This window comes from Pleurodeles waltl, chromosome 8 (assembly GCF_031143425.1).
Source record: "Pleurodeles waltl isolate 20211129_DDA chromosome 8, aPleWal1.hap1.20221129, whole genome shotgun sequence".
In the NCBI taxonomy this organism is placed as follows: domain Eukaryota; kingdom Metazoa; phylum Chordata; class Amphibia; order Caudata; family Salamandridae; genus Pleurodeles; species Pleurodeles waltl.
The window spans coordinates 30333749-30477927 of NC_090447.1; the positions used below are offsets into that span (position 1 = coordinate 30333749).

General features: G+C 50.3%; 1 protein-coding gene across 1 annotated transcript; it reads right to left on the reverse strand.

Moving 5' to 3' along the window:
* Positions 1-24635: 24635 nt before the first annotated feature.
* Positions 24636-84666, reverse strand: LOC138249842 (neurofilament medium polypeptide-like). The gene is made up of 4 exons (XM_069203997.1): positions 84582-84666; positions 84205-84279; positions 39326-39414; positions 24636-26016 (listed from the first exon to the last, which is right to left on the reverse strand). The coding sequence occupies exons 1-4, from the start codon at positions 84664-84666 to the stop codon at positions 24964-24966; spliced, it is 1302 nt and encodes a 433-aa protein (XP_069060098.1). The 3' UTR covers positions 24636-24963.
* Positions 84667-144179: the final 59513 nt, after the last annotated feature.

Genomic DNA, 144179 nt, shown 5'->3' on the forward strand with positions numbered 1-144179 from the left:
CCTCTTCCCATCCCAAGCCCTGGAGTCACCCTCACTTCTCATTACCTCTTCCCATCCCAAGCCCTAGAGTCACCCTCACTTCTCTTTACCGCTTTCCATCCCAAGCCCTAGAGTCACCCTCACTTCTCTTTACCTCTTCCCATCCCAAGCCCTGGAGTCACCCTCACTTCTCATTACCACTTCCCATCCCAAACCCTAGAGTATTCCTCACTTCTCTTTACCGCTTTCCATCCCAAGCCCTAGAGTCACCCTCACTTCTCTTTACCTCTTCCCATCCCAAGCCCTGGAGTCACCTTCACTTCTCATTACCACTTCCCATCCCAAACCCTAGAGTATTCCTCACTTCTCTTTACTGCTTTCCATCCCAAGCCCTAGAGTCACCCTCACTTCTCTTTACCTCTTCCCATCCCAAGCCCTAGAGTCACCCTCACTTCTCTTTACCTCTTCCCATCCGTAGCCCTAGAGTCACCCTCACTTCTTTTTACCGCTTCCCATCCCAAGCCCTAGAGTCACCCTCACCTCTCTTTACCTCTTCCTATCCCAAGCCCTAGAGTCACCCTCACTTCTCTTTACCGCTTCCCATCCCAAGCCCTGGAGTCACACTCACTTCTCTTTATCTCTTCCCATCCCAAGCCCTGGAGTCACCCTCACTTCTCTTTACTGCTTCCTATCCCAAGCCCTAGAGTCACCCTCACTTCTCTTTACCTCTTCCCATCCGTAGCCCTAGAGTCACCCTCACTTCTCTTTACCGCTTCCCATCCCAAGCCCTAGAGTCACCCTCACTTCTCTTTACCGCTTCCCATCCCAAGCCCTAGAGTCACCCTCACTTCTCTTTACCTCTTCCCATCCCGAGCCCTAGAGTCACCCTCACTTCTCTTTACTGCTTCCTATCCCAAACCACAGGGTCACCCTCACTTCTCTTTACCTCTTCCCATCCTAAGTCCTGGAGTCACCCTCACTTCTCTTTACTTCTTTCCATCTCAGCCCTAGAGTCATCCTCACCTCTCTTTACCTCTTCCTAACCCAAACCCTAGAGTCACCCTCACTTCTCTTTACCGCTTCCCATCCCAAGCCCTAGAGTCACCCTCACTTCTCTTTAACCCTTCCCATCCCAAGCCCTAGAGTCACCCTCACTTCTCTTTACCTCTTCCCATCCCAAGCCCTAGAGTCACCCTCACTTCTCTTTACCTCTTCCCATCCCAAGCCCTGGAGTCACCCTCACTTCTCTTTACCGCTTCCCATCCCAAGCCCTGGAGTCACCCTCACTTCTCTTTACCAGTTCCATCCCAAGCCCCAGAGTCACCCTCACTTCTCTTTACCTCTTCCCATCCGTAGCCCTAGAGTCACCCTCACTTCTCTTACCGCTTCCCATCCCGAGCCCTGGAGTCAACATCACTTCTCTTTACCGCTTCCCATCCCGAGCCCTAGAGTCACCCTCACTTCTCTTTACCGCTTCCCATCCCGAGCCCTAGAGTCACCCTCACTTCTCTTTACCGCTTCCCATCCCAGGCCCTAGAGTCACCCTCACTTCTCTTTACCGCTTCCCATCCCAGGCCCTAGAGTCACCCTCACTTCTCTTTACCGCTTCCCATCCCAAGCCCTAGAGACACCCTCACTTCTCTTTACCTCTTCCCATCCCAGCCCTAGAGTCACCCTCACGTCTCTTTACTGCTTCCCATCCCAAGCCCTAGAGTCACCCTCACTTCTCTTTACCGCTTCCCATACCAAGCCCTGGATTCACCCTCACCTCTCTTTACCTCTACACACCTGGGAACCCTCAAGTCACCCTCACTTCTCTTTACCGCTTCCTATCCCAAACCACAGGGTCACCCTCACTTCTCTTTACCGCTTCCCATCCCGAGCCCTAGAGTCACCCTCACTTCTCTTTACCTCTTCACATCCCAAGCCCTAGAGTCACCCTCACTTCTCTTTACCGCTTCCCATCCCAAGCCCTAGAGTCACCCTCACCTCTCTTTACCGCTTCCCATCCCAAGCCCTAGAGTCACCCTCACTTCTCTTTACCTCTTCCCATCCCAAGCCCTGGAGTCACCCTCACTTCTCTTTACCGCTTCCCATCCAAAGCGCTAGATTCACCTTCACTTCTCTTTACCTCTTCCCATCCCGAGCCCTAGAGTCACCCTCACTTCTCTTTACCGTTCCCATCCCAAGCCCTAGAGTCACCCTCACTTCTCTTTACCGCTTCCCATCCCAAGCCCTGGAGTCACCCTCACTTCTCTTTACCTCTTCCCATCCCAAGCCCTGGAGTCACTCTCACTTCTCTTTACTGGTTCCCATCCCAAGCCCTGGAGTCACCCTCACTTCTCTTTACCGCTTCCCATCCCAAGCCCTGGAGTCACCCTCACTTCTCTTTACCTCTTCCCATCCCAAGCCCTGGAGTCACGCTCACTTCTCTTTACCTCTTCCTATCCCAAGCCCTAGAGTCACCCTCACTTCTCTTTACCGCTTCCCATCCCAAGCCCTAGAGTCACCCTCACTTCTCTTTACCGCTTCCCATCCCAAGCCCTAGAGTCACCCTCACTTCTCTTTACCGCTTCCCATCCCAAGCCCTAGAGTCACCCTCACTTCTCTTTACCTCTTCCCATCCCAAGCCCTAGAGTCACCCTTACTTCTCTTTACCTCTTCCCATCCCAAGCCATGGAGTCACCCTCACTTCTCTTTACCGTTTCCCATCCCAAGCCCTGGAGTCACCCTCACTTCTCTTTACCGTTTCCATCCCAAGCCCTAGAGTCACCTTCACTTCTCTTTACCTCTTCCCATCCGTAGCCCTAGAGTCACCCTCACTTCTCTTTACCTCTTCCCATCCCGAGCCCTAGAGTCACCCTCACTTCTCTTTACCGCTTCCCATCCCAAGCGCTAGATTCACCCTCACTTCTCTTTACTGCTTCCCATCCCAAGCCCTAGAGTCACCCTCACTTCTCTTTACCGCTTCCCATCCCGAGCCCTAGAGTCACCCTCACTTCTCTTTACCGCTTCCCATCCCAAGCCCTAGAGTCACCCTCACTTCTCTTTACCGCTTCCCATCCCAAGCCCTAGAGTCACCCTCACTTCTCTTTACCTCTTCCCATCCCAGCCCTAGAGTCACCCTCACGTCTCTTTACTGCTTCCCATCCCAAGCCCTAGAGTCACCCTCAATTCTCTTTACCGCTTCCCATCCCAAGCCCTGGAGTCACCCTCACCTCTCTTTACCTCTACACACCTGGGAACCCTCAAGTCACCCTACTTCTCTTTAATGCTTCCTATTCCAAAGCACAGGGTCACCCTCACTTCTCTTTACTGCTTCCCATCCCGAGCCCTAGAGTCACCCTCCCTTCTCTTTACCTCTTCCCATCCCAAGCCCTAGAGTCACCCTCACTTCTCTTTACCTCTTCCCATCCCAAGCCCTGGAGTCACCCTCACTTCTCTTTACCGCTTCCCATCCCAAGCGCTAGATTCACCCTCACTTCTCTTTACCGCTTCCCATCCCGAGCCCTAGAGTCACCCTCACTTCTCTTTACCGCTTCCCATCCCAAGCCCTAGAGTCACCCTCACTTCTCTTTACCGCTTCCCATCCCAAGCCGTAGAGTCACCCTCACTTCTCTTTACCTCTTCCCATCCCAAACCACAGGGTCACTCTCACTTCTCTTTACCTCTTCCCATCCCAAGCCCTGGAGTCACCCTCACTTCTCTTTACCTCTTCCCATCCCGAGCCCTAGAGTCACCCTCACTTCTCTTTATCGCTTCCCATCCAGAGCCCTAGAGTCACCCTCACTTCTCTTTACCGCTTCCCATCCCAAGCCCAAGAGTCACCCTCACTTCTTTTTACCGCTTCCCATCCCAAGCCCTAGAGTCACCCTCACTTCTCTTTACCTCTTTCCATCCCGAGCCCTAGAGTCACCCTCACTTCTCTTTACCGCTTCCCATCCCAAGCCCTAGAGTCACCCTCACTTCTTTTTACAGCTTCCCATCCCAAGACCAAAAGTCACCCTCACTTCTCTTTACCGCTTCCCATCCCAAGCCTTGAAGTCACCCTCACCTCTCTTTACCTCTTCCCATCCCGAGCCCTAGAGTCACCCTCACTTCTCTTTACCGCTTCCCATCCCAAGCCCTAGAGTCACCCTCACTTCTCTTTACCGCTTCCCATCCCAAGCCCTGGAGTCACCCTCACTTCTCTTTACCGCTTCCCATCCCAAGACCTGGAGTCACCCTCACTTCTCTTTACCTCTTCCCATCCTGAGCCCTAGAGTCACCCTCACTTCTCTTTACCGCTTCCCATCCCACGCCCTAGAGTCACCCTCACTTCTCTTTACTGCTTCCCATCCCAAGCCCTGGAGTCACCCTCACTTCTCTTTACCGCTTCCCATCCCAAGCCCTGGAGTCACCCTCACCTCTCTTTACCTCTTCCCATCCCGAGCCCTAGAGTCACCCTCACTTCTCTTTACCGCTTCCCATCCCGAGCCCTAGAGTCACCCTCACTTCACTTTACCTCTTCCCATCCCGAGCCCTAGAGTCACCCTCGCTTCTCTTTACCGCTTCCCATCCCAAGCCCTGGAGTCACCCTCACTTCTCTTTACTGCTTCCCTTCCCACGCCCTAGAGTCACCCTCACTTCTCTTTACCGCTTCCCATCCCAAGCCCTGGAGTCACCCTTACCGCTTCCCATCCCACGCCCTAGAGTCACCCTCACTTCTCTTTACCGCTTCCCATCCCAAGCCCTGGAGTCACCCTCACCTCTCTTTTCCTCTTCCCATCCCGAGCCCTAGAGTCACCCTCACTTCTCTTTACCGCTTCCCATCCCGAGCCCTAGTGTCACCCTCACTTCACTTTACCTCTACACACCTGGGAACCCTCAAGTCACCCTCACCTCTCTTTACCTCTCTTCATCCCTAAGCCCTAAAATTACTCTTTTTAAATAACATAAAAAGAATGTAATTGAAAAAAAAATATTACCTGCGTGGTAAACTTGCTTGCCCTGCCCCCGACCCTCCTCTTATGACATTGCTTGTCTGGCTCGCCCCCACCCCTTTCTCGTTGTTGCTTGGCCCGTCCACCCCCACACCCTTCCCCTTTGTCGCTTGCCCTCTCCGGTCTCGCCAGACAAAAAAACACCCAAGGTTCACTCCAATGGGTTTCGAGGTGCTACAGAGATGCAGACGGCGCTGCGCTTCCTGCTCTGCACGGCCTTTTTGGCGCCGCCATCATGTGCGGCCAAGCTGGCCAACTTCAGCTTGGACACAGGGCAACTCAACTTGTTTTGGTGAAAGTAGAGAACAATCCCACACTAAGAAAACCGAGGCTGCTCCTCGCAGTGATCACTGGCTGCCATGCCATTTTATTCTAACTTTCAGCGGCAGTAGCAGACATGAATGCATGTGACCTAATACAACTTATTCACTCATTCACCTATCAGTTTGGACAGAGTTATCAACTTACTGAGTTCAACGAAATCAGGCTCCCCTTTAGATCCTGCCCCCCCCCCCAGATCTTATCCTTGGGAATATCAGTATTAGGGCCGATAATCATGCAACTTATTAATACCTCACTAAGGGACGGCACTGTTCCTGATCACTGGAAACAGGCCATTGTCAAGCCGCTCTTAAAAAAAACTAATCTAAATCCTAAAATACTGAACAGCTATAGGCCAATCTCATTACTGCCTCTAATTGCCAAACTTGCTGAGAAGCACGTACATTCTCAGTTATCTACGCTTCTGGAAGAAAATAAACTTATACATCCTACCCAGATGGGTTTTAGACCTAAACATGGCACAGAAACCGCAATGATTGCCATCACCGAAGAAGCAAGAAAGAAGATGGATAAAGGTATGGAAACCGCTATTATCCTCCTTGACCTAAGTGCGGCATTCGACACAGTTGACCTAAAAATCCTTATAGACAGATTGCGAAGATGTGGAATTGCCGGAACCGCGCTAGAATGGATTTGCTCATTTATACATGGGAGGTCCTTTCAGGTACTCGAGAGAGAGTATATCTCCAGGAGCACCTTCAGTAGCTGTGGTGTTCCTCAAGGTTCGGCTCTAAGTCCATTACTTTTTAATGTTTATATGCGGCCACTAGCAGGAATAGTTGAGCCATTCGGATTGAAGCTGGTATCATATGCAGATGACACGCAACTGATAGTCTCCTTTTCCAATGCCCGCCCAGATATGGGCACAGCACTAGGTCCCTGTATGAAAGCAGTTGCAGCCTGGATGTCTGAAAAATTAAAGCTCAACGATGACAAAACGGAAGTCATGTTTTTTGGAAATAAAATGCCCTCAATCAATCCCAGCCTACTGAGAGGGGTGCCTACCCTCCCACCCCCTAAATGTCTTATTAAAAGCTTAGGGGTATGATTGGACCCTTTTCTCTCAATGGCCCAACATGCGAACAGAATGGCAGGAACTGCATTTGCTCTACTAAGGACCCTGAGGAAGGTTTTAACTATTTTACCGTTCTCAGCCAGAAGAATGGTTATCCAGGCACTGATAGGCTCTCGGATTGACTATGGCAATGCCTTGTTTATAGGCTCACCGAAATATGTAATTCAAAGATTACAAAGGGTACAAAATGCAGCAGCTCGTCTGCTGCTAAATATTCCTAGACAGCACTCGATACGGTCAGGAATCGTCTCCCTACACTGGCTCCCTGTAGCGGAAAGGATTCAGTTCAAAACCCTTTGTCACATTCAAAGATCCATATTTGATAATGGACCGGAAATGCTGAAAACACTGGCACAGGTTTATATTCCATACCAAGGTGCTTTGCTCTGGAATAATCTCCCTCTCAAGATGAGAGCAAACCCTCAAGAGATGTCGTTTAGGAAGGAACTGAAGACTTGGCTATTCAAAATTTAAATCTCCTGTATAAACATAAACAGTATGTCACCGCCATGGCAGTATAAGCGCTACGAGGCCGTTGGGCAGTTAGGCGCTATATAAACCATTATAACATAACATACAACACGGATAAAAGAGACTGGCAAAGCCAAATAGCTCTCTCACAGGCAATACCTGTTGGCTTTGCCAATGCTTGTTACTACAGGCTTAGGAGGGCAGATTTCTATCAGCTCTGACTTTGCAGGGCTGACATTACAGGATGGGGTAGCTCAGTTCTGGATGCTAGAATAGCTCAGTTTAATGCCATATTTCCGGAGTTATAGGAGTCTGCGTTGTCCACCAAGTTTTTAACCTGACTGCCTTTCAGGTATATGACTGTAAGGCCTAAAAGTGTTGCGTGCATTCTGTCCTAACAATGAAATACCACAAAGAAACACTTACACAAATGGGCACAAACCTAGTTACAATGAGCATCACTGCCATGTGTTTCACTAGCTGGTTTTACGCTGTACTTCTGTACAAACTCCTTCAAAGTAGGTGTTTGCTGAGCCGCCCTCCTTCAACAAGGCCCTAAGAGACCCAGTTGGGGTCACACAGTGCACTCGCCCACCTACGGGCTACCATGCACCAGCACACAGCAAGGGGTTGCCATCTCTTCCCTAGGGCCATCAGCATGGAGCAAGCTCCCATCTGAGTTATGTGCCATTGCTGCAACCTCTTTGTTCAGGAAGAAACTGAAAACATGGCTCTTTAATCAGGATTAATTGACTGGCCGGTGATGTTAGGTGTGCAGAGCGCCAGGACACTCTAGGAGTAAGAGTGACTTCATTCATTCATTTATGTCAACAATGCCAGGCAGGTGTCTTGACCAGGCACAAAACTATGGAACGTGGATGCTCCTGTGAGGATGGGGATGTCCTTCCTATGTGCCCAGGTGCGGTGCCCGCACCAAGCACAGTTTCCTGGTTCCAAAGGTGGAGACCGGTCACCTGGGCTGAACCGAGGTCTATGAGGAACATTAGACATAGATCTGCAGGTCTGAGAATGAACGTCACCTAAGATTCTCACCAACAAACCATTATGTTTGGTGGTTTCATATTTTTCCCAAGATCTTTTTTTCCTCATTATTTGTATTATCAACATGACAGCTCTGATGAATAGCTTAGAGCAGGGCGTCAACGTTTGAGAACCACAACCCTATTTTTAGAATGACAAACTTTCACGACCCACCTACCTTTAATGCACATGCGGCCTTGACCGCGCCCTTCAATATTAGACTGTGGCCAAGATGTTGATCTGCCCATAAAAGTGGCAGATGTTGACCTACACTGGAGTCTGGAACTGGAACACTTTTCAGAATGTGGTGCTGGCCTGTGGCATCCATTCACTAAAGTCAGAAGGCTTCTGAAAAAACTTAGTGGTACCAGTGACTTCAGCAAATTTGTGCAACCCCTTCTGCATCAGAGTATAGGGTAAGGCCTCATATCGATCTTTATGTTAAAAAGAGACTCAGTGGTGCGTTTTGGACTCCAAATATATATTTCCAGTTTTTAAATAGAGCCAGGGGCATTGGGGCACTTTAAGTGAGCACCAGATTACCTTGCACAAGGTCAGATTAATTCTATTATAGACGCTGCAGATTGAGTGATTTGACAAGAATGAAAGGATGCTGAGCAATGGCTGAGACTCAAATCAGGTTCCTCAGTTAGAAAGTCAGCAGCTCTTGCCTTTAGGCATCATCCATATTTCTTAATTTGTGTGTGAACGTCCTACACATGTAATATGGCTGTTTATGATCACATGTTGGGTGCACATTCTCTACTGAAATGGCTTTATGAAGTAAAAAGCAGCTGCAACAAATGATAGAAAGTTCACAGAGAGACTTGTTTGGGAATACTTGCAAGCATTTGTTTTAAAACTGGATTTAGGGACATTGTCCAGCACCTTTGCACTGGTGCACAAACAGGGCTCATCATTTTAAATATTACTTACATATAGACCAGGACTTTTGTGATTCACCACAAATCGGCTCGCGCCCCACCTGTGAGCCGGGTATGATCTATTGGCATATACTGATCTGGGAGGAAACTGGAGACGTAAACTTCTCCTACTCCTGTAAAGGTCTCAGGCAGGCCTGTTGCCCCCATACACATCTCTCCCATACGTGGTTACGGGGGGCAGTGAGGAGTGCCACTGCATTTGCTCTTTCGCTGTAGATATGGAAAACGCGGTGCACTGGGAGGTCTACCCAAGAATTTCCCTGAAAATGGGTGGTAGGCAACAGGAGGTGTTTGCGGCCCTGCCAGCTGGCATGGTGCCACCGTGTGACACACCATACCAGCTCCCTTCTGACAGTCACCCAGTGAGGAGCCGACATCACATGCTTTCAGAGAAACGAGCTGGAAATCACTGTTAAAAGTAGATGTAGAAAAGTACCATCTTGCCTGGCATGTTACCCCCATATTTCACTGTACATATGTTGTTTTAGTCTATGTGTCACTGGGACCCTGCCAGGCAGGGCCCCAGTGCTCATAAGTATGTGCCCTGTATGTGTTCCCTGTGTGATGCCTAACTGTCTCACTGAGGCTCTGCTAACCAGAACCTCAGTGGTTATGCTCTCTCTGCTTTCCAGATTTGTCACTAACAGGCTAGTGACTACATTTACCAATCCACATTGGCATACTGGTGCACCCATATAATTCCCTTGTATATGGTACTGAGGTACCCAGGGTATTGGGGTTCTAGGAGATCCCTATGGGCTGCAGCATTTCTTTTGCCACCCATAGGGAGCTCTGACAATTCTTACACAGGCGTGCCACTGCAGCCTGCGTGAAATAATGTCCACTGGACTGCTCTGAGTGGCCAGTGCCAGCAGGTGACGTCAGAGGCTCCTTCTGATAGGCTCTTACCTTTCTTGGTAGTCAATCCTCCTTCCTTGGTAGCCAAACCTCTTTTTCTGGCTATTTAGGGTCTCTGCTTTGGGGAATTCTTTAGATAACGAATGCAAGAGCTCACCAGAGTTCCTCTGCATCTCCCTCTTCACCTTTTAGCAAAGGATTGACCGCTGACTGCTCCAGGACGCCTGCAAAACCGCAACAAAGTAGCAAGACGACTACCAGCAACATTGTAGCGCCTACTCCTGCAGGCTTCATCGACTGCTTCCTGGTGGTGCATGCTCTGGGGGTAGCCTGCCTTCACCCTGCACCAGAAGCTCCGAAGAAATCTCCCGTGGGTCGACGGAATCTTCCCCCTGCTAACGCAGGCACCAAAAGACTGCAACACTGGTCCTCTGGGTCCCCTCTCATCCTGATGAGCGTGGTCCCTGGAACACAGCAACTCTGTCCAAGTGACTCCCACAGTCCAGTGACTCTTCAGTCCAGGTTTGGTGGAGGTAAGTCCTTGCCTCCCCACGCTAGGCTGCAAAGCTGTGTACCTCGTGATTTGCAGCTGCTCCGGCTCCTGTGCACTCTTCCAGGATTTCCTTTGTGCACAGCCAAGCCTGGGTCCCCAGCACTCCGTCCTGCAGTGCACAACCTTCTGAGTTGTCCTCTGGTGTCATGGGACTCCCTTTTGTGACTTCGCATGGACTCCAGTTCACTGTTCTTCTAAGTGCCTGTTGGAGTACTTCTGCGGGTGCTTCTGTGAGGGCTCTCTGAGTTGCTGAGCACCCCCTCTGTCTCCTCCTCGAAGTGGCTACATTCTGGTCCCTCCTGGGCCCCTGCAGCACCTAAAAACCTCTACCACAACCCTTGCAACTAGCAAGGCTTGTTTGCGGTCTTTCTGCGTGGTAACACCTCTGCAAGCTTCATCGCGACGTGGGACATCCGTCTTTGCAAGGAGAAGTTCCTAGTCCTCTTCTTTCTTGCAGAACTCCTAGCTTCTTCCAACCGGTGGCAGCTTCCTTGCACCTTCAGCTGGCATTTCCTGGGCTCCTGCCCCCTCTCGACACTGTTGCGACTATTGGACTTGGTCCCCTTGTCTTACAGGTACTCAGGTCCGGAAATCCGTTGTCAGTGCACTGCTGGTGTGTGTTCTTCCTGCAGAATCCCCCTATCACGACTTCTGTGCTCTCTGGGGGGAGTAGGTGCATTTTACTCCTACTTTTCTGGGTCTTGGGGTGGGGTATTTTTCGAACCCTCACTGTTTTCTTACAGTCTCAGCGACCCTCTACAAGCTCACATAGGTCTGGGGTCCATTTGTGATTCGCATTCCACTTTTCGAGTATATGGTTTGTGTTGCCCCTATACCTATGTGTTCCTATTGCAACCTATTGTGATTCTACACTGTTTGCATTACTTTTCTTGCTATTACTTACCTAATTTTGGTTTGTGTACATATAACTTGTGTATATATATGACCTTCTTACTGAGGGTACTCACTGAGATACTTTTGGCATATTGTCATAAAAATAAAGTACCTTTATTTTTAGTAACTCTGTGTATTGTGTTTTCTTATGATATTGTGCATATGATATGTGGTATAGTAGGAGCTTTACATGTCTCCTAATTCAGCCTAAGCTGTTTTGCCATAGCTACCTTCTATCAGCCTAAGCTGCTAGAAACACCTCTTCTACACTAATAAGGGATAACTGGACCTGGCACAAGGTGTAAGTACCTATGGTACCCACTACAAGCCAGGCCAGCCTCCTACAGTAGATTTCCAACGACTTGGAACTGCTGATGTGAATTGAGGGGTGTGGTGTGAAAATACCCAGGACATCGGCACCAGCCTCAGCAAGCCTTTGTTTTTGGGGAGGAGGGGGGGTTGAGGCGCAGGAGGGGAGAACAGTGCCTCGTGGGTACTTCTCGGCACAAGGCCCCACCCCCTCCTCACACAAATGTTTTTTTTAGTTGTTTTTTTTTAGTTGGCAGCTCTTTTTTTTATTAGTGATTAATTCAGAGTGTACCATAGGCTAGAAAGCAGATGGCCTTGGACAGAGGTGACAGCTTTTGGCTTTGGGCTCATCTGTAGCGCTACAGAGACCTTTACCTGGAAATATTAGGCTCTTGTCACTAAGATCACCTCCTCGTTGGACGTTGTGGTGTGATTGGTACTGGGAAGAGCTACAAATTGCATTGTATGGGGCTTACTTGGTGTGAGGTGACAGCCCTAGCCCTGGGTTCTGAGTAGCAGGGAGGTGGTCAAGGTGTTGTGCATTTGTAGGAGTTTGTGTGCCCAGGAATGGACTGGAGACTGAATCCGGCCTGGGTGACCCCTCCTGGACCAAAGGATAGAGTAATTTGCATCTCAGAGGTCTAAAGCCCCATGCTGTTGCTGCGCCTGGCTCCCTTGCCTGCAGCAGATGTGAGGGGCTGGACCTTGCCCAGAGCCGACGCGCCTCTCTTGGATCTGACCACTAAAGTCCTGGTCAGAAAGGAGAATCTCTCAGCCAAATTCTGCTTTGAAAAGGAAGTGAGAAACGCTGAAGTGGCCCAGATGTGAGCTGAGCTAACCCGAGCTTGGACTCAGCAAGGTGTTAGTGACGGGGCGATGAAAGGATGGCGGCCAGGGGATGGGTGGGTGATGGAGGGTGAGGGAAGGGTGAGAGGAATGGCTCTAGAGAAATGGAAATGAATGGGCAAGAGGGGTTGTAGATGTAAAAACAGAGGCATGAAAGGAAAGGAAAGGAAAGCAGGAGGGGCAGAAAGGATAGAGTGAGGGTTGAGGAGAGGAGGAGGGTGAAGAGAACAGAGAGTGCATGGCACGGAGGACACGGAGTTTTCTAAGAGATGAAGGCCCACATTATGATACTGGCGGTATAAACCGCCTACCGCTGCTGTGACGGCCGCCAAAAGACCATCACATCGGCTACCATCAGTTCGCAAGATTATGACCACAGCCGGACTTCCGCCACAAGAAGGGCGGAAAGCCGGCCATGGCCATACTGGCGATGGTGGTAAGGTGGTGCTGCTACCACCAGCACCGCCACGCCAGTAGACCGCCGCCAGCCGTATCATGACATATGATACGGCCTGGCAGTGTTCTGCTGGCGGGCGCTGCTGGCGGTATCAGCACCCTGTCCCGTTCTCTGATGAAAGACCCCCTGGATGCAGGTAAGTTGGGCTTCCGACAGGGGAGGGGGGGTGTTGTGTGTGTGTGTGTGTGGGGATGTATGGGATTGTGTGCATGAATGTGTGAGTGTGTGCGCAAACTCAGTTTATATACCCCAACATTCCTTTGAAGTGGGAGAGACTTCAAATATTGTTCTTGAAGTGCACAAGTTTCCCTTTCAGTACAGGTCTGTCTGCCAGGGTCCCAGTAGGAGGTTTGTCAGTCTATTGGGTGAGGGCAGGCCACTAGCCTTTGAAATGTAAGTGTCAGGCTCTCCACCCTTCCAGGAAGACCCATTCAGTATGCAGATTAGTGCAGGTGTGACTGAGTGAGGGTAGCCCTACTGCTAGCCTATGAAAGGAGCAGGCCTCACAGTAGGGGAAAACAAATTTAGGGTTTTTTCACTACCAGGACATATAAAACACACATGTACATGTACATGTCCTGCCTCTTACCTACACAGCACCCTGTCCTATGGGTTACCTAGGGCCTACTTTAGGGGTGATTTATATGTAGAAAAGGGGGCGTTTAAGGCTTGGCAAGTACTTTTAAATGCCAAGTGGAAGTGGCAGTGAAACTGCACACACAGGCCTTGCAATGGCAGGCCTGAGACATGGTTAAGGGGCTACATATGTGGGTGGCACAAGTAGCATTCAAGTTACAGGCCCTGGGCACATGTAGTGCACTTTACTAGGGACTTACAAGTAAATCAAATATGCCAACTGGGAATGAACCAATGTTACCATGTTCCAGGGAGAGAACATATGCACTTTAGCACTGGTCAGCAGTGGTAAAGGGTGCAGAGTCCTAAAACCAGCAAAAACTGTGTCAGAAAAGTGGAAGGAGGCAGCAAAAAGTTGGGGGATGACCACCCTAAGGCTGTCAGGTCTAACAATTCCTAACTGGACTTTTCTTGCCACTTAAATTGAAAATGAAAAGTAAAACAGTTGCCATAAGAGAGCCGACTCAAAGCGCCACAGCTGCCATGAGCGTGAGCGCGAAGGAGAGACACAAAAGTAAAAAGAAGATTATTTGCAGTCAAACATATTGGCAAAAGTGCAATTATCCACATAACAGGGTTGATGGCCAAGGCGGTAACCAAACTGCCCCAAGGAGGGACAAACGTAAAGCATTTACCAATGATAACAAAGTAATTTTGAAAGGCAAGCCCATGAGTGAGTGATAGTGATGGGTGTGCGGTGGACGTGGTTAAAAGCACAAAGATAGATTAGAACAGGTCAGAGCGCTTGCGTGCTTGACCTAACAAAGATGAAGTCCAGGTAGCCCTGGTTGACCAGGGATGGGCCACGAGTGACCGTGGTTTATTAATGAATACGAGAGCAGGTGATCAACGCTTTCATTCAAGAAAGAGCAGTCATGTTACAAGGAAGGGTAGATGTTTGCTTTTTGGGTCTTGTAACACGCCACATTTACAATAATGTTCTAAATTAGAGGATTTGGAAGTGCCTTATGGTATTAGTGGTCAGCCTGAAGTGTCCATGCAAACCTCACTCCAGCATCTTCCAACTTGACCTAGTGATTCTAACAATACCCCTGTCTTGACCGATAGGACAACAAGCCCCTCCCTGGTGCGCTACACTACTTGGACAGACATGTCTGGCGTCCCCTAGTAGACTGCCCACCACAGTCATTTCTGATTTCCTCTCCCCACCCCACCTCCCTGCCCAAGCTTCATTCTCACCCGCCCCGGGGACAGCCACGGAGTCACTTTTGATAAGTACACATGACTTTCTTTCACCATAGTAATGGCTACCACTTCCGCACCCTACAACCCCCTCATCATCTGCAGATAGCACCTCTCATAACGTACCTTGCAGTTAGGACACTTATCGAAAGATAGAGTTTCAAACCCCTTGAAGGGTTTCAACCTTGGTACCCACACTGAGGGAACTTGCAACACCCCCACACCTCCTAGTGGCATCAGCACGCGTCACTGAACAATCGGTTGACCAGGATTTGAAAATCTTTCTAGGCCTTGGGTAGGCTTGACTTGGTCCTCCTCCTTCCAGTCCCTTCTTTACATTACAGTCCACAAGCACCACCCCCATGCCACCTCCAGATTCTCCACATACCCCCTACTGGTTTACACTGCTTTGTATCTTCCCAAATCCAGGGGAACACCCAATCTTTTCCCCTATAAGACACTCCTCATGCACAACACCTTCGCATGGCGGAACAAGTGCCCAACCAAGCCCAGCTTTAGTTGTCTAGCAGTACCACACCGTTCTACTCTCAGCTGATGCAAAGTAGCCAGGTATGTGCGAAAATACAATTTTTTCCAAAATAGTTTTTTTTGTGCATTTACACAAATGATATTAAAATATATTTCGTCATTATCTTGAATCACTTTTCTCCGCAAGGGTATAACTTGTGCAAAAAATTCATGAGAGACGCTGACAGGGGAGCCCTGTTTCAGTAGAACATGTCATGCTGGTGGAGTACGTCTCTCAATAGGACATTTTCTCCTCAAACCCGTCTCTCCCAGGTAGAAATCACAGAAAATTAGACATATGGAATGGTGAAAATTCACATATTTGTGCAATACAAAATTTGAAAATTATGCTGGATTATGCTGCCCTTCCAAACATTTTGTAGAGTCCTAGGGTCGGATTTATCAAGGTTTTGCATTGCCCTTGTCCATGCAAGGGGGCCCAAGGACGAACCAAAATGTAAGTGAGATTTATCAAGCCAGGCAAGGCACATTGCATGGACCGGAGTGGCTTGATAAATCTAGAGCAACTCAAGGCAGCGCAAATCACTGCCTTATGATACGCTGCCCCAGGGAGGTGTTCATGGGTGGCACGTGGGTGTTCCCACGCATCCACCCATGGACTTCGGAACATTCCCAGATTTACCATTAGTTGTAGACCTGGGAATGCATCAAAATGCTGAGCCTCCCCAGGTGAGGCCTAAGTGGGAGAAATATCTTTATTTTGCCTCCTTTTTCCCTCCTTCTACATGGTCTGTATTCTGCAGCACACACAGAAAGAGGAAAATGCCTCTCTGGAATGTTTTTGTGAAGGAAGATGTTCCTTCCTGAATGAAAACAATCCTACCTACAACACAGGCACCCTTGCACCATGGCACAGCTGTGCCTGCATTGGTGCTAGGCAGCCCAGAGTACCCGAACGCTGGGAAAGGACAGGACTGCACCGTATAATGTTAAATATGGCGCATTCCTGCCCTTTCTCTGACATGCAGCGCAGCAAGGTGGCTTGCTGCGTGAAAGATTGATAAATACGCCCCCTGGTGACTACGCCCCTGTACTCCTGTGCACCTTCACAGCACACCACCCACCTATGGTCCACACGGCAGCTACTGTTGCTGTGCACAGTATTACTGTTAGGGACAGGCTTAATACAAACACAAACAATGCAGATACATTGTAACAAACAGAGGTGCCAGGACACTCCTCTAGGGGCACCTGTGGCAGCCGGTAAAATGGGGTTACTGTCATCTCCGGACACCAGGTCTTGGCACTAGATATACTACTGAGCTCTCCACCAGTCCTCAGTCTTGTCCAGGCTCATGCCTTCCTGAGCTCTCCACCAGTCCTCAGTCTTGTCCATCGTCGCGCCTTCCTGAGCGTTCCACCAGTCCTCAGTCTTGTCCAGGCTCACGCCTTCCTAAGCTCTCCACCAGTCCTCAGTCTTGTCCATCGTCGCGCCTTCCTGAGCGTTCCACCAGTCCTCAGTCTTGTCCAGGCTCATGCCTTCCTGAGCTCTCCACCAGTCCTCCGTCTTTTCCAGGCTCACGCCTTCCTGAGCTCTCCACCAGTCCTCAGTATTGTCCATGGTCGCGCCTTCCTGAGTGTTCCACCAGTCTTCAGGCTTGTCCACGCTCATGCCTTCTTGAGCGCTCCACCAGTCCTCCGTCTTGTCCAGGCTCACGCCTTCCTGAGCTCTCTACCAGTCCTCAGTCTTGTCCAGGCTCATGCCTTCCTGAGCTCTCCACCAGTCCTCAGTCTTGTCCAGGTTCACGCCTTCCTGAGCTCTTCACCAGTCCTCAGTCTTGTCCAGGCTCACACCTTCCTAAGCTCTCCACCAGTCCTCAGTCTTGTCCAGGCTCATGCCTTCCTGAGCTCTCCACCAGTCCTCACTCTTGTCCAGGTTCACACCTTCCTCAGCGCTCCACTAGTCCTCAGTCTTGTCCAGGTTCACGCCTTCCTAACCTCTCCACCAGTCCTCCGTCTTGTCCAGGCTCATGCCTTCCTGAGCTCTCCACCAGTTCTCAGTCTTGTCCAGGCTCACGCCTTCCTAAGCTCTCCACCAGTCCTCCGTCTTGTCCAGGCTCACACCTTCCTGAGCTCTCCACCAGTCCTCAGTCTTGTCCAGGCTCACGCCTTCCTAAGCTCTCCACCAGTCCTCAGTCTTGTCCATGGTCGCGCCTTCCTGAGTGTTCCACCAGTCCTCAGTCTTGTCCACGCTCACGCCTTCTTGAGCGCTCCACCAGTCCTCACTCTTGTCCAGGTTCACACCTTCTTGAGCGCTCCACCAGTCCTCAGTCTTGTCCAGGCTCACGCCTTCCTGAGCTCACCACCAGTCCTCAGTCTTGTCCAGGCTCACGCCTTACTAAGCTCTCCACCAGTCCTCCGTCTTGTCCAGGATCACGCCTTCCTGAGCTCTCCACCAGTCCTCCGTCTTGTCCAGGCTCACGCCTTCCTGAGCTCTCCACCAGTCCTCAGTATTGTCCATGGTCGCGCCTTCCTGAGTGTTCCACCAGTCCTCAGTCTTGTCCACGCTCACGCCTTCTTGAGCGCTCCACCAGTCCTCCGTCTTGTCCAGGCTCACGCCTTCCTGAGCTCTCTACCAGTCCTCAGTCTTGTCCAGGCTCATGCCTTCCTGAGCTCTCCACCAGTCCTCAGTCTTGTCCAGGCTCACGCCTTCCTAAGCTCTCCACCAGTCCTCAGTCTTGTCCAGGCTCACGCCTTCCTGAGCTCTCCACCAGTCCTCAGTCTTGTCCAGGCTCACGCCTTTCTGAGCGCTCCACCAGTCCTCACTCTTGTCCAGGGTCACACCTCCCTCAGCGTTCCAGCAGTCCTCAGTCTTGTTCAGGCTCACGCCTTCCTGAGCTCTCTACCAGTCCTCAGTCTTGTCCAGGCTCATGCCTTCCTGAGCTCTCCACCAGTCCTCAGTCTTGTCCAGGTTCACGCCTTCCTGAGCTCTCCACCAGTCCTCAGTCTTGTCCAGGCTCATGCCTTCCTGAGCGCACCACCAGTTCTCACTCTTGTCCGGGTTCACGCCTTCTTGAGCGCTCCACCAGTCCTCAGTCTTGTCCAGGCTCACGCCTTCCTGAGCTCTCCACCAGTCCTCCGTCTTGTCCAGGCTCAGGCCTTCCTGAGCTCTCCACCAGTCCTCAGTCTTGTCCAGGCTCACGCCTTCCTGAGTGCTCCACCAGTCCTCACTCTTGTCCAGGCTCACGCCTTGTTGAGCGCTCCACCAGTCCTCACTCTTGTCCAGGCTCACGCCTTCCTGAGCGCTCCACCAGTCCTCAGTCTTGTCCAGGCTCATGTCTTTCTGAGCTCTCCACCAGTCCTCAGTCTTGTAAATGCTTGCACCTTCCTGAGCGCTCCACCAGACCTCAGCCTTGTCCAGGCTCACGCCTTCCTGAGCTTGGTTACCGCTGCATCATCATAAACCTGTGGCTTCTTCTTTTCAAGGTGACAGGATGGACTCTCGAGGGGACAGCCATGAGTGAGTGCACTAAACGTGCCTGCTAGTGTGGCAATGATCTGCCCCACTCCATCTGCAAAGGTCCTGATCACTAGAGGGTCACTCGTCACTTCCTGATGGTCAGCCTCTTGTTTCTACTTGCACGTGATGACGCAGACGAAGGTAGAGAGATGCGACAAGGAGATAAACCTCCTCAAACCCAGCTCCTGACCCATTAGCACTCATGTTTGGGGTAGAGACTCCTTTGTACGGCAGCTTCCACAGTGGGGGAGGTGGGCTCCGGTGGGGAACCTTCTGGTTATCTTGCTATGCTACAAGGATCTCACTCACCACCCAGATCCACCACGATCCCTCTTTCACTCGAGGAAGTATCTCAGTTCCATTTGCTTCAAAAACTCCACATGCAAACCCCACTTGATGTCACCCCCATAAAGATCCCCTCAGTCCACCACTCCTGTGCCCTCATACCCTCCTGTAGCTGTCCTCTTGACAGGGCTCTCTTGCGTTGTTGTTCGTTTTCCCGCCAATCGCAGCCTCATGCATCCATCCACATATACCGGAGAGGGAGTAATGTTAGAGGGACCGTGTGCACTGGTTGTTCAGTGTGGGGACATCGAAGGGAGCTATAGAGGTCAGCAGCAGCGCAGCACATACCAAAACATACACACGCACGCATAGGTACCCACAAACACACAAACAAAATCACACCCAGCCACTCTACCCCTGCAGGTGGTTCAAGCCAGACTCTGGCCCTGTTCAAAATGTAATTTACACTTTTGCGTAACTTCACACTTTTGACTAAGTTTAGTACTTTTCGGTATTCACAAACTTTGAAAATTATTACTAGAAACTAAAAACAGCCACAGGTCCAGCACCTCATATGGGCAGCCGCTGGAACTGCAACACCCTCCCATTGGAAATAATGGGGGTAAGGCTTAAAAATAAAACCCCATTGGATATAACGTTAAACTAAATTACATTATTTCAAATAGTTGAAAATATAAATATATAAAATAGTGCATATTTATTATTTAATTTATAAAACATTTTAATAAACTATTTTGAATTTAAAAATATAACCTATCAATACATTTTGTTAAAAAATATGTAAACACATTTTAATAAATTCTGTGGGAGGGTGTTGCATGACTATTGGCTGGCCATGTGCAGTGCTGGGCTTACGATTGTGTTTTTTTATTTGTAATAGCTTGAACTCAGAGTTTGTGAATACCAAAAAGGGGTAAACTTACCCAAACATGCAAGTTACCTTTGTCAACCAGACCCAAAGTCTCTTCTCAAACAGCCTGCTTCAGACTGGCTTCCGTACATGAAGTCCACTGGAATAGTGCTCAAGTGTCACACTTCCTTACCTTCTAGCCACACCTGGGCCACCTTACACTGCTTCCAAGTTCCTGGAATGTTATCGCCACTAAATAAATTAATGTGATTCGAGCATGCTCAGTGGATTGCTGACCACTCCCAAATTCACCCTCCTGGTGCCACGGCTGGCATACCAATGCTGGCATCAAAGGGGAGAAAATGTGGCCTAACGGCCAGAGCATCTGACTTTGGCGTTAGGGAACCAGGTTCAAGTCTCTGCATAGAATCAACAGCTTGTAATTCTGGGCAAATCACTTAGGCCCTCATTACAACCCTGGCGGTCAAAGACCGCCAGGGTTGAAGTGGCGATCGTACCACCAACAGGCTGGTGGTACAATTTGCCATATTTTGACCGCGGCGGTAGCGCCGCGGTCACACCTCCGGGACCGGTGGTTTTCCGCCATGGTTGTCCCGGCGGTTATAATCCGGCAGGGCAGCGCTGCTTGCAGCGCTGCCCAGGGTATTATGACTCCCCTTCCCGCCAGCCTTTCCATGGCGGTAGTGACCGCCATGGAAAGGCTGGCGGGAAGGGGAGTCGCAGAGACCCTGGGGGCCCCTGCACTGCCCATGCACTTAGCATGGGCAGTGCTGGGGCCCCCAGGCACAGCCCCATCGCGATTTTCACTGTCTGCCTGGCAGATAGTGAACAGCGCGACGAGTGCTGCTGCACCTGCCGAACCGCCACATTTCCGCCAGCTCCATTAGGAGCCGGCTCCAATGTTATGGCCCACTTCCCCGCCGGCCCAGCGGGGATGTCCAAATGCAGCCGGTGGGTTTCTGGCCGCCTGGGCAGCCGTCTGGTGGTGCAACCTTGGCGGTCAGACTCATCCGACCGCCAAGGTTGTAACGAGGGCCTTAATTTCCCTGTGCCTACAAAAAATGAATGTGTGATTGTGTAATGTAACTGGTGCTCATGTAAATCACTTCAATACTTTTGGGTCAAGTTCATGCTATATAAAAGTGCAAAACAAAAAAAGGAATGGCCGTAACATCTGTACACAAGCAATGGAATCCGACATTGCTCTTCAAAGGGCGGGGCCAGTAGGAAGGAGTGTAACACGTTTTGTTTCAGTGTTCAAGGAGGAACTGGGAAGCAGTCGAGAGCTGACGGCTGTGAGTAGAAGGGAAGAGTGAATGCGGGGTCGGCTCTAGCGCTTGTGGCGCTCAGGGCGACAGTCTGTTTTGGCATTTACCACCCATGACGTCCTCCACGAATTCCCTAACTACCACCCTCCAGCAGTGCACTACATCTCTCCATAGCCCCTCGCTGACATGCATTTCAGTTTTATTTATAGTGCAACTCATAGTTCACTCACACTCAGTTCTGTGATCCACATAGGACACATTCTTTGCAGCAGGCACATTAACCCTCTGCACTACAGTGATCAGTCAAAGCTGCCACTAGACAACATTCCGATCTCTCACCAGTCGGAACATTAATCACCAGAATTATCGTGACATTTTTATTGTTGTCTGAAAACTTCTAGACGCAAAAGGAAGTTTGTGGTTTGATAATGATAGAGCGGTCCGTACTAATAATTTACCTGTGTTCGGACGCTCTTTAGGCCGATGAATCTTTTGACTTTGTGGGAACACTCTGTACTCTTAATCGATCAATCGCACCAGATCAATAATCAATAACGAACATAAGCAACACCTTGAACGACATAACACTTTACAATCAATCCAGAATACATTTCGGCGAACCCTGACCTTTCAGTCAGGAATAACCACACCAGTTTATTGCAAAGTTAGTGGATTTATTTCCCTATATTAACAAAGCTAGCACAATATAAATGTGTCTCAACACCAAATGATAAACATAAATGAACATTAATAGCTGTCCATAACGTCGAAACAAGTGTAATCTATGTAGCATTTGAATCACAAGACATTCGATAATGGCAATGCAAAGCACTAATACGATAATCTGCAATGGGCTAATTGCGTACATTTAGTCAGCATAACAAGATCTCCAATTGCATCGTGCGACACGTGGAATCCTCGTCTAACCTCAAATTAGCATCAGCATGTGGGACTTCATGCAAAAACAATTTAACAACATCAATTTAGAAAACTCCTAGCTAGGGTCCTTATCAAAATCAGCAGTTGGTTACCTAAAAGAAACACAATGCAATTTTACAATTTCCTTTCATAATTACCAATTCCGATCAGCAATCAATGAAGTCTTCGTCTCACAGGTATCGTTTTCTCGATCAGCATAGGGCCGGGACGAAAAGGGCAAAGGTGAACGGGGCAATTGCCTCACGGCGGCAAGATAAGATTACTACTTCATGCAAAGGGGCAAATCAAAGTTAAAGTCTCTAGGGCAAGAATCATCAAGGTCTCTTTCTCTCGATTAGAGAAAGACTCAAAGTCTCTCAAAATGGCGTCGCAGCAAAATGGGTCATAGTAGCTACGAAGTCAAAATGGCGGGATGTCCGAAGATAGAGAGAGCTTTCCTCTCGTGCACCTGGGTTTTATAGACAACAGTTCAAGTCCAGTAGGGTCTCCATTGGTGGGTTCATAGGTTAGCTTCAAATTGGCCAATCAAAAACGACAGTTCTCAAGCTTTTACTTAAGCATACATTATCCTTGGAGATGGGTACGTAATTTGCAACATTGTCTCTCGATTAGCTTACTCTCAGAGCCTCCATTGTCCGCACCTGCAAGTCGACCTTGAATTAAAGAGAAAATATGCCAGGCTGGCACTAACTTTAAGATAAGCATGTGAACAGTTTCTGTGGAAAAATACAGCTTCAAGCAGAAATACACGTTTAATAGCACAGTGGAAAAATACGAACATCTAAACCGTGAGACCAGGCAACTAGGCCAAAGCCTCCGCTAAAGTAATGCTAAGCTAAAACATTTCAAACAAGCAAACCGTAGCACACGTTTATGATTATGTCGGATTAGCGCAATTCTAATACACCACGTTATATAAAGCACACGTATAAATGATGGCAAATTACTCTGAGGGCCCATTTTGTCCCCGTACAATCTTTATTAGTTCGGTTAATATCACACATGATTGTTTCACACTACGTTTATGCGTTAATAAATCAAAACCTTCATTTTCTGCTTCATCAATCCCTCCTCTGATGACTACTTGTCATCACACAAATTTAGCCCACAAATTTTATTCCATTAAAATTCTGTCAGCTCCCTTTTCCTTTTAGTTCCCCTAGTTTGCGCTTTGTATTCTTCTGCCATTCTTTTCATTATTTTCTCCTCCTTTCTTCTTTTAATTTTCTCCATAATCATTATTATTCCCCTTTTTATTCCCCAAATTCCAAATACACAAATTATCACTATTAATATCCCTTCTATTATTTTCAATAATATTCCATTCCAAATTCCCCCAATCCAATGTCCCACTGAAGCAAGTCCCTTTCCAACCTTCTCCCACACTCCTGGTTCTTTCAGTTCTTTCAAATCTGCACTTTCTTTTGTCAGATTAGCAAGCATAGTTTTAATCTTCACACTATTATCCGGTATATAGGTGCAGCAGTGACGTGCACCAATCATTTTGCAAACGCCTCCATCCTTTGCTAAAAGAATGTCTAAAGCAAGCCTATTTTGAAGAGTCATAGCTCTTTCCGCTGCAAGTTCAGCATCCATCAGGATTATAGCACCTGAAAATTTTGTCAACATGTTATCCACTATAGTAGACAACTTTCTTATTTTGATGGAATTCAGCACAACTCCCAATGAAGGAATCATGGCTCCAAATATATCACCTACCACAGCAGCTGCGGTCTCTCTTTTCTGGATACGATGGGATCCAGATGTCTTTTGAATCATCGATACGTCATCCAGCTGATAAACCTTTGGAAACACTATACCCAAATAACATCTTCCCCACCATCCCTTTGGAAGACGATAATAGGCATTATGCCCACAAATGTAATACACCCCTGGAATGACAGGGTCAAGTCCGTCCATCATGAATGTCCATTTGGCCTTAAAGATAAACGTATGTTTGCATTCACTCGCTCCTACAAAAATATTGTCATAGTAAGATTCACCTCGATATATACAAAATTTCCCTACATGCCAAGCATCTAAAGCAATTTTCCCTTGTGTCTTTATAGCAGCAAAGTCATAGTTATCTACTGAAGTCCTCTTATGTAGTTCTTTTTCTAATTTCGCCTTCATTTGAGCCCTTCTATCATCTGTGCGATCTAAAAAGCTTATTTCTACAGCAGAGACGGAGCAAGTAAGGTTCTCCCTATGAGCATGAGCCGTTTCAAAAGGTTGCATTGGCTCGAAAAAGTCCCTCATAATTTTGTAATCCCAATATTTTGCAGTCTCGCTTAGCTGCGCTATTATAGGAACATAATCAAAGGTAACATCATAATTCGAGTAAAAATACTGTATGTTAGATTGACCATAAAACCTAGACATTACTATACTACATGTAATCCCATATGTAAGAGGCATGTGGTGATAAGTCACCCCTTCCTTTACTGATGTTGGTATCTGTGTACACACATAACAATCTTTCGCATCCATAGTCTCAACATACTCTGTTAATAAGCGATAGAAAACGTTATACGAAAGCTCTTTCTTATCATGCAAGAGCCTCTCATCCATTGCTAGCCTTTTCAATGGTGTTAGTTCAGTGACAGTAACAGGAACAATAGTAGAAGCAATAATAGTCTCATTCTCACCCTTTCCATGCATTCCAAACACAATTGCCATTATTATTATTACACATGTTAGTACCAAACCTATACACACGTATTTACAATATTTCTTTCTATTATTCTGCATAGCGTACCCAGGCATGATCTGTATAGAATCAGAGAGCTAGAAGCACTTATAAATGAAACTACTTAGCAATTCAGTTACAAAGCTGAACGAGCACAATGTTCACACCGTCTTCTTCAAAAGGCCAGTCACTTATCGGTTAGCAGCATTTGTCTCAATTCGGTTTAGCAATCTCTCAGCTGGTTGTTTGTCTCACGTTAGATTGCAGCAAGCAATACCATTTACTACCGTTTCAATCAACAGAGTCTATGAAACTTTTCTTTTCTATTGGTATCTCTTCTTCTTCTTCGTTCTCGATGCTTAGAGATACAAACTCATCAGTCCAATCATCATTGACTGCATATGCCCATTCAGGACCAGAATACCTCCTGTTCGGTATCCTTTTCCTTTTCAATTTTGCTTCCCTTTTCGACTCTGCTTCGCTGGTACTTTCCTCTTTTGTCAAATCTTTTTCTTCACTTGACGATTGATCCACAACAGTCACTTCTTTTCTTTTCTCTTTCACTTTCGGCCTTCCTCCTTCGTTCAAACTTTCTTTCCCCTTCTCTTTTATTGGTGAGATACTTAGTCTTCTTTTTGCACCGTGTCCGTTTGATGGACCTGCGATCTTTTCTGTAGAGTTTTGAACTCTCTCGTTCTGCTCTTCTTTGTCCCCACCTTCAGGGGAATCGGTCACGTTCTCTTTTTCCTTTTCTGTATCGTCTGTTTCTGGGAAAGCCCCCTTCTGCTCAGGCTCTCCTGCTTTCTCACTCTCTTCGAGCCCTTCGTCACCGTTACTTTCTTCAGGCTCTGTATCACTTTCAGCTGCTTCAGGTTCCTTGTCACCTTCAGCTGCTTCAGGCTTTTTGCTACCCTCAGCTGCTTCAGGCTCTTTGTCACCTGCAGCTTCGTCGTCGCTGTCTGAACTTTCTCCTTGGTCTTCCCCAAGTGAGTCGGACTCTTCGTTCTCCAATAATATCTCTTTTTCTCCTGCTGTTGCTTGTTCGCTTTCAGTTCGCTTTTGTTCTGTCTCAGCACTCGGCACCGCTTTATCAGGCACTGGTAGTTTCAGCGCTTCAACTTCCTCATCTGTGGGACACAACACCTTCTTTGTATGACTGGCGTGAATCCAGTTGGGAACCCCCGCGCACTTCACAGCGGTAGTTGTTGTCAGGATCACTTGGAAAGGGCCTTTCCAACGGGGTTCCAGACACGACTTCCTCACGTGCTTCTTTATCACGACCCAGTCACCTGCTTTCAGTGCGTGTCCTGGACCTTGGATCGGTGGCAAGGTGGTCGCTTCCACCTGGTGAGAGAAAGAGCGAACCACGTCAGCCAGACCTTTGCAGTAGTCTAACACCATATCATCTGTAATATTCAAAAGCATGTTTGCGGGAACTGCAGGAAGTCTCATAGCCCTGCCCATGAGAATTTCGTGCGGAGACAATCCAGTTTTTCTATCCGGAGTGTTTCTCATTGACATTAGCACTAAGGGCAATGCGTCAGGCCATTTCAAATTTGTTGATGCACATATTTTTGCCATTCTCGACTTCAGCGTACCATTCATCTGCTCCACCAGTCCTGATGCCTCAGGGCGATAGCTACAGTGCAGCTTTTGCTCAATGTTCAGTGCTTCGCAAAGTAACTTCATCACCTCGTTATTGAAGTGACTTCCCCTATCTGATTCTAAAGAGATCGGGAATCCGAAACGTGGTATCAACTCCCTCAATAATAGCTTGGCAACTGTAAGGCTGTCATTTCTACGTGTAGGGTATGCCTCAATCCAGTGACTAAAAATGCACACAATCACCAACACATATCTTAAACCTCCATGCACAGGCATCTCAATGAAGTCCATCTGCATACAACTAAAAGGACCGCTTGCCCTACCAATGTGGCTCGCGTTCACAACTGTTCCCTTTCCTGGGTTCATCTGCTGGCAAGTGACACATCGATGGCAAACTGCTTCTGCAGCTTGACGAAATCTGGGGTTAAACCAATCAGTTTTGAACAATCTTATCATGGCATCTCTCCCTAGGTGAGCTTGCCCATGATAGAACCGCGCAAGCTGTGATAAGAGACTATTTGGTAAAACACATTTTCCCTCATGTGAAACCCATAGCTCGTCTTGTCTCTTTATACATTGTGATTTAATCCAGGAATCTCTTTCATCCTCCCTGACATTATTCTGTAGTGCTTTTAGTTCTTCTATTGTATCTACAACCTTCAAAGCAAATGCTTCAGCTGGTTCGAGTTCTGGTTCACTTATTGTATTCCAATCATCCCTTAGCAATATACAGTTCAAAGCGCAAAATCTTGCGACTTGATCTGCATATGCATTTCCCAGAGACACATAGTCCTGTCCTTTCGTGTGAGCACTGCACTTTACCACTGCAACTTCAGCTGGCACTTGAATGGCATGTAACAACTCCCTTATTCTCTCCCCATTTTTCACTGGGGATCCTGAAGAAGTCAGGAAACCTCTCTGTGACCATAGTTGTCCAAAGTCATGCACAATCCCAAACCCGTATTGGCTATCAGTGTAAATGGTGACTTTCATCAATGCAGACAATTGACATGCTCTAGTAAGGGCTACAAGTTCTACTACTTGTGCAGAATAGACTCCTTGGAGCCATCCTGCTTCCAAGACCCCTGTTACAGTACATACAGCATATCCTGCCTTCAAAATTCCCATCCCATCTCTTAGACATGAACCATCAACAAAAAGAATTTGGTCATTTTCATCAAGTTTTGTATCTTTGATGTCCGGCCGGGGTTTTGTGCAAAATTCAGTCACCTGAAGGCAGTCATGTTCGACGTCTTCAGCGTTCTCAATTTCAGCATTTTCTCCAGGGAGCAAGGTAGCTGGATTCAACGTAGTGCACCTTTTCAGCTGCACATTCGGTGAGCCCAGAATTATCGTTTCATACCTTGTGAGTCTAGCTCCAGTCATGTGTTGCGTTCGGGAGCGGGTCAAAAGTATTTCAACTGAGTGAGGGACCATGACTGTTACTGGGTGTCCCATCACTATTCCTTCACTCTGAGTGAGGCTGATACCAACTGCTGCTACGGCGCGCAAACACCCTGGGAGTGCTGCTGCGACCGGATCCAAAGTAGCTGAAAAATACGCTACTGGTCTGTTTACGCCACCATGGGCTTGAGTCAAGACAGACAAAGAACATGCATCACGTTCATGACAAAACAATGTGAAAGTCTTTGTGTAGTCAGGCATACCTAAAGCTGGAGCCCTGCACATGCATTCTTTCAGTTCAACAAAAGCATCCATCTCGTCTCCTTTCAGCTCAATTTCATCCAAGGCATCCTTTTGGGTCAATTTCAGTAGGGGCTTTGCTAGAGACGAGAAGTTGGGAATCCACTGGCGACAATATCCCACCATTCCCAAAAACTTCCTCACCTCCTTCCTTGTCTTTGGTGGACTCATTTGGAGTATACTTGTAATTCTTTCCTTCATTATTCTCCGTGACCCTTTCTCTATTTGGTGACCCAAGTATTTCACTTTCTTCTGACAGAACTGTAATTTGGAAGGGGACACTTTATGTCCATTCCTTCCCAAATGATTCAACAAAGCAATGGTATCGGCTGTGCAGCCACTTTCTGTCTTTGATGCAACCAGTAAGTCGTCAATATACTGTACTAAGGTTGACTCGAATGGTAACTCTAACTCTTCCAAGTCTTTCTTTAGAACCTGATTGAATATCGAGGGTGACTCAGAGAACCCTTGAGGAATTCGACACCAACTGTATACTCTGTCTAGGAATTTGAAACAAAAGAGGAATTGGCTGTCCTCATGAAGAGGCACAGAAAAGAATGCTTGTGACAAATCGATGACTGAGAACCACTCAGCTTCGCAAGGGATCTGAAACATTATCACAGCCGGATTCGGTACGACAGGGCAGCACTTGATTATGATGTCATTTATTTTTCTCAAATCCTGTACAAGTCGGACTTTCCCACTTGGCTTTATTAGTCCCATTATCAGTGAATTACATGGGCTGCTTAATACCTCTTTCAGTACTCCCTGCTTCACGAATTCGTCAATAAGTTGGGCAACTTTCATGAGGGTATCTTGTGGCATGTGGTATTGTGGGGTCTGGGGAAAGATCGCATTGGGCTTTACCATCACTTTTACTGGTTCCACTCCTTTCATCAATCCCACCTCTTTCCCTGTCATGTCCCACACTTCCTTTCCGACTGTCTCCCGTAATTCTGCTGGGATATCTTCTTCAGTTATCATTGGTAAAAGACAAATCAGAGGATACTCTTCGTCAACTGTTTCTATCTCATCACCCTCTACACTGTCTTCTTCTTCCCCATCACTGCTCGTCTGTATTGTTATTCCCTCGTTCGAGCACATTATCGAACAACCCAACTTGCACAATAGGTCTCTTCCTAACAGTGCAATCGGGCTTGAGTCACATACTACAAACTGATGTACCCCTTGATAGTTACCAATGTTGACTGGTATCGGATCTGTTATTGGGTTCGTCAGATGCCTGTTTGCTACTCCCACCACTTGAACTGTCCTCCCCGAGAGTGGCAAATTTGGTACTTCACTGCTCTTAACAGTTGAACGTGTGGCTCCCGTGTCAACCAAGAATGAGACACGATGACCCATTACTCTTCCTTCTACGTACGGACCCCTTTGATCAACTTCTAGAGATGCCGCAAGCACACAATCTCCTTCCTCTTCTGAGCTTTCACTCTCCCATACATTGTTTATTCCGCTCTCACTGTGTAATGGGAACTGTTGTACTGTGCCGTGTGTGCTCATTACCTGACCCGTTACCTGTGGAGGAACCATCATTTGCTGCTGACTCATTGGTGCCAAAGGTATTTGCATTTGCTGATTAGGTACCAAAGGTAACTGCTGTTGCATCGGCTGCATCTGCGTCATCTGCACACGGGGCATCTGCATCTGCTGCGGCTGCATAGGTTGTAATCCCTGCAATTGATTTATGGTCTGAAAATTTGGGTTTGGATCTCTCATTTTCGGTCCTCTCATTGTCTGAAATGCATTGAGATCATTGTTTTGCTGACCAACACCTACACCTGCACCTGCACCTTCCTGCACCACCATCGGGCACTCGCGTTTCCAATGACCTACGTTTCCGCACGCGTGACACGGCATCACCTTCTTCATTGCCTGCACACCCGTCACAACAGTGTTCAAATCCGGACCATTATTCACAAAACCTCCTCTGCCTCTGCCTCTGGCCTGTGGTTGAAACGCCATGTTTCCCTGCAACTGCGGCTGCGGTTGCTGAAACGCCATGTTTCCCTGCAACTGCGGCTGCGGTTGCGGTACCTGCTGTTGGAACCCTTGCATCCCTGGCAACCCTTGCAGTCCTTGCAGACCTTGCAAGCCTGTCTGAGTCGCCTTAAGCTGCATCATCATCACCTTCTCTTTCAGCCTTTTCTGTTTCACCTCAATTTCGTCGCTACAGTATTTCGCATAAGTCAAGACTTCATCAATCGGTTTCGACTGCCAGCAGATCAAATGCGATTTTATCATCTGACTTATCTCTGGTCTCAGCCCTTCCACAAATCTGAACACAAAATGAAGCATATCTTTCGCCTCAATTGCTTCCGTGCCACTGTAATTCTTGAACGCCTTCAACAACCTCTCATAGTAACTATGAATCGATTCTTTAGCCTCTTGGGCAGTTCGATCAATTTTCTGCCAATCCACATTTTTCGCGGCAACCTTCGTCTTCAAATGCTCAATCACCTTATAGTACAGACACATCACCATAGGTGATGGTGCACCCGTCTCTCTGTCTCACTCTGGTTCACTTGTCGGCCAACCTACAGCTCTTTTGCAATCCTCCCACAAATCTGCCGGAACCACAATCTCGAATAAAGTGTTCAGGTCTTCCCAGAGACATTTGGCAAGCTTCACAAACCTATCAGTCTGTTGATACCATTCGATCGGCTTCTCCCTCAGTTTGGGAAAATCATTCGTAAAAGACTGAATATCGCTCCTGTGCCATGGTACATGTACTAATTTTCCCCCTGCTGTCTCCCTCATTGGTAACATAGTTACTGTATCACTACTCTGCGGTCTTTTCTCATTATGCTCTGTAACACTGTCCCTCCTCTTATCCTTCCTCTTTACCCATCTGCTTTCCCACTTGTCTAAGCACCTCCACACTTGGGCACTCTGCAACAATTCTCTAAGGTGTGCCTTCATGCCTGCTGATCTCATGTGTTCAAAATCTGTGGTCCCAAAATCCAACCTATAGCTCCTGCTCAAGTGTTTCGTCTTGCCTATGTCAATCCCGTTCCTGTCTGCTACTTCCTGCAAACTTTTATGTACCTTGTTTACCTCTTTCGTGATCTTTGGACATAGATACCTCAATTCCTCTTCCGTGTAGGATTCTAACCTGTTCACACCCATATTCCCTTCCACCAATTCTTGTGCTTCCATGTTCAGCCTCATCCTGCTCAAGTAATCGTCTCCTTTCCCACTGTCTGAACTTTGCGTGGAATTTAAACTGTTGAACCATTGTGTCAGCTGTTGCGCATTTACCCCCATCAGTGTAGCATTCACATCGACTGCCATCGATGGTTGCGGCAACTTTTCAGTATTCGATGTTAAAGGTATTATCAGTGGGGGGCTCGACCTCACCAGTGTTGACTGAGCGCATACGGGACTAAACTCCATCAAGGACCCGGACCCAGTTGGCTGAGTCGCTATCTGGGTTATCCCTGGAGTGTTTTCTATGCACCTTCTTTCTGTCCCATTCTGCAGCATTTGTCCCTGACTGCTCATACCTAAGTTAGGCTGACTATACAAAGGTACCACTGGACCTACAGTAATGGGCAGTGATATTGCATCTGGATTCTGTCCATTTCCTATATTCTGAGGCATGTTCATCCCCATATTATGGGTCATCATTGCCGGCATGCCCATCTGACTCCCCGTCATTTGAGCATGAACATTTCCTCCCTGCATCTGCTTTTGAGGCATCACAAACTGAGTTGATTCAGCTTGTGCCATTGTTGGGTTGTAACCATTCTGTACGCCCCTTACGGTCGGATCTAGAATCATTCCTCCACTGTTATCACTGCTGTAGTACCCTGGCATCTGCGGCTGATAATGTTCTGCTGGTTTCAACACGGGCACATCTGGATACATTCTCCTGACCTGCGGTATCTGCGGGGTGAGCAGTAAACTCGGATCCTTAGAATCCCGATGGTGCTCCTGGATTCTGCGTTTCACTGTTCTGTACCGATGCCGGAGGGGCAGAACTGGTACTTGGACCTTGTCCATTCTCTGCATAAGGCGGTGGACGGTCGTTTAGCAATTGCATTATCAACTCCTCATCCTCTAACTCCTCTTCTCTTCTCAACTTTTCCTCATCCTCTCTGTCCTTCGAACACTTCCTGTCTGTTTTACAGGTAGCTTTCTTACCTGTCTCCTCTTCATCCTTAGTAATTGCTGGAAACAATTTTATTCCCTGCAATACATCTGACCTCCACACCTTCTGCGCATTATCCCACCTAGCATCCGCTAGTGTCTTTTCTACCTTCCTCATCCTTGTTTCAAACTTGTTCTTCTGTTGCTGTCTAGCCATTAATTCCCAGATTGCTAGAGCCTCAAACTGTGCTGGCCTTGGAGGCACCTTCATGTCGTACATCGCAAATCTCAAATTCTCTAGGATCCTTATATTGAATGTCCCATGTATCGGGAACGCTACGCTCCCATGTTTCTCTGTCAGTTTGTGCCATTGCTTTAGCCAAAGACACGGAGCTACCCCTTTTTCCTCCATTACAATGTAAGCTGGTGTACCTTCGGGTGGCGTCTCCTCTCCTACGCTCGCTTTAATGTAAGACTCCCCCTTCATCGCACTCCTAAATGCTTTAAGGAATTTCATTTTCACGTCTTTTATTTCACCAAATTTATAGTCAATAGGTCACTTTTATTCCACAAAGTTTGTAATCAATAGGTGACTTTAATTCCCGGAATACTCTTCACCTGCCTTTCCCCTTCCAATCGAGTCCCACGGACTGCGTCCAATCCGTGCGTGACCCTTCTCTCCAACCAACCTATCCCAGCGCGGCTCCTAGTGACGTCACACTCACACCCACTGCGGCTGACAAAGCCTCGCGGCTAGTCCTCCTTCACTCAGTTCCTCCCGTAACAACTTTTTGCATGTATCGCGAGCTACCAAAAACTAAAACAGATCTGTCGGTTTACTACAGGAAGGGTAACACAATCGCTTCAGGACCTTAGGGACTTTTCACTAACCTCGGCCACTATTCGATCTCTTTCACCAGCCTCGGCCGCTATTCGGTCTTTCTCAGTCCCCACATTCGCAAGCAAATCTGACCCGCAGACCTACTCCAACTTGTCAATGATCTGTTCTAGTGCACTTAGAATCTTGTCAAAGCCCGAAGTCGAAGTTCCTATCACTCCCTAACACACGTACCCACTCGTTGACCACGCCCGATCAACCTACTAAACCGCCCAGACCACAACATGGATCAACATACTCCGGAGTCTCTTGACCTCGCAGGGCCCGCCTCAATAACAACAACCACGTGGACCTCTTTATGCACAAAGCGCCAGACACATATGAAGTTCGACGACTTCCCTACTCTCACACTCGGAGCCGCACCTCCGCTATCTCTATGAAGTTCGACGACTTCTCTACTTCTACACTCGGAGTCGCACCTCCGCTATCCTTAAAAGAAAACCCTCGCAACCTTTTCACACACTCTGCGGCAATAAGCTGTGCAAGCGCAAAACCCTAACTTCACTCATACCATCACTAGTACCGCCAATGCTGTTTCCACATCTCCTTTCTCTCCATACGCAAGCTTCGAGATCCCGGGAAAGTCGCGGTGGACCTAGCCCATCATCATCTTGTCAATTATTTTCATCCAAGAAAATCTAATTCAACTTCTCGAATGAGGCCTCAAAATGCGTAACCGCTAATCCAACACCATGTACTTTAATAGTACAGGGTCCCAAAAGACGAAACCGTCCTCTGCTACCATCTACTGATAGAGCGGTCCGTACTAATAATTTACCTGTGTTCGGACGCTCTTTAGGCCGATGAATCTTTTGACTTTGTGGGAACACTCTGTACTCTTAATCGATCAATCGCACCAGATCAATAATCAATAACGAACATAAGCAACACCTTGAACGACATAACACTTTACAATCAATCCAGAATACATTTCGGCGAACCCTGACCTTTCAGTCAGGAATAACCACACCAGTTTATTGCAAAGTTAGTGGATTTATTTCCCTATATTAACAAAGCTAGCACAATATAAATGTGTCTCAACACCAAATGATAAACATAAATGAACATTAATAGCTGTCCATAACGTCGAAACAAGTGTAATCTATGTAGCATTTGAATCACAAGACATTCGATAATGGCAATGCAAAGCACTAATACGATAATCTGCAATGGGCTAATTGCATACATTTAGTCAGCATAACAAGACCTCAAATTGCATCGTGCGGCATATGGAATCCTCATCTAACCTCAAATTAGCATCAGCATGTGGGACTTCATGCAAAAACAATTTAACAACATCAATTTAGAAAACTCCTAGCTAGGGTCCTTATCAAAATCAGCAGTTGGTTACCTAAAAGAAACACAATGCAATTTTACAATTTCCTTTCATAATTACCAATTCCGATCAGCAATCAATGAAGTCTTCGTCTCACAGGTATCGTTTTCTCGATCAGCATAGGGCCGGGACGAAAAGGGCAAAGGTGAACGGGGCAATTGCCTCACGGCGGCAAGATAAGATTACTACTTCATGCAAAGGGGCAAATCAAAGTTAAAGTCTCTAGGGCAAGAATCATCAAGGTCTCTTTCTCTCGATTAGAGAAAGACTCAAAGTCTCTCAAAATGGCGTCGCAGCAAAATGGGTCATAGTAGCTACGAAGTCAAAATGGCGGGATGTCCGAAGATAGAGAGAGCTTTCCTCTCGTGCACCTGGGTTTTTATAGACAACAGTTCAAGTCCAGTAGGGTCTCCATTGGAGGGTTCATAGGTTAGCTTCAAATTGACCAATCAAAAACGACAGTTCTCAAGCTTTTACTTAAGCATACATTATCCTTGGAGATGGGTACGTAATTTGCAACATTGTCTCCCGATTAGCTTACTCTCAGAGCCTCCATTGTCCGCACCTGCAAGTCGACCTTGAATTAAAGAGAAAATATGCCAGGCTGGCACTAACTTTAAGATAAGCATGTGAACAGTTTCTGTGGAAAAATACAGCTTCAAGCAGAAATACACGTTTAATAGCACAGTGGAAAAATACGAACATCTAAACCGTGAGACCAGGCAGCTAGGCCAAAGCCTCCGCTAAAGTAATGCTAAGCTAAAACATTTCAAACAAGCAAATCGTAGCACACGTTTATGATTATGTCGGATTAGCGCAATTCTAATACACCACGTTATATAAAGCACGCGTATAAATGATGGCAAACTACTCTGAGGGCACATTTTGTCCCCGTACAATCTTTATTAGTTCGGTTAATATCACACATGATTGTTTCACACTACGTTTATGCGTTAATAAATCAAAACCTTCATTTTCTGCTTCATCAATACCTATCAGTTATCTTTAAACACAGCGCCACCCACCAAAGTCTGCGCCAGTTGCAGCTGCACCGGTCGCACCGCGCTTAAGCCGGCCCTGAGTGAATGTGTGAGAGGTGGAAGCGGAGGGGACTGGAGAGCGAGGGAGTTAGAGGGAGACTTTGGGAGACTGGAGCACGAGCTGCTGTGAGAGAGCTGGAAGGGCCAACGAGCATGGAGTTCGTCCAAAGAAAATGTCAAATATTTAATTGAGCTCATTACCGTAATTTCTATAAACGCTCATAATTCCAACATCCTCTGGCGCGTCCAAATTCGGGAGGAGGCCGAGCCAGGATTAATTCAAGTGAATGCAAGCGGTGCGTGGAGGGAGCTGTGGGGGAGCCAGGATCCCCCAGTCCTAGCCAGTACCTGCCTTTCACCTAGAGGGGACCCCACTCCTTGGCCACCCTGAGGCTTGTAGCAGGAGCCGCTGTCTGCGCGCATCACGTGGTGAGCAACCCCCCTGGGGGCGGCTGAACCCCAGATCCGTCCCAGCTGTTCCAGCCCCCCGTGGGATGCTGCTGGCCGGACCTGCGAGAAGAGTCAATCCTGGGCTGCTCTGAGCCCGGAGATCCTGCCTCCTGTCACAACAAGCCTGTTACATCTACCTTCTTCCCAGCTGTGCGGCTCCTACCCCGGCCAGTGATGCGTTTCTCTGCCCTCATTTGCGGTTTGTTACACAGGGCATCATTGGCATGGTCTCCCCTAGCTTCTTGACCCGAGACCTCCCAAGTTCTTGACCTATTTTTGCTGCCTTTGGGGATCTTGGCTCTTCGCCACTGCTGGCCAGTGCTAAGGTGCAGCTGCTCTGTCCTCTAACATGTAACATTGGCTTCTCCACAATTGGCACATTTGATTTACCACTAAGTCCCTAGTAAAGTGCACTGGAGGTGCCAGGGCCTGTACATCAAATGCTACTAGTGAGCCTGCAGCACTGGTTGTGCCACCCACACGAGTCGCCCTGTACACATGGCTCAGACCTGCCACTGCAGTGTGTGTGTGTGCAGTCTGGCACTGCCAATTCAACCTGGCACCAGGCCTAAACCTTCCGTTTTACTGCATATAAGTTACTCCTAAGGTAGACAGGGTAGATAAAACATTCCATAGGCACTTTCCAGTTTAACATGTCCAGACACTGATAAACTGCTGATTTGGTTTCTCACTATTGGAAGGCCTATCTCTCCCAGTGGTAGAAGTGTAGCGGCAGATTCAGCCAATGGCAGAAGTGTAGCGGCAGATACAGTCAATGGCAGAAGTTGTGCGGCAGATACAGCCAATGGCAGAAGTTGTGCGGCAGATACAGCCAATGGCAGAAGTGTAGCGACAGATGCAGCCAACGGCAGAAGTGTAGCTGCAGATACAGCCAACGGCAGAAGTGTAGCGGCAGATGCAGTCAATGGCAGAAGTGTAGCATCAGATGCAGCCAATGGCAGAAGTGTAGCGGCAGATACAGCCAATGACAGAAGTGTAGCGGCAGATACAGCCAATGGCAGAAGTGTAGTGGCAGATACAGCCAATGACAGAAGTGTAGCGGCAGACACAGCCAATGGCAGATGTGAAGCAGCAGATACAGCCAATGGCAGAAGTGAAGCAGCAGATACAGCCAATAGTAAAAGTGTAGAAGCCAATGGCAGAAAAGAAAGCAGCAGACAGGAAAGCTCAAGCAGGGTTCACAGATAGACCCATACCATAGCACCTGAGTAATAGCAGCAGCAAAGCACACACCAACAACACCTACGCTTCATGTTGCAACAAAAGGAACAGGGACGTTTAAAGGGTGTTTGGTATATGGTAACCTTAACAATGATTACATAGGGCCACTAAGGGCAAGAAACTAAAGTGTTTTCTCATAGACACAGGATGGGAAAAAGTCCTTTAATACGTCAGCCCCATTCAGCCCACACACCGTCACTCACGCCACACCAGAACTCAAAGTAGATTGGTGGCAAACCGTGGCAGCTCCAGCCACTCTGACTGGTTGTGTTTAAGTAGAAAGTCACTTCCTCAGCCTACCCAAGGTCTGGAAGATGTTCATTAACGAAAAGCAAAGAAGTTAGCTATCCCAACACAAACCAATGCTGCCTTGCCCTTACAATGTTATTGAGCATGTAATGTGAACACCACTCAAAGAGCCATGTGACTGAGAGCACAACTACTGATCATGGGAGCAGGTTCTACCCATTCTCATGACAAATAGTTGGAGGACCTTTTCAAGTAATGTCTATGGCAGACGTTTCTCTGCTGAGCTAAGAGGTCTCCAACTTTTCTCGCTTACGAATGCCAAGATGGAATCGAGGCATAGGTACCATTGCAGACCAGACGAGCTGCGCATCTTGGCACGACATATGAGTAGGGCTCCCGGTTTTATGGTATTTATTTTTTAACATTTCCCTCTGTATTTATACATATTTATTTTTGGCCATTTTAGTGGTATTTATCCATATTCATTTTGATTAATAAATTGTTATATTTCCACATTTATTTAACTAATAAACATGCGCTCATACTATGATGCCTGTCACATTTTAGCAAATGAAGCAGCAATTATAGCAAACCTGCAGCCATAGGTAAATGTCAGCATTGTACTACAAATATTTGTAACATATGCCTTTATTTAGGGAAATGTCACCGGTCTTTAATTCCCATGCTGTCTATCTGCTCAGATGTTGTCCTGGAATTCACTAAAGGCTGCAGGGAGGATTACTCACAAGAAGCACAATTTTCAGTATTTTTCTGCTTTAAAAAAATATATACAGGGAGGAAAGATATTGTTTCTGTCCGTATTTATCCGTAAAAATGAGAAAAAACGGAAAGCTGGGAGCCTTACATATGAGTACACACTTGTGCCCACTTCAGGATGGCAGACACATCATTGCATGAGATAATCTTATTTCACCCATGCAATCCTTTGTCTGTGTTTGCGACACAACAGCATCCGCCCATGGCAAGCCTGTGAGCTGCAGGGGGGTGATTTCCAAGCATCTTTACCCTCACAGCTGAGAAAAACCCCACAACGCCATTGACGTAATGGGAGGAAGTGAAATGAGAACAAGTGGGGTTTTTGGGGATTGTTTCTTCACTAACACGCAGTAGAAACACATTTCTGGTTATTAGGTGTGGTTTCTTCCTAAAGTTACACCCATCCTCCTCTGGCAGCTGCACTTAGCTTTATCTAAAAGTTATAGGGACATATTTTCCAAAAATTGCTTTCTTGAGAGAGTAATAACCAAGGCCAGATGGGATCCAGATGTAAAGAAAACCATGCGAGAGTGGCATAAGGGCAGCTCTATAAGGCACGGAGAGGGGACGGGCGGAGTGAGGGATGGCGCTTTCCAGAGGGAGCACTGAGGCAGCACCACTCTGAGGCCTAGAGACTCATGCACCTTCATCCATATCTTTATTGATGCTTCCTGTGAGTGCTGTACTAGGCAGATTCCAACTAGGGCTCTGCAGGGTTTCAGGTATTTACTTCTACACCTCCACAAGTTGTGGAAAGGTCTATGCAAACTTTATGGAGCTTTAAGAAATGTGCACTTTGTTCAAGAATGTGGGTGTGAATTTGTCCTGAGCAGGTGGGGTCTGCTCTGTTTATCCTTCTCAACGCTTGGTCCATCGAATCCATTCAGGGTAATTCAATGGGCTCCGACCCGAGTGGGACGAGCCCCTGGCACCTACAGAGCCGACGGAACTGAACGAGGGGTCATAGGATGGTGAATGATAAGATGCTATCGTCATAGAGATGGCCTTGAAAACCACCAGGAGGACTTCGAAGTCTTCATGTGAGAGCATCTTGCATATGGACTATTTGATTTGGGTGAATTTAATGTAGGGATGTGTGACATTGTGGTAGTTTGTTTGGTGTTGTTAATTTGTTGTTTGTTATTCATGGCTTCTATAGGAAGCCTCTAACATTTACAATAAAATCTCCATCTGGTAACTCACTGCTATGACGCAGCAACAGTTGATAACAAAACTGCTTACCCGCTGTGGCGCAGTCACAAAGGTCTTCCAGATCAGGCTGACAGGGCTCTCCGAGAGGCGGTCAGTACAGCTCTGCTTGTCTGCTTTGACTGAAAGAAGAAAACACAGCCTAGGTTCCTGCCAGTGACTCAGCCACGCACAGAGCTGGGTATCGCAGGTCTTTATTAGTTGGCATGCAAACGTGAACTCAACATTCTAAACCTGCATTCACTTCACCACACTCTAAAACTTACGTCACAGTTCTACGGAGTCCATCAGGAGCCAAGAAAGCTCTGTCATTCATAACTCACACAACATTACACATACCACTTGCAAGGGGTAGATCATTTTGGGGGCCATGGATAACATAAAATTACAGATGGGTAGGCACTGGCCAGTTTTGACTGCTGATGTGAGAGCTCTGTGTGCTATTGTCAGGGTGTTTAGTGCTCTTAAAATGCCCTGGGTTTGAGTTTTGTGATGTTTTGTCACCACTATTGCTGCTGAATGCCCAACCTGTGCATGCTCACAGCATGACTGCGCTTCAAGGGATGGGTGGGGCACCGGAAGAACAACGCCATCTCTGTGCACAAAACGTGAGTGACCAAGGCCAAATGCGATTAATGCAAGAAGACCAAGGGCCAGATTTACAATGTTTTGGCGCAGGGCAGCACCGCAAGCCTTCCCCCTGTGCTGCCCTGCGTCAAAAAACAAAAGGGCAGGAATGCACTGTATCTACGAGATACATCCTTCTGTCCATTCCTGTCCTGTACGAGGGTGCCTGCGTTGCGGTGATGATTGTTTTTGTGCAGGAAGGGGCACCCTACTGCCCAAAAACAATCCCAAGAGGTGTTTTCTTGCTCTTGCAGCACACATAGAAAGAGGAAAAACCAGGGAGAAATAAAGATATTTCTCCCGTTGTGCCACTTCTACGCCACCCATTGGGTGGCGTCGGGTTTTGACACATTCCCTGGTTTAGGAAACCTTGCAAATCTGGGAATGCGTCAAAATCCATGGGTGCTGCATGGGAGCACCAACACAACACCCATGGAACGCCTCCTTGACGTAAAGTAAAGTAACGCAGTGACTGCCACTGTTTTGCCTTACTCCATATCTACAAGGCCATGTAAAGCCATGCAAAGTTGCTTTGTGTGGCGTTGTAGCTATGGGTCAGCAGCTTGTGCGTACAATGTGTCAAAAAAAGTGAAGCATCGGCGGTGCAGGCCGCTTGTGACTCTGGGCCCAATTGTGTTTTTGTAATGTCATGCACCTCAGAGCCACAAACTCCACTCATTCCACTGTTCTCCTGCATGCTACAGACTCTCCCCCTTTGATCCTGTGTGGGCAGAACGGTGAAGCCATCCATCTGTAACCACTGGAGAGTGCCGCTGTCCCTAGCAGCACTGGGCTTGTCCACTGAAGGCCCTGGCACGGGTGTACGACTCATCTTCATCGATGGTGAATGTTCTACTGCTTCTTCGCTGCAGAGGTACAAGCGGGGGGACTTTGTTTTATCGCTGTCGGTGTCAAAGGAGCACCCATTACATCTCCATCCCTCTGCCCAGCACACGCAGAAACCCACGATACTCAAGGAGGGCACACCCGCTGGGATTTAAAATTTATAAAAAACAGTCACTGGCAAAGTCCACTGGGTTGGCTGCTGTAGTGTGCGTGGAGGAAGAGAGTATGTCGAAGTGCATGTGGTCTTACGCAATATGTTAAGATGTTACAGAAAATAGGTTACCCCTTAGGGCCATGGTCTGGTTCAAGGACATTTTTTGTGGTTTGTTTTTTTGTGGTTTGTTTCATGGTAGCTTCCCACAAACCTTTCCCTTTAACCCTAAGAGAGTTCAGCATTATTGGAATACTCCACAGCTACCTGTGGGGCTGAACGTGGCCATCTACGGTGGTCTCAAACATTTCCATCCTCTCTGAAGTTCATACCATCTGCATAGACCACTGGAAGTCAATAACTGGATCACCAGATAAAGCTTCTGCCATCTGCACATATCTACTGGAGATCAATAACTGGGTTATTCAAGGATGCAGCCACCCTCTCATGATGCTACGAACATGTACTAAAGATGCTTGACTTCTGAGAATTACTAGCATGCTGCCTCAAAGATGATTCTGCCCTCCCCACACCTCCTCTGAATATTAATAACTTATTGCCTCAAAGATGATTCTACCCTTTTCAGGTCTCCTCTGAATATTAATAACTCACCAACTCAAACATGATTCGGCCCTCCACAGATACCATCTGTAGGCCAATGAATCAATTTCATCTTTATTTGGTTTACAATAGAAAACTATAAAAGCATTACGAACTTCCTACATACGCCAGTTACATAAAAGAAAATAAAGATTAAACTATACAATGAACTTGTCCAATCTATGCACTTACCAGTCTTCATATCAGCAAATAAAAGACAGCTCGCAAAAGTTCATTATCTAAATACCCCAAAGACAATACTGCCCCCTCCAGGTGCCAACTAGAGGTCACTATGTAAATGCTTGAACGATGTCTGTGTCCTCCTAAGGGACAGCAAGAACTTGTGTGGCTAATTTGAAGCACATTGTTGAATCCCAGGATGCCTGGACATTCCCGAGTCTCTGTGTGGATACACATTTTTGAGTCCTGGGGTTGATGAACATTCCTGAGTCTCAGTATGGGTACAAGTTGTTGAGGCCCAGGATGGATGGACATTCCTGAGCTTAGTATGGAGGCACATCGTTGAGGCTCAGGATGGATTGAGATTCCTGAGCTCAGTGTGGATACATATTGTTGAGGTCCAGGATTGATGGACATTCCTGAGTCTCAGTATGGATAAACATTGTTGAAGCCATGGATACACATTGTTGAAGCTCAGGATTTATGGACATTCCTGACTCTCCATAAGAATACTATTTGTTGAGGCTGAGGATGGATGGACATTCCTGAGTCTCAGTATGGATACACATTGTTGAGGCTGAGGATTGATGGACATTCCTGAGTCTCAGTATGGATACACATTGTTGAGGCCCAGGATCGATGGACATTCCGGAGGCTCAGTACGGATACACATTGTTGAAGCTCGGAATGAATGGACAGTCCTGCGTCTCAAAATGGATACACATTGTCGAGGCTCAGGATTGATGGACATTCCCGACTCTCCATAAGAATACTATTTGTTGAGGCTGAGGATTGATGGACACTCCTAAGTCTCAGTACGGATACACATTGTTGAAGCTCAGAATGAATGGACAGTCCTGCGTCTCAAAATGGATACACATTGTTGAGGCCCAGGATCGATGGACATTCCTGAGTCTCAGTATGGATACACATTGTTGATGCTCAGGATCGATGGACATTCCCAACTCTCCATAAGAATACTATTTGTTAAGGCCAAAGATTGATGGACATTCCTGAGTCTCTGTATGGAGATACATTATTGAGATCCAGGACAAATGGACAGTCCTGAGGCTCAGTATAGATACACATTGTTGAGGCTCAGGATGAATGGACAGCCATGAGTCTCAGTATGGACACATATTGTTGAGGCCCAGGACTGATGGACATTCCCGACTCTCCGTAAGGATACTATTTGTTGAGGCCGAGGATCGATGAACACTCCTGAGTCTCAGTATGGATACACGCTGTTGAGGCCCATGATGGATGGACATTCCTGAGTCGCAGTATGGATACACATTGTTGAGGCTCAGGATGGATTGACATTCCTGAGTCTTAGTATGTATACTCATTGTTGAGGCCCAGGGTTGATGGACATGCCTGAGTCTCAGTGTAGCCACACGTTGTTGAGACCCAGGATGAATGGACATTCCTGAGTCTCACTATGGATACACATTGTTGAGGCTGAGGACTGATGGTCATTCCTGAGACTCAATCTGGATATACATTGTTCAGGCTCAGGATGAATTGACAATCCTGAGGCTCAGTATGGATACACATTGTTGAGGCAGAGGATTGATGGACATTCCTGAGTCTCAGTATGGATACACATTGTTGACGCTCAGGATTGATGGGCATTCCTGACTCTCCGTAAGGATACTAATTGTTGAGGCTGAGGATTGAGGGACATCCCTGGGTCTCAGTATTGAGACACATTATTGAGGTCCAGGATGAATGAACAGTCCTGAGTCTCAGTTTAGAAACACATTGTTGAGGTTCAGGATGAGTGGACAATCCTGAGTCTCAGTATTGATACACATTGTTGAGGCCCAGGATGGGTGGACATTCCTGAGTCTCCATGGGCATACACATTGTTGAGGCCCAGGGCCCATGGAATTTCCTGAGTCTCAGTATGGATACACATTGTTGAGACCCCAGATGGATGGACATTCCTGAGTCTCAGTATGGATGGACATTGTTGGGGGTCATGATGGATGGACATTCCTGAGTTTCAATATGGATACACACTGGTGAGGCTCAGGATCGATCGACATTCCTGACTCTCCATGAGTATACCATTTGCTGAGGTGCAATATGAGTACACATTTTTTAGGCCCGGGATTGATGGGAATTCCTGAGTCTCAGTATGGGTACTCATTGTTGAGGCCCAGGATGGATGGACATTCCTGAGTATCAGTATGGATACACCTTGTTGAGGCTCAGGATGGACGGATATTCCTGAGTCTCAGTATGTATACTCATTGTTGAGGCCCAGGATTGATGGACATTTCTGAGTCTCAGTATGGATACCAATGTTGAGGACCAGGATGGATGAACATTCCTGAGTTTCAGTATGGATACCGTTGTTGAGGCCCAGGATGGATGGACATTCCTGAGCTCAGTATGGGTACACATTGTTGAGGCTCAAGATGGATGGACATTCCTGAGTCTCAGTATGGATACACATTGTTGAGGCTGAGGATTGATGGACATTCCTGAGTCTCAGTATGAATACATGCTCTTGAGGCCCAGGATGGATGGACATTCCTGAGTCTCAGTATGTGTACACATTATTGAGGTCCAGGATGGATGGACATTCCTGAGTTCAGTATGGGTACACATTGTTGAGGCCCAGGATGGATGGACATTCCTGAGTCGCGGTATGGATACACATTGTTGAGGCTCAGGATGGATTGACATTCCTGAGTCTTAGTATGTATACTCATTGTTGAGGCCCAGGGTTGATGGACATGCCTGAGTCTCAGTGTAGCCACACGTTGTTGAGACCCAGGATGGATGGACATTCCTGAGTCTCACTATGGATACACATTGTTGAGGCTGAGGACTGATGGTCATTCCTGAGACTCAATCTGGATATACATTGTTCAGGCTCAGGATGAATTGACAATCCTGAGGCTCAGTATGGATACACATTGTTGAGGCAGAGGATTGATGGACATTCCTGAGTCTCAGTATGGATACACATTGTTGACGCTCAGGATTGATGGGCATTCCTGACTCTCCGTAAGGATACTAATTGTTGAGGCTGAGGATTGAGGGACATCCCTGGGTCTCAGTATTGAGACACATTATTGAGGTCCAGGATGAATGAACAGTCCTGAGTCTCAGTTTAGAAACACATTGTTGAGGTTCAGGATGAGTGGACAATCCTGAGTCTCAGTATCGATACACATTGTTGAGGCCCAGGATGGGTGGACATTCCTGAGTCTCCATGGGCATACACATTGTTGAGGCCCAGGGTCCATGGAATTTCCTGAGTCTCAGTATGGATACACATTTTTGAGACCCCAGATGGATGGAGATTCCTGAGTCTCAGTATGGATGGACATTGTTGGGGGTCATGATGGATGGAGATTCCTGAGTCTCAGTATGGATACACACTGGTGAGGCTCAGGATCGATCGACATTCCTGACTCTCCATGAGTATACCATTTGCTGAGGTGCAATATGAGTACACATTTTTTAGGCCCGGGATTGATGGGAATTCCTGAGTCTCAGTATGGGCACTCATTGTTGAGGCCCAGGATGGATGGACATTCCTAAGTATCAGTATGGATACACCTTGTTGAGGCTCAGGATGGACGGATATTCCTGAGTCTCAGTATGTATACTCATTGTTGAGGCCCAGGATTGATGGACATTTCTGAGTCTCAGTATGGATACCATTGTTGAGGACCAGGGTGGATGAACATTCCTGAGTTCCAGTATGGATACCGTTGTTGAGGCCCAGGATGGATGGACATTCCTGAGCTCAGTATGGGTACACATTGTTGAGGCTCAAGATGGATGGACACTCCTGAGTCTCAGTATGGATACACATTGTTGAGGCTCAGGATTGATTGACATTCCCGACTCTCCATAAGAATACTATTTGTTGAGGCTGAGGATTGATGGACACTCCTAAGTCTCAGTATGGATACACATTGTTGAGGCCCAGGATGGATGGACATTCCTGAGTCTCAGTATGTGTACACATTATTGAGGTCCAGGATGGATGGACATTCCTGAGTTCAGTATGGGTACACATTGTTGAGGCCCAGGATGGATGGACATTCCTGAGTCGCGGTATGGATACACATTGTTGAGGCTCAGGATGGATTGACATTCCTGAGTCTTAGTATGTATACTCATTGTTGAGGCCCAGGGTTGATGGACATGCCTGAGTCTCAGTGTAGCCACACGTTGTTGAGACCCAGGATGGATGGACATTCCTGAGTCTCACTATGGATACACATTGTTGAGGCTGAGGACTGATGGTCATTCCTGAGACTCAATCTGGATATACATTGTTCAGGCTCAGGATGAATTGACAATCCTGAGGCTCAGTATGGATACACATTGTTGAGGCAGAGGATTGATGGACATTCCTGAGTCTCAGTATGGATACACATTGTTGAGGCCCAGGATGGATGGACATTCCTGAGTCGTAGTATGGATGCACGCTGTTGGCACCCAGGATGGATGGACATTCCTGAGTCTCAGTATGGATACAAGCTGTTGAGGCTCAGGATGGATGGACATTCCTGAGTCTCAGTATATGTACACATTGTTGAGGCCCAGGATGGATGGACATTCCTGAGTCTCAGTATGTGTACACATTGTTGAGGCCCAGGATGGATGGACATTCCTGAGTCTCAGTATGTGTACACATTGTTGAGGTCCAGGATGAATTGACATTCCTGAGTCTCAGTATGGATACACACTGTTGAGGCCCAGGATGGATGGACATTCCTGAGTCTCAGTATGGATACACACTGTTGAGGCCCAGGATGGATGTACATTCCTGAGTCTCAGTGTGGATACATGTTGTTGAGACCCAGGATGGATGGACATTCCTGAGTCTCAGTATGTGTACACATTGTTGAGGGTCAGGATGGATGGACATTCCTGAGTCTCAGTATGTGTACACATTGTTGAGGGTCAGGATGGATGGACATTCCTGAGCTCAGTATGGATACACATTGTTGAGGCTCAGGATGGATGGACATTCCTGAGTCACAGTATGTGTACACATTATTGAGGTCCAGGGTGAACTGACATTCCTGAGTCTCATTAGGAATACCTATTGCTGAGGCACAGTATCAATGAGTACATTTGAGTAACATTATTGAGAGGTATTGCCGAGGTGTAGTGTTGTTGGACAGTCCTGAGACAGAGCATGGATGCACATTGTGAGGCACCGATTGATATTCCTGAGTGACAGCATTGATACACATTGCTGAGGCCCAGGCCCTGAGTCTCAGTGCGGATACACATTGCTGGAGTCCAGTATTGACGGACATAGCCGGGTCACAGCATGAATATACATTGACTCAGGGACATCCATGGAAAGTGTACCTCAGCAGAGTCTCTTCGAGATCCTGGATCATTGCTGATATACTGTATAATGGACCTTTCTCATGCTTAGTGTGGGCACTCTACCAATGGCGCACTACTACTGGACATTCCAGAGGCATGGTGCGAGAAGCACTACGGATGGACATCTCTGGGGCATGCACAATGACTGGAGATTCCTGAGGCATGCACAATGAATGGAGATTCCTGAGACATATTATGAATGGACATCTCTGGGGCATGCACAATGAATGGAGATTCCTGAGACATACTATGAATGGACATCTCTGGGGCATGCACAATGAATGGAGATTCCTGAGACATACTATGAATGGACATCTCTGGGGCATGCACAATGAATGGAGATTCCTGAGACATATTATGAATGGACATCTCTGGGGCATGCACAATGAATGGAGATTCCTGAGACATACTATGAATGGACATCTCTGGGGCATGCACAATGAATGGAGATTCCTGAGACATACTATGAATGGACATCTCTGGGGCATGCACAATGAATGGAGATTCCTGAGACATATTATGAATGGACATCTCTGGGGCATGCACAATGAATGGAGATTCCTGAGACATACTATGAATGGGACATTTTTCAGGCATGCAGTGAATGAACATTCCTGAGGCATACTATGAATGGAAATTCCTGAGACATACTACGAATGGACATTCATGAAGCTACACTGCCTGGGCTCAAACATAGCATAGATTGACATTCCTGAGGCATACTATGAATAGTTATTCCTGAGGCATGCTATAAACTGAAGCATACTAAGAGTGGACATTTCTGAGACGCTGCTGTAGGCACAGAGCCGAGGTATTGTTGCCTGAAATCAATGCCCTTGCAACCATGTACCCAAAACGTCATATCCTCAGGCGCCTAAAAGAAATGAAGTCATCCACTGTTCAGAAAGAGATGCAACAAGTAAACATGACCGATGTTCTTGAGTCTTGGGGTGACAGGAGCCCCTTCCTCTCACCCATCCATGCCAAGTGGTAACCAGCAGGGGTCGCTCGCCACCCACTGAGGTAAAGACCCAGGGCTGCAAGAAACGCCCTTTGCGCCCTGACTGGTTTACTTCGCGAAAAAGTTTGGGTGAGGTGCCCCCTCCCTCAACACCCTCCTCCCGAACCCCAGGACCACCTGGGGAGAAAGGAGACCTGTGAGTGGAAGCCTCATTTGTTTTTGTCAGGCCTGGAGCTGGAGGCCAGCAGCTCCTAGAGGCCCTTGCCCCGTGCCTGTGGCGCCTGGAGGCGCGCCCTCTCAGTGGCTGCTTCTGGCTGTTTATTCAGGGAGGCTGAGGGTCCCTGCGGGAGGCTGGCCCTCCGTCTGACTGGCAGAGGGGTATTTACGGCACTTCCACACCGCGCCCTGTGTGATCTCTGCTTCTAAATCACTGTGTTCTCCTCGGCACTTTCACTGTCTGAGAAATGACAGCTTGTCGTCGTATCGTGGCCTTGTGGAGCCTGAAGCAATGTGCTCGCTCTGATCCCGGGTACTGCCTGGTACTGCACTGTGGGGGGGTTTGTATAGTGCCCCATTGCGGGGCATCGAAGCGCATCTTTGGGAAGTTCGAATGCTACACCATAGCGGTGGTGTATTTCTTGCCACCCTACGTGGGGAGCGTGGGCTGTACTGGCTTCGAAGTTGGGGGGGGGGGGGAGGGGGCATCAATGTTACATCAGTGACGCCACAGGGATTCTGACAAACCCAAGCGTCACACAAAGAACTAGTGTCCCAAATCGGGGTTCAGCAAATATTTGTGCGAACACAGAGCCTTCCTTTGCTGGAATCGGAGCCTGGCCAAAAGGACACTTGTCGCCCTCTCTGCTGAACAGGCGAGCTTCGAATCTCGGCGTCGGCTCAACATCCTGTGATTCTGCGCAAATCACTTCATATCCTCGTGCACACAGAAATGAATGTGCCCTCGTCTAATGTAACCGGTTCGTGTGTAAAGCGCCCCAAGACCTTCGGGTCCAATATGTGCTGTATACAACTACACTAAAAATATAGCAAGGCAGCGGGGGGCCCTTTCTGTGCCCACAGGTCAGTTCCAGCGGGGAGCCCTGGGTGGCCCTTTCTGGGTTCAGAGGTCAGTCCCAGCGGGGAGCCCTTTCTGTGCCCACAGGTCAGCACCAGCGGGGAGCCCTTTCTGTGTCCACAGGTCACCCCAGCGGGGAGCCCTTTCTGTGCCCACAAGTCACCCCAGCAGGGAGCACTTTCTGTGTCCACAGGTCAGCCCCAGCGGGGAGCCCTGAGTGGCCCTTTCTGGGTTCAGAGGTCAGTCCCAGCGGGGAGCCCTTTCTGTGCCCACAGGTCAGCACCAGCGGGGAGCCCTTTCTGTGTCCACAGGTCAGCCCCAGCGGCAGCCCTTTCTGTGCCCACAAGTCACCCCAGCAGGGAGCCCTTTCTGTGTCCACAAGTCAGCCCCAGCGGGGAGCCCTGGGTGGCACTTTCTGGGTTCAGAGGTCAGTCCCAGCGGGGAGCCCTTTCTGTGCCCACAGGTCAGCACCAGCGGGGAGCCCTTTCTGTGTCCACAGGTCAGCCCCAGCGGCAGCCCTTTCTGTGCCCACAAGTCACCCCAGCAGGGAGCCCTTTCTGTGTCCACAGGTCAGCCCCAGCGGGGAGCCCTGGGTGGCCCTTTCTGGGTTCAGAGGTCAGTCCCAGCGGGGAGCCCTTTCTGTGCCCACAGGTCAGCACCAGCGGGGAGCCCTTTCTGTGTCCACAGGTCAGCCCCAGCGGCAGCCCTTTCTGTGCCCACAAGTCACCCCAGCAGGGAGCCCTTTCTGTGTCCACAAGTCAGCCCCAGCGGGGAGCCCTGGGTGGCACTTTCTGTGTTCAGAGGTCAGCACCAGCAGGGAGCCCTTTCTGTGCCCACAGGTCAGCCCCAGCGGGGAGCCTTGGGTGGCACTTTCTGTGTTCAGAGGTCAGCACCAGCAGGGAGCCCTTTCTGTGCCCACAGGTCAGCCCCAGCGGGGAGCCCTGGGTGGCCCTTTCTGTGCCCACAGGTCAGCACCAGCGGGGAGCCCTTTCTGTGTCCACAGGTCAGCCCCAGCGGCAGCCCTTTCTGTGCCCACAAGTCACCCCAGCAGGGAGCCCTTTCTGTGTCCACAGGTCAGCCCCAGCGGGGAGCCCTGGGTGGCACTTTCTGTGTTCAGAGGTCAGCACCAGCAGGGAGCCCTTTCTGTGCCCACAGGTCAGCACCAGCGGGGAGCCCTTTCTGTGTCCACAGGTCAGCCCCAGCGGCAGCCCTTTCTGTGCCCACAAGTCACCCCAGCAGGGAGCCCTTTCTGTGTCCACAGGTCAGCCCCAGCGGGGAGCCCTGGGTGGCCCTTTCTGGGTTCAGAGGTCAGTCCCAGCGGGGAGCCCTTTCTGTGCCCACAGGTTAGCACCAGCGGGGAGCCCTTTCTGTGTCCACAGGTCAGCCCCAGCGGCAGCCCTTTCTGTGCCCACAAGTCACCCCAGCAGGGAGCCCTTTCTGTGTCCACAAGTCAGCCCCAGCGGGGAGCCCTGGGTGGCACTTTCTGTGTTCAGAGGTCAGCACCAGCAGGGAGCCCTTTCTGTGCCCACAGGTCAGCCCCAGCGGGGAGCCTTGGGTGGCACTTTCTGTGTTCAGAGGTCAGCACCAGCAGGGAGCCCTTTCTGTGCCCACAGGTCAGCCCCAGCGGGGAGCCCTGGGTGGCCCTTTCTGTGCCCACAGGTCAGCACCAGCGGGGAGCCCTTTCTGTGTCCACAGGTCAGCCCCAGCGGCAGCCCTTTCTGTGCCCACAAGTCACCCCAGCAGGGAGCCCTTTCTGTGTCCACAGGTCAGCCCCAGCGGGGAGCCCTGGGTGGCACTTTCTGTGTTCAGAGGTCAGCACCAGCAGGGAGCCCTTTCTGTGCCCACAGGTCAGCCCCAGCGGGGAGCCCTGGGTGGCACTTTCTGTGTTCAGAGGTCAGCACCAGCAGGGAGCCCTTTCTGTGCCCACAGGTCAGCCCCAGCGGGGAGCCCTGGGTGGCCCTTTCTGTGCCCACAGGTCAGCACCAGCGGGGAGCCCTTTCTGTGTCCACAGGTCAGCCCCAGCGGCAGCCCTTTCTGTGCCCACAAGTCACCCCAGCAGGGAGCCCTTTCTGTGTCCACAGGTCAGCCCCAGCGGGGAGCCCTGGGTGGCACTTTCTGTGTTCAGAGGTCAGCACCAGCAGGGAGCCCTTTCTGTGCCCACAGGTCAGCCCCAGCGGGGAGCCCTGGGTGGCACTTTCTGTGTTCAGAGGTCAGCAGCAGCAGGTAGCCCTTTCTGTGCCCACAGGTCAGCCCCAGCGGGGAGCCCTGGGTGGCCCTTTCTGTGCCCACAGGTCAGGACCAGCAGGGAGCCCTTTCTGTGCCCACAGGTCAGCACCAGCGGGGAGCCCTTTCTGTGCTCACAGGTCAGCCGCAGCGAGGAGCCCTTTCTGTGTCCACAGGTCAGCCCCAGCGGGGAGCCCTTTCTGTGTCCACAGGTCAGCCCCAGCGGGGAGCCCTTTCTGTGCTCACAGGTCAGCCGCAGCGGGGAGCCCTTTCTGTGCTCACAGGTCACCCCAGCGGGGAGCCCTTTCTGTGTCCACAGGTCAGCCCCAGCGGGGAGCCCTTTCTGTGTCCACAAGTCAGCCCCAGCGGGGAGCCCTTTCTGTGCCCGTAGGTCAGCCCCAGCGGGGGAGCCCTTTCTGTGCCCACAGGTCAGCACCAGCGGGGAGCCCTTTCTGTGTCCACAGGTCAGCCCCAGCGGCAGCCCTTTCTGTGCCCACAAGTCACCCCAGCAGGGAGCCCTTTCTGTGTCCACAGGTCAGCCCCAGCGGGGAGCCCTGGGTGGCACTTTCTGTGTCCAGAGGTCAGTACCAGCAGGGAGCCCTTTCTGTGCCCACAGGTCAGCCCCAGCGGGGAGCCCTGGGTGGCACTTTCTGTGTTCAGAGGTCAGCACCAGCAGGGAGCCCTTTCTGTGCCCACAGGTCAGCCCCAGCGGGGAGCCCTGGGTGGCCCTTTCTGGGTTCAGAGGTCAGTCCCAGCGGGGAGCCCTTTCTGTGCCCACAAGTCAGCACCAGCGGGGAGCCCTTTCTGTGTCCACAGGTCAGCCCCAGCGGCAGCCCTTTCTGTGCCCACAAGTCACCCCAGCAGGGAGCCCTTTCTGTGTCCACAAGTCAGCCCCAGCGGGCAGCCCTGGGTGGCACTTTCTGTGTTCAGAGGTCAGCACCAGCAGGGAGCCCTTTCTGTGCCCACAGGTCAGCCCCAGCGGGGAGCCTTGGGTGGCACTTTCTGTGTTCAGAGGTCAGCACCAGCAGGGAGCCCTTTCTGTGCCCACAGGTCAGCCCCAGCGGGGAGCCCTGGGTGGCCCTTTCTGTGCCCACAGGTCAGCACCAGCGGGGAGCCCTTTCTGTGCCCACAGGTCAGCACCAGCGGGGAGCCCTTTCTGTGCTCACAGGTCAGCCGCAGCGGGGAGCCCTTTCTGTGCTCACAGGTCAGCCCCAGCGGGGAGCCCTTTCTGTGCTCACAGGTCAGCCGCAGCGGGGAGCCCTTTCTGTGCTCACAGGTCACCCCAGCGGGGAGCCCTTTCTGTGTCCACAGGTCAGCCCCAGCGGGGAGCCCTTTCTGTGTCCACAGGTCAGCACCAGCGGGGAGCCCTTTCTGTGTCCACAAGTCACCCCAGCAGGGAGCCCTTTCTGTGCCCACAGGTCACCCCAGCGGGAGCCCTTTCTGTGCCCACAGGTCACCCCAGCGGGGAGCCCTTTCTGTGTCCACAAGTCAGCCCCAGCGGGGAGCCCTTTCTGTGTCCACAGGTCAGCCCCAGCGGCAGCCCTTTCTGTGCCCACAAGTCACCCCAGCAGGGAGCCCTTTCTGTGTCCACAAGTCAGCCCCAGCGGGGAGCCCTGGGTGGCACTTTCTGTGTTCAGAGGTCAGCACCAGCAGGGAGCCCTTTCTGTGCCCACAGGTCAGCCCCAGCGGGGAGCCTTGGGTGGCACTTTCTGTGTTCAGAGGTCAGCACCAGCAGGGAGCCCTTTCTGTGCCCACAGGTCAGCCCCAGCGGGGAGCCCTGGGTGGCCCTTTCTGTGCCCACAGGTCAGCACCAGCGGGGAGCCCTTTCTGTGTCCACAGGTCAGCCCCAGCGGCAGCCCTTTCTGTGCCCACAAGTCACCCCAGCAGGGAGCCCTTTCTGTGTCCACAGGTCAGCCCCAGCGGGGAGCCCTGGGTGGCACTTTCTGTGTTCAGAGGTCAGCACCAGCAGGGAGCCCTTTCTGTGCCCACAGGTCAGCCCCAGCGGGGAGCCCTGGGTGGCACTTTCTGTGTTCAGAGGTCAGCACCAGCAGGGAGCCCTTTCTGTGCCCACAGGTCAGCCCCAGCGGGGAGCCCTGGGTGGCCCTTTCTGTGCCCACAGGTCAGCACCAGCGGGGAGCCCTTTCTGTGTCCACAGGTCAGCCCCAGCGGCAGCCCTTTCTGTGCCCACAAGTCACCCCAGCAGGGAGCCCTTTCTGTGTCCACAGGTCAGCCCCAGCGGGGAGCCCTGGGTGGCACTTTCTGTGTTCAGAGGTCAGCACCAGCAGGGAGCCCTTTCTGTGCCCACAGGTCAGCCCCAGCGGGGAGCCCTGGGTGGCACTTTCTGTGTTCAGAGGTCAGCAGCAGCAGGTAGCCCTTTCTGTGCCCACAGGTCAGCCCCAGCGGGGAGCCCTGGGTGGCCCTTTCTGTGCCCACAGGTCAGGACCAGCAGGGAGCCCTTTCTGTGCCCACAGGTCAGCACCAGCGGGGAGCCCTTTCTGTGCTCACAGGTCAGCCGCAGCGAGGAGCCCTTTCTGTGTCCACAGGTCAGCCCCAGCGGGGAGCCCTTTCTGTGTCCACAGGTCAGCCCCAGCGGGGAGCCCTTTCTGTGCTCACAGGTCAGCCGCAGCGGGGAGCCCTTTCTGTGCTCACAGGTCACCCCAGCGGGGAGCCCTTTCTGTGTCCACAGGTCAGCCCCAGCGGGGAGCCCTTTCTGTGTCCACAAGTCAGCCCCAGCGGGGAGCCCTTTCTGTGCCCGTAGGTCAGCCCCAGCGGGGGAGCCCTTTCTGTGCCCACAGGTCAGCACCAGCGGGGAGCCCTTTCTGTGTCCACAGGTCAGCCCCAGCGGCAGCCCTTTCTGTGCCCACAAGTCACCCCAGCAGGGAGCCCTTTCTGTGTCCACAGGTCAGCCCCAGCGGGGAGCCCTGGGTGGCACTTTCTGTGTTCAGAGGTCAGCACCAGCAGGGAGCCCTTTCTGTGCCCACAGGTCAGCCCCAGCGGGGAGCCCTGGGTGGCACTTTCTGTGTTCAGAGGTCAGCACCAGCAGGGAGCCCTTTCTGTGCCCACAGGTCAGCCCCAGCGGGGAGCCCTGGGTGGCCCTTTCTGGGTTCAGAGGTCAGTCCCAGCGGGGAGCCCTTTCTGTGCCCACAGGTCAGCACCAGCGGGGAGCCCTTTCTGTGTCCACAGGTCAGCCCCAGCGGCAGCCCTTTCTGTGCCCACAAGTCACCCCAGCAGGGAGCCCTTTCTGTGTCCACAAGTCAGCCCCAGCGGGCAGCCCTGGGTGGCACTTTCTGTGTTCAGAGGTCAGCACCAGCAGGGAGCCCTTTCTGTGCCCACAGGTCAGCCCCAGCGGGGAGCCTTGGGTGGCACTTTCTGTGTTCAGAGGTCAGCACCAGCAGGGAGCCCTTTCTGTGCCCACAGGTCAGCCCCAGCGGGGAGCCCTGGGTGGCCCTTTCTGTGCCCACAGGTCAGCACCAGCGGGGAGCCCTTTCTGTGTCCACAGGTCAGCCCCAGCGGCAGCCCTTTCTGTGCCCACAAGTCACCCCAGCAGGGAGCCCTTTCTGTGTCCACAGGTCAGCCCCAGCGGGGAGCCCTGGGTGGCACTTTCTGTGTTCAGAGGTCAGCACCAGCAGGGAGCCTTTTCTGTGCCCACAGGTCAGCCCCAGCGGGGAGCCCTGGGTGGCCCTTTCTGTGCCCACAGGTCAGCACCAGCGGGGAGCCCTTTCTGTGTCCACAGGTCAGCCCCAGCGGCAGCCCTTTCTGTGCCCACAAGTCACCCCAGCAGGGAGCCCTTTCTGTGTCCACAGGTCAGCCCCAGCGGGGAGCCCTGGGTGGCACTTTCTGTGTTCAGAGGTCAGCACCAGCAGGGAGCCCTTTCTGTGTCCACAGGTCAGCCCCAGCGGGGAGCCCTGGGTGGCACTTTCTGTGTTCAGAGGTCAGCAGCAGCAGGTAGCCCTTTCTGTGCCCACAGGTCAGCCCCAGCGGGGAGCCCTGGGTGGCCCTTTCTGTGCCCACAGGTCAGCACCAGCAGGGAGCCCTTTCTGTGCCCACAGGTCAGCACCAGCGGGGAGCCCTTTCTGTGCTCACAGGTCAGCCGCAGCGGGGAGCCCTTTCTGTGTCCACAGGTCAGCCCCAGCGGGGAGCCCTTTCTGTGTCCACAGGTCAGCCCCAGCGGGGAGCCCTTTCTGTGCTCACAGGTCAGCCGCAGCGGGGAGCCCTTTCTGTGCTCACAGGTCACCCCAGCGGGGAGCCCTTTCTGTGTCCACAGGTCAGCCCCAGCGGGGAGCCCTTTCTGTGTCCACAAGTCAGCCCCAGCGGGGAGCCCTTTCTGTGCCCGTAGGTCAGCCCCAGCGGGGGAGCCCTTTCTGTGCCCACAGGTCAGCTCCAGCGGGGAGCCCTTTCTGTGTCCACAGGTCAGCCCCAGCGGCAGCCCTTTCTGTGCCCACAAGTCACCCCAGCAGGGAGCCCTTTCTGTGTCCACAGGTCAGCCCCAGCGGGGAGCCCTGGGTGGCACTTTCTGTGTTCAGAGGTCAGCACCAGCAGGGAGCCCTTTCTGTGCCCACAGGTCAGCCCCAGCGGGGAGCCCTGGGTGGCACTTTCTGTGTTCAGAGGTCAGCACCAGCAGGGAGCCCTTTCTGTGCCCACAGGTCAGCCCCAGCGGGGAGCCCTGGGTGGCCCTTTCTGTGCCCACAGGTCAGCACCAGCGGGGAGCCCTTTCTGTGCCCACAGGTCAGCACCAGCGGGGAGCCCTTTCTGTGCTCACAGGTCAGCCGCAGCGGGGAGCCCTTTCTGTGCTCACAGGTCAGCCCCAGCGGGGAGCCCTTTCTGTGCTCACAGGTCAGCCGCAGCGGGGAGCCCTTTCTGTGCTCACAGGTCACCCCAGCGGGGAGCCCTTTCTGTGTCCACAGGTCAGCCCCAGCGGGGAGCCCTTTCTGTGTCCACAGGTCAGCACCAGCGGGGAGCCCTTTCTGTGTCCACAAGTCACCCCAGCAGGGAGCCCTTTCTGTGCCCACAGGTCACCCCAGCGGGAGCCCTTTCTGTGCCCACAGGTCACCCCAGCGGGGAGCCCTTTCTGTGCCCACAGGTCAGCCCCAGCGGGAGCCCTTTCTGTGCCCACAGGTCAGTCACAGGTCAGCCCCAGCGGGGAGCCCTTTCTGTGCCCACAAGTCACCCCAGCAGGGAGCCCTTTCTGTGCAGACAGATCAGCCCCAGCAGGGAGCCCTGGGTGGCCCTTTCTGTGTTCAGAGGTCAGCACCACAGGGAGCCCTTTCTGTGCCCACAGGTCACCCCAGCGGGGAGCCCTTTTTGTGTCCACAGGTCAGTCACAGGTCAGCCCCAGCGGGGAGCCCTTTCTGTGCCCACAGGTCACTCCAGCGGGGAGCCCTTTCTGTGTCCACAGGTCAGCCCCAGCGGGAAGCCCTTTCTATGCCCACAGTCAGTCCCAGCGGGGAGCCCTTTCTGTGTCTACAGGTCAGCCCCAGCGGGGAGCCCTGGGTGGCCCTTTCTGTGTTCAGAGGTCAGCACCAGCAGGGAGCCCTTTCTGTGCCCACAGGTCAGCCCCAGCGGGGAGCCCTGGGTGGCCCTTTCTGTGTTCAGAGGTCAGCACCAGCAGGGAGCCCTTTCTGTGCCCACAGGTCAGCCCCAGCAGGGAGCCCTGGGTGGCCCTTTCTGTGCTCACAGGTCAGCCCCAGCGGGGAGCCCTTTCTGTGCCCACAGGTCACCCCAGCGGGGATCCCTTTCTGTGTCCACAGGTCAGCCCCAGCGGGGAGCCCTTTCTGTGCCCACAGTCAGTCCCAGCGGGGAGCCCTTTCTGTGCCCACAGTCAGTCCCAGCGGGGAGCCCTTTCTGTGCTCACAGGTCAGCCCCAGCGGGGAGCCCTTTCTGTGCCCACAGGTCACCCCAGCGGGGAGCCCTTTCTGTGCCCACAGGTCACCCCAGTGGGGAGCCCTTTCTGTGCTCACAGTCAGTCCCAGTGGGGAGCCCTTTCTGTGCCCACAGGTCAGTCCCTGGGTGACTGCATCTGTGCAGAGTGACTTGCCTCTGACCACAAGCATCTCCCCACAGTCACTTGGATCACCCACACCTCAGCTGCAACACGCAGGAGCCAGGTTGTTGATGGGGGGAAGGGGTTGTTGGTGCTTAGCACCCAGGGGTGACAGAGAGAAGGCGGGGGGCGATGGGGTATAAAAACTGCACCTGCGGCGATGAAAAAAAGTGATTTAAATGAGTTTAAACTCAATCACCAGCTCCAGGAGAGAGGGAAGCTGCTGTCTGCGGGGCCTTCCTGGAGACAGCTGTGTGCGCCCCTCTGAAGGTGCGCGCCCTGGGCGTGGGCACAGCTGGACCATACCAAAGGCCGGCTCTGTTTGTTCATCAACAAGTGTCCTGATTTGTTTTGATCCCTTCAAAATGTTTGCTTTCATTACTTACCAGAATTATAAACAAGTATTTGCAATGCAATGGGTCTCGCGTTCGCTCGAGTTAGAGCTATTAGCGTTGTAAACTGCTAAGCAGACTTTTCTTGCCACATAAACTAAAAATAAAAGTCTAAACAGTTTTACATCAGTGAGCCCACGGCCGCGAAACAAACACACAAAAGGAAACAGAAGTTCGCTCGCAGTGCAACGTATCAGCAAAAGTGCAATTATCCATGTAACCGGCAAAAGTACAATTATCCATGTAACAGGGTCGATGTCATACAAAGCGCGTGACTACTACCCAGCGAGATCGCGCTGCCTACAAAACAAAGAGAAAAAGTAGTCCAGAAACCATGCTGAAAACATTCAGCCTCGCGGTGCGCTCGAGTCAGGGTAAACACCGGAAAAGGCATGACGTATGCATGCCTTCCACTAATGAAATCAAGCGAATTTTAAAAGGCAAGCCAACAAACCAACCAAAGTCATGGGTGTGGTCACAAGCCCGTAGATAGATAACGTGCCTCACTTGGGTTTCCCTAACTGCTGATATACTTTGAAATATTTGTACAGTTACTTTATAGATATTCAAATGTTGCTTTTTAGGGGAAAAACTGGCCTCCTACAGCCTTTCCTTTCACACTATCTGTACCCCAGCAAGATTGTAAAATAGTTCACCTTATAAAATGCTCTAACTTTGCTGTTAAAGAAGGGAAAAAAAGACCAGGCTATGGCCCTCAGTACAACCTTGGCGGGCAGCAGAGGCCGCCCGCCAAGGTTGGACTGCTGAGCGGCCACCTATGCAGCCGCAATCCCGCCAGCTGCATTACAACATCCCCGCTGGGTTTCCGCCCGCCGGCCCAGCGGGGATGTTGGCCATAACATTGGAGCCAGCTCCTAATGGAGCCGGCGGTGTTGCGGCCGTGCGATGGGCGCAGCTGCACCGTCGACCACGGTGGGGCTGTGGCTGGGGGCCCCTGCACTGCCCATGCCAAGCGCGTGGGCAGTGCAGGGGCCCCCAGGGGCCTCGCAACTCCCCTTCCCGCCAGCCTTTCCATGGTGGTCTCTACCGCCATGGACAGGCTGGCGGGAAGGGGAGTTGTAATCCCCTGGGCAAACCCCTGGGACAACCATGTCCGCAGTCGTAATACAGCAGATTGTACCGCCAGCCTGTTGGCGGTACAATCGCCAAAACAGCCATGGCGGTCTTTGACCGCCAGGGTTGTAATGAGGCCCTATGTGTTAAAGAAGCAGCAACAGCCAGAAGACATTGCCTGACTTTTCCCTCTGTCTTTGAATATGTCAACATAAAAATAACATTTAAAGGCACCTTTATTGCTCATTCACCTTCTGAACTCCAGCATGTTTATCTTGGGGGTGCTGCAGCATCCCCTGCAGCCCTACGTCCAGGACCTGTGAGCGTGTGAGAGACTAGAGTGGTGCTCCTATCTGGCCGTGGATCTCAAGACTTGGTGGTGGGATGGAGGCCTTCTACACTGTAAAGCTTGTGGGTCTGGGAGAAGAAGAAGAGCTCAGAGAGAGGACAGAGAGAGAAGAGACTGCATAGTCCGCATTAGGGTCTCAGTCTAGAATATGGTGAGGATCAGGACAAGACCTGCAAGGATGGATTACATTATGGTCCCTCAGGATACCACCTGCATGTGGCAGATCTCTCCAAGCTTGGGTGCATGCCCTTTGTGGTATCAAGTGTCTTTGTTTGGGTAGTTTTCTGACAGTGCAGGTGTGGATTTGTTCCAGTGAGTTCTGCAATAGGCAGCAGGGCTATAAGTTATTTTTATAATCAGGACTGCCAAGAGGTTAGTTACTTATCCAGCCTGCTCTGGTACGGCCGGCAATTGTAAGCTCCAGTAGTGGTGATTTTGGTGACCTTTGGGCACCATTGTCAACCGGTCTGTATTGATTGCATTGATAGATAGAGTCCAGTTGTGGTGTGCCTCTGACTTATGGGCACTCTCGGGCAGAGTGTTCTGTTCTAGAATCAAATGTTCCCCAGTTCTGCTGTGAAGCAGTCTGAGTTTCCTGTGACTTTATCTTGGGAACAGCGAGTTCTTGATTCTTTACTAAACTTTAGATGGTCTTGTATGTTTCGGATCTTGGCGGGTGGGCAGTTCCCAGGGTTTACCACCTGAACTGAGAATGCTTTTTCTACCAATGGTGGTCTTCTGATAGTGAAGAACACTGAATGATTGTGGTTCAAGTCTTGAGTGTTCTGGAAATAACTTTGGGATTTCACTTGTAGGAAAGTGCATCCCTGTCCGTTGAATGGCTCTGTGAATGGTGCTAAGTGCCTCGAAGGCAGAGAGTTTGGCTATGGGTAACCAGTATAGCGCTTGAAGTACTGGTGTCATATTCCCTTGGGTGCAGGTGTAGAAACACTCTTGCAGAAGCGGGTTGAATCCTTTGTAGGTTTTTTGCAGTTTTATAAAACACAGACTCGACTCAATGGTATTGGAGGGCTTTACATGAGCACCAGTTACATTACACAAGACAAGGCTCGGGCGATTAAGTGATTTCCCCAGAATTACAGGATGTTGAGTCGATGCCTAGACAGAAATCTGGTTCTCCGGTTCCAAAGTGGTCACCTCTGGCCGTAATGTCACCCCTGGCCGTAATGTCACAACTTCTCCTTTTGAATGGAAGCCCCAAGGGACCAAACAGTGGTATTATTAGACTTTGGGCCTGATTTAGAGTTTGGGGGATGGGTTTCTGCATCACAAACATGACGGATATTCCGTCCACTGTATTTCGGTAGCCATGGGATATAATGGAATTGTGATACGCCGGACAGGATATCCGTCACGTTTGTGACGGACTAACTCCAACCTTCAAACTCTAAATCAGGCCCTTTGTGTGTCTCTGAAACAGGAGGAGCTCATTTTAGAACATTCCCTGTGTTCCAAGCTGTTCTAGACTCCGCAGCAGTGCTTGATGATGGGCGGCATCCAAGGCAGCTGATAGGTCCAAGAGCAATAATGCTGCTGCCCAGCTTTTGTCCACTGTTAATTTCAGGTTGTCCCAGATGAACACATATGCTGACTCCATGTCTTTGTCTAGCCGGACCTGGATTGGTGGTCCAGGAGTAGATTACCTCAACAGAGTTAGAGATCTGGGACAAAGCCATTCTTGGTATCAGCTTTCCCAGGGATGGTCCATTGGAGATGGGTCTGTAGCTGAAAGGGCTGGAAAGGTTGAGGTTCTTTTAATTGACTAGTGGCGAGTTGTAGGAGGTCTTCAGTTCAAGTGGAATGGTTTCCATGTTCAGGGAATGTTCTGTCCTGGAATGCTGGGGTGGGGGTGAGGGGTATCTCCCAGGGATCCAGTTGGGTTACTTGATTTGATTAACTCAATATATTCAGCGGCGAATAATTGTCTGACGAAGGTTAGCGATTGTTGCTTTTTCTTATTATTGTTTCTGAAACTATCCATGATACGGTGTTGCTCCTTTTATTCCTAAGGCAGTCGTCTTACCTCTTTATATTGAGGATACGCTTGATGAAAATTCCAACACAAAAAGCTTTTGATTGCATTGTCTTGGAGGTGGTGCGGTTTGGGTGGCAGTGCTCTGCCAGGATCGGGTGTAGTTCTTTTGAGGGTCCTCCTGCATTGGCTGGTTGTGTCCACTTACTACTGCAGCCTCTCGGCAGTGGTGCCTGTTGCTTGGGATGTAGAAGATGTTTTTTTTCATTTGTGTCATTTGGCTTTATCCATTTGTCTTGAGGCGCATCAAATTCTGTTTCCAGATTCTTTTCATCTTTAATCCAGAGGCTCCTTTTACTGTGTTTACTTCCTTTGGATGTCTTCAATGTTATTTCCGTCGGTAAACCAGTTGTGGAACCCAGCCCCTACTTTTAGCTATTTTGGGGTGAGGTCTTGGTGAGGTAGTTTATTTCATTGTCTGTCACTTTTTTACTACACAGGCCCCCTCTTTTGATGCCTTTTGGCCGAGAGGCCAATGCTGAAGGAGTAGACATGTTGAACATGTCACATCATTGAGAAATGTCCTGTTCCAATGGTCTGTCTAGAGAGGTAAAACTTACATCCATGTGTCTTGTGAGTGTGTTGGCCCCCTTACAAGTTGCTGAAGTTGAGGACATCAAGCTTTGATGTCCTGGGTCTTGCTTGTGTAAGATCCTGATGGCCAAAGGAATACTTATGTTCCTTCGGATCCGTAAATTAGTGTGGTTTAGTGTGTTCTCTCTGACAACATTTATTATCTTTGGTGTTTGGTCACAAGGTGGATGGTTTCTATAGTGTGGCCAATGTGGGAAGACTTTCGTTGCAGGGCAGGATGTTTGAAGACGTTGTAGAAGTAGGGTTTCACAAGCACGGATGATGTGAAGAGTTCACAACTACACGCAGCAGCCTTTGCAGGTAGAGGGAAGGGAAGGATTCTGGCAAAGATCATCTCTGAACCTCACACACAAAACTTCAGAGCTTCCCACACAAAGCCACACTTTAAACCCACACTGTACCAACCATGCACAACAAGTGGGATAGACTCTTACCTGACTGTCCAAGAGAGGACTCTAGACCACCATAGGGGTACGAAGCGCTATACAACCGCTACTGTTCAGCCGGCACCTTGGCCCTGTGAAGGACCATGTGTAACACAAGACCAGCTTTACTTTCCATCTACCATCAGTAGACTCAAGTGGCACAGCATGTCTGTAATTGAAAAGTACTGGCATTGGTTTACCTGAACCCCAATCCTGACACGAAGCTGGGGTTAAACTTGAATTCCAGCTGAATATTGTTCCATTTCTGAAGGAACTGCTACGTCTGGAGGATTATCCAGCAGAGCCCTCCACCGCACTGACCCTCTCATTGGAGGAAAATGCTCTGGAGAATTCTTACCTGAACTGAGCACAAGTCAGAGGACTTCCAGTACCACCAAAATCTGAATCAGGCCTATAGTGTCTCGAAGCTGCTGCCCAGCAGCACTAGACGGGCAGATCAGATCCACTTTGGTGGCAAGAAGTGCAATATGGATATACACACTTACTCTGCTGCCATCAAACTGCGCCTCTCAGGCTCCATATTTTCAATCAGAGACATAAGATTAATAAATTATGATTCAAGTTTTAGAAATTCTGCTCTAAGGGTGGATTATATTGAAGTTTTATCAAAATCATATATTTTCTTTTCCAACGTTTGTTTGTACTTTGACTGTTAGTTAAAAACCATGGGAATCAGGCATTTCATTGTCTTTTTGTAACAAGCAGGAAGTCTGTCGGGTTGGATTGACTACAATAATATGATTGGCACAAGCCACTAATCAATATAGGGCCAAATATACACAGTGAAGTAGGTGTTAGACCCCAGGGGGGGACCGCTACTGCCATGACAAGGCCCTGTGATGCTGCTGACACAGGGTCACACACTAGAGTAGGTGTCAGACCCCAGGGGGTGACTGCTACTGCTATGACAAGGCCCCTGTGATGCTGCTGAGACAGGGTCACACACTAGAGTAGGCGTCAGACTCCAGGGGGTGACTGCTACTGCCATGACAAGGCCCCTGTGATGCTGCTGACCCAGGGTCACACACTAGAGTAGGAGTCAGACTCCAGGGGGGGTGAGTGCTACAGCCATGACAAGGCCCCTGTGATGCTGCTGACACAGGGTCAGACACTAGAGTAGGTGTCAGACTCCAGGGGGTGACTGCTACTGCCATGACAAACGCCTGTGATGCTGCTGACACAGTGTCACACACTAGAGTAGGTGTCAGACACCAAGGGTGACTGCTTCTGCCATGACAAGGCCCTGTGATGCTGCAGACACAGTGTCACACACTAGAGTAGGTGTCAGACTCCAGGGGGTGACTCCTACTGCCATGACAAGGGCCTGTGATGCTGCTGACACAGGGTCACACATAGAGTAGGTGTCAGACTCCAGGGGGTGACTGCTACTGCCATGACAAGGCCTTGTGATGCTGCCGACACAGGGTCACATACAAGAGTAGGTGTCAGACCCCAGGGGGTGACTGCTACTGCCATGACAAGGCTCCTGTGATGCTGCTGACACAGGGTCACCTACTAGAGTAGGTGTCAGACTCCGGGGGTGACTGCTACTGCTATGACAAGGCCCCTGTGATGCTGCTGAGACAGGGTCACACACTAGAGTAGGCGTCAGACTCCAGGGGGTGACTGCTACTGCCATGACAAGGCCCCTATGATGCTGCTGACCCAGGGTCACACACTAGAGTAGGAGTCAGACTCCAGGGGGGGTGAGTGCTACAGCCATGACAAGGCCCCTGTGATGCTGCTGACACAGGGTCAAACACTAGAGTAGGTGTCAGACTCCAGGGGGTGACTGCTACTGCCATGACAAAGCCCTGTGATGCTGCTGACACAGTGTCACACACTAGAGTAGGTGTCAGACACCAAGGGTGACTGCTTCTGCCATGACAAGGCCCTGTGATGCTGCAGACACAATGTCACACACTAGAGTAGGCATCAGACTCCAGGGGTGACTGCTACTGCCATGACAAGGCCCTGTGATGCTGCAGACACAATGTCACACACTAGAGTAGGCGTCAGACTCCAGGGGTGACTGCTACTGCCATGACAAGGCCTGTGATGCTGCAGACACAGTGTCACACATAGATTAGGTGTCATACTTCAGGGGGTGACTGCTACTGCCATGACAAGGCCCTGTGATGCTGCAGACACAGTGTCACACACTAGATGAGGTGTCAGACCCCAGGCGGTGAGTGCTACAGCCATGACAAGGCCCCTGTGATGCTGCTGACACAGGGTCACACACTAGAGTAGGCGTCAGACTCCAGGGGGTGACTCCTACTGCCATGACAAGGGCCTGTGATGCTGCAGACGCAGTGTCACACATAGAGTAGGCGTCAGACTCCGGGGGTGACTGCTACTGCTATGACAAGGCCCCTGTGATGCTGCCGACACAGTGTCACACACTAGAGTAGGAGTCAGACTCCAGGGGGGTGAGTGCAACAGCCATGACAAGGCCCTGTGATGCTGCAGACACAGTGTCACACACTAGATTAGGTGTCAGACTCCAGGGAGTGACTGCTACTGCCATGACAAGGCCCCTGTGATGCATCTGATACAGTGTCACACATAGAGTAGGCGTCAGACTCCAGGGGGTGACTGCTACTGCCATGACAAGGCCCCTGTGATGCTGCCGACACAGTGTCACACACTAGAGTAGGCGTCAGACTCCAGGGAGTGACTGCTACTGCCATGACAAGGCCCCTGTGATGCTGCTGATACAGTGTCACACATAGAGTAGGCGTCAGACTCCAGGGGGTGACTGCTACGACGAGGCCCCTGTGATGCTGCAGACACAGTGTCACACTAAAGTAGGCGTCAGACTCCAGGGAGTGACTGCTACTGCCATGACAAGGCCCCTGTGATGCTGCAGACACAGGGTCACACACTAGAGTAGGCGTCAGACTCCAGAGGGTGACTGCTACTGCCATGACAAGGCCCCTGTGATGCTGCAGACACAGGGTCACACACTAGAGTAAGTGTCAGACCCCAGGGGGGTGAGTGCTACAGCCATGACAAGGCCCCTGTGATGCTGCTGACACAGGGTCAGACACTAGAGTAGGTGTCAGACCCCAGGCGGTGAGTGCTACAGCCATGACAAGGCCCCTGTGATGCTGCTGACACAGGGTCACACACTAGAGTAGGCGTCAGACTCCAGGGGGTGACTCCTACTGCCATGACAAGGGCCTGTGATGCTGCAGACGCAGTGTCACACATAGAGTAGGCGTCAGACTCCGGGGGTGACTGCTACTGCTATGACAAGGCCCCTGTGATGCTGCCGACACAGTGTCACACACTAGAGTAGGAGTCAGACTCCAGGGGGGTGAGTGCAACAGCCATGACAAGGCCCCTGTGATGCTGCTGACACAGGGTCACACACTAGAGTAGGTGTCAGACCCCAGGGGGTGACTGCTACTGCCATGACAAGGCCCTGTGCTGCTGCAGACACAGTGTCACACACTAGAGTAGGTGTCAGACCCCAGGGGGTGACTGCTACTGCCATGACAAGGCGCCTGTGATGCTGCTGACACAGTGTCACACACCAGAGTAGGTGTCAGACTCCAGGGGGTGACAGCTACTGCCATGACAAGGCCCCTGTGATGCTGCAGACACAGTGTCACACACTAGAGTAGGCATCAGACTCCAGGGGGGGGATTGCTACTGCCATGACAAGGCACCTGTGATGCTGCATACAGGGTCACATACTAGAGTAGGCGTCAGACTCCGGGGGTGACTGCTACTGCCATGACAAGGCCCTATGATGCTGCTGACACAGGGTCACACATAGAGTAGGTGTCAGAGTCCAGGGGGTGACTGCTACTGCCATGACAAGGCCCTGTGATGCAGCTGATACAGTGTCACACATAGAGTAGGCGTCAGACTCCAGGGGGTGACTGCTACTGCCATGACAAGGCCCCTGTGATGCTGCCGACACAGTGTCACACACTAGAGTAGGCGTCAGACTCCAGGGAGTGACTGCTACTGCCATGACAAGGCCCCTGTGATGCTGCTGATACAGTGTCACACATAGAGTAGGCGTCAGACTCCAGGGGGTGACTGCTACGACGAGGCCCCTGTGATGCTGCAGACACAGTGTCACACTAAAGTAGGCGCCAGACTCCAGGGAGTGACTGCTACTGCCATGACAAGGCCCCTGTGATGCTGCAGACACAGGGTCACACACACTAGAGTAGGCGTCAGACTCCAGAGGGTGACTGCTACTGCCATGACAAGGCCCCTGTGATGCTGCAGACACAGGGTCACACACTAGAGTAAGTGTCAGACCCCAGGGGGGTGAGTGCTACAGTCATGACAAGGCCCCTGTGATGCTGCTGACACAGGGTCAGACACTAGAGTAGGTGTCAGACCCCAGGCGGTGAGTGCTACAGCCATGACAAGGCCCCTGTGATGCTGCTGACACAGGGTCACACACTAGAGTAGGCGTCAGACTCCAGGGAGTGACTCCTACTGCCATGACAAGGGCCTGTGATGCTGCAGACGCAGTGTCACACATAGAGTAGGCGTCAGACTCCGGGGGTGACTGCTACTGCTATGACAAGGCCCCTGTGATGCTGCCGACACAGTGTCACACACTAGAGTAGGAGTCAGACTCCAGGGGGGTGAGTGCAACAGCCATGACAAGGCCCCTGTGATGCTGCTGACACAGGGTCACACACTAGAGTAGGTGTCAGACCCCAGGGGGTGACTGCTACTGCCATGACAAGGCACCTGTGATGCTGCTGACACAGTGTCACACACCAGAGTAGGTGTCAGACTCCAGGGGGTGACAGCTACTGCCATGACAAGGCCCCTGTGATGCTGCAGACACAGTGTCACACATTAGAGTAGGCATCAGACTCCAGGGGGGTGATTGCTACTGCCATGACAAGGCACCTGTGATGCTGCATACAGGGTCACATACTAGAGTAGGCGTCAGACTCCGGGGGTGACTGCTACTGCCATGACAAGGCCCTATGATGCTGCTGACACAGGGTCACACATAGAGTAGGTGTCAGAGTCCAGGGGGTGACTGCTACTGCCATGACAAGGCCCTGTGATGCTGCATACAGGGTCACATACTAGAGTAGGTGTCAGACTCCGGGGGGGGGATTGCTACTGCCATGATAAGGCTCCTGTGATGCTGCAGACACAGTGTCACACACTAGAGTAGGTGTCAGACTCCAGGGAGTGACTGCTACAGCCATGACAAGGCCCCTGGGATGCTGCTGACACAGGGTCACACACTAGAGTAGGCGTCAGACTCCAGGGAGTGACTGCTACTGCCATGACAAGGCTCCTGTGATGCTGCTTACACAGGGTCACACATACAGTAGGTGTCAGACTCCAGGGGGTGACCGCTACTGCCATGACAAGGCCCCTGTGATGCTGCTGACACAGTGTCACACATAGAGTAGGTGTCAGACTCCAGGGGGTGACTGCTACTGCCATGACAAGGCCCTGTGATGCTGCTGACACAGGGTCACATACTAGAGTAGGTGTCAGACCCCAGGGGGTGACTGCTACTGCCATGACAAGGCCCTGTGATGCTGCACACAGTGTCACACACAGAGTAGGCGTCAGACTCCAGGGGGTGACTGCTACTGCCATGACAAGGCCCCTGTGATGCTGCTGACACAGGGTCACATACTAGAGTAGGTGTCAGACTCCAGGGGGTGACTGCTACTGCCATGACAAGGCCCCTGTGATGCTGCAGAAACAGTGTCACACACTAGAGTAGGTGTCAGACTCCAGGGGGTGAGTGCTACTGCCATGACAAGGCCCTGTGATGCTGCATACAGTGTCACACACTAGAGTAGGTGTCAGACTCCGGGGGTGACTGCTACTGCCATGACAAGGCCCCTGTGATGTTGCTGACACAGGGTCACACATAGAGTAGGCGTCAGACTTCAGGGGGTGACTGCTACTGCCATGACAAGGCCCCCTGATGCTGCAGACACAGTGTCACACATAGAGTAGGTGTCAGACCCCAGGGGCTGACTGTCATGACAAGGCCCTGTGATGCTGCTGACACAGTGTCACCTACTAGAGTAGGTGTCAGACTCCAGGGGGTGACTGCTACTGCCATGACAAGGCCCTGTGATGCTGCTGACACAGGGTCACACATAGAGTAGGTGTCAGACTCCAGGGGGTGACTGCTACTGCCATGACAAGGCCCTGTGATGCTGCATACAGGGTCACATACTAGAGTAGGTGTCAGACTCCGGGGGGGGACTGCTACTGCCAGGACATGGCCCCTGTGATGCTGCAGACACAGTGTCACACACTAGAGTAGGTGTCAGACTCCAGGGGGTGACTGCTACTGCCATGACAAGGCACCTGTGATGCTGCAGACACAGTGTCACACACTAGAGTAGGCGTCAGACTCCAGGGGGTGACCGCTACTGCGATGACAAGGCCCCTGTGATGCTGCTGACACAGTGTCACACACTAGAGTAGGAGTCAGACTCCAGGGGGGTGAGTGCTACAGCCATGACAAGGCCCCTGTGATGCTGCTGACACAGGGTCACACACTAGAGTAGGTGTCAGACTCCAGGGGGTGACAGCTACTGCCATGACAAGGCCCCTGTGATGCTGCAGACACAGTGTCACACACTAGAGTAGGTGTCAGACTCCAGGGGGTGAGTGCTACAGCCATGACAAGGACCGGTGATGCTGCTGACACAGTGTCACACATAGATTAGGTGTCAGACTCCAGGGGGGTGACTGCTACTGCCATGACAAGGCCCTGTGATGCTGCCGACACAGTGTCACACACTAGAGTAGGCGTCAGACTCCAGGGAGTGACTGCTACTGCCATGACAAGGCCCCTGTGATGCTGCTGACATAGGGTCACACATAGAGTAGGTGTCAGACTCCTGGGGGTGACTGCTACTGCCATGACAAGGCCCCTGTGATGCTGCAGACACAGTGTCACACACTAGAGTAGGTGTCAGACTCCAGGGGGGTGAGTGCTACTGCCATGACAAGGCCGCTGTGATGCTGCTGACACAGTGTCACACACTAGAGTAGGTGTCAGACTCCAGGGGGGTGAGTGCTACTGCCATGACAAGGCCCTGTGATGCTGCATACAGTGTCATACACTAGAGTAGGTGTCAGACTCCGGGGGTGACTGCTACTGCCATGACAAGGCCCCTATGATGTTGCTGACACAGGGTCACACATAGAGTAGGCGTCAGACTTCAGGGGGTGACTGCTACTGCCATGACAAGGCCCTCTGATGCTGCAGAAACAGTGTCACACATAGAGTAGGTGTCAGACCCCAGGGGCTGACTGTCATGACAAGGCCCTGTGATGCAGCTGACACAGTGTCACCTACTAGAGTAGGTGTCAGACTCTAGGGGGTGACTGCTACTGCCATGACAAGGCCCTGTGATGCTGCTGACACAGGGTCACACATAGAGTAGGTGTCAGACTCCAGGGGGTGACTGCTACTGCCATGACAAGGCCCTGTGATGCTGCATACAGGGTCACATACTAGAGTAGGTGTCAGACTCCGGGGGGGGGGGGCTGCTACTTCCAGGACATGGCCCCTGTGATGCTGCAGACACAGTGTCACACACTAGAGTAGGTGTCAGACTCCAGGGGGTGACTGCTACTGCCATGACAAGGCACCTGTGATGCTGCAGACACAGTGTCACACACTAGAGTAGGCGTCAGACTCCAGGGAGTGACTGCTACTGCCATGACAAGGCTCCTGTGATGCTGCTTACACAGGGTCACACATAGAGTAGGTGTCAGACTCCAGGGGGTGACCGCTACTGCCATGACAAGGGCCCTGTGATGCTGCTGACACAGTGTCACACTAGAGTAGGTGTCAGACTCCGGGAGTGACTGCTAATGCCATGACAAGGCTCCTGTGATGCTGCTTGCACAGTGTCACCTACTAGAGTAGGCGTCAGACTCCAGGGGTGACTGCTCCTGCCATGACAAGGCCCCTGTGATGCTGCTGACACAGGGTCACACACTAGAGTAGGCGTCAGACTCCAGAGGGTGACTGCTACTGCCATTACAAGGCTCCTGTGATGCTGCCGACACAGGGTCACACATAGAGTAGGTGTCAGACCCCAGGGGGTGACTGCTACTGCCATGACAAGGCCCCTGTGATGCTGCTGACACAGGGTCACACATAGAGTAGGTGTCAGAGTCCAGGGGGTGACTGCTACTGCCATGACAAGGCCCTGTGATGCTGCATACAGGGTCACATACTAGAGTAGGTGTCAGACTCCGGGGGGGGGGGATTGCTACTGCCATGATAAGGCTCCTGTGATGCTGCAGACACAGTGTCACACACTAGAGTAGGTGTCAGACTCCAGGGAGTGACTGCTACAGCCATGACAAGGCCCCTGGGATGCTGCTGACACAGGGTCACACACTAGAGTAGGCGTCAGACTCCAGGGAGTGACTGCTACTGCCATGACAAGGCTCCTGTGATGCTGCTTACACAGGGTCACACATACAGTAGGTGTCAGACTCCAGGGGGTGACCGCTACTGCCATGACAAGGCCCCTGTGATGCTGCTGACACAGTGTCACACATAGAGTAGGTGTCAGACTCCAGGGGGTGACTGCTACTGCCATGACAAGGCCCTGTGATGCTGCTGACACAGGGTCACATACTAGAGTAGGTGTCAGACCCCAGGGGGTGACTGCTACTGCCATGACAAGGCCCTGTGATGCTGCACACAGTGTCACACACAGAGTAGGCGTCAGACTCCAGGGGGTGACTGCTACTGCCATGACAAGGCCCCTGTGATGCTGCTGACACAGGGTCACATACTAGAGTAGGTGTCAGACTCCAGGGGGTGACTGCTACTGCCATGACAAGGCCCCTGTGATGCTGCAGAAACAGTGTCACACACTAGAGTAGGTGTCAGACTCCAGGGGGTGAGTGCTACTGCCATGACAAGGCCCTGTGATGCTGCATACAGTGTCACACACTAGAGTAGGTGTCAGACTCCGGGGGTGACTGCTACTGCCATGACAAGGCCCCTGTGATGTTGCTGACACAGGGTCACACATAGAGTAGGCGTCAGACTTCAGGGGGTGACTGCTACTGCCATGACAAGGCCCCCTGATGCTGCAGACACAGTGTCACACATAGAGTAGGTGTCAGACCCCAGGGGCTGACTGTCATGACAAGGCCCTGTGATGCTGCTGACACAGTGTCACCTACTAGAGTAGGTGTCAGACTCCAGGGGGTGACTGCTACTGCCATGACAAGGCCCTGTGATGCTGCTGACACAGGGTCACACATAGAGTAGGTGTCAGACTCCAGGGGGTGACTGCTACTGCCATGACAAGGCCCTGTGATGCTGCATACAGGGTCACATACTAGAGTAGGCGTCAGACTCCAGGGAGTGACTGCTACTGCCATGACAAGGCCCCTGTGATGCTGCTGACATAGGGTCACACATAGAGTAGGTGTCAGACTCCTGGGGGTGACTGCTACTGCCATGACAAGGCCCCTGTGATGCTGCAGACACAGTGTCACACACTAGAGTAGGTGTCAGACTCCAGGGGGGTGAGTGCTACTGCCATGACAAGGCCGCTGTGATGCTGCTGACACAGTGTCACACACTAGAGTAGGTGTCAGACTCCAGGGGGGTGAGTGCTACTGCCATGACAAGGCCCTGTGATGCTGCATACAGTGTCATACACTAGAGTAGGTGTCAGACTCCGGGGGTGACTGCTACTGCCATGACAAGGCCCCTATGATGTTGCTGACACAGGGTCACACATAGAGTAGGCGTCAGACTTCAGGGGGTGACTGCTACTGCCATGACAAGGCCCTCTGATGCTGCAGAAACAGTGTCACACATAGAGTAGGTGTCAGACCCCAGGGGCTGACTGTCATGACAAGGCCCTGTGATGCAGCTGACACAGTGTCACCTACTAGAGTAGGTGTCAGACTCTAGGGGGTGACTGCTACTGCCATGACAAGGCCCTGTGATGCTGCTGACACAGGGTCACACATAGAGTAGGTGTCAGACTCCAGGGGGTGACTGCTACTGCCATGACAAGGCCCTGTGATGCTGCATACAGGGTCACATACTAGAGTAGGTGTCAGACTCCGGGGGGGGGGGACTGCTACTGCCAGGACATGGCCCCTGTGATGCTGCAGACACAGTGTCACACACTAGAGTAGGTGTCAGACTCCAGGGGGTGACTGCTACTGCCATGACAAGGCACCTGTGATGCTGCAGACACAGTGTCACACACTAGAGTAGGCGTCAGACTCCAGGGAGTGACTGCTACTGCCATGACAAGGCTCCTGTGATGCTGCTTACACAGGGTCACACATAGAGTAGGTGTCAGACTCCAGGGGGTGACCGCTACTGCCATGACAAGGGCCCTGTGATGCTGCTGACACAGTGTCACACTAGAGTAGGTGTCAGACTCCGGGAGTGACTGCTAATGCCATGACAAGGCTCCTGTGATGCTGCTTGCACAGTGTCACCTACTAGAGTAGGCGTCAGACTCCAGGGGTGACTGCTCCTGCCATGACAAGGCCCCTGTGATGCTGCTGACACAGGGTCACACACTAGAGTAGGCGTCAGACTCCAGAGGGTGACTGCTACTGCCATTACAAGGCTCCTGTGATGCTGCCGACACAGGGTCACACATAGAGTAGGTGTCAGACCCCAGGGGGTGACTGCTACTGCCATGACAAGGCCCCTGTGATGCTGCTGACATAGGGTCACACATAGAGTAGGTGTCAGACTCCAGGGGGTGACTGCTACTGCCATGACAAGGCCCCTGTGATGCTGCAGACACAGTGTCACACACTAGAGTAGGTGTCAGACTCCAGGGGGGTGACTGCTACTGCCATGACAAGGCCCCTGTGATGCTGCTGACACAGAGTTACACACTAGAGTAGGCGTCAGACTCTGGGGAGGGGGGGGTGACTGCTACTGCCATTACAAGGCCCTGTGATGCTGCAGACACAGTGTCACATTAGAGTAGGTGTCAGACTCCGGGGGGTGGCTGCTACTGCCATGACAAGGCCCTGTGATGCTGCATACAGTGTCACACATAGATTAGGTGTCAGACTCCGGGGGGGGGGACTGCTACTGCCAGGACATGGCCCCTGTGATGCTGCAGACACAGTGTCACACACTAGAGTAGGTGTCAGACTCCAGGGGGTGACTGCTACTGCCATGACAAGGCACCTGTGATGCTGCAGACACAGTGTCACACACTAGAGTAGGCGTCAGACTCCAGGGAGTGACTGCTACTGCCATGACAAGGCTCCTGTGATGCTGCTTACACAGGGTCACACATAGAGTAGGTGTCAGACTCCAGGGGGTGACCGCTACTGCCATGACAAGGGCCCTGTGATGCTGCTGACACAGTGTCACACTAGAGTAGGTGTCAGACTCCGGGAGTGACTGCTAATGCCATGACAAGGCTCCTGTGATGCTGCTTGCACAGTGTCACCTACTAGAGTAGGCGTCAGACTCCAGGGGTGACTGCTCCTGCCATGACAAGGCCCCTGTGATGCTGCTGACACAGGGTCACACACTAGAGTAGGCGTCAGACTCCAGAGGGTGACTGCTACTGCCATTACAAGGCTCCTGTGATGCTGCCGACACAGGGTCACACATAGAGTAGGTGTCAGACCCCAGGGGGTGACTGCTACTGCCATGACAAGGCCCCTGTGATGCTGCTGACATAGGGTCACACATAGAGTAGGTGTCAGACTCCAGGGGGTGACTGCTACTGCCATGACAAGGCCCCTGTGATGCTGCAGACACAGTGTCACACACTAGAGTAGGTGTCAGACTCCAGGGAGTGACTGCTACTGCCATGACAAGGCTCCTGTGATGCTGCTTACACAGGGTCACACATAGAGTAGGTGTCAGACTCCAGGGGGTGACCGCTACTGCCATGACAAGGGCCCTGTGATGCTGCTGACACAGTGTCACACTAGAGTAGGTGTCAGACTCCGGGAGTGACTGCTAATGCCATGACAAGGCTCCTGTGAGGCTGCTTGCACAGTGTCACCTACTAGAGTAGGCGTCAGACTCCAGGGGTGACTGCTCCTGCCATGACAAGGCCCCTGTGATGCTGCTGACACAGGGTCACACACTAGAGTAGGCGTCAGACTCCAGAGGGTGACTGCTACTGCCATTACAAGGCTCCTGTGATGCTGCCGACACAGGGTCACACATAGAGTAGGTGTCAGACCCCAGGGGGTGACTGCTACTGCCATGACAAGGCCCCTGTGATGCTGCTGACATAGGGTCACACATAGAGTAGGTGTCAGACTCCAGGGGGTGACTGCTACTGCCATGACAAGGCCCCTGTGATGCTGCAGACACAGTGTCACACACTAGAGTAGGTGTCAGACTCCAGGGGGGTGACTGCTACTGCCATGACAAGGCCCCTGTGATGCTGCTGACACAGAGTTACACACTAGAGTAGGCGTCAGACTCTGGGGAGGGGGGGGTGACTGCTACTGCCATTACAAGGCCCTGTGATGCTGCAGACAGTGTCACACACTAGAGTAGGCTTCAGACTCCAGCGGGTGACTGTTACTGCCATGACAAGGCCCCTGTGATGCTGCTGACACAGGGTCACACACTAGAGTAGGTGTCACACTCCAGGGGGTGACTGCTACTGCCATGACAAGGCCCCTGTGATGCTGCTGACACAGTGTCACACACTAGAGTAGGTGTCAGACTCCAGGGGGTGACTGCTGCTGCCATGACAAGGCCTGTGATGCTGCAGACACAGTGTCACACATAGAGTAGGCGTCAGACTCCGGGGGTGACTGCTACTGCCATGACAAGGCCCCTGTGATGCTGCTGACACAGGGTCACACAGTAGAGTAGGCGTCAGACTCCGGGGGGGTGACTGTTACTGCCATGACAAGGCCCTGTGATGCTACTGACACAGTGTCACACTAGAGTAGGTGTCAGACCCCAGGGGGTGAATGCTACTGCCATGACAAGGCCCCTGTGAAGTTGCTGACACAGGGTCACACACTAGAGTAGGCGTCAGACTCCAGGGGGTGACTGCTACTGCCATGACACGGCCCCTGTGATGCTGCAGACACAGTGTCATACACTAGAGTAGGTGTCAGACCCCAGGGGGTGACTGCTAATGCCATGACAAGGCCCTGTGATGCTGCTGACACAGTGTCACACTAGAGTAGGTGTCAGACCCCAGTGGGTGACTGCTACTGCCATGTCAAGGTCCCTATGATGCTGCTGACACAGGGTCAGGGGTGACTGCTGCAGCCATGACAAGGCCCCTGTGATGCTGCTGACACATGGTCACACATTAGAGTAGGTGTCAGACTCCAGGGGGTGACTGCTACTGCCATGACAAGGCCCCTGTGATGCTGCTGACACATGGTCACACACTAGGGTAGGTGTCAGACCCCAGGGGGTGGGTGCTACTGCCATGACAAGGCTCCTGTGATGCTGCTGACACAGTGTCACGTATTAGAGTAGGCGTCAGACTCCAGGGGGTGACTGCTACAGCCATGACAAGGCTCCTGTGATGCTGCTGACACAGTGTCACACACTAGAGTAGGTGTCAGACCCCAGGGGGTGAATGCTACTGCCATGACAAGGCCCCTGTGAAGCTGCTGACACAGGGTCAAACACTAGAGTAGGCGTCAGACTCCAGGGGGTGACAGCTAGTGCCATGACACGGCCCCTGTGATGCTGCAGACACAGTGTCACACACTAGAGTAGGTGTCAGACCCCAGGGGGTGACTGCTAGTGCCATGACAAGACCCTGTGATGCTGCTGAGACAGGGTCACACACTAGAGTAGGCGCCAGACTCCGGGGGGGTGGGTGCTACTGCCATGACAAGGCCTGTGATGCTGCTGACACAGTGTCACCTATTAGAGTAGGCGTCAGACTCCAGGGGGTGACTGCTACAGCCATGACAAGGCTCCTGTGATGCTGCTGACACAGTGTCACCTATTAGAGTAGGCGTCAGACTCCAGGGGGTGACTGCTACAGGCATGACAAGGCTCCTGTGATGCTGCTGACACAGTGTCACACACTAGAGTAGGTGTCAGACTCCAGGGGGTGACTGCTACTGCCATGACAAGGCCCCTGTGATGCTGCTGACACATGGTCACACACTAGAGTAGGTGTCAGACCCCAGGGGGTGAGTGCTACTGCCATGACAAGGCCCTGTGATGCGGCAGACACAGGGTCACACACTAGAGTAGGCGTCGGACTTCAGGGGGTGACTGCTACTGCCATGACAAGGTCCCTGTGATGCTGCTGACACAGGGTCACACACTAGAGTAGGTGTCAGACCCCAGGGGGTGAGTGCTACTGCCATGACAAGGCCCTGTGATGCTGCTGACACAGGGTCACACACTAGATTAGGTGTCAGACCCCAGGGGGTGAGTGTTACTGCCATGACAAGGCCTGTGATGCTGCAGACACAGTGTCACACACTAGAGTAGGCGTCAGACATCCAGAGGGTGACTGTTACTGCCATGACAAGGTCCCTATGATGCTGCTGACACAGGGTCACACACTAGAGTAGGTGTCAGACCCCAGGGGGTGACTGCTACTGCCATGACAAGGCCCTGTGATGCTGCACACAGTGTCATACACTAGAGTAGGTGTCAGACCCCAGGGGGTGACTGCTAATGCCATGACAAGGCCCTGTGATGCTGCTGACACAGTGTCACACTAGAGTAGGTGTCAGACCCCAGTGGGTGACTGCTACTGCCATGTCAAGGTCCCTATGATGCTGCTGACACAGGGTCAGGGGTGACTGCTGCAGCCATGACAAGGCCCCTGTGATGCTGCTGACACATGGTCACACATTAGAGTAGGTGTCAGACTCCAGGGGGTGACTGCTACTGCCATGACAAGGCCCCTGTGATGCTGCTGACACATGGTCACACACTAGAGTAGGTGTCAGACCCCAGGGGGTGGGTGCTACTGCCATGACAAGGCTCCTGTGATGCTGCTGACACAGTGTCACGTATTAGAGTAGGCGTCAGACTCCAGGGGGTGACTGCTACAGCCATGACAAGGCTCCTGTGATGCTGCTGACACAGTGTCACACACTAGAGTAGGTGTCAGTCTCCAGGGGGTGACTGCTACTGCCATGACAAGGCCTGTGATGCTGCAGACACAGTGTCACACATAGAGTAGGTGTCAGACTCCGGGGGTGACTGCTACTGCCATGGCAAGGCCCCTGTGATGCTGCTGACACAGGGTCACACACTAGAGTAGGCGTCAGACTCCAGGGGGTTGACTGTTACTGCCATGACAAGGCCCTGTGATGCTGCTGACACAGTGTCACACTAGAGTAGGTGTCAGACCCCAGGGGGTGAATGCTACTGCCATGACAAGGCCCCTGTGAAGCTGCTGACACAGGGTCAAACACTAGAGTAGGCGTCAGACTCCAGGGGGTGACAGCTAGTGCCATGACACGGCCCCTGTGATGCTGCAGACACAGTGTCACACACTAGAGTAGGTGTCAGACCCCAGGGGGTGACTGCTAGTGCCATGACAAGACCCTGTGATGCTGCTGAGACAGGGTCACACACTAGAGTAGGCGCCAGACTCCGGGGGGTGGGTGCTACTGCCATGACAAGGCCTGTGATGCTGCTGACACAGTGTCACCTATTAGAGTAGGCGTCAGACTCCAGGGGGTGACTGCTACAGCCATGACAAGGCTCCTGTGATGCTGCTGACACAGTGTCACCTATTAGAGTAGGCGTCAGACTCCAGGGGGTGACTGCTACAGGCATGACAAGGCTCCTGTGATGCTGCTGACACAGTGTCACACACTAGAGTAGGTGTCAGACTCCAGGGGGTGACTGCTACTGCCATGACAAGGCCCCTGTGATGCTGCTGACACATGGTCACACACTAGAGTAGGTGTCAGACCCCAGGGGGTGAGTGCTACTGCCATGACAAGGCCCTGTGATGCGGCAGACACAGGGTCACACACTAGAGTAGGCGTCGGACTTCAGGGGGTGACTGCTACTGCCATGACAAGGTCCCTGTGATGCTGCTGACACAGGGTCACACACTAGAGTAGGTGTCAGACCCCAGGGGGTGAGTGCTACTGCCATGACAAGGCCCTGTGATGCTGCTGACACAGGGTCACACACTAGATTAGGTGTCAGACCCCAGGGGGTGAGTGTTACTGCCATGACAAGGCCTGTGATGCTGCAGACACAGTGTCACACACTAGAGTAGGCGTCAGACATCCAGAGGGTGACTGTTACTGCCATGACAAGGTCCCTATGATGCTGCTGACACAGGGTCACACACTAGAGTAGGTGTCAGACCCCAGGGGGTGACTGCTACTGCCATGACAAGGCCCTGTGATGCTGCACACAGTGTTACACACTAGAGTAGGTGTCAGACCCCAGGGGGTGACTGCTAGTGCCATGACAAGGCCCCTGTGATGCTGCAGACACAGTTTCACACACTAGAGTAGGTGTCAGACTCCAGGGGGTGACTGCTTCTGCCATGACAAGGGCCTGTGATGCTGCCGACACAGGGTCACACCCTAGTGTAGGTGTCAGACCCCAGGGGGTGACTGCTACTGCCATGACAAGGTCCCTTTGATGCTGCTGACACAGTGTCACACACATAGAGTAGATGTCAGACTCCAGGGGGTGACTGCTACTGCCATGACAAGGTCCCTTTGATGCTGCTGACACAGTGTCACACTAGAGTAGGTGTCAGACTCCGGGAGTGACTGCTACTGCCATGACAAGGCCCTTGTAATGCTGCTGACGCAGTGTCACACATAGAGTAGATGTCAGACTCCAGGGGGTGACTGCTACTGCCATGACAAGGCCCCTGTGATGCTGCTGACACAGTGTCACACACTAGAGTAGGCGTCGGACTTCAGGGGGTGACTGCTACTGCCATGACAAGGTCCCTGTGATGCTGCTGACACAGGGTCACACACTAGAGTAGGTGTCAGACCCCAGGGGGTGAGTGCTACTGCCATGACAAGGCCCTGTGATGCTGCTGACACAGGGTCACACACTAGATTAGGTGTCAGACCCCAGGGGGTGACTGCTAGAGCCATGATAAGGCCCTGTGATGCTGCATACACAGTGTCACACACTAGAGTAGGTGTCAGACCCCAGGGGGTGACTGCTAGTGCCATGACAAGGCCCCTGTGATGCTGCAGACACAGTGTCACACACTAGAGTAGGCGTCAGACTCCAGGGGGGTGACTGCTACTGCCATGACAAGGCCCTGTGATGCTGCAGACACAGTGTCACACACTAGAGTAGGTGTCAGACTCCCGGGGGTGACTGCTTCTGCCATGACAAGGGCCTGTGATGCTGCTGACACAGGGTCACACCCTAGAGTAGGTGTCAGACCCCAGGGGGTGACTGCTACTGCCATGACAAGGTCCCTTTGATGCTGCTGACACAGTGTCACACTAGAGTAGGTGTCAGACTCCGGGAGTGACTGCTACTGCCATGACAAGGCCCTTGTAATGCTGCTGACACAGTGTCACACATAGAGTAGATGTCAGACTCCAGGGGGTGACTGCTACTGCCATGACAAGGCCCCTGTGATGCTGCATACAGTGTCACACACTAGAGTAGGTGTCAGACCCCAGGGGGTGACTGCTACTGCCATGACAAGGCCCTGTGATGCGGCAGACACAGGGTCACACACTAGAGTAGGCGTCGGACTTCAGGGGGTGACTGCTACTGCCATGACAAGGTCCTTGTGATGCTGCTGACACAGGGTCACACACTAGAGTAGGTGTCAGACCCCAGGGGGTGAGTGCTACTGCCATGACAAGGCCCTGTGATGCTGCTGACACAGGGTCACACACTAGATTAGGTGTCAGACCCCAGGGGGTGAGTGTTACTGCCATGACAAGGCCTGTGATGCTGCAGACACAGTGTCACACACTAGAGTAGGCGTCAGACTCCAGAGGGTGACTGTTACTGCCATGACAAGGTCCCTATGATGCTGCTGACACAGGGTCACACACTAGAGTAGGTGTCAGACCCCAGGGGGTGACTGCTACTGCCATGACAAGGCCCTGTGATGCTGCACACAGTGTTACACACTAGAGTAGGTGTCAGACCCCAGGGGGTGACTGCTAGTGCCATGACAAGGCCCCTGTGATGCTGCAGACACAGTTTCACACACTAGAGTAGGCGTCAGACTCCAGGGGGGTGACTGCTACTGCCATGACAAGACCCTGTGATGCTGCAGACACAGTGTTACACATAGAGTAGGTGTCAGACTCCAGGGGGTGACTGCTTCTGCCATGACAAGGGCCTGTGATGCTGCCGACACAGGGTCACACCCTAGTGTAGGTGTCAGACCCCAGGGGGTGACTGCTACTGCCATGACAAGGTCCCTTTGATGCTGCTGACACAGTGTCACACATAGAGTAGATGTCAGACTCCAGGGGGTGACTGCTACTGCCATGACAAGGTCCCTTTGATGCTGCTGACACAGTGTCACACTAGAGTAGGTGTCAGACTCCGGGAGTGACTGCTACTGCCATGACAAGGCCCTTGTAATGCTGCTGACGCAGTGTCACACATAGAGTAGATGTCAGACTCCAGGGGGTGACTGCTACTGCCATGACAAGGCCCCTGTGATGCTGCTGACACAGTGTCACACACTAGAGTAGGCGTCGGACTTCAGGGGGTGACTGCTACTGCCATGACAAGGTCCCTGTGATGCTGCTGACACAGGGTCACACACTAGAGTAGGTGTCAGACCCCAGGGGGTGAGTGCTACTGCCATGACAAGGCTCTGTGATGCTGCTGACACAGGGTCACACACTAGATTAGGTGTCAGACCCCAGGGGGTGACTGCTATAGCCATGACAAGGCCCTGTGATGCTGCATACACAGTGTCACACACTAGAGTAGGTGTCAGACCCCAGGGGGTGACTGCTAGTGCCATGACAAGGCCCCTGTGATGCTGCAGACACAGTGTCACACACTAGAGTAGGCGTCAGACTCCAGGGGGGTGGCTGCTACTGCCATGACAAGGCCCTGTGATGCTGCAGACACAGTGTCACACACTAGAGTAGGTGTCAGACTCCAGGGGGTGACTGCTTCTGCCATGACAAGGGCCTGTGATGCTGCTGACACAGGGTCACACCCTAGAGTAGGTGTCAGACCCCAGGGGGTGACTGCTACTGCCATGACAAGGTCCCTTTATACTGCTGACACAGTGTCACACTAGAGTAGGTGTCAGACTCCGGGAGTGACTGCTACTGCCATGACAAGGCCCTTGTAATGCTGCTGACACAGTGTCACACACTAGAGTAGGTGTCAGACCCCAGGGGGTGACTGCTACTGCCATGACAAGGCCCTTGTAATGCTGCTGACACAGTGTCACACATAGAGTAGATGTCAGACTCCAGGGGGTGACCGCTACTGCCATGACAAGGTCCCTGTGATGCTGCTGACACAGGGTCACACACAGTGTAGGTGTCAGACTCTGGGGGTGACTGCTACTGCACTGACAAGGCCCCTGTGATGCTGCTGACACAGGGTCACACACTAGAGTCTAAACTTAGACTTCAGGTCTAAACTTGTACTTTTGCTTTAAGTTTAATGGCCCATTTGTTCTTTTTGCAGCATTACTAAGCCCAGTAACAAGGGAGTAGCCAGAGGAATAAAATACCCCCACTTTGAACACCATATAGCGCCGCGTGTCTGAGCACAGTGAGTGATCCCAACCCTTCCTGTGAAGTGCTACAGGGGTTGTACCCTTTAGAAAATTTGCAGAAAACTGTGCAAACCGATGGACATTGCATCAGGGGTTTAAAGCACTCCGGCTCCAAGCTACACATTTACCAATACTGACAAGTATCTCACTCATTCTTTGCTCCTTTCCATCTTCTGTCTTTCATTTTATGTTTCTCTCTTTCCGTCATCTTTCTATTGTTTCGTCTTTCATTCTTTCATTTAGCAGTAGCTACCAAGAATGTGGCGGCTTCTTGCTATGGCATCATCAGAGGACTTCGACCTATCCTCAAATTCTTTGATGCACCTACAAGACAGCTGGTGGTTGAAGCATCAGTGCTGTCTAGGTTGGACTATGCCAACTCCCTATTGGCGGGGATAAACCAGTCAGAATTTCGGCGGCTCCAGCGGGTTCAAAACACTGCGGCCCGACTGGTGACTGGTCTCCCCAGGCGATGTTCGGTGTCCAATACTCTGCGCTCTCTCCACTGGCTCCCTGTGCAACAGAGGATTAGATTTAAGGTTCTCTGTTTTGCATTTAAAATCTTAAAAGGTACTTCCCCGCAAATCATGGAGAAATTGCTGATTCCTTATGTTCCCTCTCGCACTCTTAGATCGTTAGGCCAGAACTTAGCAGTGGTTCCGCGCTTTAAGCTGAGCAGAATTGGGGGCCGCTCCTTTCGAGTCCTGGCAGCGTGTTGGTGGAATTCTCTTCCTCCACAAATCCGGGCCATTGATGAGCTCCTTCAGTTTAGGCGTGCTATTAAGACCTTTTTATTTGTGTAAGCTTATTTGTTGTGTTTTTTTTCTTCTTTTGCCCGTTTTTAGTGTTGTGTTGTGTTTACCTTCTCAAAGCGCCGGGACGCCCCTTTGCTGGGGCAGCTGTGCGCGGTACAAATAAAAATAACATAACATAACATAACATTTGTTCTGTGCATTCTTCTCCGTCTGTCCATATTTCTAACTTGCTGTCCGTGTTATTCCTTTATTCTTACCATGCGTCTGTTCTTTCCTTCGCACCTTTTCCATCTTTTCTTTTAGTCTCCTTTCATTCGTTAATTCTTTCTTTTCTTCTATTGCTCTTCCTTTCATCTCACATTTTTTTTCTATTACATTATATTTTCTGTCTTTCTCTTCTTCCTTTTTCTGTTTTGTTACATTTCCCTACTTACTTTCTACTTTCCATCCTTCATTCCTTTTCTTCATTATTCTTCAACAACGTTTTTCTTCATTTCAAGTCTTGTGCCCTCTTCCTACCGTGCGTCTTTTTCCTTTCTCCCTTCATTACGTGCATTCCGGTTTCTCTCCTTCGCGCTCGCGCTCCATTTGCCTGTAACTTATTTTTAATCTGCCATTTTACTATTTTTTCGTTCTTTGCCCCAGTATTTCCGGCTGTGTTGTGCATCTCTCGGTTCCCGCCTCGCAGCTGTTACTGTCGGTCATTGGTGCTGCGTTTATTCCTTTCTGACCTGAGAGCCCCTGGCAGCCGGAGACGAAGGTTCAGGAGGGACAAGGAACAGTTCATTCTGCTACAGCAGCGCCCCCGCCTGAGCTGGAACAGGGGGTGCCTCTCTGCGCCCCTGGGGTAGTTAGAAAAAACATAAAGTACCCCCCCCCCCACCACCGGGACCGAGTCTCAGGCAGCTCTGAGCGAGCGTTGGGGAGGGCACCCAAGCACCTCTGACACCTCCTCTCACACCTCCCCCTCCTCTCCAGCTCCCATGGATCCCTCCACCTACGCCAACCTCCTTTGTGCTTTCACTCCTTCCTTTTCATTCATCCGTCCTCCCTTCTGTACATCCACCCGCACTTCTTCTTTCCTCCCTTCACTCCATCTTTTATCCCATCCATTTACCCTTCTCTCCAATCATCCTTCTCCCATCGAACCGCTACCCATTCTTCTCGCCATCACCCCTTTTCTCATTCATCCCTTCATTCTTCTCTCAATCACCCCTTTTCTCATTCATCCCTTCATTCTTCTCTCCATCACCTCTTTTCTCATTCATCCCTTCATTCTTCTCTCCATCACCCTTTTCATCCCTTCATTCTTCTCTCCATCACCTCTTTTCTCATTCGTCCCTTCAGTCTCCTCCCCATCTCTGACTTCATCGTACCCTCCATCTTTTACTCCACCGCCCTTTCCATCCATCTATGCATTCATCCGCCCATCCTCCTCTCCATCCCACCTTTGCCGCTCCCCTCCCTCCTTACCTTCACTGCGGGCGGTTGTATCTAGGGAGCTTCTCAGAGAGCAGAGTGTCTTGTGAAAGTGAGAAAAGCCAGAAACTAAACTTCAGTGTTTCGTGTTACACAGAACTGCCTAGTGCCCCACCCCACTCCCCCCCAAAGCCAAGCTCCTCAAGTGGGGACGGGGTTTCTGAGGCCCCTAACAGAGCCCCTGCCGGGCCTGCTGAAAGGTATTATATTACCAACCGTCCCCCCCCGTCCCCCACCTCCATCTCAGGTGCTGTCAGGCAGATGGTACTCTCCTTCACCCGGAAGTAAATGTGCCTCAGAGCTCAACGGCCAATGTTTGCTACCAGCGCTGGGCTGGCTGGTGTGTTTGTGATTGCTCATTAACAATTTACAAGTATTATTTAATTCTAGAAACTGAGACACAACAGCTCCTATAAGAGGCGGCAGAAAGATAGCTGCCCGGATGAAAGAGGTCATAGGACAAGCTGCCCCTGAGTGAGTACCCTCCGCTGCAGTGAGTACCCTCTGCTGCAGTGTTGCAGTACCCTCAGCTGCAGTGAGTACCCTCTGCTGCAGTGAGTACCCTCAGCTGCAGTGAGTACCCTCTGCTGCAGTGTTGCAGTACCCTCCGCTGCAGTGAGTACCCTCTGCTGCAGTGTTGCAGTACCCTCAGCTGCAGTGAGTACCCTCTGCTGCATTGAGTACCCTCTGCTGCAGTGAGTACCCCCTGCTGCATCGGCACAGCCAGTAGGTCTTACTTATGCAAGAGCTACTGGCTTTGTCCATATGCCTTAGCCATGTTGCACACCAGCGTGGCTGCTGTTCAGCATGGATACAAGTTGGTGGAGTAAAGAAGAGTGCCATGGGGGAGTGTCATAAAGCGGAGTGTTGTGGAGGTGATTGGAGTGTAATGGGGTGGCGTAGAGAGTCATGGAGTGGCACAGAGTGGTGTAGAGAGTCATGGAGTGGCACAGAGTGGTGTAGAGAGTCATGGTGGCACAGAGTGGTGTAGAGAGTTGGGTAGTTTGGAGTGTCACAGATTGGTGTAGAGAGTTGTGGAGTGTCGTGGATGGAGTAGGGTTTCGTAGGGGGGAAGGGCCTTGAGTGGAGCAGAGTGTCAGAGTGGAGTACAGAGTCAGAGTGGAGAGGCATAGAGTGCCATGGAGTGGCGTAGAGCAGAGCAGAGTGGAGTGGCATAGAGAGTGCCATGGAGTGGCGTAGAGCAGAGTGGAGTGGCATAGAGAGTGTTGCGTGGAGTGAAGTAGAGTGCTGTAGAGTAGAGTGTTGTAGAGTAGAGTGCTGTAGAGTGGAGTAGATTGTTGTGGAGTGGCATAAAGTGGAGTACTGTTGCAGAGAAGAGTAGTCTGTTGTGGAGTGGAATGGAGTAGAGTTGAGTGTCATAGAGTGGAGTGGCATAAAGTGGCATGGAGTGGCGTATAGTGAAGTAGTTTCATAGAATAAAGTGGAGTAAAGTGGCATGGAGTGGCATAGAGAGAGATGAGTAGAGTGTCGTAGAGAGGAGTAGTGTTGTAGAGTGGCATAGAGTGGAGTGTACTTTAATGGAGTAGAGTGTAGTGTCATTGAGTGGGGTGTTGTTGAGTGGAGTAGAGTGGCCTAGAGTGAAGTGGAGTTACGCACAGGGATGTAGAGTGCACTGAATTGGAGCACAGTGGTGTAGAGTGCATTGGCTTAGAGTGCAGTGGCATAGATTAGAGTGGTGCAGAGTGGAGTGGTGCAGCCTAGAGAGCAATGGTGTAGATTGGAGTAGGGCAGGGTGGAGAGGCAAGGAGTGGAATATAGTGGCAGAGAATGCAGTGGCATAGAGTAGATTGTTTCAGAGTAGAGTGAAGTGGTGTAAAGTGGAGTGGTGCAGGGTAGAGTACAGAGGTGTAGAGTAGAGTGACAAAGAGTAGAGTGCAGTGGCACAGAGTAGGTTAGAGTGGCCTAGAGTGAAGTGGAGTTACGTACAGAGGTGTAGAGTGCACTGAATTGTAGCACAGTGGTGTACATTGGCTTAGAGTGCAGTGACATAGAGTGCAGTGGCATAGAGTATAGTGATGCACAGTAGAATAGAGTGGCGTGGAGTGCAGTGACGTAGAGTGCAATGGTGTAGAGTGGTGCAGCATGCAGTGGCATAGAGTAGAATGTTGCAGAGTAGAGTATAGTGGAATAGAGTGCAGTGGTGCAGAGTAGTTGGTGTAAAGTGCAGTGGCGTAGAGTCCATTGGTCTTTACGAAAGTGGTGTAGAGTGCATTGGCATAGAGTACAGTGATTTACAGTAGAGTGGTGTAGAGCACAGTGGCGTGGAATAGAGTGGAATAGAGTCGTTTAGAGTGGTGCAGTGTAGATTGTAGTGGCTTGAGTACAGTGGCATAGAGTGGAGTAGAGTGCATAGATTGCTGTGGCATAGAGTGCAGTTGTGTAGAGTATTTCAAAGTAGCGTGAAGTGGCATAAAATGGAATGGTGCAGAGCAGAGTGGAGTGGAGCAGGGTAGAGTGCATTGGCATACAGTGAAGTGTTGCAGAGTAGAGTGGTATAGAGTGGAGTGGCGCAGAATGGAGTGGTGCAGAGTAGAGTGGAGTGGCCTAGACTAGAGAGGTATAGAGTGCAGTGGCGAAGAGTACAGTATGGCATAATAGAGTTGGCCTAGAGTAAAGTGGAGTAAAGAGGTGTAGGACGGTGCCCCTTTTGGCATGGTTACCCCCCACTTTTTGCCTGGTATTGATGCTAACTTGACTGAGTGTGTCCTGGGATCCTGCTAACCAGGCCCCAGCACCACTGTCCTTTCCCTAAAACTGTACGATTGTTCCCACAATTGGCACATCCCTAGCACACAGCTAAGTCCCTTGTAAACTGTACCAGTGGTACCAAGGGCTCTGTGACCAGTGAGGGTCCCTAATCGCTGCAGCATGTATTGTGCCACCCTAAGGGACTCCTCACCAAGCACAGGCACACCGCCATTGCAGCTTGTGTGTGCTGGTGGGGAGAAAAAGGTAAAGTCGACATGGCATCACTCCCAGGGTGCCATGCCCACCAACCACTGCCTGTAAGTCACCCCTCTGGCAGGCCTTACAGCCCTAAGGCAGGGTGCGCTATACCCCAGGTGAGGGCATAGTTGCATGAGCAATATGCCCCTACAATGTCTAAGTCAATTCTTAGACATTGTAAGTACAGTGTGGCAATATTAAGTATATGGTCTGGGAGTTTGTCATTACGAACTCCACAGCTCCATAATGGCTACACTGAAAACTGGGAAGTTTGGCATCAAACTTCTCAGCACAATAAACTCACACTGATGCCAGTGTTGGATTTATTGTACAATGCACCCAGAGGGCATCTTAGAGATGGCCCCTGTATTTTAACGAACCCGTTGGTGTAAGTCTGACCAGTCTGTGCCAGCCTGCAATTAAAAGATGAGTTTCTGACCCCATGGGGTGAGAGCCTTTGTGCCCTCTGGAGTCAGAAACAAAGCCTGCTCTGGGTGGAGGTGCTTCATGATGGTGAGCCTCAAAGGATCTCAAGCTAGTGAAGATGTCCGCCATTGGCTACTGCCCTCTGAACCCTGTAAAACCCCTAAATCTAGGATTTAAGGGCACCCCTGAACCTAGCTCACCAAATTCTTGGTGACCTCAAGACAAGAAAGAAGCAAGAAGAAGGACTGCTAAGCCGACTCCCCAGCAGTGATGACTCCAGACGACAACTGACTTGGCCCCAGCCCTACCAGCCTGTCTGCAGCTTCAGAAGCCCTGCTACAAAAAGGTTACACATCCTGCAGGACCAGCGACCCCTCCAAACCCCCAGAGGACTGCTTGCCCACCAGAGAACCAAGAACTCCAGAGGACAGCTGCCCTGTCCACAAGAAACTCCAAGAAGGACTTCAGAAGCGCCCCCGGTCCGCGAGTCCTGCCCACTCTGCACCCAACGCCCACGGCCCATGTCCAGTTGGCCCACTGGTCTAGAGCAGGTCCCTAGGTAATTCTTACCTTGTGTCCACCCTTGGTTGACCCCTCCTGGCCAGCACGATGACATCTGCAGCATAAATCCGGAGGACCCCCCCTGACCGCGAGAAAACCGGACAAAGATTCCCGACGCCCAAAGAAACCCCTGCACCCGCAGCCCCCTGGCCTGGGGGAATCCGACCACTGATCCAGCAACATTGAGCAGGCAGCCCTCATCCTTGTCCAGCCTGTGGTTTTCCAGAACCGACCCCGTGGACCCAGCCTGCAGCATCTTTCCGTGGACCCAGCCTGCAGCATCTTTGTGACCCCTGGGGTCCCCCCCTTTTAAAAAGCATTGGGAGCCCGATGCTGTATTTGCACCGTGCACCCAGCCGCCCCAGTGCCACTGAGGATTTGTGTTTGGTGCTGATCTGTGCCACCTCCCCACTGGTGCTCACCTAAACCCCCCAGGTCTGCCATCCAAAAGTCACAGGTACACACCTGCTAGCAGTTCTGTTTCTGAGTCCCCTCTGTCTCCATAGGATCCCATTACAAATCCAGCACCAACTTTGACCTCTGCATCCGACCGGCCGCATGTGCTGGTGGTGTATGTTTGGGGTCATCTTGAACCCTGACTAGTGTACATCCTAACCCCTGGAGACTGGAACTGTAAGTCAAGTACTTACCTAAAAACTGCACTAAATTTTTTTCTCCCCTAGGACTGTTCTGAAAAATGTCAACTTTTGAAAGTGAAAAGTTTTACTTGCCTGTAAACTGTTTTATTAGCCAAATCTAAACAAAGTGCCTTTGAGACATATGCTTGATACTTACTTGCAAATGCAATAGGATCCTTTTGGTTCTAGAAATAAAGTAACAGAATATATTTTTCCAATATAAGTACATTGGCCTGGAGTTAGTCATTGAGTGTGTGCCTCATTTCTTGACTTTGTGTGTACAATAAATGCTTTGCATTACCCTCTGATAAGCCTAACTGCTCGACCACACTACCTGAAAAGGGAGCATTACTATTATCTGCTTTAGCCTCTGTTAAGCCTCTGGGGAACCCCTGGACTCTGTGCACACTTATCTCATTTTGAGATAGTATATACAGAGTTAGCTTCCCACAAGAGGCGTAGAGTGAAGTGGCGTAGAGTGCAACGTCATAGAGTGCAGGGCTGCATAGTAGACTAGAGTGGCATAGAGTGCAATGGCATAAAATGCATTGGGGTAGCGTGCATTAGCACAGAGTGCAGGAGAGTGGTATAGAGCTGAGTAGTGCAGAGCAAATTTCAGTGGCAGAGAGTGCAGTGGTGCAGAGTAGAGTGGCGGAGAGTTCAGTGTTGCAGAGTAGAGTATCATAGAGTGCGTTGGTGTAGAAGGCAGTAGCGTAGAGTGGTGCAGAGTAAAGTAAGTTTAAAGAGCAGTGAGTTAAAAAAACAGTGGTGCAGAGTAGAATTAAGTGGCATAGGTTTCAGTGACATAGAGTGCAATGGCGTAGAGTACAGTGGCGTAGAGTGCAGTGGCATAGAGTGAAGTGGTGTAGCATATTGCAGATTAAGGTATAGTGGTGTAGAGTGCAGTGGTGCAGAGTAGATTGGAGTCGAGTGCAATAGTGTAGAGTGCATTGGTTTTGAGTGAAGGGGTGTAGAGTGCATTGGCATTAAGTGCAGTAGAGTAGAATGGTACAGAGAAGAGAAGAGTGGTGCAGAGTGGTGTGGTGTAGTGTAGATTGCAGTGGCGTAGAGTGAAATGGAGTGGAGCAGACTGGAGTGTCGCTGAGTGCAGTGGCATAGAGTAGATTGTTTCAGAGTAGAGTGAAGTGGTGTACAAGGTAGAGTGCAGTGGTACAGGGTACAGTGCAGTGGCGTAGAGTGGCGTAGAGTGCAGTGGTGTAAAGTAGAGTGGATTGGCATAGAGTGCAGTGGCATAGAATGGAGTGGTACATTGTAGAGTGCAGTGGCATAGCGTGCAGTGTTGTAGAGTGGCATGGAGTGGTGCAGAGTAGAGTGGAGTGGTGTTGGAAAGTAGCCTCTTTCTAGCTTGATTACCCCAACGTTTGGCCTGTTTGTCAGTGTCCTTGACTGTGTTCACTGGGATACTGCTAACCCCAGTGACTGTGCTCTCTCCTCTAAATTTGGTTGCTGGTAACTTTTTATCCCCACAATAGGCATACCGGTGCCCCCATGTAAGTCCCTAGTATATGGTACCTAGGTACCCAGGGCATTGGGGTTCCAGGGAATCCCTATGGGCTGCAGCAGTTATTCTGCCACCCATAGAGGGCCCAGGCAAAGGGTTCTGCAGGCCTGACATTGCAGTCTGTGTGAAACGGGTGCATGCACCCGTTTTCACTACAGGTCACTGCACCAGGTCACTGTAAGTCACCCCTATGGTAGGCCCTCTCAGCCCAGAGGACAGGGGGCAGGTACCTGTGTGTGAGGGCACCCCTGCACTAGCAGAGGTGCCCCCACAAATGCCAGATCCATTTTGCTGGACTTAATGAGTGCGGGGACACCATTTTACGCGTGTACTGGACATAGGTCACTACTTATGTCCAGCTACATAAGGGTAACTCTGAACCTGGGCATGTTTGGTATCAAACATGTCAGAATCATACCCCAATACTGTTGCAAGTATTGGAAGTATGATTCCATGCAGTCTGGGGGCTCCTTACAGGACCCCCAGCATTGCTACCACCTGTCTTTCAGGGTTTTCCAGGCAGCCCAGCTGGTGCCACCCTTCAGACAGGTTTATGCCCTCCTGCTGCTTGATCTGATCAAGCCCATGAAGGAAGAACAAAGGATTTCCTTTGGGAGAGGGAGGTAACACCCTCTCCCTTTGGAAATAGGTGTGACTGGCTTGGGAGGGATAGCCTCCCCAAGCCACTCATTTGCTGTGAAAGGCACATTTGGTGCCCTCTGTGCATAAACCAGTCCACACCAGTTCAGGGACGCCCAGTCCCTGCTCTGGCGCGAAACTGGACAATGGAAAGGGGAGTGACCACTCCCCTGTCCATCGCAACCCCAGGGGTGGTGCCCAGAGCTCCTCCAGAGGTTCCCTGGGTTCTGCCATCTTGTTTCCAAGGTTGGTGAGGAACCCTGGGAGCCGGCCAGGCAGGTGACGTCAGAGCCTCCTCCTGATAGGTTCTTACCTGGTTAGGTGACCAATCCACCTTTCAGGTCTATTTAGGGTCTCTCTCTGGGGTAGGTCCTCAGATTCAGCTTGCAAGATTCCAGCAAGACTCCTCTGCAACCTCTGCTTTGACTTCTGGCCCCCGGGACCGCCACTGGAACCTCCAGGACCCGACAAGCTGCTTCCAAGAAGAAAGGACTCTTCAGCAACATTGTTTCCAGGGCTCCTGCCAGTTTTGCAACAGTTGCCTCGCTGTGCATCCTCAGAAGACTGCAACTCTTCAACCTGCACAAGAAGAAGAAGGAATCTCCCGTGGAGTGAAGGAGTCACTCCCCTGCAACCGCAGGCACCGACAACAAGCGTCACTGTCTGCGTGGATCCCCTCTCCTGCTGAGCTACGTGGATCCTGCATCACAGGTGGTGGTCCAGAGTAGTCCTCTTGGTCCTCTCTGTCACCTTTCCAACTTTGGTGGTGCTTTCCCACTCAGCGGAGTACCCCGTGCACCGCGTCACTTGCAACTGCCAAGGCTTGTTCGTATCTCCTCCAAGGGATCTTCAGGCGACGTGTAGGTCCAGCCCCCAGCACTCCATCCTGCAAAGCACAGCCTCCTGCGTGGTTCTCCTGCGGCGTGGGATCCTCTTTTGTAGACGTGTAAGTACCATAGGTACCCACCACACACCAGGCCAGCTTCCTACAAGTGGCCTTGACTGGAGTGGTATAGAGTGTAGTGGCAAAGAATGCAGTGGTGCTTAGTTGAGAAGAGTAGGGTAGAGTGCGTTGACATAGAGAAGAGTTCTACAGAGTAGAGGAGAAAGGCCGGAGAGAGGCTTAGAATGAAGTGTCGTAAAGTGGAGTGGTGCAGAGTAGAGTGCAGTAATGCAGTGTGGCATGGTGTAGAGTGGAGTGACATAGTGTGGAGCGGTGCAGAGTCGAGCGGAGTGGGGTAAAGTGGAGTATGCATGGTGTGGTAGCGCACTGGCATTACAGACAACACATCTTCAATTGAAGTGACCATTACATTTGCACAAACAGTCTTACTGATAAAAGTATACAGCGCACAAACAATAATGTGTGAAATGCCATCATTTGGTGTATTGATTTGTTTTGATCATATTAAAATATTTGCTTCCACCACACTTCGGCGTTACCAAAAAAATGTGCTTCATTTGTGCTTTCCTAATTCTGATATATTCTGAAATATCTGCACAGTTCATTTATAGACATTTAAAGTTTGTTGTGAATTAGAAAAAAAACATTGTACGGCCTTCCTCCAGAACACCTCCAGTTGCCAGCATGATTGTCACATAAATCCACCCTCTTTGATGTCAGAGAAAGTAAAGTAACCACCAAGCCCCTCAGAACACAGAACCTCACATGTAACCTCTGTGTTTGAATTCACAGCAAATGTGACAAGATAAGAAGAAGATTTAAGGGCTTGTTTACAGAAAGTGAGTACTGGTGGAAGAATACAGTAAATAGGGTATGGACCATGAAAGGAATGAACTCAGGCTGGACAGCCTAAAACAAATAAAGCCAACAAAAAGATAACATGCAAACGTGGGTTACAAACCACAAAGCCAATGGTCAGCAATGGGCAGAATGCATTCACAGGTATGCTGTTAGAATGCCCACAAGATGTTGTTAGCAAACCAGACAGTTGTGCTGTCTGGTAGGCTTCCACCTAATGAGTCATAAATGGTCTGTCGCGATATAACCACAGCCCCTGGATTTGTGCGGCAAGGGAGGACCAAATTATGCATTAGGTTTGGCTAAATTATGCAGCAAGAAAAGACAAACTACGCAACCTACTGCAGCACATTTTTTGTTAGTATTACTTCATAGTTTTGTAATGTTTTTTGCACGGTAACACTGTCTGGGCAGCGGTATCACCTTATTGGTATCAGTTGTACATCCAAATATATAGTAATAAGCAACTGAAATAAAGTGATCAGCCAATCTGTGCATAGGGCCTCCCACTGTGCAGTAGCACGGCTCTCTTTGATCTTAGTCACTTTTAATCAGTTTTAGCTAGAATTTGTTTTTAAAATCTGCAGATGATGCAGCAGATGAAGGATTATGTGGTAAATCCATTGTTATGCGGAAAACACCACGGCCGCAGAATTGCATAATTCCTCTGGCCCTGTATATGAAAGAGTCCAGGGCTGGCCTTGGCCGCGGTCCGACCTTCACCCCGCCAGGGTACCGGGTCCCCTGGTTGCAAACATCAATCACTCCATTCTTCAGTATGCACGTGCCGTAGGAAGTTAGAGGCCCAGGGGCTCCATGCAGAGAGGCGCCACTGGAGGGCGCCAGCGCGCTTCCTGTCTGCTGGCAGCAGCGGAATGTGCCTGTGCTTGAGTGATGGGGGGATGTGGACACCCTGGACAGGTGTGTGACAAGCAGGCGAGGGGTGCTCTGAAATCACACGGGGTTACTAGTAGAGGTGCGCGCGCCTGGGCGACGAATCCTTGTCAAGAAACGTGTGCAATGCAGGGTATGAAACACAAAATAACTCCAAGGGCCCTTATCTCATGGGTGCCATGGGCATCTTGTCTTCCTTCCGCCTCATGGCGCTTTCTTCCACCTTCCTACACTTCCGGTCTCTTGATCTCAGGCTTTCAGGTACATTGTCACCCTGCTTTCTCAGTTTGTGCTGTTTTCCTAACTTTTTCCCTCGTCTGCCTTTCTCTGATTGATTTCGCTGCTCACTTGGGACTGCTCTATTTACTGGCAACACTTTTATGTATTTGCATTGACCCTTTTCAATACCCACCTTTTGCATTCTTGTAATAAATCTTTACAATGTACCTTGCTCTAGAACTCATTCAGTCCACCCTTTAATGAACTGCATTTGATATGTTATGAGGTGACTTATCTTGGGGACACATTGCTTCATAAAATGGTGGCATACACTGCCCCTGATTCATTACCCGGGGGTGTTTTGTTGAGGTAATGTTTAGGAGCCTCCATGCCCACAAGAGCAACAACCGTTTGCTTATATAGCGCTCCATCACCAATAACCTTAAGCACTAGAATCATAGGCGCTACCATCAGTGTCCCTGGTACTCATGTTGTCGGCTCAGGAGGATGGGACTAAGTGTAGCTGCTGGGTTTCAAAGCTCGGACCTCCAGCTTGCACAGAGATCTCCATGAAGGGGGATTAGTCCACTGAGATGTCTTTGAGGCGGTATACTGAAGCAATACCCTTGGGTGTGCCTGTGTGAGGCGGAGAGAGAGATGGGTGTTGGGGAAGGGCTTGTGGTGTTTCAGAGTCACTGGGTAGGTATTCTCTGGCACAACTGATGACCCACAGAGGAATCACTGACCTCTCATCTCACAGTGATCATCTCACTTAATAAATCAGCTTATTAAATCAGGTACATGAAAGTATCCAAAACACAAGGGCTGCTGCAGGCAGGAGAGCTCCTGCGCCCTGGGCAGGGACATGTAAAAAGGGCACATTAGGTGCCAGCAGGAGTGCAGCATGCTTGGAGGGTGGGGCTGGGTGCAAATCCCAGCAGAGTGTCAGATGCTAGGAGTGCGAATCAAAACACACTCTGCCAGGGGCAGTCCACAGCAGCAACACATGCATGTGACCAGACTTCCATAACTTTCCAAGACTTTTAATGAATCAAACATACCTTAGTTTATTGGAAACAGGGTTCTTTCTTGTTGAGAAGCTCGCCCCCCTTCATGATTACTAATACAGAGCCTGTGGCCTTGGCAAGCACCTAGAAAGGTAACAATTGGCCAACCTAAAGGATGTAACTAATGGTTGCAGTTGCACCTTGTGAGAATGTGAATTGTTGGTCGAGGAGGGTGTGAGTCCATCTCAAGCAAAGGTCAGGGTGAACCACAAAAGTCAGTAAACCAACCCCTGCTTACAATCTGGTAGTTTGGCGCAAAAGCAGTCGGGCTTAACGCAGAGGCAAAGTATGGAGGATTTATGCAGTTCTCATGCACAGTAATAAAGTGAAAACACAACACAGGAAATATGACACACTAATTTAGAAAAATTCTATTAAAATATTTGCTTCCACCACACTTCAGAATAACCAAAAAATGTCCTTCATTTGTGCTTTCATAATGGTGATATATTCTGAAGTTTCTGCACAGTTCATTTACAGACGTTTAAATTTTGTTATGTGCCACAAAAAAATAACATTGTACAATCTTCCTTCAGCACTCCCCTAGTAGCCAGCATGATTGTCGCATAAATCCTCTCACTTTGATGTAAGAGAAAGGAAAAAATATCACGTTCCCTCAGAAGACAGAGACTGACATTCTAATAAATTATTTGATACCAAAACAACAAAACTTCAGTCAGTTGAACCAGAAATATGCAGTTTTAAAGTTTTAGACAAAAATAGTGCTTAAAAGCACAAAGCTCCAGCTGCGGTTATCCGGTTGCGCCAGACCACGACCAAGTCACAACTTCATGCAAACCGCGATGAATCGCTGGACAGATACAGGGACCAGGTTAAGCCTAGTGAGAATTGTGCCTTATGTCCTTGATGCAGGGTGTTGCACTGCACAGCAGTGGTTCTGAGGAGCGATGCAGGGTCCCGTGTCAGACTGCATCACTTCCGTTGAAGAGCTGCAAAGATTGCAATGTAGGGTCTGCATCAAGTTGCATTGCCCTGTATCAGTTCAGTTGAGAAGCTGCAAGGGCTGCTATGTGAATTGTGTCGTTCTGCATCAGATCTGATGAGGAGCTGCAAAGGGATGGGATGCAAGTTGCATCGCGCTGCATTGAGTACGATGATGAGCTGTAAGGGCTGTGTCCGGTCACGTTGCTCTGCATCGGTTCTGATGGGACCCACAACTGGGTTGGCAGAGCACCGTTAATCTCGCTTCCACGGGTCCAGGGCTGGCGAGGCACTAATTGGCGGGGTAGGGCTCACATCTGGGAGAGTCCAGGGGCAGGGCCTTTTCTGTCCCTGAGGCTCTGATCAGGAGGACAGCCAACTAGCCTTGGAGTCACTCTGGTGGTCCTGGGTTCAAGGTGCGGGTCCGTCCTACTTACTTAGGCAGCAGAGCAGTCCTTCTTGCACCGGAGCTGTCCTTCTTCTGAGTCTTCCACAGGTCTAGAAGTGATCTGAAAAATGGGTCTGAGGGTCCAATATTTATATCTGGTGCCCACTTTGAAGTGGGAGAAGATTCTGTAGTTTCCCCCTACAGGTGTCTGAAATGTCCTGCCTCCATGGCCTTGACCCAGTCTGAATGGGGGCACAATAAGGCCAGTGTGAAGTTCTTTGTATGTGAGCTGAGCCAGTGGCTATTGACAGCTATGCCCCCATCCTGCCATTGATGGCCCTTTCAGGCATACTTGGTCCCTCTATTGTATTGCTGTCTGTGACAAATATGCAAAGGCCAACTGCCATTCACACCTAATCATGTGACCCAGGAGCAGGCACCAAACGGTTGGGACAAGAAAATGCCAACTTTCTAAAAGTGGCATTTTCAGAATTGCGATTAACATCTGACTTTACCATTCAAGAGGATCTAAAATTACAATTCCTCTGATACCAAACATGACTTTCCTACCTGCTCCCAAACACTTATTACATGTACTAAGGTAACACAATGCTATTGGGTGAGGAAGAACTCACAGTAGTGAATAACACATTTGTGTGATTTTCACTACTAGGGCATGTAAAATGTAGAAGTACATGTTTGTTTTTTAATTACAATGCATCCCATGCTGTGGGCTGTTTAAGACCTAACTTAGGGGTGACTTGTATGTAATGAAAAGGGATTTTTATACTTTGCAAGGGGGTTAAATTGCCAAGTTGAATTGGCAGTTTAAAACTGCTGAATGGCTAAAATGACATTTGTGAGACATGTTTTGCAGGGGTATTTAAGTGGGTGGCACAATGGGTGCTGCAGGCCCCACTATTAGCATTTATTTTACCGTCCCTCAGTATATGGTATACCGCTTTACTAGGGACTTACAAGTAAATTAAATATGCCAATCAGGAGTAAGCCAATTTTACCATGTCATGGAGCGAGCACAAGTAATTTAGTGCTGGTTAGTAGTGGGAAAGTGCACAGAGTCCTAACGCCAACAAAAACTAATTCAGTGCAATAGGAGGGATGAAGGGAAAAAGGTTTCGAGTGACCCTGCAGAGAGAGTCAAGTCCAACACACCTCAATAGAGAATGTGGCGTACTGCCTACACTAACACAATCCAGCCAGCTGCCCCTGCAGTCATCACTGTTCCCACAAACAGTGGCTACGCAGAGCAGAGAGTAACACATTGCACAGTGAAAGGGGTCCCAGGGCAATTTCTTGTACTTTACCAGAAACACACGATGTGCCCACTTGACTAGTGTTATCCATGAAGAGACAACTCACTATCATCTACCATGGTAAAAGTTTGAGGCAAAGTTTGAATCTGTCATTGAAGCAAACTTTCAATCTGTCTTTGAGATAAGTGTGAATCTGCTATTGACACAAAGTGTGAATCTGCTATTGACACAAAGTGTGAATCTGTTATTGAGGCAAAGTGTGAATCTGTTATTGACACAAAGTGTGAATCTGTTATTGAGACACTGTGTGATTCAGTTCAATTAATGAATTTATCCTTGCAACATAAGTGTACCTAGAGTAGTGTTAAGAGTGGAACCGCACTCAGGACATACGATGCTATATTTATTTCTAAAGCAAAATATTCACCTGGGAGAGGGTATGTTGGCACTACAAAAGCTTCCAAAGTGAATGAGGTTTTGAAGAAGTCCTGAACATCAGATGATTTTCGTGTTTAGTGACAGGCTATTTGTCAGAAGACGAATGCACTCAGTTTGCTCATAACGATGGGGCTCTTGGGGTGCTCTTGGGTTTACTTGAGTTAGCCCCAAAGATCCTCACGTCTGTCTTTGTGGGGTTGAGCTTTAAAATAGTTATATCAAGTGATTTGTGTGAAAAAGTGATTGTATGTCCTTAAATTGGAATCTGTGGTGTTGATTTTAAGAGTGGCTCTGTATTTATCCTCATAATTGTACACTGTGATTTCAATACCATGAATCATCTTGCAGGTAAAAGAGCTGCTCCGACGCCTCTGCTCTTCACCAGGCCCCCCCACCATCCTTGGGCTTCCACACCACCAACATCTGTGCAAAAGGACAAGAATCTACAGCTCCAATTTCCTCCATCATGAGAACCATCTGGCTGCTGTGATTGGTCCTTGATGTGAAGCAATCACCTTGCCACCACCTCGATCATTGCAGTACAATAAGATTGTGACTCAAAACAACTGCGTCCTCCAAGAATTCTGAAGGTGGTGTGGAGGAACCCAAAACAGATCACCATGGAAACTAAAGTGACAACCTCAAAACATGTTCCTGAAACCTTCATCCACATGGTATCGGTGGTGCCAAAATTCAATGAATAACTATCAAAAGCTTTTGATATTATCTTTCCGTACAGGCTTCACTTGCTCTAATACCACAAATTGGTTCACCGCGGAGCACTTAAAGCCACCAACAGAGGGCAAGAACACAGATGCGGAAAAAACATCTCCAGCATAGTCGAAAATGATGGTTCAACGTCAGAACATAGATGGATAACTATTCTTCTAAAAATATCAATAGTGACAATAAAAAGATTGTTAAGGTAACTAAATAGGTAACTATAAGTTTATTATTCTTAACTCCACATATGCGTACGTTTACACTATACATATCATCGAGGTACATGAATGTGGACATAAGTATGTCAAACCTATGTAACTCCACAGCTGTGTACCTCTACAATCCACGTATCATCGAGGTACATGAATGTGGACAGAAGTATCTCAAACGTATGTAACTCCACACCTACGTACCTTTAAGATATACGTATCATCGAGGTACATGGATGTGGACATAAGTAGGTCAAACCTATGTAACTCCACACCTGTGTACCTATACGATATATGTATCATCGAGGTACACAGATGTGGACATAAGTATGTCAAACCTATGTAACTCCACACCTGTGTACCTTTACGATATACGTATCATCGAGGTACATGAATGTGGACATAAGTATCTCAAACGTATGTAACTCCACACCTGCGTACCTTTACGATATACGTATCATCGAGGTACATGAATGTGGACATAAGTATCTCAAACGTATGTAACTCCACACCTGCGTACCTTTACGATATACGTATCATCGAGGTACATGAATGTGGACATAAGTATCTCAAACGTATGTAACTCCATATCTGTGCACGTTTACGATATACGTATCATCGAGTTACATGGATGTGGACGTAAGTGTGTTGAACCTATGTAACTCCACATCCGTGTACCTTGACAATACCAATGCATCATCAAGTTACATATATTTGAAGATAAGTATAGTCATCCTGTAGCTGTCCTGATGCAACCAGTGAGGAATGGCCAAGGGCACATCTACATGTCCCTAAACAAGCAGGGACTGATTAACCAAGGTTTCGCGTCACCCTTACACCAGGGGGCACAAGGGTGGCGCAAAACCTAAATGAGATTTATCAAGCCACGCGTGGCCCTGCATGGCTTGATAAATCTGAAGTAACGCAGTGCAAATTGCTGCCTTGCGTAACTCCGCAGCAGGGAGGTGTTCCACGGGTGGAGTGTGGGTGCTCTCACGCATCCCCCTATGGATTCTGACACATTCCCAGATTTACCAAAGTGGGTAGACCAAGGAACACATCGGAATCGTATGCCTCCCCACCAGAAGTGCAAGGGAGAGACGTATCTTTATATCTCCTCATGGTTTTCTCTTTCTTGGTGTGCTGTATTCTGCAGCACACATAAAGCAAAATGCCTCTAAGAATTGGTTTTGTGCAGGAAGGTGCCCCTTCCTGCACAAATCAATTCTGCCTACATTGTGGCACCCTTGCAACATGACGCCTGCTTTGGTGATAGACAGTCAAAAGTGCGGCAGCGCAGGGACAAAGGCAGTAATGCACTGCATAATGTTAAATAGGGCACGTTCGTGCCCTTTCCCTTTCATACAGTGCAGGAAGGTGGCTTGCTGCGTTGCACTGCGTGAAAGATTGGTAAATATGCCTGCAATGCCTGTGCCCGATTTCCTACGTAGACCGAAACCTAACCTGATCATATACACCTCGAAGTGTGCGAATGCCATTCACACCTCCATAGAACTATTTCAGCACCTGCTCGCTCCTTCATCATCATGAACTCACCTGCATGCGCACCAGCCATCCAGCGTGCACCCACACCAGTGACCTCGTCACCAGCGCTCTTCCTTCAGTGATTCTGTATCATTTCCACCTTCTCCCCTCTCATCACAAAACAATACTCCAGCTAACACCACAAACGCACTCAGAAACTTAGCAGTGGGCTTGTCATCATACCCTCAGCCTACTTTTACTATTTGAATTTAATATGGGATAAACCTTACTGTATTAACATTTTAAAGAAGAGCCTCAACAATTCTGGATGACCGGCATTTATCTTTCATCACCAGTCAAAGGCTCTTCAGGTGGACTCCTCTCTTCCCATTTCTGAACCCATCCTTTGTAAGTCTCCTGTCTCACCTACCGTTCCCTGCCAACCTGCAGGCCAAGATCTCATGCACACATTCACTGGCCCTACAACATCCTCCATCGAGGAGCCCATCTACTCCACAGCCCACTCCTCAATTCCATCCCCAAACACCACCTGTCTAGGAGTCTTCAACCTCCCAGGTGACCCCAGCACTGACATCATGAGAGGCTCCTCCTTCTCCCTAATCACCTGTGCGGCGATCTCCTCCCCCGTGATTTTCCCCGGTTACCCCAAAGTTAGGAATTTCAATCAGTGGATCTTAACCTTTTGACTTTTGTGGACACCAATTGAATAACTACTGGAAGCCATGGACACTGGTAATTTATATGTTTTGAACCTCAGAACAATTCACAAAAATACAGAAACATGTTATACACCAAGCAAGTACATAAATTATGAAATATTTTATTTAATTCACAAACCAAAAAATGCACAAATAAAAATGTTAATTTTAATTGGGAAGCTGGAGCTTTTCAAAATGTGATTTTATTTCTAAAGGACACTAGCATATCATTTTCATTTTTTTGCTCCGAATTCAAGCTCTCTTTCTGTCGCGGCACACCAGTGCTTAAGTTGTGGCCTCCAAGGTCCACAGTACATTCTACTTCATGTATTTGGTCTGCTCCTACAAATTAAGACAAGGAATACCAACTTCATTTTTTGCGTCAAATTTCAAATTCTTTCAAATTTACAGAGTGTTTTAAAATTGTAAATCTTACAATTTGCTTTATACTACACAGTGGTGGTTCCCACTCTGTAGCTATAATTAAGTCAGAGTTTCCAAGCAAAGAGCATCTTTTTATTTTTCTAATAGCTTTGGAACCAAATCTGCATGAAGTATTATAAAAAAAGGTTAATTCATCTTGGCTTCTTCATGAATAGTTTCACCCCGCTGTGTCCTGTCAAGCGGGGACCAAGAAAAAAAGGGGGGGCCCAAAATATTGATTTTCCATGTTAATTCCCATTGGAAACTTTGCTGTATGATACAGGAAAAACGGCTGCACAGAATTACACCAAATATGGCAAAAAGTTAAAACTTCACTCAGAAAGCACACATTTTGACATTTGTTGTAAAACTATTCAGCCATTTTAAAGAAATTAGTGTTGCAAAGGGGCTTGGGCTAGAGACGAAGGGGTTAAAAGTTGGATATATCTTGATGGTTCGTCCTGCGGGAGTCCCACAGTACCGAAAATTGAAAAATAAGGCTTTCTGATTGGTCGAGGGAGTGTTTTCTCCTATCTGCCATTCTGGTAATGATGCTGGTACTGGGCGATCTGATTGGCCTAGTGCAACTCGGAGGAAAATATTGCAGCAGACATTACAGGACTTGGTGTCTCAGTCCCCGTGCCCTGACAAAGTTTTTTTGAAAAAGGGCATGAGAGGGGCATGGTAGGGGCACCCTAACCCCAAGGCACTTGTGGGGAGAATCTAGATGATCCCCAGAGTTTAAAATGAAAAAACAATTCTCAGGCCATGGGTACCACGTTACTGCTGCAAAGCCCTCCATTGAAGTACCGCAGCACTCTGTGGGAGTCGCTGCATAATCTACTACTCCGTGGGACTGTGGCACAGTGCAAGCTTCCTCACCGATGCCCGCGCGGTGACATAGGATGGACGTCTGTACGGTGGGTATTCAAGGACTACTGTGGTACCAAAAAATAATCAAAAGAAGAAACAGAAAAGAGAATGCAGATTGGGTACCCGTGGGGGGTTGGTTCAGTTTGGAGTTGGCTGCCTGTCGGAGGCCTGGGTGCAAGGCCTGGCGACATCTGCAATGTCATCAGTGATGTCACCAATAATGGCATTTAACATTTCATCAATGAGGCCATTTAAAAAGTCACGAGTGATGTAATATGTGAGATCATAAACAGTGCATGGCGGGGGGCAATTTATAGTTATCCCAGTAAACTTTAAGAGGTGAATTTCAGTAGTTTTTGATTTTTACACCTTAGTTTAAACACAAAATCACAATTTTCACTCCAAACCTTCCCAAGGAAGCACTTGCCCCCTTTTTGGGGCTGAGTGAAGTTTTGATCAGGCCACATGCATGACATACATTTATGAAGTGGTTCTTGGTAGGTAAAAGGCCACAGCTCAACAAGAGACAAGTTCTGTCAGAGGGTAAAGCTGCATGCAGAGGAGCAGAGGCAGCTCTATGGGAGCCACGGCTTCTACCTGAGGACTCACCTTCTACCTGAGGACTCTTCTACCTGAGGACTCACCTTCTACCTGAGGACTCACCTTCTACCTGAGGACTCACCTTCTACCTGAGGACTCACCTTCTACCTGAGGACTCACCTTCTACCTGAGGACTCTTCTACCTGAGGACTCACCTTCTACCTGGGGACGCACCTTCTACCTGAGGACTCTTCTATTTGAGGACTCTTCTACCTGAGGACTCACCTTCTACCTGAGGACTCACCTTCTACCTGAGGACTCTCAGGCTGCACTCACTGAAGAGAATAGCAGATACTGGAGGAGCTAGCAAAGGAGGAGGTGAAAATAAAACAAATAGTAGTTTCCAGTTTAAACTTGTCAGATGTGTACTTAAGTATTACTTCTGGGGTTCGTAAATAAACTTAAGAAAGGTAACTGGTCATATTCAAAGTATGAAGGGTATTTTTCTGTGATCTTTAAGAGCGTGAGCACAGTTACTCTTTACTGAGGTAATTATTCAAACATTGTTAATTGAAACTTATGGAATGTTTACACTTGAAGTACAATCTCTGGGGTATTTACCATAGTCCGCTTTGGTGCAACTTAAGGATATCACTAAGAAATGGGTTCTTCAGAGGAAAAAATGTAACAGAGTGGTAGTTCTAATCTACAATAATAATATGATTCAATCATTATTGGAAGTTTGCAACCAATATAATTAGGGGCTTATTTACAAGCCCCTGGCGCCACAGTTGCGTCATTTTTTTTGATGCAGCAGTGGCACTAAACAGTCCCCTACAGTGCGTCATATTTACAAACTGGTACAATGGGACCACTGCGCCAGTTTGTAAGGGCTTGCACCACATTATACCTGTGCCAGCTATAATGTGTGCAAGGTAGGCATTCCCACATAAAAAGCCATGAAGAACTGGCGCAGTGAAATTTGCAACATTTCACTGTCTCGTTCTGCAACTTCACTGCATCAGAATTTTAATGCGTGCTCAGAGCAGGCGTTAAACTGACATAGGACTTTTTCACATGGGAGCCTCCCTGGCATTGCTGGACTAGTGTCATATATTTTTACGCTTGTTGAGCAATGCATGACTTTAGCGTCACAGATGCGTCAGGATTTCTGACGACTCTTTGAAAACTTGTGCTATGGAGGTTTGTATTTTAAATATAGTGCATCCATGGCATTGTTGGGGGGGGGGGCGCAGGGCAGGGCAAGAAATCTGATGCATCGGTGCTGATGCATCAGATTCTTGTAAAGGAGGCTCCTAATATATATGATAGGCACAAGTACCCCACCACAGAGACAATAGTACTGCTCATTTGTTCTAAACTTAAAGACACAGGGTAAGTATTATTAGAATGTACCATGAACAAACTTATTTACATGTTGCATCGAGCACACATATATTTAAAAAAAATTATTCAAGGTAACTACACTTCAGTTTTTTGCATTCTGTATTGTTCCTTGTTGTGAATCCATCGACAAATTGGCAATTATTCATATTGGATCTCTTCTTAGAATAAGGTCGGCATGTTTCGGTCTGCAAAATTAGGTCTCCTCAGGGCAATTTCAAGGTGCATAAAAAACAAATATAAATTCTCTAGAAGACCCGATAATTCTTCATTAAAAAAACATCTTGCAACAATAAATCCTTGGCTGAATAGATATATACGAAAATATCAGAACATCTTGTAATACATTCATGTAGAATGTAGCCTGGTAGATGATATTAATTCAGTGCAATTGACTCAAAACACAGTGCCGGAGGTACCCTATCCATGTTACTGCTGAACCACGTGAGTGCTGGGTTGTATAGCTAACAGACTTCCTTTACTTACATAATTTCAAAACTCCCTCTCTGGGGTTGCATGTAAATTATGCCATTGGTCCATAAGGGGTGTTAAACTTGGCCTTCTCTGCACGTTTTGCCTTTCCCCCTCCTGTTTTGCTGACTTTGTCTCTGTTAGCCTGAGAACTCTGTGTACCTTAGCACTGCTAACCATTGCTAAAATGCTAGTCCTTTAAACATTGTAAAATTACCTTGCACCCAATCGGCACATGCTATATACTCAAGTCCCTAGTAAAGTAGTACTACATGTACCCAGGGCCTGTAAATTAAATTTTGCTTGTGGGATGGCAGCACTATTGTGCCACCCACGTAAGAAACCTTTTTAACCATGCCTCAGGCCTGCAATTGCAGCCTGTGTGCTGTTTTAAACTGCCATTCTGGTCTGTCAAAATAATCTTTTTTCAGGCCTAAAAATCCCTTTTTAATATACATTAGTCACCCCTCGGGTACATCCTAAACAGGTCATACGGCAGGGTGCATTGCTTATAACAATGGACATGTACATTTAAGTTTTACATGTCCTGGTAGTGAAACACTCCTAAATTTGTCTTTCACTACTGTGTGGCCTACATTTGCCACAGAATAACATTAGGTTACCTTATTAGAGTTAATATGTGATAACCTTTGTTTGGGAGCAGGTAGAAATGTTATGTTTGTTGTCTAGGGAATTGTAATTTAAAATCCTCCTTGATGGTAAAGTCAGATGCCACTTTTAGAAAGTTGGAATTTCTTGTCTTAACCATTTGGTGCCTGCAGCCTGTTTCCTGGGACCTATGACTAGGTGTAGTTGGCAGTTGGCCTTTGTGTATTCTTCTCAGACAGCCACACAAAACCATGAATGGGTGTTGGCATGATGGCCCATGCAATACAGGATGTGGGGGGCGGAGCTTTCAAAGCCCTACTTGCACTTCAAAGACACTGCCTCAACTCACACACAAAGAACTTCAGACTAATCTATTGTGACTGCAGACAGACTGGGACCCGGGCGAGGAGACAGGAAATATAAAAAACTTCTGTGGGGGGAAGGGTGACTGCAGAAGTTTCTTCCATTTTAAAGATATCAAAATAGGACCCTCAGGCGCACCCTTCAGTTCTGGAGCTGTGAAAGGACTCTCAGAGGACTGCCCTGGTGCCTGGACCTGCTGTGTACTTTAGAGGACTGCCCTGCTACACCAAGAGGACTGCCCTGCTGCCTGAAGCCTCCCCTGTGCCCTCAGAGGACTGCCCTTCTTTCCTTTGACTTCCAGAGTGACTCCAAGGGCTAGTTGGCTGGCCCACTGGTCAGAGCCTCAGGGACAGAAAAGGCAAGGTGAGCCCTGACCCTCCAAGTGATGCCCCTCCAGTCCTCAATCGTTGGAAGTGGTGCTAAAGGTACCCAGATAGTTCAAATCCAAAACTTGGGACTTAAAAAAATGTTTGTCAAAAAGTGTATTGAGTACCAAGAGGACTCTGGGACCTACATGCTCACCGATCCGCCCAAGGTGCATAGCTGATCGGCGTGACTTTGCGTCTGCTCCCTCTACATTCTTTTTGCAGCAGCAAATCCTGGTCAGAGGCTCCTTGCAGAAGGGGTATCCAGCCTCATGGAGCCTTGATAGCTACAGCCTGCAGCCCCACTGGAGATTTACAACTTCCATAAACAAGACTAAGTCCAACACAACTTAGTACAGCTGCTCCCCGATGACAAAGACAACTCCTCGGACATTGAAGGCTGGTTTGCCCCACTGAACTTTACTTTCTCTGACATTTTTTTTCTAAATTTGTTCTGAGTCCAAAGGTAAGTGGAGACTGGGCCCAACTTACAAGGTGTATCCATTTTGCGCTCCATTGTGGTCTGCCATAACTTCCGGCTTGGTCCCGGTCTCGCATGACTAGATGTCTGCAGTTGGCACTTTGATCTTTTAGGCGCTATTTTACACTTTAAACTTTAATAATTCATAACTCCTGTTCTACTGATTGCATCTTTGTTTTTTGGTGACATTTATTTATTTAGTTTTACTCTATTTTTTCTACATTGGTGTGGGATATCTACTGTTCAAGTGCTGCATAAATACTTTACACATTGCCTCTATTAAACTTGACTGTTTTTGTGCCAAGCTACCTGAGGATTAAGCACAGGTTATTTTAGTGACTTTTTGTGGTTCACTCTTACAAGGACTGAGGCTACTGCTTGAGTAGGGTTTCACCCTCCTCCACCAATAATCCAATTTCTCACAAGGGAGTATTGCTGTGTGGCTCTTGTTTTGGTCTAGGAGTATAGTCTGTGCTTCCTGAGGATCCTACCATTAAAAGTACTATTGTCCCAAGTGGACACAACAAAACTGTACCTCCCATGTGTCACATTTCTCATACAGGTGCAACCTCAAAATAGGTGCATGGATACTTTTCTTATACAGGTGCAACCTTGATACAGATGCATAAACACATTTCTTGTACAGGTGCAGCCTTGATACAGGCGCATACACACATTTCTTGTACAAGTACATCCTTGATACAGGTGCAGAGACACATTTCTTGTACAGGTGCAACCTCGATGTAGGTGCATAGTCACATTTCTTATACAGGTGCGACCTTGATACAGGTGCATAGACACATTTCTTGTACAGGAGCAACATTGATACAGGTGCATAGATACATTTTTGGTTCAGGTGCAGCCTTGATACAGGTGCATAGACACATTTCTTGATACAGGTGCAAAGGCACATTTCTTGTACAGGTGCAACCTCGATGTAGGTGCATAGGCACATTTCTCATACAGGTGCAACCTTGATACAGGTGCATAGACACATTTCTTGTACCGGAGCGACCTTGATACAGGTGCATAGACACATTTCTTATACAGGTGCAGCCTTGATACAGGCGTATAGACACATTTCTTATACAGGTACAACCTTGTTACAGGTGCATAGACACACTTCTTGTACAGGTATGGCCTTGATGCTCTATAGACATATTTCTTGTACAGGTGTGACCTTTATACAGGTACCTAGACATATTTCTTGTACAGGTGTGACCTTAATACAGGTGCACAGACATATTTCTTGAACATGACCAACCTGGAACACTGGGAGTGGTGCTTCAGAGTTGAACAATTTAATAGAATGAAGCCTCATCTGCTGTGATTTTACCCTAAAAAATGAAGTGTCCCAAAAATCCACTTCTCAAACAAGAATAACCCTACCCAAAGGAATGCAGTGGTAGAGGTCTGGGTTCAGCTGGCAGAGGTGTGAGTGCCGTGTTAGTCAGTGAGACAGGGGGTCAGGTCAGAAGTGTCTGGTTAATACACAGTTGAAGTCATTGAAGTCCAGAGGCCATGTTGTAACATATCTTGTGTTACTCAATGGTGCCAGATGTGATAGTAGTCTAGGTCACCCTCTGTGGTACCCGATGATACCTAAATTGTAGGCACCATATCATAAAATCTACCAGTCGCAGAAGAGATTATATAGTGCTGCAGGTACACACTGAACAAGGAACAGCCATAGAACTCGTGGCTTCACTCGCCCGCTGGGAATTACACTGGTTATTGGGGCCTCAGGTGGGCCCTTAGTGGTATATCAACATAAACCACCCCTGACCACCACCCCTGCTAACAGAACTACACCCCAAGGTGTGGGAATAAAGGTAAAAAACCTCTTGGTGCTTCTGGGGCTGGGAAAGATGAACAGGGCCATCCATGGGGGAAGGTTGGGGATAATGCAGGCTCCCAGCTATCTACGTACCTTGGATTTATATTTTGACAAGTCACATATATGTACCTTGGATATATATATATATTTTTTGTCAAGTCACATATATGCAGAGTTAAGTATAGTAAACCTACACATACCTAAAGGCATGTCAGAAGCTTTGGGGGGGCCAGGGACCAAACGTTTTGAAGGGCTTCTCTTAAGAGTGTGATCCAGGAAGCAGCCTGTATATAGAAAGATTTGTACTCTAGAGAAAGTAAAAACAAAGAAGCTGGCTCTGCTAGCTCCAGAAATAGGACACAGATCCGACCTGATGTAAAAACCTATTGTAAGGGCAGGGCACAATATTATCAATAGTCAATGTTTTGGTCACAATATTTTGTCAGGTCCATATTTAAATCTAAATATTCTAGTAGTAAACCTATTGACATTCTCAAGTGCTCTTGCCCCACTTTCAGATCTTTCGGTGTTAGTTCTGTATATACAGAACAAGTATTCAGTAGGACTGTACAGCACCCCGGGCAGGTTCCCACTACACCTCTGAGAGCCTCCGATCGAGATCAGAGATCATTCAGAGACTGTAATGCCTTACTAACAGACCTGGGATTCAGCAGTGTCCACTGTAAAGCACTGCTGACACCTTTACTTCAGAATTTTATAGGCTGCAGGAGCTGGGCTGTACCAGCTGTTAAAGGCCTGCTCCATTGTTAAAGGCCTGAGCCAAAGGCGAGGGCCTTTAACAAAGGAGCGGGACTTTAATGGACAGTATAGCCCAGCTACGGTGGGCTATAAGGCTATTAGAACATTCTGCCCCTAGAGGGCAGAATGTTCTAGTTAGTAAAACAAAGGCCTCACAAAGCCAGGGGGGACTGAAAGCCCCTTGGGTTCCTTTAGGCCTTTGTTCACTGCTGTTGCTGTAAGACAAACAGTGGAATGTATGAGCTCCGGACTTTTTGCTAGACATGAGAAGCCCAGAGCTACTCCATGGTCTTCAATGAAGCGCTCAACATTCAAAGGTTCTAATGTCCATTTGTCCATTGTTTTAAAATTCTGTAAAAGCCCGGACATGACACTTAAATAGCAATTTATGTAACACCCTCTCTATTCATTTTTAGGTCGAGCGTAAGCTTTCGACCTAGTGTATACTTTTAGTATACTTCTTATGGCTATAAGTGATTTCATTAGTTGGTTGCAGTGTCCTTTAAAAGTTGTTGCTCGGTAGTGGTCAGTTCTGCCCTTTTCTGCCGCCTTTTTCTGTTTCAGAGCAGTGAACAACTACTGCAGAATTCCACTTTGGTTTCTTTATCTGTTGCTGTGACGGACTATTTTTGTTATTTCGTTGGTGCTCCCTTTTCACTGTGGGTGTTTTAGGCTGGTAGCTGCCTGCGTTTTATTGCAGCATTTCTTCCCTCCCTCCTCTCCCATGTCATTTACCTCTGGCTCCTAAAATGTGCTTATTTTACAAACGAAACACCTGGTCGTTTAAAAACCCACAATATGCCTTTTCTAGTAGAATGTAGCTAAACCTAGAAGCAATGATGTGTAACGTGTTTAGTCTCGCATCCATCTTGAGTGTCTCTTTCCAGGGCCCCTCGCTGCAGCACTCACGACATCGTACACGGGGCATTGCTTATCTGCTTTATTAGGGCCATACATCTTCTCTGGCTGCTCTGCTGGTTGAAATTCGAGACAAGAATGCTTGCAAGAGTTTTCATTCTGTTAAAATAAAAATAAAATACTTTTCCAGCCTTATTTAGCAATTTCTGTTCAGACGTCTACACAATGAAGGTAGTGCAGTCATTTTCTTGTCTCTCCTCAAGGGCTTGTGATCAGTGGTGTCCCTTTGAGAGCTAGGTGTGGTTGAAGGTGATTGCAGAGTGCAAGGTGCTCCTGAAATATATAATTAGAATTGCTTTAAGGTGGACCAACAGCTTTATTAGCAGACTCTAAACGGCAGATTAAAACTCAAAGAGAAGAGTGATCTTCAATCCAATTAAAACCAGGTTGACATGTTTCTGCCTATCTTATTTACCTATTAGGGGGCTCTGGGCATTCATCGGGACAAGTAAATGGGTAGTCACTCTGCCATTTCAAAGTGAAACGAAGTTATATACTTATAAACTCTGTCAATGTGGCCCACAGTTAATTCACATAGGTCCACTATTACCAGTGCCCGCAACCAAGTTGAGTGCTAGGCTTCAAGTGCAGCTTTGATTGACAAACATAAACGGGGCTCTTCACAGTCTGCTGTCCTCTGACTTTGGCCTGTCAGACCCACATCTACATCAGAGGGCATTCGGAGAGTCCACTGCACCACTGCCGGGCTCTTCACTCACTCACAGCACCAATGCTGGTCCCATATCTACAGCTGAGGGAGTTCAGGGACTACCTTACACCACAGTTGAACCCACATCTACAGGGGAGGGTGCTGTGAGACTGCACTTCACCACTGAGAGATCTAGGATTTAGCAGTAACCATTCTGAAGCACCACTCCCAAACCACTGTCTCTCCCTCCCATCACTTGCAACACTGTAATGTTCCTCTATGGCCCAGCAGATCATACCAGTTGAAAAGAAGGTGTCCCAGAGTTTCCCCTTTACAGTATAACAAGTTAGTGGAGTCATAGCAAAGTGGCTGCACTAATAAAAGTTGGAGCCTATTGCCCTTGACAATTTCTTTGGCCTCATACACCACAAATTGGAGATGCGGAGTGGGCCTGACCCTGTCATTCGCCAGTTAGGTGGCCTGGACACTGGTGTGCATGCACAGTAGTCCCTGCATGTTTCAAGTGTAACGTCATGAGAGCTGATCTGGGAGTTGGTGGGAGCAGAGGTGTAGCTGCCTGGGGGGGTGCCTGGGGTGTTACACCCCCCTAAAAATGTATTCTGAAGTAAATAGTTGGGCGGAGGTGTTTTCAGTCGGATAAGGTGAAGGATCTATCAGATTTCACCTGGGATTTTTACATGCTCAAACTGACAAATAAACATATGCTCTCTCTTCCTCAATGTTTTGAAGGCCTTAAAAAATATTGATCAGTTTGGAAAATATTGTGTTTTAAGTATCCCAAACAATCCACACTCCTCTCTCTCTCCATTGTCCCTCAAGTTCTCCTCATGCTCTGCTTTTCATGTAATGTGTTTTAACACGATGACCCAGTGAGGTTGTTGGGAAATCTTATGCTACCCCCCCATTCATACTGACCAAGCTATGCCCCTGGGCAGAAGCATCGCAGCAGCTCCACTTCCTGGGCACTGTTGAAACCAGCAGCAGGTGCCCCGCTGTGGCCCCTTGCTTCTCTTCTTCTGATGACAAAGAAAGGTGCGGGCCTGCTGGCGGGTGCAGTAGGCTGCTTGAATTCTGCTTTGTGAAGGTGCAGAGTATGGAGCAGACCACCAGAAGGGTGGACGACAGCAAAGACAGCTGCACACCTTAGCTGAGGTCTATATGTTGTTCTACACAGTCAAGCACCCCAAGTGCTACCACGTCAGAAAAGCAGAATGCATGTAAGGTGAGCAGCAGGAAGATGGACTCATAGCAGCACTCAGTCAACAGAAGGTCCAGCAACTCAGCCCTTGCAATGCCAACCTGGGGAGCAAGAGAACCAGGCCCTTGTGCTACAACTATGTGTGGCCTCGGAGGAAGAGCCATGCAACACTCACCCAGGACACAAGGAAGTTGGGTTTGTTGACCCAGAAGACCCACCAAGGACAGTTAACTGTGAGAAGCAGTCCAGGAGAATGGCAAACATCATGGACATTGATGCACAAGGTGCCATGGTTATGGGCATGATGGCGAGCAGACAGATTGCAGGAAAGCTCTATTTGGTGCAATATGCATTTAGAGTGCATGTCGCAAAGCTGGATGGCATCCTGAAGGAATCCCAAAACCTGTTCAGGTGAGTAGGGTGCCTTAAAGGAAAATAATCAAGCTGGCCATCGACCACTTGCATAGTCCATCACTCTATGACACTGTAGGATGGCGTTCCAACTGAGGCCAAAGTCGAGATCAAACTAACCTGGAGGAGGCCGATATAATTGAAAAAGATGAATGTACCCATCCCATGGGCATCTCCCATTGTTGTTACCTAAAAGGTAAAACAGCCAGGGAGATGCAATTGTGTGCGGACATGCACCTCCCAAACACTGCAATCAAATATGAGAGACACCTTACCCTCACTGTGGATGACATCATCAGCAGGCTGGTTCTCCAAAATGGACCTCAGATTAGGATATCACCAAATCTTCTTTGACCAACAACACTGATTTATAACAACCTTCTCCATGCATATGGGTCTCTGCTGCTACAAATGTCCCAGTTTGCAGAACCTTCTCAGAACACAACCGTTGAAGTGCTATCAGGACTGCAAGGTGTTATCAACATGAGTGGCAACATTCTGGTGTATGAAAGAACAGCTTGTCTGGCTGCGAAAGGTGCAACAGTGACTTCATGAACATAGGTCCACCTTGCAGCAGGAAAAGTGTGACTTTCTCCAATCCAGAATGAGTTTCTTCAGCTTTTGCTTCTTAGCTGAAGAGGTAGCCCCTGATTTCATGAAAAATATGAACATCAAACACGTCCACCTTCTACCCTGGAAGTAAGGAGTTTCCAGGGATGGTCAACTATTGCAGGCTGTTCTTCAAAGACTTGAATTCCCTCACTGACCCTCTTCAAGAGCTCATGAAAATATCCATCCTATGAGCCTGGATAGAAACTGCTGGCATCGTAAAAAGGAGGCTTTGTTTACTGACACCAACCTGGTGAACTTCCCTCTCTCTAGAGACACTGAACTGTCAGTAAATACCATCCCCATCAGGCTGGAGGCTGCACTATCACAGAAGGAAGAGTATGGGGTCTAGGCCTCAGTGGTGTATGCTAGCAACTCTCTCACACCCACCAAGCAGAGGTACTCATAAATGAAGAAGAAAAGGACTCTGATGCCTCTGGAACCACCAAAACCCGAAACCTGAAGTCACCACTGCACCCTCCATCTCCGACCTGAGCTGAAGTGTACCACTGGTGCTAACAAGGTTCCCCAGCCTTCCAGAGTCTGGTCCATTGTGGTTTCACCTCTCCTGGACTCTCCGAGGATGCCTGCAGTCTCTTTATGCAGCTTCCCTCTACCACGACTTCTCCGGCCAGAAAAACTCACACCCAAGGACACCTCTGCACTCATCGCCCCTGAGGCGTGGAGAAGAGGACCAAAGGTGCTTACCTGTGCCCGGACATTGTGAGACCTGAGCCCTGCTGTTGGTTCAGCCCGACTTGCCTCCTGGCCAGAGCCTGCAGCCTCTTTTAGCAATGAATGATCTCCATAGGAATGCATTGGGCACCTGATGCTGGTTTGCACTCTTCACCCGGCCGTCCCCATGCTGTTGAGAATATACTGTGGATGCTGCGTTGGACCTTACACACTACTCACTTTAACCCCAGGAGATTGATCTTGTAAGTCAGTGTACCTGTTTGCAGAACTTATTTTTACGCCCATAGGATAACACTGCAGAACTCAGAAATTGTGTGGTGTACCACTTTTTAAAGTGAAAGGAATTTCTAATTAAAGATGTACTTACCTGAATTATATTTCTCTTATGCCTGAACATACATAAAGATACTTACTATTTTTATAAATTGGTGTGGGTCTCCTTCTTGAGTCGTGTGTCTCATTTATTGACTATTGTGTATATTTGTGGATGTCTTGCACTCCTTGGCGTTAAGCCTAAGGCTACTCGACCACACTATCCCTAAATAGAACACTTTGGGATTGCATAGCAAGCCCTATCCACTCATTGGGGAACCCCTGGACTCTTTACACTGTGTCCACATACCACATAAAGGGCTGGCTTCCTACAGCCAGCAACAAGAGTTTCAAACGGAAAGTGGTCATCTGTTCCAAAGGCATGAAACATCTGACTACTGGAAACATTGTTCATCAAAAGGTGACGCCAAAGTGGTCCTAAGAGAATGGAGTGGTAAAACACTTCATGCAAACTAAGAACAAAGTGATTTGAATTGCTGTGTCAACCATCAACCATCTTTTGTGCTGGAATACCACCAGTCTCCCCATGTGACCACTGGGTAGGCTTTAGACCAAGGGTCAAGTTATTAGTGATTACATTTTGCAACTTCTGAGTTGGGCGCCTTATCCAATAGAAGACAAACAGGTGCTACAGCATGGCTGAAGGAGAATTGCTAAGGTCAGCCAGAGGAGGGGGGCCACTTACAAAGATCTGAGAGTAGCAGATGTGGTGCTTGTGATGGTGCGTCAACGCTTGACGTGAAAGAGAGGAGGTTGCCAGAAACATCTTGTTTTTCATAAAATTAAATTGCCCGGTGTAGGAGCCCTCTGAGGAAGATGAAGGGCTAAAAAACTGGAGGTTGTAGGCCGTGGGTCCATCATCCCCCCACCATGCAAGCATCAAATGATGGTAACTATGCAAATAACATTGATAGTGGGGAAGACGCCCTGGTGGACTTCTGCACGTCAGATACCAAGCCGGAGTCCAAGGTGGCCACATCGAGAGGGAATCACCCTTGGTACAATTTACACGCTCATCCTGCCCCTTCTACTGATACAGGAACTTTGAGTTGTGTTGAGTTTTCTTGAAGGACTGAAATGCCACTGAGGTTTGTTTAAACAGGTTTGTTTGTTTGAAGTCTTGTTTTGATATTTTAGGGAGAAAGTAATGTTCTTGGATAATCCAGTGGATCATACCAATTGAAAAATAGTTTCACATTTAGGGTATGAATAGTGGGTGGAGTCATGGTGACATGGGTGCGCTTTAGGATAAATGAGAAACCACTACAGTTCTGTACATGTCATTTTTTCTATGGTCCCTGTCTCCGGCTTTCATACATTCCAGACACCAGTGTCAGACCCATCTATAGCCGAGTGTGTTCAGAGAGTGTCCTGCACCACCCCTACCCTCTGCTCCCACTCGCTGCACCACTGTCAGTCCCATCTACAGCACTGGGGACTCAGAGATTGCACTGCACCATTGCAGGCTCTTCGCTCACCTGCTGCACCTCTGTGAGGCCACATCTACAGCTGAGGGTGTTTAGAGGCTGAACTGCACCACTGTGAGGCCACATATACAGCTGAGGGTGTTTAAAGGCTGAACTGCACCATTGTGAGGCTATCATCTACAGCTGAGGGTATTGAGGGGCTGAACTGCACCACTGTGAGGCCACATCTACAGCTGAGGGTGTTTACAGGCTGAACTGCACCACTGTGAGGCCACATCTACAGCTGAGGGTGTTTAGAGGCTGAACTGCACCACTGTGAGGCCACATATACAGCTGAGGGTGTTTAGAGGCTGAACTGCACCACTGTGAGGCCACATATACAGCTGAGGGTGTTTAGAGGCTGAACTGCACCTCTGTGGGGTCATCATTTACAGCTGAGGGTGTTTAGAGACCGCACTGCACCTCTGTGAGGCCACATATACAGCTGAGGGTGTGTAGAGACCGCACTGCACCTCTGTGAGGCCACATCTACAGCTGAGGGTGTGTAGAGACCGCACTGCACCTCTGTGAGGCCACATCTACAGCTGACGGTGTTCAGAGACCGCACTGCACCTCTGTGAGGCCACTTCTACAGCTGAGGGTGTGTAGAGACCGCACTGCACCTCTGTGAGGCCACATATACAGCTGAGGGTGTTTAGAGGCTGAACTGCACCACTGTGAGGCCACATATACAGCTGAGGGTGTTTAGAGGCTGAACTGCACCTCTGTGGGGTCATCATTTACAGCTGAGGGTGTTTAGAGACCGCACTGCACCTCTGTGAGGCCACATATACAGCTGAGGGTGTGTAGAGACCGCACTGCACCTCTGTGAGGCCACATCTACAGCTGAGGGTGTTCAGAGACCGCACTGCACCTCTGTGAGGCCACATATACAGCTGAGGGTGTGTAGAGACCGCACTGCACCTCTGTGAGGCCACATCTACAGCTGACGGTGTTCAGAGACCGCACTGCACCTCTGTGAGGCCACTTCTACAGCTGAGGGTGTGTAGAGACCGCACTGCACCTCTGTGAGGCCACATATACAGCTGAGGGTGTTTACAGGCTGAACTGCACCACTGTGAGGCCACATCTACAGCTGAGGGTGTTTAGAGGCTGAACTGCACCACTGTGAGGCCACATATACAGCTGAGGGTGTTTAGAGGCTGAACTGCACCACTGTGAGGCCACATATACAGCTGAGGGTGTTTAGAGGCTGAACTGCACCTCTGTGGGGTCATCATTTACAGCTGAGGGTGTTTAGAGACCGCACTGCACCTCTGTGAGGCCACATATACAGCTGAGGGTGTGTAGAGACCGCACTGCACCTCTGTGAGGCCACATCTACAGCTGAGGGTGTTCAGAGACCGCACTGCACCTCTGTGAGGCCACATATACAGCTGAGGGTGTGTAGAGACCGCACTGCACCTCTGTGAGGCCACATCTACAGCTGACGGTGTTCAGAGACCGCACTGCACCTCTGTGAGGCCACTTCTACAGCTGAGGGTGTGTAGAGACCGCACTGCACCTCTGTGAGGCCACATATACAGCTGAGGGTGTTTAGAGGCTGAACTGCACCAATGTGAGGCCACATATACAGCTGAGGGTGTTTAGAGGCTGAACTGCACCTCTGTGGGGTCATCATTTACAGCTGAGGGTGTTTAGAGACCGCACTGCACCTCTGTGAGGCCACATATACAGCTGAGGGTGTGTAGAGACCGCACTGCACCTCTGTGAGGCCACATCTACAGCTGAGGGTGTTCAGAGACCGCACTGCACCTCTGTGAGGCCACTTCTACAGCTGAGGGTGTGTAGAGACCGCACTGCACCTCTGTGAGGCCACATCTACAGCTGAGGGTGTTCAGAGACCGCACTGCACCTCTGTGAGGCCACTTCTACAGCTGAGGGTGTGTAGAGACGGGTGTGTAGAGACCGCACTGCACCTCTGTGAGGCCACTTCTACAGCTGAGGGTGTGTAGAGACCGCACTGCACCTCTGTGAGGCCACATCTACAGCTGAGGGTGTGTAGAGACCGCACTGCACCTCTGTGAGGCCACATCTACAGCTGAGGGTGTGTAGAGATCGCACTGCACCTCTGTGAGGCCACTTCTACAGCTGAGGGTGTGTAGAGACCGCACTGCACCTCTGTGAGGCCACTTCTACAGCTGAGGGTGTGTAGAGACTGCACTGCACCTCTGTGAGGCCACTTCTACAGCTGAGGGTGTGTAGAGACCGCACTGCACCTCCGTGAGGTCATCATCTACAGCTGAGGGTGTGTAGAGATCGCACTGCACCTCTGTGAGGCCACTTCTACAGCTGAGGGTGTGTAGAGACCGCACTGCACCTCCGTGAGGTCATCATCTACAGCTGAGGGTGTGTAGAGATCGCACTGCACCTCTGTGAGGCCACTTCTACAGCTGAGGGTGTGTAGAGACCGCACTGCACCTCTGTGAGGCCACATCTACAGCTGAGGGTGTGTAGAGACCGCACTGCACCTCTGTGAGGCCACATCTACAGCTGAGGGTGTGTAGAGACCGCACTGCACCTCTGTGAGGCCACATCTACAGCTGAGGGTGTGTAGAGACCGCACTGCACCTCTGTGAGGCCACATCTACAGCTGAGGGTGTGTAGAGACCGCACTGCACCACTGTGAGGTCATCATCTACAGCTGAGGGTGTGTAGAGATCGCACTGCACCTCTGTGAGGCCACATCTACAGCTGAGGGTGTTCAGAGACCGCACTGCACCTCCGTGAGGTCATCATCTACAGCTGAGGGTGTGTAGAGATCGCACTGCACCTCTGTGAGGCCACTTCTACAGCTGAGGGTGTGTAGAGATCGCACTGCACCTCTGTGAGGCCACTTCTACAGCTGAGGGTGTGTAGAGACCGCACTGCACCTCCGTGAGGTCATCATCTACAGCTGAGGGTGTGTAGAGACCGCACTGCACCTCTGTGAGGCCACATCTACAGCTGAGGGTGTGTAGAGACCGCACTGCACCTCTGTGAGGCCACATCTACAGCTGAGGGTGTGTAGAGACCGCACTGCACCTCTGTGAGGCCACATCTACAGCTGAGGGTGTTCAGAGACCGCACTGCACCTCCGTGAGGCCCCTTCTACAGCTGAGGGTGTGTAGAGACCGCACTGCACCTCTGTGAGGCCGCATATACAGCTGAGGGTGTGTAGAGACCGCACTGCACCTCTGTGAGGCCACATCTACAGCTGAGGGTGTGTAGAGATCGCACTGCACCTCTGTGAGGCCACTTCTACAGCTGAGGGTGTGTAGAGACCGCACTGCACCTCTGTGAGGCCACTTCTACAGCTGAGGGTGTGTAGAGACCGCACTGCACCTCCGTGAGGTCATCATCTACAGCTGAGCATGTTCAGAGAATGTGCTGCACCTCTGATAAACCAGGGGACCACGCCATGAATAGTTCTCACACGCCGCTGCACCACAGGCTGGTGTGCAGCTAACAGCAGGGACCACTTCCCTGCCATGTGACAGCCCTGGCAGCGCCCATCCAGCTGTGCCCAGCTGCAGTGCCCAGCCCACCGCGCCCAGCTGCTCCGTCTGCGTCTGAGCAACATTTGACCTCAAACACTCACATCATACTCGGAGAGGTAAATATTTGAATATATGTTCAAAGCTTTGGAGAAAACAAGGGCTGGGAGCTCCTAAAACTGCATTAAGGACGAAATTTTACATTTGGAAATAAATATTCCTCCCCTAAGTGCTTTGGTGTTGTGGCTTGGAATTAAGGCTCGTGCATGTACCCTGCCCAAGGGCCAGATTCCAGCCCCATCTGCTTCCCATCAGGAGGGGGAGCTGAGCTTTACTTCCCACCCTGCCTGCCTCTACCAGGGTCCTCTGGTCATGCTAGTGTAATTGTATCTATATAGCGCTTACTACCCCGGACGAGGCGTCAATGCGCTTTTTGGCGAGTAGCACGCTACTCCGGAACCCAAGAGGAATTAGTGGTGGGTTAGTGTAGGGAAGTATGAGTACAGGATTGGTATTATTATGAGTTAATTTGAGCAGAGGCTATGGGAGTTCCTTAGTTGGATTGACAAGAGTAATGGAGGGATAGAGGAGGGAAGAATCCAGAAGTGTTAATTGGGAGTTTATAGTAATAGGATGAGGCTTGGGATGAGTGAAGGAGAGATGGAGGTGAGCGGAGTGCGTCCTCAGGACATCTCAGGGCCTCTTGTGTCCGATCTGCACCAGTGTAAACTATGGAGGTGCACCTTGGCCCCCTCCAGAATGTGATGAGTCCCCCATATCCCGTGAATATTCATTGGCCTGGGTGGGGTGGGGGGCTTGAGGGCTGCCCCTAGTCCCCGTGCTTCAGGGCCCTGTGTAATGCCCCTGCAGCAGCATCCATGCTACACCAGTGTGGCTGCTGGTGTGGTGGAGAATGGGGCAGACAAGTTCTGCAAGCTGGAGATCTGCCCAAGGACAACGCCAGAGAAAACTACTTTACTCATGCTTGGATGATTACTGCTTAAACAGAGGGGCCTGGAGTAATCTGGATATTAATTTAATGTAAAACTGGTGCCCAATCGCTGTTCTCTTGGTCCTCTTTTGTTCAAAAGGAGAAAAGATAGTGCAAACTCACTTCGCACCAGTTTTGTTGCGGTGGCATCTCTATCGAATATGGCCCAGAGCCAGTTCACAGCATTACGTGTTATCGTTTATTCTCTTAGCCAAAAAGGTGCAAACGGGGGTTGCTCTCCATTTGTTTTTTGTATTTTTGCACTAGTGCACAACTGTACACTTTTATAAACTGAATTGTATTGTTTTGAAAGCAAGGCCACATCTCATAGCATCTTTCATAAGTAGGACATGCAAAACTGTGCATTTAAAAGAAAAGGGACCAAGTTTAAGATCTTTTGAAGGCCACAAGGAAGAATGCATCTGCCCTCTCTCTAAAATATCCCTTTCTAGCACCTGGTGTAGCTCCTCAGAGTCCCTGCACACTTCTTGTGAAACAGTGAACATGTTACCTTAATCCAGAACTAGGACAGGGGGAAACTTTCCGGCATAAGCCATACAATTCACCAAAAAGGCAAAATTGTGTTCATGGAACGAGTTTTCCCACATTTTCTCTAATTTGTTCTACTAGGGGGAATTTTGGGAATGTGAAAGAATTTCACAGTGTTCATCAGATTTTCACCATCTTTAGCCCCATATATTTTTTTACTTTTAAAATGGAGTTTGTGTCTCAGTTCGAGTTTTCCAAAAACACACAAAGTCTGCCCAGGACTATTTAGAACAGACAGGCAAAACTTCCTGGCTAACATATCACAGCGGTATGGCCGATCGCAGGGTCTGTGATGTCCAAAAGGCCACCTGTTGCAATTATGAAGAACCAGGAAGCCTCTCTGGCTCACCTGGGTCCAGGCTTTGCAGGTCCGTCTCTGGTCAGAAACTCTCCCTCCCACGTCATATGAGAAAATACCTCAAAAACTTTTTTTCTCGTAATTAGTGGCGGAGTCTGGCGCAGGTGACACGCTTTCTACTTTGTATAATGTGCATAGCGCCTTGAGTTTCACACCATTATTTCCACAGGTGTCAAGCACAAAAAGATTTTTGCCAGAAAATGTTACTGCAAAACCTTTCGGAAAGGCAATTCTCTTCGTAAAAGCTGTTTGTATTTTACCCTATTTGTGTACTTCAAATTTCATTTTAGCTGAAATGTTGTCCCACTAATTCCCTTCACCTGTCTTAGACACTGGCCTCACTCTTATCATCTCGCGTAGGGCAGTGGTTCCCAACCTGTGGTCCGGGGACCTCTGGGGGTCCGCGACTGCTTAGAAAATCTAATAATATTAACAGATTAGGCCCCAGCAGTCAGTAGAGGGGGGTCCCCGGATTCTCATAATGATTCATTGGGGGTCCCCTGGTTCCAGTAATGATAAAGTGGGGGTCCGCAGAAGTCAAAAGGTTGGGAACCACTGGTGTAGGGGATAGTTTCACTCAGCAAAAATATGTATTGACAGCAAGCGAAACTACTGGTGAAATACACCTATATTAGGGGGAAATTTGGTTTATTTAGCAAGCAAAAATAACATAAGGGAAGACTCAAACACGGTGCATGTGATCACAGTTCCTTCTTGAAGGGTTGGCGCAATGTTACGAAATGTTAGCGCACTGGCTTGGCAGGCCTGCGCGACAGCCATAGATGGCTCGGTCCTGCCTTTCCTGGAGCGGTGCTGATGGGCCTGGCGCTGGCGCTGAGATGTGTGCAGTGGGATTTCGAGCCCCACAGCCTGTGTGGCCCTCACATGCAGGCCTGGCCTGCACCTCGTGCTCACTAGAGAGGGCCATGGCAGCGGATCTGACGTTCACTTCCGGTTGCAGCCTGGGCTCCCGCCATGGCTGGGCCCAGAAGGCCACGTGCCGCCCTTCCCAGGCTCGGCGCTCACTGGGAGCCCATAAATCTGTCTGGCACCGCCGAACCCGCCCCGTGATTTATGGGGGCGCTCGCTGCATGTCGGGGGTGATCTATCTTTGCGTGTCGTGGGGCTGAAAATCTGGGAAAATGATCTGCGCCGGACACGGACTCTCCTCGCCCTCTGGGCAGAGGGGAAGGGCCCCTGGTCCTCCCCCGGGCTTTGCAGGGGGGAAGCACCGAGGATGGTGAAGGAGGGAAAACAGAGCCGGTTGGAGGGAGGAAGAAGGAAACGTGTGGAGTGAGGACTGAGGAGGAAAGGAGACATCAGCAAACAGGGACTCTGGGCTTCGTCAAAAGCCTCAAGTGAGATTTAGAAGGCACCATGGTTTTTCGTTTTGTGCCCCCCCCCCCCCCCCCCCCCCGTCCCCCCAGGCTCCAGGGGGCCTGCTTCACTTCCAGAGCTACTTGACAGATACCTGCGTGGGACACAGGAGAAATCCTGACAGGTGCCATATATAAAGGCCACCGGGAGAATGTTCTGGAGCTGGGGGCGGGATACATCCAGGTGACGAAATGTACCCCAAACAGGGGTGAACTTCAACCCACAATATCAAGTTGCAGTGTGAGGTGGCTAGCTATCACAGCGTCTATGCGTCTCTGCCCACGGAGGGGCAGAATTTGTGGGGTGTGGTTCACATGCACTCACAACTGAGTAAGTCTCCGCTTGTGGTACGCAGAGCAGGTAAAGTTGAGCAGCAGAATTCTGCCACTCCTCTTTGACACTTGAATTGGCCATTACCCAGGCACCAGTGATGGGCAAGGGAGAAATCCAGGGTGGCCTGAGGCCCTGCAGGTATTTATTGTGTTGATCATGGATCAAGCGCCTTGACTGCTTGGAAAGAGTATGTGTGTAAAACTCCTTGCATGTTACCTGGGGTGTTAGAGCCACCTCAAGGAACGCACTGGCACACACTGGCATCGGATTGCCCATTACATGTGCCAGGCATGTGTGTGGACACAAAAGACGACGAGTAAAACCCCAAGGAGAAGCACCACTACAGATTGCGCCTACCACCGTGGGAATGAGACATACCTCCCGATCCACAACCTTCAGCAAAATCCAGCCCGCCAGACCCATCAACACAACCACTACGGCACACGCGCAAGCAACACAGGTGACACCTGCCCTCCCAGTGAGAAGAAGAAAGCAATGGTTTGGATGCTTCATAATTACTGTCCACTGCCTTCCAGTTCCTTGGTTGTTGCCCATTGGGCCTCCTTCGAGCGAGGCTGACCATACTTGCAATAGTGTAGAGTTCCTCATTTAGCAGACAGTTCATCATGGGACCATGAACAGGCACATCCTCTGCGTGTGGTTTTCTCACCAGCACAGCCCCATTCCTGGTTCAGCTGTCTGCTGTTGTAGTCACTTAGCTTCTCTCATATTAGATCAGGACTGCTCTAATGCACTGGGTGTGGGGGGAAGTGGCTGTCTCATTTCGAGACCTCTGGGAGGGAAGAGGAGACCCTTGGAGCAGGAGGGCCCTCAAACTTTGCTGGGATTGGAACACAGTGCGTGGCAGCAGAAAATGAGACGGTACAGATGCGGACTCAGAGGCCTCACACGGACAACAGTCTCACTGCATAGAGGGGTGCGCTCCATTTTTAGGGTCGAGCGCGCAAGTGCTCTGACCCCTGTTGTGGGCTTTTAACCACGCCCACCGCACGCCCATGAGTTTGGTTGGTTCATGGGCTTGCCTTTTAAAATTCGCTTGATTTCATTAGTGGAAGGCATGCATAAGTCATGCCTTTTCTGGTGTTTAGCCCTCTTCGAGCGCACCGACCAACTGCTGAAAACATACGAGGCCCCATGTTTTGCGTGTGGTTTTTGGACTACTGTTTTCTATTTATTTCCTACTTAGCACAATCCCGCTGGGCAGTAGTCTAGCGCTTTGAATGACATCGACCCTGTTCCATGGATAATTGCATTTTTGCTGATAATACTTTTGACTGCGAGCAAACTTCTGTATTACTTTTTATTTTCAATTTATGTGGCAAGAAATGTCCAGTTAGGAATTTACAACGCAAATAGCTCTTACTCAAGCAAATGTGAGACCCATTGCATTGCAAATGCTTATTTTTCCTTGTCAGGACTTCGTGTTCGAGTATTTCATGAAAATCACGTACTTGTAAATAGTAGGGAACAAACTTGTCAACATGTCTACAAAATATCCCTTTGATCTGTGCGCGCAATGATGTGGATGCAGGCAGGGGCTTCACAAGGCCACTGACTGCTGGAGAAAGGGGCGCACAGTGATGATGGGGCTTCAGCTGCACGAGCCTCACAAGGACACACTCGATGCTAAAGTAAAGGACCCAATGCCGACCGAACTGCAGCCTCCTTGGGGCATCAGTGCCACCGAAGGAGGGTGTCTGCAGGCTCCCCAGGCAGTGTGGGGGTGAGGCACGGGGGCGCGCACCCAGCAGTGTGGAGGTGAGGCACGGGGGCGCGCACCCAGCAATGGGCGCCACTCGCAAGTGAAACCAGAGGCAGACTTGCAGTGTGGCACGCCTGCCACCCCTGCGGGTTCGGCCCCCCTCTCCTTCCCAGGGCAGTGCCCTGAACTACAGTAATGGGGCTCCGGGCTGGACGAGGCCGGCCCTCCGCTCGCGGGGCATTAGAGCTCCTCCCTGCTTCTGGATACAGTGGCAGCAGAGAGTTCTGGGGGGTGTGGGCCTTACCCCTCAGAGGGGGGCAGTCAGGGAATCTTCCCCCAGCCCCTCTTTCCATCCACGCAGCTGTGAAGACCTCCCTGAAGGGGTCCGCTTACATGTGGTACAGTGGGGCCCCAACCACCTGACCACTCACATTCATACCTAACCCCAGACCTTTAAGGGGAGCACATATTATAAAGTGCATTTTCCTTCTATGTGAGCCTCAGCTAGCATCAGGGGGGCGTACACACTCAGGTGTGTCCTGTGCTCCAGGCTGCCTTCTGAATAACCAGGTGTTACTGCTGAGGTCTTCTCTCGCCAACAACACTTTACACACAGGGCCAGATTTAAGAGCCCCTAGCACCACCGAAACACTACTTTTCGTGATGCTCCAGTGTCGCTAACCTCTGCTCCATATTTACAGGGAGGTGTAACGCTACTTTTTGTGGCGTTACGCCACCTTGTAAATATGGGCCCCTCTGACGCAGTTTTCTGCATCCGAGAGACGTGCAGTGGGTGTTGCAGTGGGCCTTCCACCGCAACACCCATTGCTTTTGACACTGCCTTGATTTACGAATTGTCGTAAATCTGAGGCAGCACAAAAAAACTAAAACTAAGACCACCCCAGGGGTGGCGTTAGCATAATAAAACGAGGAGGAATGCTTTTATTCCTCCTCGTTCTGTGCTTTTTCGAAGCCAAAAGTGTCAAATCGCCATTATAGATTGTTTATGTGCAGGAAGAGACACCTTCCTGCACATGGACAATCAATCCCCTCAACGCAGACACGCTTGCACTATGGTACAAGGATGCCTGCGTTGGCACTAGGTAGCTTAATTTAGCACCAGCGGAGGGGGAAATGTCTGCGTTTCAAAAGTAGGGCAGCGCAGCGCTGCTATTTACACCGCAGCACCACGCTGCGCCAGTTTAGCATAAATCTGGGCCACAGTGTTTCATTTGAGCTGGTGCCCGCGGGTGGAGCGCACCAACACTCATTTTTGGAGACCAGAACTTATTTTTCCTTATCAGACTTTCACCTACAGCAAGAGAGAGAAAAAACACAGAAGGGGGAAAAAGGGAGGAATAAAAAGACAGAATAAACATGACAGAGAGAAAGTAGGGAGGAAAAATAAGCTGCAAGAGAGGGAGGAAGGAGCCGGGAGTGTCTGGTGGTGGTACAATGAGGCCTGAGGTGGATCAAGCGTACGCAGCCCTAGCACCGGCCTCGGACCTCTGAGTAAGACTTTGGTGCCATCACTTGTTCTTTTACAAATGAAACACTTACAGGACACAATGGCCCTCATTATGAACATGGCGGTCTGGACCACCATGCCGGCGGTGGCAGAAATTACCGCCACCGGCATGGCGGTCCGGACCGCCATATAATATACACAGGGAGACTGCCACAGGCAGAACTCCGCCACCACCAGGCTTCGGCCGCAAGGCAGCCTGGCGATGGCGGAGTTCCTCATCTGACAGGGCAGCGCTGCCCGCCGGATAATGAACCTGTTTTCCCCCAGCCTTTCCCTGGCAGTTTAGGCCGCCAGGGAAAGGCTGGTGGAATGGGTTTCCCGCGGCCCGATTTACGGGAAGTGATATTCGCGACGGGTGCTGCTGAACCCCCCGCTCTGCTACATTGCAGACGGAATGTTGTTTATTGGGCCGGCGGGGTCTTCAACGTGCTGGCGGTCGTCGTTCCGACCGTCAGCACCGAACTCGGCAGGATTTCCCGCCAAGTTCGTAATGGCTAATACGTGGGTGAAGGGCAGGTCACCACTTCTTGTATATAAGCTGTGCTGTCCACCACGCTGCATGTGGCTGCATTCATTATTCAAGTGTTGAGCTCATCAGGCCACAGGCGGATAGGTTCATGCCTGGTGAACTCAAAAGCCACTTCCCACACCCTTCCATCAGGTGTGAACTCAAAGCAGGCAGATAACCTTGGCTTGAACAAGAATTCTACAGGGATGCTGGACATGCAGGGTGATGGGGAGACTGCAGAACTAACCACCTCTTACCCTGAGGACCAATCTGCAGCTTAGGAGCTGCTTTGGGGAAAAGAGCTCCCCCAATCAGGGATACCCCGCCTCTCGTACCCGGACCTGATCCTGCGCATGCAATGTAATCATGCAGCCCACTCATAGAGTTACCAGAGAGGGGCCTTAAATAGTCTCCCCTCTGAGGTGCTGTGTAGAAAGACCTGTACCCCACTCCTATAATCAGCTGCCATCAGTCATTGGTAATGTTTGTATAGTGCCTCATGCCCCACAGTGAAGCACCAAGGTGCACCACTGGATGGGTGGCACTCTACACCACGAGAGAGCGCTGTACTTACTGTGTGCTTATATGGGAAACATAGTAGTGTCATGGCCTCATATGGGGTGGTAGTAACAAAGGTTAAAAGAAGTACCACTTGGGTGTATCCCATATGTTAACAGAGTGTGACAACTGAATTCAGTACCAAAATCATGTACATCCCTTGTCAGGAGGCTTGTGACGTGGGTCTCCTGCACATAAATGCACACCGGCTCTGCAAGAATGCAAATATCTGAAGCTCGTTATGACAAGGGCACCACGCCATGGACTTTGGACCTTACATGATGTTTCTCTGCTGCTTACTGGTCAGTAGGGAGTTGACTTCAAAATCATGCACTTTGAGACCCTGCAAACAGTGTGCTTCTCAGATTCTGTGCTCAGCTACTATCCAATGAGATGCTTCACTGCTTCTTCACTGAATAATGTACTGCTGTTCCAAGTAAGATATCAGCAACGTTTGGGACGAGCTCTGCATTCCCATAGTGGAGCTGCTGCTGCCTTTGCGCATCTTTGGGTGTGAGGGGAAACCAGCATTGCTGCTGCGCAGGCAGAAGCTGGTCTGATTCAGGGCCGGCACTGCTGCTGCGCTGGCGGGAGCTGGTCTGATTCAGGGCCCGCACTCCCTCTTCGGAGACAGATACTGGTCTGATTCAGGGCCCGCACTACTGCTGCACAGGCGGGAGCAGGTCTGATTCAGGGCCCGCACTCCCTCTGCGGAGACAGATACTGGTCTGATTCAGGGCCCGCACCACTGCTGCACAGGCGGGAGCAGGTCTGATTCAGGGCCCGCACTCCCTCTTCGGAGACAGATACTGGTCTGATTCAGGGCCCGCACCACTGCTGCACAGGCGGGAGCAGGTCTGATTCAGGGCCCGCACTCCCTCTGCACAGACAGATACTGGTCTGATTCAGGGCCCGCACCACTGCTGCACAGGCGGGAGCAGGTCTGATTCAGGGCCCGCACTCCCTCTGCGGAGACAGATACTGGTCTGATTCAGGGCCCGCACCACTGCTGCACAGGCGGGAGCAGGTCTGATTCAGGGCCCGCTCTCCCTCTGCGGAGACAGATACTGGTCTGATTCAGGGCCCGCACCACTGCTGCACAGGCGGGAGCAGGTCTGATTCAGGGCCCGCACTCCCTCTGCGGAGACAGATACTGGTCTGATTCAGGGCCCGCACCACTGCTGCACAGGCGGGAGCGGGTCTGATTCAGGGCCCGCACTCCCTCTGCGGAGACAGATACTGGTATGATTCAGGGCCCGCACCACTGCTGCACAGGCGGGAGCAGGTCTGATTCAGGGCCCGCACTCCCTCTGCGCAGACGGATACTAGCCTGATTCAGGGCCCGCACTGCTGCTGCACAGGTAGAAACTGGTCTGATTCAGGGCCCGCACTCCCTCTGCGGAGACAGATACTGGTCTGATTCAGGGCCCGCACCACTGCTGCACAGACGGGAGCAGGTCTGATTCAGGGCCCGCACTCCCTCTGCACAGACAGATACTGGTCTGATTCAGGGCCCGCACCACTGCTGCACAGGCGGGAGCAGGTCTGATTCAGGGCCCGCACTCCCTCTGCGGAGACAGATACTGGTCTGATTCAGGGCCCGCACCACTGCTGCACAGACGGGAGCAGGTCTGATTCAGGGCCCGCTCTCCCTCTGCGGAGACAGATACTGGTCTGATTCAGGGCCCGCACTCCCTCTGCGGAGACAGATACTGGTCTGATTCTGGGCCCGCACCACTGCTGCACAGGCGGGAGCAGGTCTGATTCAGGGCCCGCACTCACTCTGCGGAGACAGATACTGGTCTGATTCAGGACCCGCACCACTGCTGCACAGGCGGGAGCAGGTCTGATTCAGGGCCCGCACTCCCTCTGCGGAGACAGATACTGGTATGATTCAGGGCCCGCACCACTGCTGCACAGACGGGAGCAGGTCTGATTCAGGGCCCGCACTCCCTCTGCGCAGACGGATACTAGCCTGATTCAGGGCCCGCACTGCTGCTGCACAGGTAGAAACTGGTCTGATTCAGGGCCCGCACTCCCTCTGCGGAGACAGATACTGGTCTGATTCAGGGCCCGCACCACTGCTGCACAGACGGGAGCAGGTCTGATTCAGGGCCCGCACTCCCTCTGCACAGACAGATACTGGTCTGATTCAGGGCCCGCACCACTGCTGCACAGGCGGGAGCAGGTCTGATTCAGGGCCCGCACTCCCTCTGCGGAGACAGATACTGGTCTGATTCAGGGCCCGCACCACTGCTGCACAGGCGGGAGCAGGTCTGATTCAGGGCCCGCTCTCCCTCTGCGGAGACAGATACTGGTCTGATTCAGGGCCCGCACTCCCTCTGCGGAGACAGATACTGGTCTAATTCTGGGCCCGCACCACTGCTGCATAGGCGGGAGCAGGTCTGATTCAGGGCCCGCACTCACTCTGCGGAGACAGATACTGGTCTGATTCAGGGCCCGCACCACTGCTGCACAGGCGGGAGCAGGTCTGATTCAGGGCCCGCACTCCCTCTGCGCAGACGGATACTAGCCTGATTCAGGGCCCGCACTGCTGCTGTACAGGTAGAAACTGGTCTGATTCAGGGCCCGCACCACTGCTGCGAAGACAGATACTGGTCTGATTCAGGGCCCGCACTCCCTCTGCGGAGACAGATACTGGTCTGATTCAGGGCCCGCACCACTGCTGCACAGGCGGGAGCAGGTCTGATTCAGGGCCCGCACTCACTCTGCGGGGACAGATACTGGTCTGATTCAGGGCCCGCACCACTGCTGCACAGGCGGGAGCAGGTCTGATTCAGGGCCCGCTCTCCCTCTGCGGAGACAGATACTGGTCTGATTCAGGGCCCGCACCACTGCTGCACAGGCGGGAGCAGGTCTGATTCAGGGCCCGCACTCCCTCTGCGGAGACAGATACTGGTCTGATTCAGGGCCCGCACCACTGCTGCACAGGCGGGAGCAGGTCTGATTCAGGGCCCGCACTCACTCTGCGGAGACAGATACTGGTCTGATTCAGGGCCCGCACCACTGCTGCACAGGCGGGAGCAGGTCTGATTCAGGGCCCGCACTCCCTCTGCGCAGACGGATACTAGCCTGATTCAGGGCCCGCACTGCTGCTGTACAGGTAGAAACTGGTCTGATTCAGGGCCCGCACCACTGCTGCGAAGACAGATACTGGTCTGATTCAGGGCCCGCACTCCCTCTGCGGAGACAGATACTGGTCTGATTCAGGGCCCGCACCACTGCTGCACAGGCGGGAGCAGGTCTGATTCAGGGCCCGCACTCACTCTGCGGAGACAGATACTGGTCTGATTCAGGACCCGCACCACTGCTGCACAGGCGGGAGCAGGTCTGATTCAGGGCCCGCCCTCCCTCTGCGCAGACGGATACTAGTCTGATTCAGGGCCCGCACCACTGCTGCGAAGACAGATACTGGTCTGATTCAGGGCCCGCACCACTGCTGCACAGGCGGGAGCAGGTCTGATTCAGGGCCCGCACCACTGCTGCGAAGACAGATACTGGTCTGATTCAGGGCCCGCACTGCTGGTGTACAGGTAGAAGCTGGTCTGATTCAAGCCCTTCACCACTGCTGCCCAGGCGGGAGCAGGTGTGATTTAGGGCCTGCACTTCCGCTGCGCAAGCGGGAGCTGGTCTGGTTCAGGGCTTGTCCTGCTGCTGCGCAGGCAGGTGCATGTCTGAATCAGGGCCTGTCCTGCTGCTGCGATGGTGGGAGCTGCTCTGATTCAGGGCTTGTGCTGCTGCTGCTGCACTGGCGAAAGCTGGTCTGATTCCGGGCCTGCACTGCTGCTGCAGAAGCTGGTCTGATTCAGGGCCCGCACCACTGCTGCACAGGCGGAAGCAGGTCTGATTCAGGGCCCGCACTCACTCTGCGGAGACAGATACTGGTCTGATTCAGGGCCCGCACTCCCTCTGCACAGACAGATACTGGTCTGATTCAGGGCCTGCACTGCTGCTGTACAGGTAGAAGCTGGTCTGATTAATCCCTGCACCACTGCTGCACAGACGGGAGATGGTGTGATTTAGGGCCCGCACCACTGCTGCGAAGACAGATACTGGTCTGATTCAGGGCCCGCACCACTGCTGCACAGGCGGGAGCAGGTGTGATTTAGGGCCTGCACTTCCTCTGCGCAGGCGGGAACTGGTCCAGTTCAGGGCTTGTTCTTCTGCTGTGCAGGCAGGTGCATGTCTGAATCAGGGCCTGTCCTGCTGTGGCGATGGTGGGAGCTGCTCTGATTCAGGGCCTGCACTTCTGCTGCACAGGCGAAAGCTGGTCTGATTCAGGGCCTGCACTGCTGCTGCACAGGCAGAAGCTGGTCTGATTCAGGACCACCACTGCTGCTGCAGAAGCTGGTCTGATTCAGGGCCAGCTGTGCTGTTGCGTAGGTGGAAGCTGGTCTTATTCAGGGCCTGCACTGTTGCTGCACAGGTAGAGCTTGTCTGATTCAGGGCCAGATGTGCTGTTGCGCAGGTGAAAGCTGGTCTGGTTTAGGGCCTGCACTGCTGCTGCACAGGCAGAAGCTGTTCTGATTCAGGACCGCCACTGTTGCTGCAGAAGCTGGTCTGATTCAGGGCCTGCACTGCTGCTGCACAGGCGGAAGCTGGTCTGATTCAGGGCCTGCACTGTTGCTGCACAGGTAGAAGCTTGTCCGATTCAGGGCCAGATGTGCTGTTGCGCAGGTGGAAGCTGGTCTGGTTTAGGGCCTGCACTGGTGCTGCAGAAGCTGGTATGATTCTGGGCCTGCACTGCTGCCGCACAGGCAGAAGCTGGTCTTATTCAGGGCCTGCACTGCTGCTGCACAGGCAGAAGCTGGTCTGATTCAGGGCCTGTACTGCTGCTGCAGAAGCTGGTCTGATTCAGGGCCAGCAGTGCTGTTGCGCAGGAGGAAGCTGGTCTGTTTCAGGGCCTGCTTTGCTGCTGCGCAGGCTGAAGCTTGTCTGATTCAGGGCCTGCGCTGCTGTTGTGCTGTTGGGTGCTGGTCTGATTCAGGGCCTGCACTGCTGCTGCACAGGTGGAAGCTGGTCTGGTTCAGGGCCTGCACTGTTGCTGCAGAAGCTAGTATGATTCAGGGACTGCACTGCTGCTGCACAGGCGGCAGAAGCTGGTCTGATTCAGGGCCTGCACTGCTGCTGCACAGGCAGAAGCTGGTCTGATTCAGGGCCAGATGTGCTGTTGCGCAGGTGGAAGCTTGTCTGCTTCAGGGCCAGAAGTGCTGTTGCGCAGGTGGAAGCTGGTCTGGTTCAGGGCCTGCACTGCTGCTGCAGAAGCTGGTATGATTCAGGGACTGCACTGCTGCTGCACAGGCGGAAGCTGCTCTGATTCAGGGCCTGCACTGCTGCTGCACAGGCAGAAGTTGGTCTGATTCAGGGCCAGATGTGCTGTTGTGCAGGTGGAAGCTTGTCTGCTTCAGGGCCAGATGTGCTGTTGCGCAGGTAGAAGCTGGTCTGGTTCAGGGGCGGCACTGCTGCTGCTTAAGCTGGTATGATTCAGGGACTGCACTGGCGGAAGCTGGTCTGATTCAGGGCCTGTACTGCTGCTGCACAGGCAGAAGCTGGTCTGCTTCAGGGCCAGATGTGCTGTTGCGCAGGTGGAAGCTGGTCTGATTCAGGGCCTGTACTGCTGCTGCACAGGCAGAAGCGGGTCTGCTTCAGGGTCAGATGTGCTGTTGCGCTGGCGGGAGCTGGTCTTGTTCAGGGCCTGCTTTGCAGCCGCGCAGGCTGAAGCTTTTCTGGTTCAGGGCCTGCACTGCTGCTGCGCTGGTGGGAGCTGGTCTGATTCAGGGGTTGCACTGCTGCTGCGCTGGCGGGAACTGGTCTGATTCAGGGTCTGTACTGCTACGCTGGCGGGAGCTGGTCTGATTCAGGGTCTGTACTGCTGCTGCGCTGGCGGGAGCTGGTCTGATTCAGGGCCTGTACTGCTGCTTCGCTGGCGGGAACTGGTCTGATTCAGGGCCTGCACTGCTGCTGCACAGGCAGAAGCTGGTCTGATTCAGAGCCTGCACTTCTGCTGCACAGGCGGAAGCTGGTCTGATTCAGGGCCTGCACTGCTGCTGCGCTGGCGGGAGCTGGTCTGATTCAGGGCCTGCACTTCTGCTGCACAGGCGGAAGCTGGTCTGATTCAGGGCCTGCACTTCTGCTGCACAGGCGGAAGCTGGTCTGATTCAGGGCCTGTACTGCTGCTGCGCTGGCGGGAGCTGGTCTGATTCAGGGCCTGCACTTCTGCTGCACAGGCGGAAGCTGGTCTGATTCAGGGCCTGCACTTCTGCTGCACAGGCGGAAGCTGGTCTGTTTCAGGGCCTGCACTGCTGCTGCACAGGCAGAAGCTGGTCTGATTCAGGGTCTGTACTGCTGCTGCGCTGGTGGGAGCTGGTCTGATTCAGGGCCTGTACTGCTGCTGCGCTGGCGGGAGCTGGTCTGATTCAGGGCCTGCACTGCTGCTGCGCTGGTGGGAGCTGGTCTGATTCAGGGCCTGCACTGCTGCTGCGCTGGCGGGAACTGGTCTGATTCAGGGCCTGCACTGCTGCTGCGCTGGCGGGAGCTGGTCTGATTCAGGGCCTGCACTGCTGCTGCGCTGGCGGGAGCTGGTCTGATTCAGGGCCTGCACTTCTGCTGCGCTGGTGGGAACTGGTCTGATTCAGGGCCTGCACTGCTGCTGCGCTGGTGGGAACTGGTCTGATTCAGGGCCTGTACTGCTGCTGCGCTGGCGGGAACTGGTCTGATTCAGGGCCTGCACTTCTGCTGCGCTGGTGGGAACTGGTCTGATTCAGGGCCTGTACTGCTGCTGCGCTGGCGGGAGCTGGTCTGATTCAGGGCCTGCACTGCTGCTGCGCTGGTGGGAGCTGGTCTGATTCTGGGCCTGCACTGCTGCTGCGCTGGCGGGAACTGGTCTGATTCAGGGCCTGCACTGCAGCTGCGCTGGCGGGAGCTGGTCTGATTCAGGGCCTGCACTGCTGCTGCGCTGGCGGGAGCTGGTCTGATTCAGGGCCTGCACTTCTGCTGCGCTGGTGGGAACTGGTCTGATTCAGGGCCTGCACTGCTGCTGCGCTGGTGGGAACTGGTCTGATTCAGGGCCTGTACTGCTGCTGCGCTGGCGGGAACTGGTCTGATTCAGGGCCTGCACTTCTGCTGCGCTGGCGGGAACTGGTCTGATTCAGGGCGTGCACTGCTGCTGCGCTGGCGGGAGCTGGTCTGATTCAAAGTCTGCACTGCTGCTGGCTTTGCTAAAACACATCTGTCAGGCAGTGTCACTTGTCCAGGGAGCAGAACTGGGCAGTGATGGAAAAAGAATGCTTTTCAGTTTTCTGACCTTTTTAACTCTGTCGGCAAGGGTTGTTTACAGTCCAGGTGGATAATAAACACATGAAGAGCCCCCCAGCTGTGAAGGGTAAGCACCTCAGTCCTCTTTGTGAGGGATGGACTTCACACTAACCCCTCTGCAGTAACCACACACAGGAGGTCTCTAGACAGAGTAATCATGGCATCTTTTATCAGCCACAGGAACTGTATAAGGGCACAAGTCCTCACGTTGCTCGATGAATTGTGGCCTCGTCCACGTGTGCTCTGGTTGTGACCTGCTCTGTAAATCTGTCTCCTTGATCCCTCAACACGGAAAGTCCACCCGGGAGCCTCCATGTTTTGGTGATGTTCCATGGCAGAAGTCTCTGCTGGACTGGCGCTGCTCCCAGAGTGTACCTCACCCTCAGTAAAGGGGGCCTGCCGACCCATTACCCGGTCACTGGTGGGCTGGTGGTCAGAGGCGGCTGCTCATGCGTCTAGTGGACAGGCTGCAATGCTGGGAGACGGCCCGCTGACCTCATTGAGGGGGTCTAGTCTGTTCTTCATCACTGGGGTTGGTCGCTGCCCCCTCTGGACATGGGTGCCATGGTAGTGCTACATGCACATGGCGGGGAGTCCTTCTGGGTGATTGGGGTCTTCTTTGAGGGCACAATGGCTGCAGCTCTGGCTGGATGCCCTCAGGACATTACCTATATTGTGGCCCAGGTGTCCTGTGTCAGCTCCAGACTCTTTCATGATAATCTGGCTTTCTGTGATTTCTAAAATAAAGTTTATTGTTCTCAAGTAATGAAAAGTAAACCAATCATTATAGATAGTTTCTCCCTGAAGACAGCACTGAAACATGGGGTTAGTATCATTACAGCTTCAAGATATGTCATCATGTCCCTACTTAATCACAAGTAGTGTAATGTAGAGTACTTATTGTAACTATCCAGTAATCGCTACATACCTTGGTTCTTGGCATCAGCTTAGACTCGGTAATGGACAAACCCAACAAAGCCGCTTCACTTCTGTTGGGGATGAAATTGTAGGCCTCAGGTCTTCTGTTCCTGGTCCTGTGTCATGGGTGTCTCACCGCATCCTGTGCTTCAGCGGTCTGACTTACTGGTCACTAGAGCGTCCCACGCCCGGAGGGGTCAGCTCCCCCCCCCCACATGGTTTACATGTAATAGTCAGTTTCGGCTGGTGATCTTTGAAAGTGATGGGGAGTAATACTGTCCGGGAGCTCATCCCATTTTTTTCAAAACTTGCCTCACTCATACTCACTCCCTCCCACATTTAGGTGCAAGTTTCCTTGCGCCGCCCCAGTATATTTTTTTTCCGCTAAGGTGGTGTCAAGGAGGCCTTTTCCCCGAGTCTGATTTACAAAGTGGTGCTGTGCAGGCATTGTACCACTTTGTAACCCCTTGCACCACATTATGCCTGCGCCAGGCATAATGTATGTAAGGGGGGGGCGTTCCCCCATTATGGGCCCAGAAAAATGCACAGTGAATTTTACAAGATTTCCCTGCATCATTTTTTCCATCATTTGATGCTCCCAGGGTTTCCAGTGGGCCCCCTCACGCATTGCTGGAGTAGAGCCATAATTTTTAGCGCTAGTCAACCAATGCGCCACAATAGCATAAAAAATGTTGGTGCTATTGTGCTAACGTGCGCCATGGTGTGCTGTAGTGTAAATACAGCACTACCATGGTGATGTTAGGGGCGCAAGAAAAGTGGCGCATCATAGCTGATCGCCACTTTCTTGTAAATATGCCCCTTAGTCTCTTTCCCCTCACTCACTCAACTCACATTCTCTCACTTGCTGCTTCTCACTCATGCTCTCTCCCACTCACTGTTACTCATACACAAAAGTTCTCATACTCACTCGTTCTCATTCTCACTAACCCTCTCTGAGTGTGGGCCCTGGTGCGACTGCACCTGCTGCACCATTGAGAGCTACACCGCTGACTCACTTTCACTTCCTCTCACAACCTCCAATTAATCATCTATTCTAACACACTCATACTCCTTCCATTACCCACATACTCACTGTCACTCATTCATACTCACTCCCAAACTCAGATTCTCATTCACATTCACTGACACTCAAAAGCACACACTTTCACTCAATCCCATTCACTCTCAATCACAAACAACCTCATAAACACGTACACACATGCACAAAGAAATCACATGTTTTTCACTTCCCTTGACTTAGCTGGCAACTGCAGGGCAGCAGCAGGGCAGGAGACTGGCGCTGGGCATTGGAACAAGCGAGTCATGATTCCCAGCGAGGACCTAGAGGTGCAGCAAGGAGAGGATTGAAACGGGAAACCCCACCTCCATCCCTCTACCAGCTTCTTGATAGGTCTGGAAGCACAGCCCTATCAGAAGATGGGACGGTGCTTGGAATTCTGCCCGCCTACTCTGTGTGGCTTTTCATTGGCTTCAGAGATGCAGTGATGTGTGCCCTGACAGCCACATTTTAGCAGATGCACTATGCTGGGTAAGGCATGCGTGGTATGTCTGGTAAATGAAGTAGATTGTGCCTGTGTGAGGGGCTCATAGGTAAACTATGCCCCCCCGCAGACATGCACAAACCAGACACCCAGGTGCAGAGTGTTTCATTTTGAAACAGCACTCTGTAGCCAGACCACCTCCGCCCCTCCTCATCCTCCTGTCCACAGGAGCCTGGGTGCAAGGCTGAGAGGGCTGACCTGCACACTGGCAGTGTTCATGAAAACATAAAACATGTGTTCCCATTGACACTGCTGAATTGAAAAATGCACAGGAGCCTCACAAGAGATGGGGTTGGGGCTACCCCCCGAAATCCCTGCACTGCTGCTAGGTCAACAAATGTACAGGTGACCTTTTTTCCTTTTAAGACACAGGAAGAGGCCCAGCAAACAAGTTTCAGGTGTTTGGCCTATCCCTCTGTCAGTAGCATGTTAACTAGGTGCAGAAATATTTCCCAGTATGTCTCCAAACTTCAGCAACTCCAGACCAAGTGCTTGAGGTCTGCATCCTCCTCCCTGCGTCAGGGGCATCCTGAATAGATCCTATTACCTCTCTTGGGCGTTACATACTTTCTGCGTAATTAGTTAAAGTGAAATAGTTTAAATAAGGCATTCATCAGAACCCTCTGGGCACTGCTCAGAGTATGCCCCAGTCACCATCATCAGTGGGTCTAACAATGTCCATCAGCCAGTTATCTCATAACCAGTCTAGAGAGCACTTAGCTTGGTCACCCATCATCATGGCTCAGTTCTCCCTGCAGGTTACATACCAAATCCAATACAGCGTCTAGTTCCTGGAGACCTCCCTCGAGATTCATCCAGAGAACGCGCCACAATAATACCCCAGGCTGCCCAGGGCCCACTGACCTTCTGTACATTTTGTTGTGTTCGCCGGAAACACTAATGGACTGAGGGGCAAACTTACCCAACTGGAGACACTGGTGTTAAGAGATTGTCCTACACTGACGCTGCCCAGTAACCGCTGCCCTAGTGCCTAGAAAGTGTGCTTAGCGTGTGCTTTCAGGGGCTGCACACGTGCTATTGTCAATAAGTGGTTGCACTTGCAATATTCATCAAAAGCCCAGCTACTGGGAGCGTTAGCAAAGCTTGGTGCCATCTGGTGAGGCTGGCGAGGCGTAGATGTGAAGGGAGCACCGCGTCAGCGGAGAGGGTTGTGCCAGCTCTTGGTATAAATAGGGCTCCTGGTTTTATGCTATTTATTTTTTAACATCTCTGTCTGTATTTATCCTTATTTATTTTTGGCCATCTTAATTGTGTTTATCCACATTTATTTTGTGGTTTATGAATAAATGGAGTCAAAAATTTTACATTTCCACATTTATTTAACTGATAAACATGCACTCATACTTTTATGCCTGTCGCGTTTTAGCAAATTCAGCAGCAAAATATAGCAAAACAGTACACCCATGGGTAAATATTACCAATTTACTACGAATATATTTGAGCATATACCTGTAGTTGAAGATATTTAATCTGTTTTTTAACTCCCTTTGCTGTGTATCTGCTCATATGTTGTCTTGGAATTCACAGCAGACACCATGGAAAGTCACTCACTAGAAGCACAAGTTTCGGTAATTTTCCGTTTTTAAAAATAAATACATGAAACGCTTTCTGTCGGGTTTTAACTGTCAAAAACATTAAGAACGGACAACCTGGGGTCTTATAAAGCTTGCTTTGGGCACAAACTTACTTATTACTGGCTGGAAGGAGGCAGCAGGCCCAGGCGACCCAGGGTGCTTTGCATTGGCACATCAGGGCCTGTAGCTCCTTGAAACTCCTCAGCCCTAACTTCTGAATATGCGATGCACGACATTCTATTAGCCTCTGCGTGTAAACAGGACCCCCTGGCTTTGAACCTTCCGCGTTGTATAATAAAAATGGAGGCCAGATGCTGATTTATGGGGCAGGCGCCGTTTTTTTAAACTTCTGTTCCAGTGTCTTTGAGCGGGTGTGTTTATGTGGAAAGTCAAACTTCAAAGCGCAGGTCGTGACTGCACATTGGAAATGAGGTGCGGAGAAATATTCTGCAGGGAAGTTTACAATGTACGTGCCGAGGGGGCGGGGGGTTAACTCGTTCGTCCCAGAGGTCATTGCAGGCCACAGGCCCCATCATGAGTCATTCCGGGGCATGGGCTGTCATCGGGGCCGCCCCCCTCCATAAGTACCCCCCTGCAGCGGGGATTTATGGGCGGGAAATGAGCACGTGTGTAATGCGGGGTCGCAGGTTTATGGCAGGCCTGGTGCACTGGGAGCCCCAAGGCATCCTTTGCAAGCCCGAGAGTGGTCGTGCTCCAGAAACCAAAGGCACTTTAAGCTGATTAACAATGTGAACTGGGCCTGTATAAGGGCCTGGTCCACCCAGAGGTAAAACCTAGCAGTGGTTCCGAGCAGGAGAGATTGGGGCAGGCCTAGGAGCGGGAAGGCGCTATAACGTCCAGAAGGGCGGGAAGGCGTGCACCGCCCTTTCCTACATCACATATTTCCAGTTTCTCATTAATATTTATTTTTCCTGATGAGTGATTTGTCAGCTAAGAAACAAAATGTACCCCATGTGGCCGCAGCATGAGGAGAACATGCATACATGTCAATGTTTTAAAAGAGGAAAGTGGGAGATTTTAATAAACCTAATTGGGAGAATGTATTCCACCCATTGACTTATGTTGAAGCAGAGGGACTTTCAGGCGGGAGAAGCCAAAATAAAGCCATTTTTGGCTTAAAAAATCAGGAGTCTCCCGTCTGAGTCGGGTCTATCGGCATGTATGAACTTGGCCAACCGAAGGATGGTGACGTGAACAATGGTGACAGTCTGACCTGTCCCAATCAGCACTTCCTGCTAGCTCAACCTCCTTCCTGTTGGCTAGGCTACAGGGATTTCAATGTCCGAATCATTTTCAAGAAGAGGCTTCTCTTCTGCCCCCCCATGCTGCTACTAAGCTACATTTTTGGAAAGCACCCTTCGCAGAACCCCAGAGTGACAAAGAATGAGTAGGCCACGAAAAGAGACTTATTCCAAGATGACAAAAGGCTCTTTAAGTAGTGTCTGAGCCCCGCTTTCCCCTCCCCAAGCCAATTAATCTTCCTCCTCTTACCTGCTGCACAATCACCTTTGTTTTCTATTGATTCCTGTTTTACCGCGCAACTGTCTGCCTCCTGTACCATGCCATAGTGGTTCAAGTCAGTCTCTTACTCCTCTGTCACTCTCCCAGTCTTTCCCTCTCTTAAGCACGCCTCTGTAGTTCTGTTCTGTCAATGGCTGTTGCGCCATGCTCCTCACCCACTGTCCGTACCAGCCACCCGTGCCCTGCTGTTCTTTTCTGCCTTCTTGTCATGCTCTTCGCCTCCTCCGGCTATACTCCTTTTCTCTGTCACCTCACAACAGCCACTTACTTCATTCTTTCATTCAACTCATTTCAACCAAACAGTGAGGCTTAGTTTCATCCAGCAAGCCTATACGTTGTGATGAGCAGCACCGTGTTGTTCCACAACATTGGCATGCCTATCCAATGTCTGTGAAACCTTCCTGGCTACAGCCTGCAGCTGTGCCCTGCTAGAGGATTCTGAGGGCCAGAAAAATGACATAATCCAATCAAAGAAATCTTGACCGGGCAAAGGCGTGAAAAGTATTCAGTTGACAAGAGGACTTCTCTGGGCACAATTTGAACTTTCACCACTCAGAGCTTTTCCTGTTAAAACCAGTGGCTGCACCAAGACCTCATCCAATGGCTATCCAGTTTCAAGAGAACTTCTCCAGCTACAATGTACCACATTTGCCCGCTGGAGGATTTCAACTTCCATTCCAGAGTCTATGGGTATGACTTAGATGCTGGTGGAGGGTGTACTCCGTCACAAACATGACGGATAGCCCGTCTGCCTATGATCTCCATTGGATAGAATGGGATGGCAATATGGCGGGCGGTATATCCGTCCCGTTTGTACGGAGATTCCCCTCCTCCAAGACCTAAATCAGGCCCTAAGTCATAAGGTAAAATCTTTCACTGGGACGAACCTGCTTGGTGTAACTGACCCAGCTCCATCGCAGTCAGTCTAAAATTGCACTTAGGTCCTGGTCACATTCTAAAAGTACTTTCTAATAGCGCTTTACTTTTTCTTGGAGCTTTTTCTCTTAAATCTTTTAAGTTCATATGTCTAGCTACCCTTATTGGATATTGGGAATTTTGGTGTCATTTTGTTTATTCAATTCTTCTCTATTTATAAATTGGAGTGTTTTTTGACATTTTAACTGTTTAGGGACTGTTAGATGCTTTACACATTTTCTATACGTTAAACGTATCTGCTCTGTGCCATTACTACCAGGCGCAGAGCTCAGGCGTAAATTATTGAAACTTTTGCCTGGATCTAACAGGTTAGTGACTTTATTACTTGTGGCGGACCACCATAGACCCCAATTAATGCTTCACTTTCTTACCAGCCCAACAATCTTTAGTCATCTTTGCTAATGGTTTCAGTTCCTTGAGAGGCCTAGATATCTCTATGCCAGGCCTTATCTAAGTTTCTATTTCCTTCACTAATGACTTTTGATTGAACCAGATCTTCAATATTTGTTATGGCTATGAAATCCCTCTCCCACAGTGGCTGTGTCCGTGCCTCCTTCCACATACGCCCCATCATCGGTCTGCGGATGTCAGCAGGAGACCCAAGATAATGTAACAACTTGTGCATCAAAGTCTATATTGTGTCTCCTTTCCAATTCTTCTGTTTTAGTTCTAAGAGACAGCTGGCGAGGGAGAATTGACATTGACAATTGGTGAATATCACAAATGTGCTATATAATCCCTGTGCACTGGTATCAGCAGATATTGCTACACATGTGTATGAACATCCCAAAGTCAGCTTGACCCCTAAGGCTTTGCACCTAGGGTTTAGGACAGAGTGTGTCAATTAAATGTACTCATTGTGAGGAAAGATATATATAATGCATATAAACTGGGAGGACACCACGTCACAACCCACATCTAAGTTCCATTTGTCACAGGACCCTGGACGGATTACACGGACACTGTCTGTTATTGCACTGTATCACATGTCTACTGTGCCCCATGTCCCTGCATTATAAGAATGACAGGTGAGGGAGGGGTTTCAGTTAAGAACTTAGAAAGGTTGTCAGATCCCTTTCTGGTGACCAGGGTAACAAGTCATTCAAACATTCCTCATTCACAGAGATGCCCCACTGTAGCCAGTTCACAGATATAGAACTGTTATAGTGCCAGTGTCAGTCTTGACTTCATAACTTTGACTGAGTTTTTGTTTCATTTGATCTGCATTCCTGTGAACATTAAGAGACCACCTTGTGCCTCACAGAAGGGAGATGGAGGAGGTGTCAAGGCCATACCACCCTTCTTGGCCACTCAACCTTTCTTCTCACACACTCACTCGATTTGGAGCTCAGACTGCTTCCCCGTCCACCCACAACCCACGGCCATAACGCGGCTCCCCAGTTTTACGTGTAACTGAATCAGTGGTTGAAGTGGGCGGGATTTGAAGGGCACAACATGCCCCTACTTTTTTAATTTAAGAGAAGCAGTTCCCCTTCCTCTTCTGAAAAGAAAACCTTGGGATGGTTAATTCTGAGAGCCGAAATACTTCAGCTGCTGCTTAAGGCAGGAAGTCCCCTTTGGTGTGAAACCCAGAGATAGGCAGACAGCTAGACAAGGCATCTTGCCAGGGTGCCTGCTGCCTGATAGAAATGTAAATGTGTGCAACTGGCCAATCTGCACATGTAAAGGCTGCTTGGAAGCTAGTATTGGCTTAATTGATGGAATCACTCGAAGCTTCCCGATAACACCGATTTATTATTTTTGAGTGGTATTGCAAGTTATTTGCCAGCTGAACTGTGAAGTTTTTTTTTTTTTTTAAGGCACAGTTATAAAAATGCACTATGTAAGTCTGTGTATTACTAAAGTCTACATTTTGGAAGCACTTTTTTATTTTAAACCTTTTTGTCCATTTTGTAACATCTTACCTTCTATTGTGTGTAATGCAAGTTTAAAATAATGACTTGAATATTCACAGTGGGACCTCGTGGCACTAAACATACACAAACCTCTATTCTCCAATGCTCCAACCAAGAGCAGTTGTGTGCGCTCTGGCTACAGACACAGACCTCTGCAGTGCAAAAACTAATAGAGGTTTCATACAGTACAATAGTGCATTTCCCACTGAGTAAGTTAACTTGCATTTATGTTTAATTTCAGCTGTCTGTTTTTTATATGTAGTCACCTGAAGGTGAGAAACTGAAAACAATTTACATAATATTTTTTTTTGCCATGCCTTTGACCCCGCCCCCACGTTCACTCACCAGTCCCGATGACCCTTTATCATGAAGCCTGGTACCTTGAGTTTTTCACAAAACCCACCTTGTAAATGTCGTTGGCGAAAATTCTGCATTGACGTTTCTTCTTCTGAATTACATTTGTAAGCCACTCCTCCTGATCCTTTCCCCTTCTTTTTTAAATAGGGGAGGGGTTAGTTCCCGTGGCTCTCTCATACTACCCCTCCCCTCCTACTTCATCGGCAAGACTTAACTTTTTCTGTTTTAGCGCCCCACCCCAGCCTCCAAGTTTTTTGTGGAATCAGAGGTGTTTTCCACATGCACTCCCTGATTCTCACCCTATCTTTTTTATTTTAAATCCCCTCCCCTCTCCCTTGTCCACCTCCGCGATGTCACTGAGGCCCCTGCCGCTTCTTCCCTACTTCTGTATGTATCCCTCTGGTCCCTAACACCACTTCCTCACCCCTCATACATGTGCTTACCCTGTTCTCTTTTTCTCTTCACCATCTGTGGGTGTCTTCTTCTGCGTCCCTCCTTGTCCCGGCTTCTTTTTTCCGGGTCCCATACTTTCTTTGTTCGTTTTCTATCTCCACTCCTTTTCTTTTCTTTTTTTTAGAACCAATTACTGGTTAATTAAATAATTTACTTTTAATGAATAATTTAATAATTAATAAAGTTCCTTTATTTTTAAAGTATAATATTTTGTATGCTATTTTGGGAATCCATCCTGGGTCGGGTATAGTTTTTTCTTAATGGAAATCTTCTGAAATCAATTTTCCTTGTTTTCCCAAAGATAGAATTTGGTCCGCCTGATTTCACTGGAGTGTTGTTCTCCAGCTTTCCTTCTTTCACTCAGAACAGACACCAGAACCCTATTGCTTTGCTTACTACCACCGCGCATGCTCTAGGTTCCACCAAGCAGACCTAAAGGACCATGTACGGCGCAGAAGTGACTTTAGCTGTTTGACCGGAAGTGTCAACGTATGCAGTTGTTTGTCGCCTGACTGTTCCCTTACAGCTACAGGAAATAAAGCAGTGCAGAGTCACATTTCCTTGTTTTAGATTGCTCATTACTCTTAATATGTTGGTGAAGCTTTTTCTTGGGGTCCGGTGGCTGTCCCTGGTT

Bases quoted from the DNA above. Each gene is read 5' to 3' on its own strand.
- LOC138249842 (XM_069203997.1), bottom strand. From the start codon at position 84,666: ATGACCTCTTTCATCCGGGCAGCTATCTTTCTGCCGCCTCTTATAGGA. The intron at 84,280-84,581 runs GTAAATTGTTAA...ACTGAAGTTTAG, and splicing joins TCTAGAATTAAATAATACTT to TTTCTGGCTTTTCTCACTTT. The intron at 26,017-39,325 runs GTAAGCAGTTTT...TTCTCTCACCAG, and splicing joins TTGTGACTGCGCCACAGCGG to GTGGAAGCGACCACCTTGCC.